The following is a 144179-nucleotide window of genomic DNA, read 5'->3' on the forward strand; positions in this document are numbered from 1 at the left end:
TATCGATGTATATTCGTCGTAATTCGTCGTAAATTGTACGTCGAGTTTACGACGATTTTTTTATACGACGGTTTTTAAATTTGACGTAACATCGTCGTAAAATCGTTGTAAAACTGCGACGATTTTAAAACCGTCGTAATGGACCGTTGGAAAATGATTGTTTTCTTGTAGTGTGATAGTCAAGAACCATCTGAGGCTATGAGTTATGAGAAGCATACACCTTGCTCTAAATGTAGTCGCGACGAGAATAAAGAATTGGCTGAGGAGTCTTCATCATCTAAGAAGTCATGTAGTAAGTCAAGTGGCATGGACAGCACAATTAATCTTGCAGATGAATTTGTTGAGAAATTCGATGTTGAGGCTACTGTTAAAGGGTTAACAAACAAATCAAATTCTGATGAAACCTCGAATGATGATGCAAAAATTGAGGTAAAGTCGATGGCTAAAGTTAAGGGAAGTAGCGTTGGGAAAAGAAATTCAAAAAAAAAAGTATGAGACATTTCAGCGTTCTTTAAATTCAATCTCATGTCTTTCTTAGTTTTAATTATTTCTATTTCAAGGTTTCTTTCATAATTATGTTACTTCTTTTTTTTGAATAATTGCTTATGCATAATAAATAATTTCAACATAAATAAAGTATGAAGCTTCAAAGTTCAACAAAAATATTACAAATGTGACAAAGAACATACAATATAACTTATAATAGTTTATCTTATTCTACTATTCTCATAGAAGGGCATGATCCAACCCCGATATTCATCTTCATCGTTATTAAAATTATCTGAATAATCCAACCTGAAATATATTTATAACGTTTATTAAAATAGATTTATATGAACTTTTTCCATAAACAAAAAAATAAACAGTGTTTTATTATTTTCTATTTCTACATGAAACGTAAATTCTCTACTTCCGGAATAGGAGGATCAAATAAAATAATTTTTAAATCTTTGTAGCAAAAAACAATTACAGAAATTAAAAATAAAGCATAAAATAATTACCTCCATAAGGTGCAATTTCCCAGAATCTTAACACACATATTATTACTTTGCCTCTAGGTTTTGTTAACCAAAGTTCTTCAAATTTGATGGCATGTTTACCAAATGTGACACATTTGATATCAACACACCTAGGAAAATATGAAACTGTCAATATAACAATTCTCAATAATAATTATTATTATAAAGCAAACCTATAGATAGTGACTTGCTCAAAATTCCAAATAGTAAATTTGATACACTTATTTGTATCAAGTCCTTGTCTCGCATATTTCATTCTTCCATATTCAGTCACTTTGCGAACTTTTACAATTCCTACAATTAAGTCAACTATACAAATGTAATATAATTCAATTGTTAAATCAGAAGTTTAAAAATAAAGAATTATACATATTAACAATAACATATATGAAAACATACCAGTTTTGAAGATTTAGACAATGAAGTTGGCATAAAGTCGGTGAATTTTGAAAAATAATACATACGGTCTTCTGTTTTTTGAGATGTCATATAAAACTAAGTATCCTCATTTATAGATATTTGATATCTATTAAATATTGCATTCAATGAAGTTGATTCTTCAGTGATTCTAAATTTGCTAACAAAATACTAATTTCTCTTGCAACATTCATTATTAAGATCCATTACACCACGGGGAATCATTGCAACAATTCTGTCACCCTATCATAAAATATAGCATTAAATAATGAAACGAAATTTGAAATTAAGATTAATAATTATAAATTTTAAATTAACAAAATTGGTAATATATGAAATTAGCGATTTAAGTACTTACATGTTCGTCAGCCCAAACCATAGTTGCTTACGAATCACTCGAACTGCTTTCTTAAAATAAATTAGTTTCAGAAATTCGTTCGCAAGGAGATTTTTTTTGATAGAAAAGCATCTATCAAAAAGACTGTTGTATTTTTTTAAAAAAAATTGGAAATATAATGGTGGAGTTCGATATAACGGTTACAATATGGGGATGTTTCCTTATTTAATAGTACCATTAAAATACCAGTCATTTGATGTCAAATGTTAGAAATTGTATTAAGTTATATCCCTTAATTTTAATTAATATAAGTTAAAAAATATTAACACACACAGATAACTTATCAGCCATAAAAGTCACAATTTAGTCTATAAACAACTACTAAACCCATTTGCGTACAATAATAACCAGAATATTCTAAAGCTATAATCTTAACAATATGTATAGTTTACTAATATTACAATTATAATATTAAATTTCTTTATTGAGAGATGGCAACTTAAAACCCTAATTTTCACTTCATGCTATATAATACTCGACTACACATTTTATATTCTTATATAAAACAAATAATCTCTCACTTTCACTAAAGCAGTCTTTTTGTGAGTAGTTATACTAAGATGAGTGATAAAGGTTTATTGATTTAATTTATCTATTGTTTATATTTATTGTGATTTTGTAATGTTTCCTTTAGTTACAGTTTTATTTTTTTTGTCCCTTAAATTTGTGTATTGATATCATTTTCTTAATATTTACAGAAACGTTACTATTTCATCTCCCATTAATGAATCGAGAGTGTAATGACGGATCAACTGGTCAGATACCAAAAACAAAGTTTCTGGCGTGGTTGGAGTGCAATAAGAAATATGACCAAGCTAAGAAGCTTCTGTAAACCGAAGTGTCAGAAAAAAATTTGTTTGGGATCAAAAACATAAAGAATGGATTCCCCGTACATTAGGAAAAGCGAAGCCATGTGTCCTTAAGTATTGTTCTATTGATGAAGGCGAATTATTTTACTTAAGACTATTTTTGCATATTGTCAGAGGTCCATGCTGCTATGAAGAATTAAAGGAATTTGATGCTGTTGTTTACCTGACCATTAAAGATGCATGTTTTGCAAGAGGGTTTGTTTCATTAAGCATATTCGTTTTATTGTTATCCAATAAAAATTTTATATTGCTTTGAATAAATTGCAACAAGTGGTTTCGTTTATTTTATTTATCATTTTAAAGATTCTGAATTATATGCCAAACTACCACTGGTAGTAATTCATAACATACATTTTTTTTTACATATTTTGTACTTTTAAAATTTAGTAAAGATATACTTCAACTAAGATGCGGTAGTGGAAAGTTTTCTATTTACAACGACGTGCATTTAAAACTGATAGTCAAATTTATAATAATATATGTTTAATGATTCTTCATCATCTCATCATCTTACCAATATGGAAATTATCGGTTTTGATTAATAGTGTAGGATCTAAAATAATAACTGCTATAACACCATTATGGTAGTTATTTATTAACCGTTATAATAAGAAATATTTCTTAACTTATAAAATGTCATTTTTTATATAATATCTGTGAATTTTACTGATCCTACGAATTTTACTGTTCATGTTCCTGTTATCTGCGAATTGTAAATAAATATTCGCTATAAAATAAAGTTATGTATTTCCATAATATAGATAACATTTTTGTCATTATCATATTGCATGCAAATCTACAAATTAATTTTATTCATGTCAGCCATATCACATGGTATCAAAATAATTAAGTAAAAAAAATACAACAAAATAAATATTTCAAACTCATAAGTGTGGTAATCTGTACTCTAATGCATAATATTGCTATACTTTACAGGTATGTCATATATGATATTGTTAATATATCAATATATATGAAAGATATGTTATGAATATGAAAATTACTAATACGCTATAATATCATTTAGATCTTTTAAATTTGAATTATACAGTTACGATCTCGGATACATCATTAACGATTATGTTTCTATAAATTGATATTATGGCGTGCAATTCAACAAAAACGAAACAATAACTGTATCATCAAATATTCACTCACCATATTATTCAGAACAGTATGTTGTAAAAAGTGTTATATATATAGTTTGCCCTTTGATTATATAAGAAATTAGTTTACTAAAAAATTTAATGTCATTGATAATATTCTACGATGATATTGCCGATTTGAATAAGTGTGAAACATGTTCTACTGTTCGAATAAAGATTATTAGTAAGTGGAAATAGTGGATTACACATGAAGGTATCACCTTCATATTACGGTTGGCTGACACAAAAGTTAACTTCAGTTGCTTACTTTATAAATATATAATTGCTATTATGTCATTTTTAATTTTAATATGTCTATAATCAAACATTACATTTTTTTCTATTACACTTAGGGTCATAAGATTGAAGCAAGAGTTAATAAGAAATTCATCAACCGATTTGATTCATCACTTGTTGAAGACCAGTGGTATGAAATCAAAGATTTTTCGATCATTACCAATAAAGACAACGAATTGGATACTTCGAGTAGTTACATCATATTGTTTATTGTTTCTACGTTTACCAAAATTGATTCAGTTTCAGGTTATTAAATCTTCAATCTTTTTATATAAACTGTTACCAAAAAAATTCTGTCTAATACAATTATTGAAACACGCATTGCAGTAAACACAACCAGTTTAAGAGGAAGACATTATATCAACTATGGTTAGGAAGACATCATGATTATAACATATTGACATGTTAATGGTTTATTTTTTCATCTATGCACTATATATATATATATATATATATAGATAATTGGATTTTTGTCAATATAGTAATGAATGTTAACACATGTAAAAAATGCTCTCAGGCACCAACTTCGAAGCTTTCCTAATATGTCTTCAGATCTACTTTTTTTTCAAACCCAACCACTCTCATTCACCTGAAATAACCATCCTTGACGGCAACCTCCGTGACTTCCTCCCCTTTCTCACCGGAAAACCCCCTCTTCTCTAACCGTGATGGATACCATAGCTCCCTCTCACCAGCTCTGCTCCCGCCGTCTTGCTGTTTTTCTCGAACACCTCCTTTATCTCCTTCTAGCTTAAAGCTAAGAATAAGTCTGACAGAAATTTCTTTCTAAGTCCTGGCGAACAACCTTAAGCTCACCGAGAACACAAGCTCCCCTGCTTCATTCCTTCTCACCCTGCAAATGGATCCACAGACTTGCTTCTTTCAAGATTAAAATTTTCTCCCTGTTTGGGATGTTTGGTGTCGCTGAGTTTTTAGCTTTTTTCAAGCAACTGCTAAGCGTTTTGCTGCTACGGTGGTGAAAGATTTTTCTGTCCCAAAAACAGAAGTTTCAAAAGCTTACTCTACAATATCAAATGGAGAGGTCAACTAACAAAGTTTTCTCCCTGTCTCCCTGTCTGGGATGTTTAGTGTCGAAACTGAACTAACGAAAAGGAAAAAAAAAACTCTCTAGCCTTTTTTCCAATGTAGCCTATGAAGGATTTTAGATCTCTTTTTTCTCCATGGACTTGAAATTTGAACCTTGTCGTTCTCCCCGGCCTTCCTCTTTTGCTCAGATCTTGTTCTAGCTGAAAAAAAAAAAATTCTAGAACATATGATTGATGTTGAATCAAGTCTAGACGGGCATAAAATTTTTATGACTTTCGTTTATGGTGATCCGGTCATTAAAAACCGAGAGAATGTTTGGGAACATTTAACAAGGATGAGCTTAAACAGAAATGAAGCCTGGTTTATGATAGGAGACTTTAACGAAATAACCGGAAATCACAAGAAACGGGGAGGCCGCAAGCGTTCTGAACTCTCGTTTATCCCATTCCAAACTATGATAGCTAATTGTGGAATGCTTGATCTTCCTTACAAAGGATATTCATTCTCTTGGGTGGGAAGAAGACGCTCAGGCAAAGTCAAATGCCGTCTGGGTAGAGCACTTGGAAACGAAGAATGGCTATCTATTTTCCCCCACTCATCCGCGGAATACTTGAAACTCTGGGGATCAGATCATCGACCAGTCGTAGCTATGATAAAAATTGAAAACACAAGGAAGAAAAAATCCTTTCGTTTTGATAAAAGATGGATTGGAAAACCAGGATTCAAAGAGACAGTCTCTTCCGGGTGGGGCCCTTTTGATGGAATCTCACGTCGAGATTTCCACCAGAAAGTGGCCCGATGCCGGAAAAACATCTCCATCTGGAAAAAAACTAACCCGACTAACTCGGAAAAGATGATCGAAGAATTAAAAAATCAATTGAACTTTGCTCAAGATGATGACAATACAACGCTAGAGGAAATCGAAAACATTAGGAGAAAACTCTGCAATGCCCTCCGGGAAGAAGAAATTTTTTGGCAACAGAAGAGCCGGGAAAAATGGCACAAGGACGGAGATAAAAACACAAAATTCTTCCATGCGCTCACTAAGCAAAGGAGAGCTCGAAACCGCATCGTCTCCCTCAGAGATAACAACGGACAGTTGGTGGAAAATGCAAGAGGGATTGAACGGGTGGCTTCCACATATTTTCAAGAGCTCTTCTCCTCATCTATTCCCTCTGGTCCGACAATTTCGCTCCGGTTTATCACCGAGAAAGTATCAAATAATGCAAACCAATTACTACTGAAGGACCTAACCGAAAAAGAAATCAAAGAAGCCCTTTTGATATTAACCCAGATAAAGCTCCTGGACCTGATGGAATGACGAGTAAATTCTACCAAAAATTCAGGCCTATCCTCCGCCAAGACATAGTAAAACTTGTTAAAGATTTTTTTAGCTCCGGAACTTTTGACCATAGACTCAACCAGACCAACATTTGTCTAATCCCGAAAATAAATAATTAGTTGACAATCGGGTCGAGACTCAACACTAGAGTTTGGAGTGAACCTCAGATCCCCGATGTTAGAGCCCGAGCTCCAAGAGCAGTCCCCCAAATCGGCTTGCAAGATCCAGGAATGCTAGTATATCATCTTATCCATCAAGATACGAAACAATGGGATGAGCCTCTCCTAAGAGTCTGCTTCCAACCTGAGGATGTCACGCTTATCCTTGGGTTGAGACCTACTAAGAACCGTACTCTAGACGGATATGCATGGAACCATACTAAATCAGGGATATATTCGGTTAAATCGGGTTATGATTTGATTAGAAGAGCGAAGCTTGCACAAAATACAGATGTAGTGGGAGAACCAAGTATCACAGCCCTTCAAAGTTATGTTTGGAAAGTACGAACACCTGGAAAAATAAAACATCTCATGTGGCAAGCTTTATCAGGATGCATTGCTACTTGCCAAAACCTGACCCGAAGGCATTTGGGAACTGATAAGCGGTGCCCTCGCTGCAGGAACTCTGAAGAATCTATCAACCATCTTCTATTTTTATGTCCCCCGGCTTTACAAGTCTGGGCGTTATCGGACTTTCCGTCCCTTCCGGGCCTCTTCCCGAGCACCTCTATTTACCAAAATATGAGCTTCCTCTTTTGGAAAAAAAAGAGTTAGGCATGACAGATCCACAAAAGGATATTTATCCTTGGATCCTATGGTATATTTGGAAAGCCAGGAACGACAAGATTTTTAACGGGAAAGAAATTTCCCCGGTAGATACCTTAATCCACGCAAAGATTGAAGCAGAAAGCTGGAGAAGTGCAAACAAACCGGATGTAGACGGACGCAATAGACGAGACTACTCTCACTCCTCTAACCTTGTTATCTCTACCTGATGCCCAGAGGTTCCCGATCTGCCAGGTCGATGCATCCTGGATAGAGAACGGCGTGGTGAGTGGGCTCGGGTGGAGTCTGAGGAAGGAGAGGAGTGAAGAGATCTTTGGCCTTCAGGGCTGTCGGAGAAGCCTTTCGGCCCTTCATGCCGAATTGGAGAGTCTCCTTTGGGCAATGTCTTGTGTGAGAGATAGACAGATCATATCCGTCCACTTTCAGACCGACTGCTTGGATCTGGTAAGCATGGCAGAATCTCCATCAGACTGGCCATCCTTCCTTTCACAGTTGGAAATCTTCCGGACATTACGAGAAAGCTTTTTGGACTTCAGTATCTCCCATATTCCCAGGAGTTCAAATGTCTGAGCGGATAGTCTAGCAAAAAGAGCTCGAGCAAAATGATTTATCTTTTCCCAAATCATTCATAACGAGTCAGTTGCGGGGGGGGGGTCTTCAGACCATTTCCTTAACGGGCCAATAGTGATGTAATAGTTGGGTAGTGAAAAAAAAAAATTATATATATATATATATAGATATATATATAATTTCTGAAGTCCCTTTTTTGTGTGTAGATGATTTTATGATATGAGGAGTTGTGAATTATATAAATGTTATTTCTATAAATTATCCGTTTTGAGTTTTAATTTCAATATTATAAGCTTAAATTTATTATGTTTTAAAGTTGTTTTTTAATTCAAATATTAGATATATGTTTCTTATCTTGATATTGAATTATTATAAATTCTAATTTAAAATATTATTTTGTTTCTCATTTTTTTTATGGTGGATATAGTGATTATAATTAATTGATTAACTGTTAACTTTTGTTCCTTGCATGTATCAGAATCTATATGAAGTAGGTGTCTGGCGTTTACATTTCCTAAAATAAATTATTATTCGGCTATCAAATCAGTTACTTTTTGCATGCAGAAATATATTTGGTTGTTTCCAAGTGTATTCAATATGTAATTAAATATACAACTTACTTTAATGTATTAATGTTTAAATTAATTTTCTATTCATTAAAGTTTAAAGTATAATGTTAATTCAAAAACACTACGCATATTTTTGATTTAGTTTTGTTTACCATGTACATTTTATAAAATACTCTAATAAACTATCACATATATAAACACATACAAGTTTTCCAAAAAAAATAAAAAAAATCTATAATTGAACCTACATGACATTTGGTCTTATACTAGACATTAAATAGCGAGATATAAGTCAATATTTACCAAATCGGATTTTATGCTCTCTGTCAATATACTTTCTATTTATTGTTAATATATTTAATAAATATGAAAGATACCAACTATATTAAATTAATAAATACTAAATAAAATTTAAAATTGAATGAAGTGCACTAATTAAAAGTTATTGAATTAAATTCTACACAAAATATTTAAATTTAGTAAATTTTTCAAATTATTTAATCCGAACATCTGCGTAATATCCACTGTTTTCTAATTATATTACCTTGGCAACTATCCAGGAAATAAAAACCACTCCGATAGAAAACGAACAAACGTTTTCTTCAAAATGTCTTACTATGATTTAATTAGTCACTTAAACCCATGGGGAAAAATGGACTATTCGTGTTTTGATTTATATGAGATTGACCGAGTTTGACAACATTGGTAGTCCACATTTGCAGTTCATCTTCATCGACGAAGAGGTTTTATTTATACATTTGTTCATATTATTTTGATTTTTTGTTTAACCACTGTTCATATTATTTTGATTTTTCATTTAACCATATTATTTACTCCTTAATTTTGACAAAAATTGTCACAGGGTTACAAAATTAATGCAACAGCGAATAATTTGGTACAATCATTCTTCCATCAAGAATTGCATGAAGGAGATTGGAATGAAATTAGTGGGTTTGTAGTTACAAACTCAGATTGGAATAATTGGAAAGAGAGACCAATGAAGCACATCTACAACATTGTTTTGACCATTCAGACTAATGTTGCAATGCTTTCGAATAATCCCCCTACCTTGTATGTTTTTGAATTGCATTAATTTCCAATCGATCAAAGATGGAATGATTGATCCCACTTTTCCTATAGGTAATATGTTTATCGTTTTGGACTAGTTATAAAGTTTTTACAGAATGTCTTAGTGGTTTAAAATTTTGATCTTTTAATCAAATGTTTTTGTTGCTTATTACCTTGTGTTGATCATCCTAACACAGACTTAATTGGAGTGATTGGCTACGTTGAAACTCTACAAACCGCTGTTCAAGGATCCTCAAGTTCAACCTTCCAGTTCAATACTTAACTTGTATTGAATTCCATATTAAAGACCTGAAGTAAGTCTATTTATTTCTTTATCTATAACAAGGATTTTCCTATTTATTTGTTTCTGAAATCATTATTATACCATTTCAGTGATGTTGTTCTTAACTTCGCTTATAACAACTACACTATGTATGTGGCAATCTAGAACAACAAATTTGGTGTTCTGTCTACTGAGTGAATGGGAGATCGGTGAAAATAAAGGTAATGATTTTATCTATTTGGAAAAGCGTAAAAGATTTTTGTTTTTCATTCGTTTAGTATTAATTTTCTAAGACTGTGTTTTATTTTAAATTTTAGAACATGATAAGTTTATTCGAAATGGGGGAGGAATATCTCGCTTCCTCTTCAATCCAGAGTTTGGGAAAGTTCAAGATTTTTGATACTAATAAGTTGGATTGGAAATCTAATATTCTTTTATTTAACATTTCATATTTATAACATATGTATAACATTTGTCTGTATTTGTTTTAGGTTTTTTTCTTGCAGGTAAGTCTTTGAAGATCAAATCCAAGAAAAACAATTGAGATTGATACATCTATCTTCCTTTTATATTTTTAAAATATTTCTTAACTTTCAATGTTTCTTCATTTTATAGGAGTGATGTCCTCCTTTATTATGTTTTTTTTAATAAATATATAATCTTTAATTGTAATAAATATATAACCTTCACGATTTTCTTTTATGTAGTATTTGCTATCTTTATTTGCTAATTATGAATGATTTGTTTTTAGTGTCTTCTGTGATATTTATTTGCCCTATATGAATGGCTTGATTGGAAGTGTACAGGGAACTAACCCGACAATTGAATTGTATACAATATGTATATTTGTAGTATTAATTAAATATATTATATCAAACCAAATTTGTTTGTCCAAAAAAAATCATATTACATGTGCGGTTGCATAAGTGTACCTTGATGTCGATTTTTAATCTGATAGTATTTGGTAGTTCTATATATGCGTATACATATAGAAGTGAGTTTTTTTTTTTTAAATTGGTCTTATGTGGTTGGTAGTAAGGTTATTAATGTGATTACTTTGATGTTAGTGTAATAGGTATTGACTGTCATGTTATAATATATGACTTTGAATACTGAAATGATTTTAATTTATTAATAAATAAAGTGACAGATTAAACACTTACAGTTTCCTTTTAATTTCCATATTATGTTATTACCATCATGACTTTGAATACTTAAATTCTTTTATTTTACTAATAACTTAATGTAACAGATTTAACACTTACATTTTCCTTTGAATTTGCATATTATGATATTAACATCAGCAATTCATATATCTAAAATTTGAAATTATTATAAAAAAAAATCATTCTATAAATACATTACATCTTCAATGATAGATGAAAAATATGTAAATATTTCACTTTTTGTCGGTTACTTGGACCTTCATCTATTTAGAAAATTATTATATAGAGTAAACAATAACTGTTCGGGAGTAGGCATTATTCTAGATTTATTCCATTTAAGTAACATAACAATTTTTTGTTTTTTTATATTACAAGAAAAGAATGTATTTATATAATAAATATTATAGCTTCATTTCTTATGTAATGGAAAAAATTATTTTTTTATAGCGTATATAAATTAACCATATTATAATATTTTGAGTAATAATATTGAGATGATACTCATGGATAATAAGATAAAAGTTCAGAACTCCATATTCACCCTTAAACTGTCTTATGTGATAATATAGAAAAACCTTTACATATTCTGCCATTTAGATTCTATTAGTTTATTCTATATTGTTAACAACATATTTTCTGATGATATTTTCAATATAATTTTTAAATACTTTAAGGGTTTGAAGATATCGGCTAGAATTCAACCAAGTGACGTGCATCATCATGAAGATAAATTTCGACTAGGAGACTGGAAGTTAATTTGGGGATTCTAAGTATTTGTAAAGGAAACTGTTCCTCGACTTACACGCAATATATACTATATTCTTCTGAAGAACTCCACCATTATCGAAAACACTCAGCCCAAAACAGACCGTTTTTTTTTCTACAAAATTCGTAGATATTCTGAGAAGAAAGGCAGACCCATCTGTATTGACTGGTAACAACTTTTTTATTTTAAACTATTTATTATTAATTTTACTTAGTAAAATGTTCAATTAACATATTCCGTTTGCATGTATATCCATACATAGAATTAGTTAGAACTGTCTCTGCCGTAGGCGATCTCATCACCACATTATATTAAATCAGTATATTTATTCGATTTTTTACTTTAGCTTATCAAATACTTAGTGACCATACTGTAGCGTATGTATTATGGGCTGTGTTGCATTTGGTGATATTGCAAAAAATTTCAAGTATGAGTGGATGCGTAGGAGAACTTATCATTCTGTATGTGTTCTCTGGTTTTGGGAAATTAAAGAAGGAAGAGGTTAGTAAAAATTTTATTAAGTATTATAGCTCATATATTCCATATTATTTGTATACAACATGTAGTTAATTTAGCTTGCTAAGAAACATTTTTTTCATGTAGATCAAGATGCTGGGCGGATGTGTGTTCATTCTGTTAGGGGTTGTTCACAATTTTTAATAGATCCACCAATACAAGAAGCCATTGAATTTAGAAACAAGTAAGTTGTTATTGATTTATATATTTGATGATATTTTATATTTTGTTATAATACTAATTAAGGTGTATTCACATTTATATTTTAGGTATCGTTCGGAGATAGATTTTTTATCAATGTTTGATCTGTAATAACTTTTTTCAGTGAATAAATAGTACCTTTTCCGTACAACGTTAAGAGTTTTATAATAATTTTTATGTGTTTTACAGTTATGCATTGACTTAATTACAAAAGTAATAATTTGTCTAGTATTCTCCTTTGGGCCTTTCAATACATTACAATTAGTTTGCCCTATAGTCTACCTTTGGGCCTCTCACTTAAGGTTTAGGAGCCCTAACTAAAAAATGTTTTAAGGTTTTAAAACCTCAAATTTGAGGTGTCACTATTAAAAACCTCAAAATTTGAAGATTTGAGGGTAGGTTGGAACTGAAAAACCTTCAAAAAATTGAAGATTTGATGTTGGATTGGAGATGCTCTTATATCAATTTAACATCAAAAATCTGTTTATAAAGATTCTTTTAAAGTTACATTTTTTTGAATATTTGTTTTAAATGAACAAAATCTTAAGAACAATTTAGATCTATTTAGTTATTTTTTCAAGTATTGATTATTGTATAAGAATATTTGTAGAAAAAAATTTAGACCCTTAATCCGTCGCACATCTGGCAATACCTATTAGCCTGTCATATACCTACCTAAAACAATTTTGAAACAATAAATGACATCCAATGATTCATTAAAAAATTTATGTTGTCTGGCCCAATATATATATATATATATATATATATATACGTATATATATGTAGTATTTTACTATTTTACTCCCACCCCATGGGCGGGTCAGAATCCAAGTGTACATTTAAAGGAAAATATTTATCCACTTGATATGCAACATGTGGTCTATTTCCATCGATCAGCTGTTATCATAAAATGTTGTTCAGATATGTGTTTAGTTCTCTGTAGAATGTTCAGAGGTAGACTTCCTTGCCTTTCAGGAAATGTAATGCAGAGAATTTTGGAAATTGGTAGGAATTAACTATTTGTCATTACCTTGTACGCTCTAAACAAACATAAATTCCTAGGATCCCTATATATCTTAAATTTTAAGCCACAAAAAAATTCTTTACAATATGAAATCTGAAAAAAAAAAATTGAATGAACTGGCATATATGAAAAGTGTAAAAAAACAAAAGAAAACAAATGAAGATCGTGTTATATTACCTAAGGCTGGATGCATACTGGAGAACGCATCAAGGGCCTCACAACAAGACCAAACCTCAGTGAGGAATCCAGGATAGAGACCAGCTTGAAGTAATGTGTCACTATTACAGCGGTAATCCTATATCCCGACAGATCGGAAAGGACCTGTAATACGTTTGAAGGTCCCCAAGCAGACACAACCAACTAGTTGGGAGAAAGAACAACTAGAGTAAAGTAGAGGCCGAGGAGAGCAGAGAAGAAGCCTCAGAAGCCAGCGGCAATGGTGATTCGATAAACCGTCGTGGAACCGATCAGAGGATTGCGACAATCTCCGAGCCTGCAGGACCGGACCACAATGCCCGAATGGATTTTTCAAGAGAAAAATAGTGGAGGAAGACGGCGTTACGTGAAAAGGGATCATTAGACGCAGCCATGAAAACAGAAAGAAAAATGTCTCAGTAAATAAAAAGTATATGAGACAATAGAACAGAAGTGGCAAAATATAAAGAAGAATGAAGAAAGCAAGAGGCAGAGAGAAGAATAAATAGTACGATCAAAAGGAGGGCAAGTAAAACGACAAAGGTCGCCAGTCCCCAAAAGAAGTGACACGCTGCAAAATCGGAAAAGTCTATGAAAGCCGAACGGATAAGAAGTCGGCAACAACCTAGGTAAAAGAAGCGGTCAGGCAGCAATTAGCGGGTTGGACGTGTGTCAGAACGACCAGGAGATCAGCGAGTACCAACACTTAAGATACCCTCAAAAGAGACAACATAAACAGTAAGGAAACAGCTAGCGTGAAGGAGACGCAAAAGCTATCTTCAAGGAAAAACTAGACAGATGAAACACATAACAAGAAACAGCAGGAGAAGAGGGGACACGGAAGCTTTCCTCGAGGAGAAGCCGGACATCATGAGGTACACACGTGGTGGAGTGGACCCCAAGAAAGCCTACTCGACACGGAAGCGTAATAATAAGCCTAACAAGCAACCCGAAGAGGATCAGGGCGAGCCTAAACAGGCGAGGAACTAAACAAGTGGGCCATAAATTAGGAGAAGACCCCAAGCGCAGAGCCTACGTCAAGAAGCTGTCCAACTGGAGCCCAGTAGCGGAGACCCAGCCAAAGAAGGAGGAGAGAAGAAGAAAGATTTTTCTACGAAGAGAAGTATATGGGTGGAGCCACGTCCTCGAGAGAGGAGACTACACTCGAAGAAGAAAAAGATTTATAAAAAGGTGAAATGGTGAAATGTAAGACGAGACGATAATACAGAAGCAAAAGAGGCGAACAGAACACTAAGAGGCAGTCAACAACAATCTGCATACAAGTCACTTGATGAGAGACTCGTTCAAGAAAAGCTCCCCCTCTGAAGTCTCCTCTCCATGATCTCTTCTCTAGCTTACCTGAAAGAAACTAGTTACATTATATGTGGTGTTTACCCTTACGAGACCAACCCAGTTGAGGGTTAATCTTCCCGTTGATGCCATGTCTCAAGAATGGCATCCCTTAATCAGATCACCGTGAGATCACCGTGGGACACGCTGCTTTACAAACACTCTAGCTGTCCTCTAGGAACCTCGTTGGAATCGCGTCACACAGCCTAGGACTGGAACCCCTCTGCGGATCGGTCTGCCAACATATAATAAGTTCCATGGTAGACAGCTTTCCCTTAGAGAACCAGATATCTCTAAGAGACACCCTCTATGGGACTAGTCTGACGATTAGCCATTATGCTCTTCATTTTTTGAGCCTATAGATCCAGGTCACTTTGCCCATGGTGGGTGACTCAGGCATCACGTCCTTCGTGGCCCATGCTCTGAGATCATTTCACCAACGGTGTTTGACTACGCGCTCATGCCACAGGTCATGTTGCCTATAGCGGATGACTCAGGCATTATGTCCTTCATTGAAAAGGCGTCACACGCCTAAGGTCGACAAGGTAGACTCAGGCAAAGTGTCATTCATCGAAAAAGCGTTACGCGCTTCAGGCAGGATATCCAGTCAAGTACAACTAATGAGGGGAGAAAGCGTTTATCCTCAGCAAGGATAATTTCCACTCAGCAGATTATTTTTGCTAATCCACGCAGTGGGGAGAAAATCGTTTGGGATAAATTCGATCATTCTTATGTGGACAAATCATGTGCTTGCACGTCCATGTATTTTTTTATAGCTACGCCCTCCGAGCCAAATTAGATTTTGTATTGGACTTAATGATAACACCGTATTTGTACCCATTTTCACCATTGATTTCAATTTTTTTTTCAAAGGTTTTAATTAGATTTAGGAACTTTTATTATGGTTTTTCTATGTTTGTAGTTTCAAGGCTCTTTTCGGGAAACTTAGGGGGAAACATGGCAAAATGGAAGAAATACACAATTTCAGCTCAAAGTCAGACCGTCAGAAGTCTAGCCTCAAATGAAGACGTTCTCACCGTCTGATCCGGCTCAAATTTGGAGAGATTCAAGAGGAGACAACAAGCTTTCCATAGCACTTTACGTCAGGACAATCCAACAGTGCAATCAAACTTTATGTGAAGATCAAGTTGACCAAATTTACCAGTCCTGGAAGACTCTCACCCGCGGCAAAAGTGCAATCTGCCCTAGAGGACTCTCTCCCGCGGTGGACTTATGCCAAGCCACAAGGCCCAACATCAAGGCCCATTTCGTCATTCCTCTTCAGAGAAGCCCTAATTAAGACTTGGAAGACCTTATGACCTATAAATACATTTTTTAGGTCCTATAAATATATTTTTTTCAGAGAAGCCCTAATTAATACCTGGAAGACCTAAGGACCTATAAATACATTTTTTTAGCAGTCCTAATCGGGTGTGTGCCCCTGTAATGAGTTTTTGAGCCACCAAACTTTGTTTTCTTACGGTTAGGCAATGGAGATGGGAATTCTTCCCTTGAACCATTGTTCTTTCTCCTTTTTATCTATTTAGTTTTTCCATTCCATTTTATGTATTCTTTCATGTCTTTTATCATTTCCTGCATCATGTTAGATTAGTCCCATAGAATCAAGTTTCTAAAGAATATCGAAGGGAAGCATGTTCGATTAGGATTTCTAGGTTTCCAAGCCATTTTCTAGATCTCATCTCTTCTAAGTTGTTTATACTGCTAGAGGTTAGATTCATGACCTAATCTCTGAGCCTATGATCGATCAGAGTCACGAGAATGCTGTATCAGATCATCCGTACCTAGCTTCAGAAGAACATAGTTGCTACAAGAGTCAAAAGGTACCTGTAGAGAAGATGTGAGCAAACGAATTCAGTTGTGATGGCATGATCTTATTTACGGCATGAGAGGGATAGTTAATTGACATATAAGTGATTAGTTGGTTAAGGTGACGAGAGTTTGTTAGCCATACATATGCTTATTCTAGTTCAATGAAGAGTTGGTTAGCCATAAAACTCTGGAACAAAGGGCTTGCAAAAGACCTGCAACCCTGAAGACCATCACTTACGGCCCAATACGACCTAAGCATATAGCACTGGGCCTCAAATCCATCGGATTTGGGAGATCTGGCATGAAATCATGGGTTCCTCGTACCTGACATTGAAGACCACGCTGTCCAGAACAAGGAAGTCGAGAACTAAGTGGTCAGGAGGAGGAAAGGTTGTCTTTCTTATTTTTATGTCCTAGACCTAAGTTTAGTGATATGGAAGGGTCAGGATCTATGGAAGAGTAATCCACACAGGTACCCGGAGAAAGACGATGGTCAGCAGGACAACCTCGAGAGCCCGGTCCAAGTATCAAAGAATCTGGGCCAGGTATGCATATCTTCTCGAGCGGGAAACACTATTCAAATTTCCCTCCACTAGACAATCAGAATATGATTTTGGCTAAGTCGATTGCCCATACTCTTGTAAACTCACGAGATCAGCATTTAATTCTCAATTCTTACACATGTCAGGTGATAGTAACCACTTGTGAAATACAGAGGAAGACAGAGGCTTAGTAAAGGCCATACTGCGTTTGAACCGCCAAACTCGAACTGCACACTAAGAGTGAAAGGGACACACAAGGGGTTTCTCGTAGCTGGCAAAAGATGCCAAAAAAGTTGGTAAGACCGTCAGAAGCATGACGCAATCAACAAGATTTGGGTCTAGCCATGCTGGATCCCAGACCAAATGGCCAACCCGACAATCCAAGGTCTCATCCGATATACTAATCTGGGTCAGGTAAAGTTCTATAAATAGTTAACCCTTCTAAAGAGAAAGGGATTCAATATTTTTGCTACCTTTGATCTTATTCTATCTCTCTAGATACCTGTAACTCAAAAGGTATAGGTAACCCAGGTCAAGTAAAGTTCTATAAATACTTAACATTTCCAACAAGAAAGGGGTTCAATCTTTTTGCTCATCATTCTGACCACTTTCCCATTTCTACTCCACGGCAGTTCCTAAACTGTGGAGCACTTTCACCTTCAAACTCTTATACGTATTCTCTTTGACAGTCTCCCCCCGAGGAGGCTCAGGATGGCCTAGGCTCGAGAAACCTCGCCAACGGGGCGGACGAGGCCTTTGACAGTCTTCCCCCGTAGAGTGCTGGGAGAACTTCCCAGGAAAGCGAGAGGGAGGCGGAGATCCGGCCGCTAATGGGGCAGAGGCGGATCTCGAGCCCACACTCGCGCAAAACTCGAAACCCCCAAAGGTGGGGAAAGAAGCGGAAGAAGTTGGACTGGGTCACCTGCGAGGACATGTGGTAGTTCGACGAATCAAGTAGTCGTGTGGCTGAGGCCCGTCTTGCCGTCATGGCCATAGCAGGACACAGTGTCCAACCTTGCGAAAGAACCGACTATAACAAGAGACCAATACGTGGAAAAAAACGGAGGCGAAATCGCCTGAATCACCCTCATGGGCACGTACTTATACCAGTAACGCAGGAAGGAGTGACAAAATGGGCATACTGCACTATAACTGGGGGAAATACAAATAAGAGCCATGAGCTGGCAGTTACACAAACGGAAGTTTAAAAAAATAATAATAATACGAAAAGAAACGTAGATCTGCTGGGGGAATAGGTCTGGGAAGTCAGTCTTCAACAGAAATGGCGACCAAGGAGGCCGAAGGCAGTAAAGTGACCGACGCGAAATTGCAAGGACGGATAATGCGAAAACGCAGGTCCACAGCCTAGTGACGCTCCCGCAAGGAAAATGGGTGGAGAGGCATGGCGAGGTTGGCGTCGGAAACAAAAGAAGAGTTGTAGGAGAAATGAAGGACAGCCGGCACAGAGACCCGAATAGAGAGGCAAAAGAGTGAGGGGCCAGGAGGCTCGGGGACTCCATTGACTTCACAAGAAGCACCAGACATGCCGAGGATGGATTGGGGAAAAGATGACGAAGAAGAGGACAAGGTAGGCGACCCTGAGTAAGATGTCCAGCGGTGCACCGAGAGACGGACCAGCGAGCTCCGGCAAACCATGTCGGGGTGAAGGAGGAGACGGGGCGAACGGACGCTGACCGGAAAATGAAAAGCTCGTTGGGAAAGTGGACAGAGGCGTGACATGACCAGGAAAATAGAGACTAGTTACAACCGATGCATGGGGAGTCAAACAACTCGTAAAAGATAAGGGGGAGAGGATTACCGCCGGAGGTTCGGGAGTATAGGCCGAGTTCCGGGCACGAGACGAAGAAAAAGAAGTCATCCTCTTCAGAAAAATCTAACCACTTCGGAGACAGAATGGGAGCACAGGCGCCGTATCGAAGGACGAGGTCGAGGCGGCCGGAACCGAGAAAAGATTCTCTCACGCAGAATGTGGACGTCACCATAGCACCAGTGATGGTGTAACCGGACAAAGCGGACAGAACCTGAAGAGCGTTAAAAAGACCCCACGCCTGCATGGTAAAAGAATGGGAGGAATGATATGTCTATAATTACATCTTTTAGGCTGCATTTTAGACTCCAAATCATGTCTCTTCTCATACATTTTAGGTACTTAGGCATTAATTTAGACCTTAGGGTGTGCATTAGGTCCCAATGTGTCTTCGCATGGTTTGGAGTCTTTATCAGGTGTTTTGGAGGTTATTTGGAGTTCAAGAGGTGTGATCAGGAGTTGAAACAGTGAAGAAAAGAGTTAAAAATGGTGAAAATGGCTTTAAGAAATTTCTGGGCAAAAGCACGTACCAGCTGGATCAGTTTATCGGCTAAAAATATTATCGGGTGATTTCTCTTGGCCAAAAAATCAGTATCGGGTGAAAATACTGTTGGGTGAAGTTTTATGCCGAGACAGGAGATTTTTATCGGCTAAAAAGCTTACCGCGATACACGTTTCTCGGATATTTTCCTTACTGCGGGAAGCATTTCTCGGCTAAAACCTGTTTACACCTGCGCGCATCAAAGATTGCAAATCCGGGGAAGCTTCTGGTCCGAATCAGTTAACAGGATCTTCATAAAAGTTGGAGATAATCAAGCAAAGAATCTAGAACAGTTGGAGTTACTGAATTCAGAGTAGTGAGCAGAGAAATATCGCCACCGGGGGACACACTTGTCTCACATGCATTCTAAGCCGATCCAATGAGCTTCACAGATTACATGGGACGATGCTTTTCCATTTCGATTCAGTTTACAGGATCTTCGTCAATATTTGAGATCTTTGGGTGTTATTTCTATAACACCTGAGATCATTCAATTCGGAACTGTGACCTGAAAGATATCGTCTCCGGAGTGAACACAGGTCTTGGAGCTGTTTTCTTACCATTCCGATGCGATGCAAAGATTAGCGATCCGGGGAGCCTCCCACTTCCCATGCTCCGATGGTTTCTTCACCAAAGTTTGAGCTGAATGAGTAATATTGATCGTGGAGTTGGTTTCAAGTCATTTAGAGTCATCTGCTGAAAGTTTTTGCAACCGGGAGACAAGCGGGTCTACAAGCTTCAAGAGTTGCGATACACGCTAAGTGTTTACACAGGCCTCGGTGTCGTTTCCTCTTTTTTTGCCTAAGCCGAGGCCCGTTCCCTGAAGCTTTTTGGTCCAAACCTTGTGCTAACCCCTCAGTGTATCAAGACCGAGGCATGCGTGCTAAAGAAACGAAGATGAAAACGACTAAGTGTTGGAGCTAAACCTCGGCCTCAAGACCTCGGCATTACATGTCGGACCTCATCTCCCTTGATCCCTCGACTACCAAGCCCCTCAGCATGGCTATTTCAGGGTCCCTTGTCATGAACCCAGATTCAAGAACAAAGCTGATTCAAAGAATGCACGTGAAGATGAATTAAAGACTAGGGTTCATGCATGTTCTTGGTGAGTTCTTCATAAAATCTTCATTTCAATCTTTGCTCACGTGAACCCCTCATCATCTACACCTCGGCTTCACTCTCTCACACACCGAGGTGCTCACCCAACGACCCAAGAAGACCGGTTCGGTACCCGGTTTGTTCTGGGCTGACCCACATCACTTAGCTCTACTATATATAGTTTTTAGGACTAAAACCCTACTTATCTTATCTCTTATCTTGTTTTATCCTTGAAAACTTGCCTCTTTTGTGAAAACCTGCTTCTTTAATCAGATATCTCGTTTTTACGTAAAGATGTTGTTCTCTTTTATTTTCTTTTCATCATCAAAGCTTTTAATCATGTCTAGCTTCACATCTTGCAAAGGATTAAGTGAGCTCTTCATGATTAGTGAGTGATCATTATGAGGTTTTAGATAGGTAGATTAGGGTGCTTTCATGGTATATTAGCGGGTTTAGGTTCTAGATCTACATCATTCATTCTTTATTAAACCAATCTCTAAGCTGGATCCATGAACATCACATGTGGTCTAGATCCGAGGTATTTCACGCCTGAGAAGTGTTCGCTGAAATACCTAAACCAGGTTTAGTAGAGGTTTAAGAGTTTTTCATCATGATAATGATAGTTTGCTTCTCTTAAATGACTTATTGAGCTGATTCTTAATGCTTGCTGATTCATGCTTCTCAAAAGGGATTTTGGTATGAAAGAGGATCAGTTTAGAAGCTTAATACCTTCATGAGAGGATTAACTTGTCTTTGAGTTCATGTTAAATGAAGTTGTTTGATCATTTTGGTTCATTAACTCGCTGATTTCACATGGAAGCACCCGAGTCTTTTATCCTGTCTAAGACCTCTATTTCATCATTTCATACATCAACCGATCATCTGTCTTGCCATCTTTGTTTCTTTCTTTGTATTTGTTTAGTTTAAATCTCTTGTCTTTGTTCATTTTTGTTCTTGCTTGCACTTTAAGTAGTTTAGATAACCAAACCATTTCTTGATTGCGCTTGACTTAAGTTATAAGCATCATAAACTAGTGTCTACCACAAGCTTGGATTCGATACCCCTTTTTTACTACAACTATAGGGGATTGATACCTCTTTAAAACCAAAAAGTCTTAGTTATCAATTGGCGTCGTTGCCAACTTTTGGATAGCATTAGTTTTTGCCTTTTCTTGAGATCAAGCCTTACCTTTCTTGTTTTTACTAATCGTTTTCAAGTTCTGTCTTTGAGTGATCAGGTACATGCAAACTCGCTCTAGAAGAACTGAGCCACCTCAGCATTACAACAACAACATCAACTTGATTGAGAGAAGAGCTAGAGAGAGGGCTGTGAATCAAGATCGGTTGGGTATGGCTGATCAGGAGAGGATAGAGCAACAGACTCATAACGCCGAGCACCAGGCTCATATTAACCAAGCGCAGGCCGAGAGGAACGAACAACAAGCATATGTCAATCAAAACATGGCTCAGCATAATGAGAGGCAGGCTCAGCAAAACCAGCAACAGGCTAACCGAAATGAGCAACAAGCACAGAAGGTTCCTCAGCCTCTGGGGCCGGCTCAAAGGCAACCTCCACCAGTTTTTGTTGGTGAAAACGACCGAGCTAATGCACATCAGTATAGAGCAGGGATCCAAGCACCACCTGTGCAAAACAACAACTTTGAAGTTAAAGCCTCCCTGCTCAATATGGTGCAAAAATCCAAATTTCATGATTTGCCAATGGAGGATCCTTTAGAGCACCTAGATCAGTTTGACCGTATTTGCGACCTCACCAAGATAAACGGGGTATCAGAAGACAGCTTCAAACTCTGATTGTTTTCCTTCAGATTAGGGGATAAAGCACATCAATGGCAAGCTAGCGTTTCTCTCAAAGTTTTCTCCACTTCAAGGATGGCTAAGCTGAGAAATCAGAGCTCAAGCTTCACACAACACACAAATGAAAGCTTCGGTGAGGCTTGAGAGCGGTTTAGAAGCTACACTAACCAGTGTCCACACCACGGCTTCTCAGAGGCGTCTCTTCTAAGCACTTTATACCGAGGTGCCCTTCCAAAGATAAGAAACCAACTTGATACAGCATCAAATGGGAACTTTCTTGGGAAGGAGATAGACGCAGCAATGGAGCTAGTGGAGAATCTTGTGATGTCAAATGATACTTACGGTGAGGATTTCGACCGGGCTAATAGATCAGATGGGTCTAGCAAAGAGTTGCGTATGGAAAAAGACATCAGGGAGCTACAAAACAAGGTAGACAAAGTGCTTGTGGCTACACAAAAGCCAATACACTTTGTAGGCTAGTTTGAAGAGCAAGGGCCGAGCTTTGAAAATGTGAATGAGGATGGTCTCACACAAGAGGAGATCAACTATATTGGGAACCAACAAAGGTATCAGCGGTTCAACAACTATGGAACCAATCAGAATCTCTCTTACCACAACCCCAATGTAGCAAATCCTCAAGATCAGGTGTACCCTGCTCAACAAAACCAACAAAGCTATGCACTAAAGCCTCAGTTCCAAAGTTCTTTTCACCCAAAGCAGCAGTTTGGTGGGCAACAACAGAGTTATGGACAGCAGCAGCAACCGGCTCAGGGAAATAAGTACAACAACCAACCGCAGAACCACAAATGTCCACCAGGGTTCAGTCCACAGCCAATGGGTCAGCAGCAGCAACAGGCACCGGTTCAGAGTCAGATGGGACCAGATATGTGTGGGCTTCTACAACAGTTGCTACAGAGTCAACAAAGGGTCGAGAGTCAGTATGCGTCCATGCAGCAAGATATCAGGGAGCTTAAGCAGAATCAAGCTTCCACATCATCAAGAGGACCAGTTTTACCTGGAAAGCCGGAACCAAATCCAAAAGAATATGTAAATGCTATCACTTTGAGAAGCGGAAAAGAACTCCAAGCTTCTGAGCCTAAGCAAAAGCTCAGTGAGGACAATGAACAGATCGGTGGGGAGGCTGCCTCAAAGGATGAGCAAGAGGATGACGTTTTAGAGAAAGAACCAGTTAAAGACAAGGCTAAAGAGGTGGAGAAGGCACCTGAGCTTAAAAAGCCTTATGTTCCACCACCTCCTTATCAGCCTAAGATACCTTTTCTAGGGCGATTCAAGAAGCAGATTTTAGACAGAGCAAAGGCAGTGTTTGAAAAGCACTTAGAGAATACTCAGATGACTTTGCCGATCATAGATGCTTTTCTAGCTATACCTCAGCTTGGAAAGTTTCTAAAGGACGCGATAAACAAGACAAAGGAGCTTCAATGGATGGTCATCTTGAGTCATGAGTGCAGTGCCATCATTCAAAGGAGATCAGTGCCAAGAAAGTTATCAGACCCTGGTAGTTTCACCTTACCATGTGCAGTCGGTCCATTGAAGTTTTCAAGATGTTTATGTGACTTGGGAGCTTCTGTGAGCTTAATGCCTTATTCAGTGGCTAAAAGACTTGGGTTTAAGAGCTACAAACCGGCTAAAATCTCTCTTGTTCTTACGGATCGATCACTAAGGCTACCAATCGGTTTACTTGAAGACTTGCCCTTGAGAATCGGTGAGATTGAAATCCCCACAGACTTTATAGTCTTAGAGATGGATGAAGAGCCGATTGATCCCATCATCTTGGGGAGACCATTTTTAGCGACAGCAGGAGCGATCATAGACGTGAGAGGAGGCATGATCGAGCTGCACATCGGTTCTGAGACCATGAAGTTCGATGTGAAGGAAATGATGAAGAAACCGACCATTGGAGGTCAGGTCTTCTACATCGAAACCATGGAGGAGCTAGCTGATGAGCTCCTTGAAGAGTTAAACACTGAAGACCCTTTACAGGTGGTCTTCAGAAATGATCAAAGTGAGCACAGGTTCTTGTATGAAGAGATCCAGGTTTACAAGCATTTCTTGGATCAGCCGAGGGAACTTGAAGCTGAGACAAGATTCTTGGAGCTTAAACAGAGTGGTCTCGAGGATTTGGACATCAGAGGGTCCAATACAGTTGGGGAGACACCTCGGGGTCTCATGGCCGCGACATCACAAGCCGAGGGTAGTGGTAAACTGCGAGAGAAGACCAATGCCGAGGGAGCTGTTTTAGAGCAATACAGCTTTGATGCTTTATTGGGACGAGACAAAGACACCCCCTGTTGAGCTCAAACCTTTACCAATAGGGCTGAGGTACGCGTTCTTAGGCTCAAACTCTTCATACTCCGTAATCATAAACGATAACCTATTAGCTCATGAAGAACATGCATTGCTTAGCAAGCTTAGAAATTTTAGGAGAGCTATAGGCTATTATTTGGCCGATATTAGAGGCATCTCTCCTGACATATGCACCCATAGGATCCACCTAGAAGACCAATATATGTCTTCTATTGAGCATCAAAGGCGTCTTAACCCAAACCTTAAGGAGGTGGTTAAGAAAGAGATACTCAAGCTTCTTGAGGCAGGGATAATATACCCAATCTCTGACTCAAGGTGGGTATCTCCTGTCCATGTGGTGCCCAAGAAGGGTGGTGTCACGGTGGTAAAGAATGAGAGGGATGAGTTAATAGCCACAAGAACCATAACCGGTCATCGCATGTGTATTGATTAGAGAAAGCTTAATTCAGCATCTAGAAAAGATCATTTCCCATTACCATTCATAGATCAGATGCTTGAGAGGCTAGCTAACCATCCCTACTTCTGTTTTCTTGATGGGTACTTGGGTTTCTTTCAAATACCTATAGATCCCCGAGACCAAGAGAAAACTACATTCACATGCCCCTACGGCACATATGCATATAGACGCATGCCCTTTGGCCTTTGTAATGCTCTTACGACCTTCCAAAGGTGCATGATGCACATATTTTCTGTCCTTATTAAAGAGAAGGTGGAGGTCTTTATGGACGATTTTTCTGTCTATGACTCCTTCTTTTCGGATTGTCTTGTTAATTTGTCACAGGTCTTGAAAAGGTGTGAGGAGCACAGGCTGGTCTTGAACTGGGAGAAGTGCCATTTTATGGTACAGGAGGGCATCGTGTTGGGTCATAAGGTCTCTGAGAAGGGTATTGAGCTCGACATGGCAAAAGTGGAGGTCATGGTGAATTTGCAGCCTCCGAGGTCAGTTTAGGGGATAAGAAGCTTTTTGGGGCACGCCGGCTTCTATAGAAGGTTTATAAAAGACTTCTCTAAGATAGCTCGGCCACTAACAAGGCTGCTTTGCAAGGAGGTTGAGTTCTTGTTCTATGAGGAGTGCATGGAGGCATTTCTAAAGATCAAAGAGGCCTTTGTTAGTGCACCAATAGTCCAAGCTCCCGATTGGTCTTTGCCATTTGAGGTGATGATGGATGCATCAGACTATGTCGTGGGAGTAGTCTTGGGGTAGAAAAGGATAAGAAGCTGCACGTGTTCTACTACGCAAGCCGCACCTTAGACTCGGCTCAAGAGAAATACGCAACAACTGAGAAGGAGATGCTGGCCATTGTGTTTGCATTTGACAAGTTCAGGAATTACCTTGTGGGTTCAAAGGTTATTGTGTACACAGATCACGCGGCCTTGAGGTATCTCATGACCAAAAAGGACGCTAAGCCGAGGCTTCTTAGGTGGGTACTTCTGCTACAAGAATTTGACATGGAGATACAAGAAAAGAAGGGCATTGAGAATGGAGCTGCCGACCATCTCTCACGGTTAAGAGTGGACTCAAAAGTGCCTCTAGATGACGCTTTACCCGAAAAGTATCTAATGGTAATCAGGTCTTACTTAGAGGTTGAAGAAGTCAATACAATCAGAGAGAGGAGCCTCCCATGGTTTGCTGATCTTGTTAACTAACTCTCATGCGGTTTAGAGCCACCTGAATTGGATTCATACCAAAGGAAAAAGTTCTTGAAAGATGTGAGGAGGTATCATTGGGATGAGCCATACTTATACGTGCTCAACAAAGATCATCTTTATAGAAGGTGCTTAGCTGAAGAAGTACAGCCTGTGTTACCAGAGTGCCACGATTCTGCTTATGGTGGGCACTTGGGGAATTTCAAGACGGTTGCCAAGGTTTTATAATGTGGGTTTTGGTGGCCGACGATGTTCAAAGATGCCCAAGCTGTTGTCACAAGCTGTGAATCATGTCAAAAGCATGGTAATATCTCTAAGAGAAGTGAGATGCCTCAGAATCCAATCTTTGAGGTTGAGGTCTTCGACTGTTGGGGAATAGACTTCATGGAGCCGTTTATCTCTTCACACAACAACCAATACATTTTGGTGGCCGTAGACTATGTCTCCAAATGGGTTGAAGCGATTGCAAGTCCCATAAACGGTTCAAAGGTGGTTTGTAAGCTGTTCAAAAGCATTATCTTTCAACGTTTTGGAGTGCCAAGAGTTGTAATCAGCGATGGGGGCAGCCATTTCATTAATAAGACTCTTGAGGGCTTGTTAAAAAAGCATGGTATCAAGCACAAGGTGGCTAGTCCTTATCACCCTCAAACCAGTGGGCAAGTTGAGGTTTTAAACAGGCAGATTAAGGCGATCCTAGAGAGGACTGTGAACAACTCAAGAAAAGACTGGAGCAAGAAACTCGATGATGCTCTTTGGGCTTACAGAACCGCTTATAAGACCCACTACAAGAAAAATACCGTTTTACAACGGCCAAAATCGTCGCTAGTTCGTCGTAATAGCGAACTACCGACGATTTCCAAATCATCGTAAACTCATCGTCGTAATAGAAAAATCGTCGTAAAATCGTCGTATAATCTACGACGGTTTATATTCGTCGTAACATCGACGGAAAAAGATCGTCGTAAATACTTCGTACATCTTACGACGACTTTACATCGGATTGCCTTGATTTGGTATACAGCGAAACCGTCGTAAAGTCGTCATTAAAAATCGACGTAGGATCGTCCTAAAATATACGACGCAGGATTCGTCGTAATTCAATTGTAAAAGATTTTATCATGTCATCGTAAAACCGTCGTAAAACACGGACGTATATTCGTCGTATCAGTCGTCGTATAATATACGACGAATAAATGATCGTAACTTCGTCGTACGAGTTACGACAAATATACGACGGTTTATTAAATTAATAATAATTATATTACGACGATTATACGACGTTTTTTATAAATGAAATTAAAAAATATTAATTCGAATTAAAAATTAAATTAAAAAAAGAATTAATTTACAATTTAAATTGTAATTAAAATTCAAAATAAAAATTATTTTAATAATTAAAAAAAAACCCTAAAGATCTATATCTAAACTAATGTCGATCCCGTCACCGTACTCCTCCCCATCGTCATGCTCTACATGTTCTTTGCCGGGTCTTCGGTTGGAGGTTTCCGCCGTCTGATCCCCGGGTCTTCGGTTGGAGGCTTCCGGCGCCTGATCCCCGCCTCGAGGAGGATCAACCCCGAGAGACCGGAACATCTCTTCGTCCGTCTACACCGGTCGTTGCCTCCTAGAAGATGAAGCAGAAGATCCGATAAATCTGCCTTCAGCCTGTCCAACTGCGCCATGAGCACCAGGTTGTCGGCTCTCATAATCTGGTCGATCTTCGTCTCGTACTGGATCCGCATCTGATGCATCTTCTGGCGGATAAGCAGATCCGCTGCCCGGACATGACCAGTTGCCGTAGCGACCGAGGTATCACGGATGGATCCCATCTCTTAAACCCGGCCCTTTTTCTTAGGGGCAACCTGAAAATATGTTAAAAAATTATGTTAAAAAGTAGAATATAAAGTTAAAATTACACTAAATAAGAAAAAGATATCTTACCTCTTCGAAAATCTGGTCCATCTTCGCCACCGTCAGCGTCGGGGTGGATTGGACCGAGCTACCTCCAAGAGACGTCGGAGGCGCCTGCTGAGTGAGCTGTGTCTGCCTCTCCTCGATCCGCGCACAGGCGGCGTTGTAGATCTCTTCCGCCCGAGAATCCGTGAATTCGCCGTTCCTCTTCTTATGGGTCTCGGCGAAGACCTTCGTCATCGGAGGAAGTTCTCCCCCATTTTCTTCGATCTACAAAATCAAAATGAAATTATTAATAAGACAAATAAGAGTTAATTATTTAAAAACAAAAACTTAATAATTTAAATTTACCATCATAAGTCGTCTCTCGGCAAAAGAAATCTGACCGGAAGTGTGCGGGACGTTCTTCCGATTTCCCGCATCGTCAGTAGCGTTCCTGAAAAATATATTAATTAGAATTTTATTAAGAGAAAAATACATATTTTAATTTAATCTAAACACAAAGTAAAATACCTGGATGTAGAACACTTGGCGGCAGTAGTCTGGTTGTGTGGAGTCAACCAATACTGCACCAGACCGTGCCAGACAGTATCGGCCATTGGCGCCGGCTTGGCCTTGTTGCCGTTGACCTCCCACTTCCGCTTCCAGTCGGAAACGGTGTTGTTGAGGCGGAACTTGACCTTCTCTTTGAAGGCCGTCTCCACACGTACGTGTGCGGAAGTTTCCCAATGCCAGTTTTGCTAGAAAAAAAAACAAAAAGTTAGTAATTATTGTAAAAAATAAAAAATAATAATATAAATCGAAAATTTTAAAGAAGTACTTACCGCAAAACACTTGAACCAAGTGTCAAGAGTTGCCTGATCCAGCTTCTTCCAGCTGGTATGGGGTTGTACGAAAAACCCCTTGATGATGTCGGCAACGTTACGACCGACTGCGTTGTCGGTCATAAACCTAGTCAAATGCAAATAAAAATTAAGTTAATTTCAATTAATTATAAATATTATTCGTTTAAAAAAAATTGAAAAAAAAATCTCGTACCAAAATGTCCCCGGGACTCGATTCAGATCGAGTTTCTTCATACTCTCACGACCCGGTTGGCGTAGAAGATCCTATACCGTAAATTGGGCATACGGTACAGGCTGTATCGGGGCTGCGGCTGGTTCTGGGGCTGCTGGTTCGGCTGGTGGTGGTGGAGATGGTGCCGGCTATGGTACAACGACCGGTTGTGAAACCGTTCGTTGTGTTCCCGAGGACTTTGGGATGATGGACCCTGATTCTGAAGCGGACGAGGCCGTACCGTCCGGATCTACCATCTGTCGGTAGTGGAACCTCTTTGCCCGAGGAGCCATATCTAAGTAATCTACAAAATTAAATGAAATATAATTACTAATTATATCATATATTAATAATTTCCGGGCCTATCTAAATTCCGAACCTAAACCATAAATCTCCTAATTATATCTATCTAATTATTAAAAATTAAACAAAGTTATAATGAAAATAATTTAAAAAAAAACTTACAAAGTGGCTCGAGAGGAGGGAGAGGAGGGAGAGGTAGAGAGAGAGAGATATTTGTAGAGAGAGAGAAAGAGAAGAGAGGAATGAATGATGAAGGAGGAAAACTCGCGTCCCTTATATAGATTTTGTGATCGTCGTAAAATCGTCGTAATGTTACGACAATTTTACGACGATTTGGTTGTATAAAATTCGGTCCATTGCATGACATGACACGTGTCATGTTCAGAGCGTTTGACCGTTATGATGGTTTTACGACAACTAAAACCTAAACCATCGTAAAACCGTCGTAATATGCCAACATTTATAACCTCGTACCTCGGATTTGGAGCCAATCCGGGGGTTGTCAGACGTATGATCCTCATCAGCGTTATGACGGTTTAACGATGGTTTAAGGAACATTCGTCATAAAACGTCGTACCGTTACGACCATAGAACGACGGTTTTACGATGTTTATGTAAAAAGTTATCAAACCCTAAATCTTTCAAAAGGCTTATTGCATAAAGAACTATGCAAAGCTTATTTCAAACTAACATATAACAATAGGTTCATAACTTTGCATGTATGACGGATTTAGTACATGAGATAATAAATATTGAAATCATCTAATCTAATATATAACCTTTTACTTAACATTTACAAAAACATGCATGAACTTGTAAATATGTATGTTTTTTTCAAATTTCAGATTTTCATCAGATTGACAACTTTTCATATAAAATAAGATAACCAATCAAAAGCATTTGTGAAATACCTTACAACCAATCAGATGGAAGATTCAAAATCTTGGATTTCAATATTACGACGAAATTACGCCTGACCTGTGAACGCGTCGTAAAATCGTCGTAATATTACGACGATGTTATGACTGATCGTCGTAAAGTCGTCGTAATGTTTAAACCCTATTCATTCAGGGTTTAAAACCTAAATTTAGGGTATAGGGTTTATAAAAATCGTCGTAAAACGGTCGTAAAATCGATATTTTAATCATTAAAAAAATTCAAATAAACAAATTTACATAATAACAAACATTCGCTAAATACGATGCATGAAAATCAATCAGATTCATCTTCCTCTATTACTTCGTCACCATCACTGTCAACTTCCGCCAAATCGTCATCATCGGTTTCAGCAAACTCATCATCACCTTCTTTTTCGGTATCATTGGGAAGATCTTCAACTTGCCTGTTCCGAGGGTCAATTAAGAAAATCTCCTCATCAACATCTGGTTCAGTCAGATTTACGCAAGTGTCCTGTTGCAGTGGAACATCCTCTGCAACCTCTACAATCTTGCCCCTCGGAGCCACTTTAACTACTGTTAACCATGAGATTCCTGTTGATCGAACTCGGGGGTAGGGCAGAATGTTATCTGTTCTGCTTGATAAGCTAATATAAATGGCTCAAACCTGTTGTACCGTCGTGATTTGTTCACGTCAACAACTCCAAACTTGTTTAGACGTACCCCTCTTCCAACAGTTGGATCAAACCAATCACATTTGAAGAGAACAGTTTTCAGCCTTAACAATCCAGGATACTCCACTTCAATTATTTCCTGCAGAACTCCATAAAAATCTATTTCACCCCTCACACAAACTTCATAGTTAGTTGTCGCCCACTTTGCACCGTGACGGTATGTGTGAAAAACATAGCCCCGAGTGAAATACATGGAGGCTGTAGTTATTTTTGCCATCAGACCTAGTAGTAACTCATGGAACCATGTTGGAAATTCATCCGGATCATTCGGGTCCACCTAATAAGAAAAAAACTTGCTTTAATTTCTTGATTTTGCATGGAACAATGTTGGAAAATCATCCGGATCATTTGGATATATATATATATATATATATCAAACTAGTCTTTTCATTAAAATTTTATATGTACTTGCGCTTTTAACCACTAGGCATAGTGTTGATCTTTACGATCATTGATTTCATTTTCAGAAACCCCAGATATGCATTCTTTAACCTCATCAACGAATGTGCTGAGAAAACAACAAATAGTTTATTAAGACTGACATATATATATATATATATATATATAAATAAAATATATTATTAATTAAAAAAGTACCTTTCGTACGATGACAACTCTTCGCAATTTAGCAGGATATACATATGTGCATTGTGATAATCTTTTTCATTCAACCACCAAACTTCTTTTAGTTTTCCACTAAGATGTCTGATCGCCGAGAATATGTCAGGTACACCCTGAACTGCATATGTTTGGCCAACTCCTCCATCATCATATCGACGAGTAGCTCTTTTGCGTGTTCGTACTTTCGGTGCAAAATAGTACGAAGTGAAGTGCGAAGTCTCTTGCGTCAAGCTTCCCGCCACAATTGAGCCTTCCACTTTAGCTAGGTTTTTGGCTTTACCCTTAAGATGCTTCATGAAACGCTCGAACGGATACATCCACCTGTACTGAACTGGTCCACCGAGCTCTGCTTCGTGAGGGAGATGAACAGGAAGATGTTCCATAACATCAAAAAAATGATGGTGGGAAGATCTTTTCCAAATTGCACAACAAGATTGGAATATTCGATGCCAGTTGTGATATTACATCAACTGATAATGTTCGTGTACTAAGATCCCGAAAAAAGCACCAATGCCTCCAACAGCTTCATGGACATTTTTGGGCAAGAGTTCAGCAAATGCAAATGGAAATAATCGTTGCATAAACACATGGCAGTCATGGGTTTTCATCCCTGCAAACTTTACCCTCTTCTCAACAGATTTAGAAAGACTAGAAACATACCCATCAGGAAATTTAACGTCAGAAGAAACCCATCTGAACAATGCTGACTTTTGATCTGCACTCAACCGAAATACAGGAACTGGTGCTTTCCCGTTTCTCAGTATATGAAACTCACTTCTGTTGCATAAATCAGGCAAGTCTAATCTTGACTTACCATTGTCTTTTGTTCTTCCCGCTACATTCATAATTGTATGCATGATGTTATAAAAAAAGTTTTTTTCAATGTGCATGACATCAAGATTATGTCTGAGCAGATGATATTTCCAATAGGGTAGTTGCCAAAAGATACTTTTCTTGTGCCAATTATGATGAACTCCATAACCTTCAAGCATATTTGCAGGAGTGTGCCAGTTTCCCCCACGCGTTACTGTTTCCTCTGCCCCCCAATGCTTGATTTGCGCATGTATATCAGCTCCTGTTAAATTTACGGGTGGAGGGACATGTACACTTTTGTTCTTCATAAATAATCTCTTGTTCCTTCGATATAGATGGTTATCCGGTAAAAACCTCCGGTGACAATCAAACCAACAAGTTTTTCTACCATGTTTTAGCTGAAACGCATCAGTTCAATGAAGACAATAAGGACAAGATAACCTCCCATGTGTAGTCCATCCTGATAGCATACCATAAGCGGGGAAATCGTTTATTGTCCACATAAGCACAGCCCGCATAGTAAAATTTTTTCCCGTAGAACAGTCATATGTGCGAACGCCGGTATACCATAACTGATTCAACTCATGTATGAGAGGCTGCAGAAATACATCGAGAACTCGCTCCGGATGATTGGGACCTGGAACCAAAAAACTTAGGAAAAGAAATTCCCTTTGCATGCACAAATCTGGAGGAAGGTTATAAGGAGTTAGGATTACTGGCCATAATGAATATTGTCTACCAGACATACCAAATGGACTAAAACCATCAGTGCACAGACCAAGATAGACATTCCGTTTGAACTTAGCAAAATCTGGGTATACCATATTGAAGTGTTTCCATGCCTTTGCATCTGATGGATGAACAACTTCTCCATCTACTTGTGTATGTTCCGCATGCCATTTCATTGATGCAGCTGTCCTTTCAGATTGATAAAGCCGTTTTAACCTATCAGTTATAGGGAGATACCACATACGTTGGTACGGTATCCTTTTACGCCCACCAGTTTGCGGTATGTATCTTGGTTTTTGGAAAAATCGACATTCCTCCAGCTGATCATCATCTTTCCAAAAAATCATACAATTGTCAACACATACATCTATCGTCTCAGAAGGTAGACCAAGACTAAAAATCAACTTCTGTATTTCATAGTATGTTGCCACTGCCAAGTTATCCTCCGGTAGATACTCTTTCAGAAGATCAGCCCAATCATCCATGCAAACCTCTGCCAGGTTATGATCTGTTTTAATTGACATTATCCTAGCTGCCAACGATAATTTAGACAGGCTTTCTCTACATCCTTCGTAGATTGGCTGATTAGCATTGTCTAACAAATCATAAAATCGTTTGGCATCTACATTAGGTTCCTCAACAGCATTACCAGTATGCGTTTCATGAAATGCATCAGCCACCATCTCATGCGTCCTATCATGATCTAGACTTTGATCAGATTGATACTGATTAGGCTGATGACCATAATTCGATTCATCAAAATCAACATGACTTTGATAATTACTAATACTACCAGCATTCCCATGAGTATTACTGCCATATCCTTCTCCATGTAGATACCAAACAAAATATTGCGGCATAAACCCTCTATTTAATAAAAGCGTCCACACGGTTTTGGTTAGTGTATACCTCGTATTCTTGCATTTCAAACAAGGACAAAACATCTTACCGCTATCTTTCGTTCTCTCCATATTTGTAGCCTGATACACAAATATTTCCAACCCGTTCTTGAGGTCTTTCACATATTTTTTCACCCAAAAAGTGGATGCATCATTCTTCACGCTCGCTCTAACCATCCATGCACATCCTTCCACTCAACATTTAGCCACAAATAGGGTCTTGGTAGACTTCTGTGTTTTAAAAGCAAATTTTAACATTATGGCAGTCAGTCTAACCTCTGATAACAACTTCTCTTTTGTAGGGAAACTTGCCCTAACATATATATTTTCAGACCATGACATGGGCGTGCTCCCTGTTTCACCATATCGGTTTCTGAACTTTTCAATACAGACTTCATCTTCATCATCATCTTCATCTTTCACTTTACCGTAGACACTGTAATCTTCTCCGTCAGAGTAAGCTGCATCGTCGACATCTTCTCCATCCTCGTTCACATCAGAACTGTCTGCCTCATCATCGGTCGAATGTTCTGAATTTTCCTCAGACTCCTCACCTAAATCTTCATCTGATCCTTCCTGGTTCTCCTCAGTATCCATCTCCACTCGACAAGACACACAAAGGCGTAACATATGTACTCTGCTTAACGCAATCAAGCTTGAAACTTGTCTATCATTGGTGACATGCATTGGAGGTGTATCTGGAGCCATAGTTTGCAACATTGAGACTGGTAGTGCGTAGGTTAACTCGATGATCTCAGTCTTCTTGCCCAAGTTATAATCATCTCGCACCATTTTCAGTAAGTTTCCCAAAGGTGCAACCATCGTTCAAAAACCACATTCTTCCACCTTTGCCCATGTCAACAACAAAATGCCATGCATTCTCCTTAATCTTCCACTCACCGTACACAACTGAAATTTGAGCCATTCTCTGAAAAAATAACCATATAAACCATATTAGCAAAAACACTGCATAGAGACTTTTTGTATCAAAGTAGACTTCACGAAGTCTACTTTGATAAGCTAATAACCTTAAAAATCGAAACTTCTGATTCAACAATAAATATCCAATGAAACGGAATAAAAATCACTAGGTAGTTCAATCACTAACTAAGAAACAAATATAAACCAAAAAATTGAAAAATACTTTATAAATTTCCTTAAAACACGTTTTTACTAAAACGTCAAAACGTAGACTTCTAATGCAGACGTCGAATGTAGACTTCACGACGAAGTCTACTTTTATAAGCTAAGTACCTTAAAAATCGAAACTTCCGATTCAACAATAAATATCCAATGAAATGAGATAAAATTCACTGGGTAGTTCAATCACTTACTAAGAAGCAATTCTGAACCAAAAATTTTGAAAAATAGTTTATACATTTGCTTAAAACGCGTTTTTAAAAAAACATAGGAAAGTAGACTTCTATATTAGACTTCAAATGTAGACTGGAGGAGAAGTCTATTTTTTCATTGAGAAGTCTACTACTGAAGTCTACTAAAAAAAAGGTCATTTTTGCAATTGACCAATCTGTTGACTTTTCCTTCAGTAGACTTCAGGAGTAGACTTCAGGAAAAAAAAGTTACTTTAGCATTTGACCAATGCATTGACTAACATAGTAGACTTCTATTGTAGACTTCATGTAAGAGTAGACTTCTCTGACAGTCTACTTTTGAAGTCTACTTTTTAAATAAAAGTCTACGGAACAAAATAGGTTATTTTTGCAATTGAATTTTTTTAGTAGACTTCACAATGAAGTCTACTCAAAAAAATATTCCTTCTAAGTTTGACCAAACACAATAAGTAGACTTCTTTGTGAAGTCTACTGAAGCTTTTTGGAATTTTTTAAATTTTTTTAATTTTTGAAAAACAGAAGTCAAACACAAAAATGACCTATACGTTTTTGGTCAAACTACAAAAGTAACTTGAAAGTAGACTTCGTATGCAGACGAAAACAGTAGACTTCATAATGAAGTCTAAATCCAAAAGTTAAAATACGGTCAACTACAAAAATAACATCTTTTTCGTAGACTTCTTAAGCCTTCAAATGAAGTCTACTATGCTTTTTTTTGTTTTCAAAGGATATCGAGTAGACTTCTCTTGAGGTTTAATGAAGTCTACTTTTTAAAAGTCAATTGCAAAAATAACCTTATGTTGACTCATAGACTTCAGTATAGTTCACGAGAAGTCTACTTTCGCGATATAAAAACTGAAATGTGGAGAAATTGAAGTGCGAGGATTATCTTTAACAAAATTGAGCTCCCCTAAGTTTCTCTTATCCACCCAGAACTTAGGATTTCACCGAAATTAAACAACCCAGGTGTCGAGTACACCAGAATTCACCGAAAAAGCATGGCGCGAAGCATTGTAACTTTGCCCAGATGTTTTGGAGAAGAAATTATGAAGAATGAGCAAGGTTATGAGTGAATGAGCTCAGATATTTGTTTTATTACAGCTTTAAAATTGGTTGATAAGCATTTATTCCATTTTCATGGTTGTTCATGGTGGTTGAAGGTATTGAAGACGATAGCATTCTCGTAATTAAAAGGTCTTTAGAAGGTCTAAGAAGACTTTAGCCAATTAAAGAAAAATCAAATTATTAGATGTATAATAACATTTTCGTTAATAGTTTAAGTGAGAAGGATAAAATTGTGAGAAAATGGCAAAAGTTGGAGAGAAAAAAAAAAGATTAGTTTTGTGTTTGATGGTTAAATCTGAAACTCTCCCTATATATTATATAACTCCAGAGTCCAAGATAGAGGGAAAAGGGGCAGGGTCGGAATGCAGAAAGGTGGGGAAGAAATGGAAATAAAAAGTTTGAGAAGAATCACACGTTCTCTTCGTGGATTCAACTTTTCCAAACGTCATGGGCTTTTTAATTTTAGTATTTATCTTCCATAATTTCTAGCATTTATCTATTCCTATATCATAATAAATATTTTGTCAAAATATTTAATTTTCCATCTTCTCTCCCCAGCGTTTACCAACCAGAGGGCAAAGGTGGTAGATGCATGAGCTTCAAACACCACCACAACTAAAACCACAATAAACTCTTCTCTTTTTTTTTTTCTTCTCTTCTGTAACCAAAAAACAAAAAAAATCCAGAACTATATAAGACCTTGCTGTCACTTACCACCTTCTTCCTTTTTTGTCTTAAAGAAGGTGTCGCTATTGTTTCCTCTTCCGCTCAAATTTTCCTTTCTTTTCTGAAGATATTCTCCGGTTTTCTTCCCCTGAACCTGTCTCTGTTTTTTTTCCCCTCAAGCTTTGATTTTGATGCAATGGGTTTGTTTCTGATGAGTTTCTATACAATGAGTCTGTTTAGTTTTCTGCTTTTTACATGTAGGTGGTTGATTTTGTTTCTGCAGAGGCTAATCCTGAATTTTGGCTTCTTTTGTTTGTTCTCTTCTGAGATTGGTTTCTTCTTGAGGCTATTTTATTTTCGCCGCGTTGTTTTCCTGTTTGTGAATCCATGAAAAAGGTGGTGGTGGTAGGTTTGGTTTCTCATTGAAAGGTTGACTTGATTTGGATAAAAAGTCTTCGGCCTTTATAAAGTTACTTCCTTATTCATTGATTAGTCGAAATGTCCATTTTCATCCACAATTTAAAACCTCATCAATCACAGATTAAAATCGATATATATGTTCACTTACTTGATGGGTTTGATGATAGTTCTCTTGACTTTTGGATATTTTTGTTAACTTTTGCCGTTTGTGGTCTCAAAGTTGGTAATTTTTGTGGAATTTTACTTAGCTCGTCTTAATACTTTCTAGTAATCACTTGTTTTACAGCTTCTATGCTTCTAAAATTTGTTTTTTGTGTTAAGGATGTAAGCATTTCTCTACGGAACTATGTTTCTGTTTCTTGAACTGGTCAGTGTTTTGCTTTAAGTTACGCTCCTTCGACATATGTACATTTGTCTGGTTTCTGTGTTTGTGATTTAGCGTTATAGTTGAAAGCATTCATCTATGGAACTATGTTTCTGTGAGCTTGATCAGTGCTTTGATGTGGTTTATAGGAGAGAAGTAAAACATTTCAAAAGCCAATTATGGTGAGCTTAAGAAGGCGCAGGTTATTGGGACTTTGTTGTGGTAAAAATATGTTTTTGACTATGCTATGTGGTCCAATATTCTAGCACAATGCAAAGTTTTCAACTAGTTTTCATTCGTTTTATATCTGCAGGACCGAATGGTTATGTGACACCCCTTCCTTTTCTAACTGCTGAGGAGATGATCACTGGGATTCCAAAGCCTAATCCCGAGCTATCAGAAATGGTTAAACACGAGGAGGTAAGAAGAACATTTCACCGTATTCTTTAGCTAGTTTTATATTTCTACTCTTGTCAAGAGAAAGTGAAAGAGAAATACATATAAGTTACTCTCAACTATCTGCTTGTACTCGTCTGCTATATTTCGTCAAAGTTTTTCGAAGTTTTGAAGATATATCTAATGTTTGGTTATAGCGATTTGAGTGGTTTATAGATCAATAAATAAAATTTTGATGTTCTCATTTCTGATCTATGATTGGTAAGACTTGAATGAATGCAAGGTGTAGCAATGTGGTATCATCTCGCTTTAGCATTACTTTAGGAGTTTCATATATCTGAATCCTGAAGTCAGTAAGAAGAGATACAACATGTTCTCCATTTAAGCTTCTGTAGGTGGATTTTATTGACCAATGAAGCACATTATATTTCTAGCAATTGAGCCATACTTCTTTTGGTTTGGCAGAAGACGCTTATTGAAGAAGGATCAGGCTCCCTGAGCGAAAGAACTCGGTCAAAATCTATGCATTTCAAGTCTGATTTCTCAGATATCTCACCGGATGATTCTGGTTCCATCTCACCAAAATGGGAGCAAAACACATGTTCTGCAGGTCTGATTTCTCACCAACTCCATTAAGCTTGTAGTGTCCAAGATGAATAAAAGTTGACCAATTATTCCATATTCTTTTATCTCTCATTTACAGACCAGCCGCTGAAACGCAGAAAGCGGCATAGAAGAAAGGAAGTACAAAACCAAGAACCATGTTTGATGAGAGGAGTCTACTACAAGAACATGAAATGGCAAGCCGCCATTAAAGTCGAGAAACGACAGATCCACTTGGGCACATTCTCTTCACAAGAAGAAGCTGCTCGTTTATACGACAGGTGAATAATTATTTTTTATCAGATTCTTAAATGTTTAATTCAACAATGTCAATGCCATTGACAGTTTTTACTTGTTACCTCTAGAGCTGCCTTCATGTGTGGAAGGGAACCAAACTTTGAGCTCTCGGAAGAGGATAAACATGAACTCAAACGACAAAGCTGGGAAGAGTTCTTGGCTTGCACACGCCGAACAATTACTAATAAAAGTAAGGTTTTTACTCACAATTTCTAAAGCTAATGAAAAGTTCAAAAAAAAATTAAAAATAAAAATAAAAACAGTTTCTAAAGCAACAATAATGTATATATTGTCTGATCAAATTTTGGTTGGCTCTTCGAATATTGCAGAGCCTAAGAGAAGGATAGATGAGTTATTGAACTGAGGATAATGAGATCAGTGTGAGTTGTGGAACGCTGGCTATATAAAGGAGGACAAGATTCACAAAATGTGATTATTCTTTTTTTTTTGTTAAAGAAAATGTGATTATTCTTGCAAAAGATATAACTTCCCTATAATTTTAGGGATAGGGTAAAATACTCAAATACGGAGAAAGATGTTTAGGGTTTAGAAAGCTTAAGAAAATAAATAGTTGATAGATTTTTTTGTAATGAAAATAATTCAAGCATGATTTGCTTAGGGGAAAACTCATGGGTAAGTTTCTATATTACAAGATTTACTAAATTTTATTATTTTATGCCGCTAGCTAGTAGCTACTAGCTAGTTGCTAACCACTCTTATAATAATCAAACTGAATTTAAATATAAACAAAAACATGAAGCTGAAAAAAAAAAGACAGTTTAAATCGTATATGGCGATAAAGACTGATATTACTAAAGCCTATGATCGACTAGAGTGGCGGTTTGTGGCTGAGACAATGAAACATATGGAATTCACCAAACATAGATCAACTGGATCATGATGTGTGTTACTACAATGAGATTCTCAGTCTTGATCAATGGACAAGCACATGAATTAATCATTCCAACAAGAGGCATCCGTCAAGGGGATCCTTTATCCCCTTATATTTTCATCCTTTGTGCAGAAGTGCTTTCCCATTTGATGAAACAGAGAAATGAGTGAAAGAAGACTTCAGGGTATCAAGATCAGTACAAGGAGTCCGATGATAAATCATCTTCTATTTATTTACAGATGACTCCTTATTTTTCACATTGGCAAATGTTAGATCCTGCAACACCATCAAAAAGAATCTTGTGTTATATGAGTCTGTATTAGGGCAAGCAGTGAATGAATCTGAATAAATCAGCCATCACTTTCGGAAGCAGGGTCAGTGCTACTACTAAAACTCTTATGAGGAATATATTGGGTATTCACAATGATGGAGGCAATGGCAAATATTTAGGACTGTCTGAACAATTTGGCTCCAAGAAGAGTGAGATGTTCCAGTACATAACGGATAAGGTGAAAGAAAGAACTCAAGGATGGAGTAAAACTTTCTATCTCAAGGAGGAAAGGAGAAATTGCTCAAGTTAGTGGCGTTAGCAATGCCAATTTTTTCAATGAATGTTTTCAAAATACCAAAGAATATCTGTCAGGAAATCAATGGTATTTTGGCAAGATTTTGGTGGAGCAAACCCATAGATAAAAAAGGAATGCACTGGTTTTCATGGAAGCGATTGAGCCTGCCAAAAAGAGAAGGGGGACTAGAGTTTTAACAATGCTTTACTTGCAAAACAAGTATGGTGGTATTTGCAGAATCCTAATTGCCTGGCAGCTAAGGTTTTAAGAGGCAGATATTTTGAAGATGGAAACATTCTGACTGCAACGAGAAAGAGGAAATCTTCTTATGGATGGAAATCTTTGTTACAAGGTAAAGAGCTATTATCGCGAGGATTACGGTTTTTAATTGGTGATGGCTCAGTTATCAACATTTGGAGGGATCCTTGGTTACCCACTCATCCACCTAGACCACCATTGGCAAGAACTGAGATTGATGAAAGCATTACTATGGATCAACTGTTCAATAGAGGACGAGGAGGATGGAATGAAGAAATGTTAAGAGAAGTTTTCCAAGAAGCTGATGTTGAACACATTTTGTCACTAAAAATTAGCCCAACTGCAAAACGAGATCTCTTAGGGTGGCATTATACTGAAGATGGTTTATACACGGTTAAGTCTGGGTATTGGCTAAGCACCCACTTACCAGAAAATGAACCACCACAAGCGCCAGAAGGAAATGTTTCATTGAAGCACAAAATTTGGAAACTGTTAACAGCTCCTAAGATTAAACATTTTCTTTGGAGAATGTTATCAAGGGCCTTCGGCACTGGAGAATCACTTAAAAGACGACATATTAGTCCAGACTCGGTATGTAAACGCTGCTGTCAGGAGGAAGAGACGACTAAACATCTCTTTTTTGACTGCCACTATGCTCAAATGATATGGAGAGGATCTGGCATATCAAATCCAATACTTACTGACCCAACAAAAAGTCTTGAGGAGAAGTTAGAGATCTGTTTGTCCTGTAATACTCAAATGAATCTCTCACAATTCAAACACCTGCCATTATGGATTCTCTGGAGGATATGGAAAAGCAGAAAACCTTGATATACCAACGAACGCAAATTTCTTGGAGGCAAACACTTCGACTGGCCAAACAAGATTCAGCTGAATGGATAAATATTGATCAACAGTTTCCACCAATGCAACCAAAAAATGGGAGTTCTTCAAGGAGTGAAGCAAGATCAAGTCGTTGGAAAAAACCACCAAAGGGCTTTATAAAGTGTAACTATGATGGGTCGTTCCAGAATAGTGACACTCCGGCTAGATCAGGATGGATAATAAGGGATGACAAAGGCACATATCAAGGATCAGGTCAAGCTCAAGGGAACAAAGTATCAAAAGCTATTGAAAGCGAATTCCAAGCACTAATAATTGCGATGCAGCATTGTTGGAGTAGAGGTTTGAAGAAAATTATCTTTGAAGGGGATAATCAAAGTGTTTGGGAGCTTTTACTTGGTAAAAGGTTAAACTTTGGTCTTTACAATTGGCTACGTGAAGTTAAATATTGGCAGCAACAATTTGAAAAAGTTCAATTTAGTTGGACAAAAAGAGAAGGAAATAAAGCTGCTGATGCCTTATCCAAACACCCAATGTCTCACCAAGTCTCTTATGTGTATCATTATTATGTTCCATATTTCCTTTCCAATGTATTACACCATGATCATGTAAACATGGATTAATATATACGGAAGATTACTACACTAACCTTAGAAAGTATCTATATTATTTGTTTGGCACACTTTTATTTTTTTTACAAAACTAACCTAGCATACTCAAAACACCCTTTTTGCCTTTGTTGAAAAAAACCTAATTACAAAAATGCCATTACTTTTTTAGTGTCACGTAGGCAGATTATTGCGCTGATAATTTAATAAGTCTACCAAACTTTGACGGTAGACTTATCAAATTTTGGTCAACGCAAAAATTTTGTCGGTAGAGTTATTAGGTCGATGGTAGATTTATTCGAGAGTTGGTAGAGTTTACAAATGTTGGTAGACTTATCTTGGTAGAGTTTTGACGATGAGAGGTAGATTTATTATATTTCGGTAGATTTGTTATTATGAATGACAGACTTGTCAAAAGTGTTGGTAGACTTGTTAAAGAAAGTGTTGACTTTCTCGCATAGTTGACTTTCTCGGTAGATTTATTGATAATGAAGTAGATTTATTTTCTGAGTTGGTAGACTTATGTCCTTTGGCGGTAGATTTATTTTCTGAGTTGGTAGACTTATGTGAAAAAAGTTGTCAATACGTGACGGTAGATATATCTGTTTTATGGTAGAGTTATATCTAGTTAGTAGATTTTTCGCTTTTGTGGTAGATATGTTTGTTTTGTGGTAGATTTAATTCAAGTAAAATTCAATCCGGTGAGTGGTAGATTATTTGTTACATAAGGTAGACTTACAAAATGTTGGTAGATTTATTTGTTTTGTGGTAGATTTAAATTCAAATTAAATTTTCTTCCGGTTAGTGGTAGATTATTTATTACATGAAGTAGACTTACATAATGTTGGTAGATTTGTTTGTTTGTTTGGTAGAGTTTATCTAATCTAGTAGAGTTATCGTACGTATGGTAGACTTCTTATAATAATCATGTGGTAGATTTATTAAGTTTGGTATTTACAAAGATAACCTTGATCTGGTAGACATATGATGTGCTTATGGTAGACTTGTTTATATGGTAGAGTTATTTTTCATGCTTGAGGTAGACTTAGTTGTTAATGTTTGGCAGACTTTTGACTTTATGGATTGAAATTACTTTTTTGTCCTAAAAGTATTGTCCTAACTACTAAAAAACCTACCGTTTGGTAGACTTATGGTTGCAGTGTTGTACGTCTTTCTAGTTTCGTCCCTCTGGTAGACTTTTGGTAACGATTATGTGAAACCGTTATCTCCGACCGTTGCATCGATTTAAAGTACTGCAAGTTCTCTATAAATACCACAACCGAGAAGTTTCATTTTCCATGCCGATTTTCCTATGACGAATCATATGAACATTAACTCGCTCCCTTATGATCTTTTGTACGAGATTATGTTAAAAATCTCTTCAAACTCGTATGAGGATCTTTGTCTTGCAAAAGTTTCGTCAAAAACACTTAACAACATCTCTAACGAAGCGGGTTTTCTTAGGAATGTTGATTTAATCAACTTTATCGCGCCGTGGAAGTGGGATCAACATGGAAGGGTGGGTGCATTCTTCACACGGTGCTTGGAGGCAGGAAATCTATTTATGCTGTGTTAAGTAGATTTATGTGTCTACCATTCGTTCGATTGTAATTGAAATAAGGGAATATGACAAGTCTTTTACAAATAAGTCTACTACTCGAAAGCTATTAATTATAACAAATCTACCAACAATATAATAGAAGTCTACCATTCGACTTAAGGGAACATTACTTTGTACTTCAACATTCCTTAGTACTAAACATAAGGAAACTGACTTGTACTTAACATATATGCAATGGCTGCAAACACGAACAGCAACGCCAGCATCAAGTAGTGGTCTCCTCTGGCGCTTTGCTCCGTCATCCAAACAAAGTCTCCTTGAAGACGGCTTATCTCATCTTTCATTTCCCTAATGTCTCCGACCAAGTCATTGCATTCCATAGACCTCTCCAATGACTGGAAACGATTCTCCAAACGCGTGAGACGAGGATCAAAAGCTTGATCCCTGCCAAGCCTTTGCAATTTCTCCTTATGGTTCTCAAGATCAATCTTCAACCGTTCCAATTCCTCTGTAACAGCCTCATCCCACCATTTCCAGATATGTTCTCGACTCCCCTACATACATCAGGCCAATCTCATACATTAAGTATCACAACAATTAACAAAAGATTAACAAAAGGATATTTTAACAAAACTTATGACAAATATTCAAGCTACTTACCTCCTTCAACCAGAATGGACAAGTGTAATACCTACGGCCAGGTGTTGCTGTCGTATCACCAGTCATTGATTTAAGGATCATATCCCGACCACAAAAACACTTCTCTGAAATCCCAAAATCTCCAAATCCCGACCACTGTAACATGTCCATTTGCGGTTCTTCAGAAGAACTGTCGCTATAGCTCGGCATTGTCTGTGTCGATAAGAAAAGTACTAAACAACACAAATCAAAATAAACAAAAGTCTACTATAAATAATAATAGTCTACCATCATTATCGAAAGTCTACCATAAAAACCACAAAAGTCTACTATAAATGAAAATAGTATACCATGAATAATAAATATCTGTCATAAATACCAAAACTCTACTACATATCAAAAAAGTCTACCGGTCACACAAAAATTAGGGTTTCTGGTTGTCCGCTTACAGCCGCCGATAGCCGAGAAACAACCTTTCAACGAGGAAATAGATGCATTTTACTAAAGCAGGACAACTTTTTCATTGAACATTAACCCCAACAATGATAGAAAACTCCAATAATCTATAACAAAAGTCGTGTAATGCTATGAACACTAAATGTTAGGGGCAATGAATGTTCATACCAAATAATCTGTGAGTACTCCTTCGCCGTCGGTGGAATCGCCGAATCGCAGACATCGCTATTACTGTTTTAAGTCGCCGAATCGCAGATTTATATCTCAACTCGCTCTTAAGTTTATGTTTTCTGCTGGGTTTTCACCTGCTTAAATATACTTTACTTTAGTTGGTAGATCTATAAACATTCCAAGTACAAATGCTTTATTAATGGTAGACTTAGTCACTTATATGGTAGATTAGTTTATAAAATGTTAGATTCAATATCAATGTGGTAGACTTAGTTATCGGGCAGTGCGATTTTACATTTTTGCCCTGTACGTATTGTCTAAACTACGGAACAAAACCAGAGTCCATCTTCAACCTCTAGGTTTCGCCGTCGAACTGTTAAACTTGTGATAACTCTTGCATGTTGATTTTTTCCTTTCTTTTTGCAACCACATCTCCTTCAAATTCGATCTTGTGCCTCCATATGAACGAAGTCAATGCAAGCTTCAGTAGCACGCCAACTTGAGAATTATTCATGATGTCGTTGAAAATTTCTTCCCCAAGGTGATCCCTGATCATTAAGATGAACTCATGAACCTTGCAGTTATGATGACAGCTCTTCTTCAGCAAAGGAGATTTGTCTTCCGAGTACAATCTTTGGGGATAATCCTTTGAGCCGCTAGCTGAAGCCATGTCTGCAAACAAAAAAAAAATTAAAATCTTACAAATCTACCACACATCAAAACAAATCTACCATGAACAAACACACACTACAAGAAAAATATCGTTTTACAACGGCCAAAATGGTCGTTATTTCGTCGTAATAGGGCTATTACGACGGACAACCGACGATTTCAAAATCGTCGTAAACTCATCGTCGTAATAGACAAATCGTCGTAAAATCGTCGTATAATTTACGACGAAACAAAACCGTCGTAACATCGACGGAAAAAGATCGTCGTATATGCGTCGTACAGTTTACGACTATTTTACATCGAATTGCGTCGATTTGGTCTTCGCCTGGACCGTCGTTAAGTCGTCGTTAAAAATCGACGTAGGAGCGTCGTAAACTATACGACGAAAATTATACATCGTAAACTATACGTCGTAAATCAATCGTAAATTATTTTATCATTCCGTCGTAAAATCGTCGTAAAACACGGACGTATAGTCATCGTACATTTTGGTCGTAACTTCGTAGTACAATTTACGACGAATATACGACGGTTTAATAAAATAATAATACTTATATTACGACGATTATACGACGTTTTATATAATTGAAAATTAAAAAAAAAGTAATTCGAATTAAAATTTAAATTAAAAAATAATTAATTTACAATTTAAAATTTAATTAAATTTCAAATAAAAATTAATTTTAGTATTTACAAAAAAAATCCTAAAGATCTAAATCTAAACTAATGTCGTCGACCCCGTCACCGGCCTGCTCCCCATCGTCCTCGACGTGTTCTTTGCCGGGTCTTCGGGTAGAGGTTTCCGCCGCCTGATCCCTGGATCTTCGGTTAGAGGCTTCCGGTGCCTGATCTCCGACTCTAGGAGGATCAACCCCGAGAGACCGGAACATCTCCTCGTCCGTCTGCACCGGTGGTTGCCTCCTAGAAGATGATCCGGCAGACGATCCGACAACTCCATCAGCCCGCAGCCTGTCCAACTGCGCCATAAACACCGGGTTGTCGGCTCCCATGATCTCGAAGAGACCGTACAGCTGGTCGATTTTCGTCTCGTAGTGGGTCCGCATCTGATCGATCTCCTGGCGGATAACCGGATCCGGAATCCGGACGTGACCAGTCGCCGTAGCTACCGAGGTATCACAGATGGATCCCATCCCTAATACCCGCTCCTTTTTCTTAGGGGCAACCTGAAAATATTTAAATACATTATGGTTAAAAATTCAATTTAAAATTAAAATTACATTAATAAAATTTATTAATTGAATTTACGTCTTCAAAAATCTGGTCCATCTCCGCCACCGTGAGCGCCGGGGTCGATTGGACCGAGCTACCTCCGGGAGACGTTGGACGCGCCTGGTGAGTCAGTTGCGTCTGCCGCTCCTCGATCGCCGCACAGGCAGCGTTGTAGATCTCCTCCGCCCGAGGATCCGTGAATTTGCCGTTCTGCTTCTTATGCATCTCGGCAAAGACCTTCGTCATCGGAGGAAGTTGGCCCCCGTTTTCTTCGATCTACAAAATCAAAATGAAAATATTTATAAGACAAATAAGGGTTAATTATTTAAAAATAAAAAATTAATAATTTAAATTTAATTACCATCATAAGTTGTTTTCCGGCAAAAGGAATCTGGCCGAAAGTGTGCGGGACGTTCTTCCGATTTCCCGCATCGTCAGTAGCGTTCCTGAAAAATATATTCATTAGAATATATTATAAGAAGAAAAACACATATAATTATTAATTAAGTTAAATTACCTGGATCCGGAACACTTGGCGGCAGTAGTCTGGTTATGCGGATCCAACCAATACTTGACAAGACCCCGCTAGACGGAATCGGCCATAAGCGCCGGCTTGGCCTTGTCGCCGTCAACCTCCCACTTCTGTTTCCAGTCGGAAACGGTGTTGTTGAGGCGGAATTTGACCTTCTCCTTGAAGGCCGTCTCCACACGTCCGTGTGCGGATGTTTCCCAATACCAGTTTTGCTAGGAAAAAAACAAAAAGTTAGTAATTATTGTAAAAATTAGAAATAATAATTAATATAAATCAAAATTGTAAAGTACTTACCGCAAAACACTTGAACCAAGTGTCAAGTGTTGCCTGATCCAGCTTCTTCCAGCTGGTATGGGGTTGTACGAAAAACCCTTTGATGATGTCCGCAACATTACGACCGACCGCATTGTCGGTCGTAAATCTAGTCAAATACAAAGAAAAAGTAAATTAATTTCAATTAATTATAAATATTAATTATTTAAAAAATATTTAAGAAAAAAAATCGTACCAAAATGTTCCCGGGGCTCGATCCGGGTCGAGTTTGTTCATACTCTCACGACCCGGTTGGCGTAGAAGATCTTGTACCGTAAACTGGGCATACGGTACAGGCTGTATCGGAACTGCAGGATCGGCCGATGCGGGGGCCGCTGGTTCGGCTGGTGGTGGTGGAGGCGATGCCGGATGTGGTACAACGATCGGTTGGGAAACCGTCCGTTGTGTTCCCGATGACTCCGGGATGACTGATCCGATTGTTGAGGTGGACGAGGCTGTACCGTCTGAATCTAACAGCTGTCGGTAGTGGAAGCTCTTAGCCCGAGGAGCCATATCTACGTAATCTACAAAATTAAATAACATTTATTACTAATTATATCATATATGTTTAAATTCTGGGCCTATCTAAATTCCGAACCTAAACCTATCTAAATTCCAGGCCTATCTATTATTTAAAAAAAAACTGTAATGAAATTAATTTAAAAAATAATTACAAAATTAATTGGCTGGGAGAGTAGGGAGAGGGGGAGAGTAATATTTTTCTAGAGAGAGAGAGAGTTATAGAGAGAGAGGGGGGAAGAGAGGAATGAGCGACGAAGGGGGAAATCTCGCGTCCCTTATATAGATTTTGTGATCGTCGTAAAATCGTCGTAATGTTACGATGATTTTACGACGATTGGTTGTATAACAGTCGGTCCACTGCATGATATGACACGTGTCATGATGGGAGCGTTTGACTGTTACGACGGTTGTACGACGAATAAACCCTAAAGCGTTGTAAAACCGTCGTAACGTTACAACATTTATAACCTCGTACCTCGGATCAGGAGCCTATCCGGGTACAAACGTTACGACGGTTTAACGACGGTTTTAGAGAACTTAGTCGTAAAACCGTCGTAAAGTTACGATTATATTACGACAGTTTTATGATGTTTATTTAAAAAGTTATCAAACCCTAAATCTTTCAAAAGGTTTATTGCATAAAGAACAACGCAAAGGTTATTCTACCCTAACATATAACAAAAGGTTAACAACTTTGCATGTATGATGGATTTATGACATGACACGTAATCTAATATATAACCTTTTACTTACCATTTACGAAAACATGCATGAACTTGTAAATATGTATATTTTTTTTCAAATTTTTGATTTTGATCAGATTGATAGCATTTCATATAAAATAAGATAACCAATCAAAAACATTTGTGAAATACCTTACAACCAATAAGATATAAGAGATTCAAAATCTTGGATTTCAGTATTACGACGATTTTACGACGAAATAGTGAACGCGTCATAAAATCGTCGTAATATTACGACGCTATTACGACTGGTCGTCGTAAAGACGTCGTAATGCTTAAACCATATTCATTTAGGGCTTAAAACCTAGACTTAGGGTTTAGGGTTTATCAAAATCGTTGTAAAACGGTCGTAAAATCGAATGTTTTTCTATTTTAAAAATTCGAACAATCAAAGTTACAAATTACATAATAACAAACATTATTCACTAAATACAATGCATGAAACTCAATCAGATTCATCTTCCGCTATTACTTCATCACCATCACCTTCGTCTTCCGCCAAATCGTCATCATCGGTTTCAGCAAACTCATCATCACCTTCTTCTTCTGTATCATCGGAAAGATCTTCAACTTGCCTGTTCCGAGGGTCTATTAAGAAAATCTGCTCATTAACATCTGGTTCAGACAGATCTACGCAAGTGTCCTGTTGAAGTGGAACATCCTCAACCCCTACAATCTTGCCCCTCGGAGCCAGTTTAACTACAACTAACCATGAGATTCCTATTGATCGAACTCGAGGGTATGACAGAAACGTTACCTGTTCTGCTTGAAAAGCTAATATAAATGGCTCAAACCTGTTGTACCGTCGTGATTTGTTCACGTCAACAACTCCGAACTTCTTTAGACGTACCCCTCTTCCAACAGTTGGATCAAACCAATCACATTTGAAGAGAACAGTTTTCAGCCTTAACAATCCAGGATACTCTACTTCAATTATTTGTTGCAGAACTCCATAAAAATCTATTTCACCTCTCACACAAACTCCATAGTTAGTTGTCGCCCGCTTTGCACCGTGACGGTATGTGTGAAAAACATAGCCCCGAGTGAAATACATGGAGGCTGTAGTTATTTTTGCCATCGGACCTAGTAGTAACTCATGGAACCATGTTGGAAATTCATCAGGATCATTCGGGTCCACCTATAATAATAAGGAAAAAATTTGCTTTAATTTCTTGATTTGGATATATATCAAAGTAGTCTTTTAATAAAATTTTATACGTACTTGCGCTTTTAACCACTGGGCAAAGTGTTGATCTTTACGATCATTGATTTCAGTTTCAGAAACCCCAGATATGCATTCTTTAACCTCATCAACGAATGTGCTGAGAAAACAACAAATAGTTTATTAATACTGACAATATATATATATATATTATTAATTAAAAAGTACCTTTTCATACGATGACAACTCTTCACAATTTAACAGGATATACGTATGTGCACTGTGATAATCTTTTTCATTCGTCCACCAAACTTCTTTTAATTTTCCACTAAGACGTCCGATCGGCGAGAATATGTCAGGTACACCTTCAACGGCATATGTTTGGCCAACTCCTCCATCATCATATCGACGAGTAGCTCTTTTGCGTGTTCGTACTTTCGGTGCAAAATAGTATGAAGTGAAGTGTGAAGTCTCTTGCATCAAGCTTTTCACCACAATTGAGCCTTCCACTTTAGCTAGGTTTTTGGCTTTACCCTTAAGATGCTTCATGAAACGCTCGAACGGATACATCCACCTGTACTGAACGGGTCCACCGAGCTCTGCTTCGTGTGGGAGATGAACAGGAAGATGTTCCATAACATAAAAAAATGATGGTGGGAAGATCTTTTCCAAATTGCACAACAAGATTAGAATATTCAATGCCAGTTGTGATATTATATCAACTGATAATGTTCGTGTACTAAGATCCCGAAAAAAAGCACCAATGCCTCCAATAGCTTCATGGACATTTTTGGGCAAGAGTTCAGCAAATGCAAATGGAAATAATCGTTGCATAAACACATGGCAGTCATGGCTTTTCATCCCAGCAAACTTTACCTCCTTCTCAACAGATTTAGAAAGATTAGAGACATACCCATCAGGAAATTTAACGTCAGAAGAAACCCATCTGAACAATGCTGACTTTTGATCTGCACTCAACCGAAATGCAGGAACTGGTGCTTTCCTGTTTCTCAGTATATGCAACTCACTTCTGTTGCATAAATCAGGCAAGTCCAATCTTGACTTACCATTGTCTTTTGTTCTTCCCGCTACGTTCATAACTGTATGCATGATGTTATCAAAAAAAGTTTTTTTTAATGTGCATGACATCAAGATTGTGTCTGAGCAGATGATCTTTCCAATAGGGTAGTTGCCAAAAGATACTTTTCTTGTTCCAATTATGATGAACTCCATAACCTTCAGGCATATTTGCAGGAGTGTGCCAGTTTCCCCCACGCGTTACTGTTTCCTCTGCCTTCCAATGATCGATTTGCGCATGTATATCAGCTCCTTTAAATTTACGGGTGGAGGGACATGTACACTTTTGTTCTTCATAAATAACCTCTTGTTCCTCCGATATGGATGGTTATCCGGTAAAAACCTCCGGTGACAATCAAACCAACATGTTTTTCTACCATGTTTTAGCTGAAACGCATCAGTTCGATGAAGACAATAAGGACAAGATAGCCTCCCATGTGTAGTCCATCCTGATAGCATACCATAAGCGGGAAAATCGCTTATTGTCCACATAAGCACAGCCCGCATAGTAAAATTTTTCCTCGTAGAACAGTCATATGTGAGAACGCCAATATACCATAACTGATTCAACTCATGTATGAGTGGCTGCAGAAATACATCGAGAGCTCGCTTCGGATGATTTGGACCTGGAACCAAAATACTTAGGAAAAGAAATTCCCTTTGCATGCACAAATCTGGAGGAAGGTTATAAGGAGTTAGGATTACTGGCCATAATGAATATTGTCTACCAGACATACCAAATGGACTAAAACCATCAGTGCACAGACCAAGATAGACATTCCGTTTGAACTTAGCAAGATCTGGGTATACCATATTGAAGTGTTTCCATGCCTTTGCATCTGATGGATGAACAACTTCTCCATCTACTTGTGTATGTTCCGCATGCCATCTCATTGATGCAGCTGTCCTTTCAGATTGATAAAGCCGTTTTAACCTATCAGTTATAGGGAGATACCACATACGTTGGTACGGTATCCTTTTACGCCCACCAGTTTGCGGCCTGTATCTTGGTTTTTGGCAAAATCGACATTCCTCCAGCTGATTATCATCTTTCCAAAAAATCATACAGTTGTCAACACATACATCTATCATCTCAGAAGGTAGACCAAGACTAAAAATAAACTTCTGTATTTCATAGTATGTTGCCGCTGCCAAGTTATCCTCCGGTAGATACTCTTTCCGAAGATCAGTCCAATCATCCATGCAAACCTCAGCCAGGTTATGATCTGTTTTAATTGACATCATCCTCGCTGCCAACGATAATTTAGACAGGCCTTCTCTACATCCTTCGTAGATTGGCTGATTAGCATTGTCTAACAAATCATAAAATCGTTTGGCATCTACATTAGGTTCCTCAACAGCATTACCAGTATGCGTTTCATGAAATGGATCAGTCACCATTTCGTGCATCCTATCATGATCTACACTTTGATCAGATTGATACTGATTAGGCTGATGACCATAATTCGATTCATCAAAATCAACATGACTTTGATAATTACTACTACTACCAGCATTCCCATGAGTATTACTGCCATATCCTTCTCCATGTAGATACCAAACAAAATATTGCGGCATAAACCCTCTATTTAATAAATGCGTCCACACGGTTTTGGTTAGTGTATACCTCGTATTCTTGCATTTCAAACAAGGACAAAACATCTTCTCGCTGTCTTTCGTTCTCTCCATATTTGTAGCCTGATACATAAATATTTCTAACCCGTTCTTGAACTCTTCTGTCAACGCCCCATCGGAATCTTTACGCATATACATCCAACTTCTTAGCTCGTATATAGACATCTTGAAATAAACTCAAAATACTATCTCTTTTTATTGATTAGACAATAAAGAAGCTGGTCTTTTGTGTCACGTCTATCCACGTGAATGGAGTAAATTAACCTTTTAATATTATTACTTCTTTTTTTCAAAGTAAGTAACTCCTAATTCGGGTTTCCAGCAATTAATGGACAACCCAATATATAAGGATTTACAACACTATACTAAAACTAAAGAGGCCAACAATGGGTCTCCAGGATGATGATGCTCTTATGTTTAAATGATGATGTGTTGTGATTGAAAGAAGGAATGAAGATCTATTTATAGGAAAATTTCGGGCTTTACGACGCTTTTACAACAACTTTTTACGACGATTTTACATTCAACAATAATATTACGACGATTTTACGACGATTATGCGATAAAATCTTTCATCTACATTAGTTAGGTAAACATGTTTTAAATGTTCTTCACCTATTTTCTTTGTCGACGTAAAATCGTCGTATTGTTTACATCGAAATGCAGTCGTCGTATATTCGTCGTATATTCGTAATTTTCTATCTAATTTACGACGATTTTGCATTTAATAGCAAATCTCTCGTTATTGATGTATATTCATCGTAATTCGTCGTAAATTGTACGTCGAGGTTACGACGATTTTTTTATACGATGGTTTTACAACGGTTTTTAAATTTGACGTAACATCGTCGTAAAATCGTTGTAAGTTTGCGACGACTTTAAAACCGTCGTAATGGACCGTTGGAAAACGATTGTTTTCTTGTAGTGACATGTCTACCAAACTCGAAAGCAACTATAGAATACCTACCACAAAACATTTACAAATCTACCAAAACGAACACAAATCTACCACAAATGAAAGTAAATATAGAACACAAATCTACCAAATAAATACATAAATCTACCACACACAAAGAGAGAACGAAAATATAGAATACATAAGTCTACCAAACGCAATTTTTAACCCAACCATTACAAACACAAATTACTCACCACATATGAAAACAAATCTACCATGAACATGTCTACCAAACTCGAAAGCAACTATAATATAAAATCTACCAAACCCGGGAGCAACTATAACATATAAATCTACCAAATACGACCACAAGTCTACCACACATGGTATAAATCAACCAACAAATACATAAATCTACCAATACAATCTCAACAACAACTCTACCAACAATACTTTGATTATTCAAACCAGACAATGAAACGAAAACAAATCTACCTCACATAGAAAACAACTCCGTTAAGCACGAACAAATCTACCGTTTACCATATACAAATCTACCAAATGCAATAACTACTTAAAAGTCTACCAAACACAAATTAGAACCGAACCACTACGAACAGAAATTACTCGCCGGAAATCGTGTAGGCTCTCTAGAAACCGTTCTCAAAAGACGGAAACCGCCGATAATAATACTTCCCTGAAAAATATAAGAAAAGGGTTACGATTTCTGAGTAAAATCATGTGAACATATGGATTTCTCTTCCGCCGTTACCGCGAAACCACCCTTGAAACTCAAATACAACCGTCGCGACTAAAGGCCAAAACAGTTTTCGACATAACCCCGAAAACCCAAGACAAAAACTTGTTCGAGACGAGAAATGAAGCCAGATGTGAAACACTTACCAGATGAGTGGCCGAAAAAACTTTCGTCGCTGCCGAAATTGCCTCCTTCGTCGCCCAGAACCCTGAATCGCCTCTATCGTCGCCGCCGGAATTAGGGTTTTTTTTTGTGTTGTAATTTCTGTTTTTAGAATTAGGGAAATGTATGTATAATTACTTTTTTTAATTACTAATTTTCATCTATATATGTGTATATACATATGTATATGATTTAAGATGAAAACGTTATTATGTATATGGATGTATATTAATATGTTTAATTTGAAGTTTTTTTTTTTAAAATAGAATTGCAATCTGGTAATAATATTGATTATTTGGACAAAATGGTATAACACTAACTTTCTAAGGTTAGTCTAGTAAGGTGATGAATATGTTAGGTTAAGTTTGTTAATACATTAACCTTAAAGGCTAGTCTTAGGAATTTTCACTTAATATATTATATATATATATATATATATATATATATATATAAAGAAGTTATAAAAAAAAAGGATCAAGAAGAAAGATTTATATTATTTGCAAATTATTAGAAATCTGTTAAGAACAGATTAGAATAGAAACGGAGTATTTGTAAATCAACGAAGAACAGATAGAAATTTCCTTGTATTAATTTGCCAAATTAAATACAAGAGTTTTTTAGAATGCTTAAAGGATCATGCTCTCATCCTTCACAACCAAAATGATCCAAATATAAAAACTACTGATCCCGAGCTACCTTTTTAACGAAGAAGAAAGAGAAACTTGACGCAGCGAATTTTTGAGGTTTGCCAACCTCTTTTGTGTACCCTCTGCAACTACCAACGCCACATGCTCTTGATACTGACCCTTTGTTATTCTCGTTAATACTGTAGAGATTGACCAATGACAGTAGCCTACGTCCTACCATTGCCATATAGTCGATTGGGCCTCTGGCCCTCTTTGTTTGGGCCTCCTATGGTAAGTATGGAGGAGAGGAGGGTGAATGTCCTCATACTTAACAAAATCTTATGGTTCAAACCTTTTAAGTTGTAATTGAAGGCTTAAATTTAATTACACATTCTACTTAGGGCTATTTCGTTACATTTATAAAGATTATGACCAAAAAAAACAATTTCAAATATCGTACGAGCTAAGTCCTCAAGTCCCGGGTTTCGAATTCGGGTATGGGTTCGGTTTCTCTTTAGGGGTCAACCAATCCGAATCACCCTTAACAACAGCTTACTGTGAAGTTCGACTCGCGAAATTTGAGAAGAAAAAATGGAATCGAATGATCCCAAAAAGCTCTCAGAAGAAGCCATTCAGCCTCCGGCGACGCCGATCCAGCAGGCACCTTCGTTATCGGAGCGTTTATTGATCCCAACCCTTCTCGCAGGTTTCAACATTTCAACTCTTCTCTGGATTTTTTCGTTGTCTCTTTGTTCTAAGAGAATGAAATGATTCACTAGGATCAGTTATCATATGAGTACGGTTACCCTTGCTGCTTCAGATATTTCGAAAATGGCGATAGTTGGGAAATGACATTTCCCATAAAGTAAAAAAGAAAGCAGAGAATTGTGTTTGAGATTTCTCTTCTGGCAAAAATCTTGTGATCGATAGATAAGAATTCTCAGCTTTACGCTATCTTTTGAGGGTTTTAGAGGACGGTAACTTCTGATTTCTATTTCTCAGAGTTTGGGGGTAATAGTGTGATGAAAGTTGCAAGAAATTTTCCATCAGGATTATTTGAGATTTTAGGATTAGACTCTCAGCTTGATGCTATCTTTTGAGGGTTTTAGAGGACAGTAAGTTCTGATTTATATTGCTTACCGATTTGAAGTTACAGAGTGATGGAAATTGCAAGAAATTTTAGCATCAGGATTATCTGAGAGTTTGGGATTAGACTCAGGTTGATGCTATCTTTTGAGGGTTTTAGAGGTAAATAATTTCTGATTTATATTGCTTAGCGATTTGAAGATTATAGAGTGATGAAAATTGCAAGAAATTTAAGCATCAGGATTATCTGAGATTTTGGGATTAGACTCTCAGCTTGATGCTATCTTTTGAGGGTTTTTCGAGGATAGTAACACCTGATAAATATTGCTTAGCGATTTGGAGACTGTAGAAAGATGGAAAGTGCAAGATTATTGGCATCATGGTGATCTAAGATTTTTGGATTAGACTCTCAGCTTTATATCATCGTTTGAGGGTTTTAGAGGACAGTAAGTTCTGCCTTGGCTTGAATTTTCTATTTCCTTAGGGGACTTTGAGGATAATAGAGTGATGGAAAGTGCATCAAAATGATCTGAGATTTTGGATATGTCGAATGCAGGAGTAACAGGAGGAGGAGCTGGTTTACTATCAAACACATAGGAAAGCGCATCCGAATATACCCGTTACTTATGCTACTAACTTCGCCATCGTTGCTGGTTACTACTGCGGTAACTAATGAATGCCTCCTACATTGATTATGAAAAATTTCTTAGTTTTGTTTGTTTCCGTTTGCTTCTAGGCGAACTGAGTGTGTCATATTAAGTGACCTCATCGTTTCACAGGAGCTCGTGAATTGGTCAGAGTAACTAGGAAATCAGAACACGGCGATTTAATGAATTCAGCCATCGGTGGTCTTTTCAGTGGTGCTTTATTAGGAAGACTTCAAGGTTTGTTATCTGATTGATGTATTCGCCGCAGTCTTGTCTGCTTTCTAGTCCAATCTTAATGACACTCTGAAGAATTTGGGCGTCTAAATCTTTGAGTCAACTCTCTAGTCTGAAACAGTCTGACCTAGGAAGCCTCACAACTTAGTACCTATTCTAATTATATTATCCCATTTCATGTTGCCGAATTGCGATTTTTGAGCATAGTTTATTCAGTTTGGTAACATTATAGGATCTTCACCGTGTTTGCAGGAGGACACCGTGGTGCAGTTCGCTACTCTTTAGCTTTTGCCACTTTGGGCACAGCTTTTGATTATGCTAGCCTAAGAGCAAAACCTATATTAGAGAGAGTGCGTAACATCGATTCAATCACTTTACCTGTATGGTTTCCCATACAAATCCTCGATGAAGAAGCCCTTGCAAAGAAGAAAGCTCAGGAACAGAAACTCTTCCCGAGATTGAACAAAGAAAAATCTTGACATCCTAAAAAATCCGGTTTCTTTTTCTTTTATTATGGATCTAATATCTTTCGAGAAGCTGTTGCAGTGGCTGGTCTGGAATTTTCTTTTCTGGATTTGTGTTTCGTGAACGTTATTTTGGATTTTTAGATATGATATTGAGGTGGAATTTTGACCTTTTAGTTTCTTGTTATCCAAGAAAACCTTGGGTGGAGACAGGCCGTGCTTAATACCGTGGTGGCTTTAAGCTAACTAATAACTAAAAAAATGTGGTCTTTAAATAGTATAAAAATATCTGTATAGAAAAGTAATAATAATAATCGAAATTATAGAAATTCTATTGCATAATTTTTCGGTCTTTTTTTTAAGAAAATTATTCACCAAATTTACGTAATCGAGTTGTAATCGAGTTGTTTCACTAATTCCTTTTCTATATATATAATAGCTAACCCTTTCAACTTATTTTTGAGACAGTTGATTTGAGGTACGACTTTATCAATTTCAACTTTCAAAAAGCTCTGTAGAGACAACTGAAACTAGAATTGTTAACAAAATCCAATAAATAATCCAAGAATTTGGGTAGTGTTAGGGATAAGTTTAATCGTACATGAATCATGTGCTGGCACATGGTGTATATGACTTTTTTGCAGGTACAGCCCTCTCCGGGCCAAATTAGGATCAGTATTGAGCCTGCCTAAGCTCATAGCACCGGGTCAAGAATCCAGTTGGATTAAGGAGATCCGACATGATAGACCACCTGTTCACGGATTCCGCGTGTCTGACAGCGCATGCCACACTATCAAGAACAAGGATCTCGGAAACTGAGTGGTTAGGAAGAGGATATGTCACATTCTCTATGTCCTAGACCTAAGCTCAGCGATCCAGAAAGGTCGAGATATAAAGAAGAGTGCCCGCACAGGTACCCTGAGAGCAAGTCTTTCATCCCTGGCAGTCTGGTCCTACTATCTAGAGATCCGGGCAAGGTAAGAGTAATTCATTTGAGCGGGAATACTATTCAAATTTTCCTCCATTCGACAATAGAAATATGTCTTAGTCTGATTTGATGGCCCATACTCTTACAAACCCTCGAAAATGGCATTTAATGCGTTTCTTTGCGTGTGTCAGGTGAAAGTGACTTTTCGCTGGAGCTAGGCGAAAAAGCAAAGATTCAGCAAAGAGTCATACCGCGTCTGAGCCGCCGACCCAACTCGTACACCGAAGACGAAAGGGATGCACGAAGAGACAGTCTCGTTGCAAGCAGAACACGCCAAGAAAAGTTGGTGACACCTTCAGAGGCATGACGCCATCACAAGATTCGAGTTCAGCCAAGTCGAGTCATGGGCCGATCCACCAGATCCACAATCCATGGATCAACCCGGTATACTAACCTGGGTAATTCCCTGTATATACATTACCCTTCCCAACGAGGAAGGGATGGACACTCTTAGCCATTTTAAGTCTCATAATATCTCTCTAGATACTTGTGGTTATTAAGCTCAGGCACTTTACATAACTCCGGACATATTTTCGGTCATCTTACTTCATCTCTCCTCCACGGCGTTACCTAAACCATGAAGATCTTCATCTAACTGAATTCTCTTTACTTCATCTCTCCTCAACGGTGTTTCCAACTCTTACTCTCAGACCCGAGTAGATCCTACCTTTCTCAAGGATTCTCGGCCCATCTTCCTTCACATAGTTTTCCGACTTTTTTCCACTCTCCGAATAACTATATTGCGGTCTTTGTTGAGCTGTTTTCCACACCCCTGTCGTGTTTTCCGAGCACTGACGTCTTTTTTGTTTTGCAGGAGACTTGCCCCCCAGTGGAGGACTGAAAATCCCCTAAACAGAACATACTTCTGACATTTTCAAAAAGTTAAAAACTTCTATAGGTATCTTGTAGTCTCTTGGCAAAATCTCTCTTAGAACTTTTTGTTCAAAAAATAAACCATTCCCATCAACATCTGAATGATTTCCATGCTTCAAATAGGTTTTAAGATTGGTACAAAAAAATCATCAACCTATCCTCACTTGCCGCCTGCAATTTTTTTCAGATCAAATAAAAAACCAAATATTTGTTTATACTTCTGAAATAGTTCAATCTCACGTGAAGAGAATTAAAGCTTTTTCTATGAGTTGAATGAAGTAAGAAATTCTAAACTTTTCTTCTGGTGATAAATTCACTGTTTCATCAACTCTCTCTGAATCTTTATCAAAATTGTTTTTTTATTCTTATAACACGCTTTGCCTTTGTAGGAAATACAGCTTCAATGTCCATAGACTCAGCCAGTAGTATAGCTTCAGATTTTGCTCTCTCAAACCCGTATCTCTGAACTTTTGGAAATAAGAAACAAGTCCATTCAACTGAGCAATGGTACAATCAGTACTCATGTCTTTGGACTGTAAATTCTTGGTTACGGAGCTAACAGCAAATAAAAGATCATACCATATAACCATGGACCACAAGAATTCATAACTTCCAATACCATGTGTTTCACTAGTGGCAAGACATTTAGCATCACTGTGTGCATCTGGATCATCACTAGTTTCTTCTATATAAATTAAGACATCTCTTATTTTTGGAGCTTGAAATCTTATTGTCTTGACGGGTGCAACATTACTCACCCAGCAAATTTTAGATAAAGATTTAACTGTCAGTCCTCCGACCATATCTCAAGTACTATCTCTCGCTTAGTTGAAAATGAAAACAAGCGATAAATATGTTGTATGATCCCAAAAAATGATATAGCTTTTGTAGAATTGGTTGCCATATCACAAAATGCAAGATTGAGGTTATGGCATCCACACGGTGTATAGAACGCACGTGGATTGACATCAATGAATCTTTTTTGTACCCTTTTATTTTTTTCTTTCATGTTTGATCCGTTATCATATCCTTGTCCTCTAACATCATCAATATTCAAATCAAGAACAACCAACACATCTTGAATATCACGAAAAAGTCCTTCTCCATGTGTGCCATCAACTTTCAAAACCGTCAGAAAAAACTCCTTTACCTTGGCTGAATCTTCTGAAATATCAACACTTCGAATGATGAGGGTCATTTGTTCATGATGGCTATCATCAGGAGTGCAGATCCAGGTCCTTTTCAACTAGAAAATCTCTCTATTGTTGATCAAGTTTCCCCCAATTTGAAGGATCATAAAAATCAAAATTTCCATGATACTCCATAAATTCAGCATTGTTATCATCTTTTTTCTCATTCACATTTTCATCATCAGCTACCTTTACATTCTCATCTTCTTGTGCATTCTCATCTTCTTTCTCATTCACAAATTCATCTTCAAATTCATTCATAGCTTCGCAATCAGCCATATTTTCATCAGACCCACCATCAACAACAATTTGAGGATGTTCGATTCCATCTGATTTAACACTAGCAATCTTAGTTCTTTTCACAAACCTGAGCAGAGAACCTTGCTGATATTTTTTGAACTCCTCGTCTTTTTTCTTCTGTTCTCTTTTTACCGATCTAGGAGTGTGTTTTCTTGTTAGCACCAGAGGCATCTTCTGAAATTTATAGAAAAAGACAATCATGCTATGTCTAAAGTAAGCTTGCAACACAATTCAAACCTTTTTAAACTCAAATTCAAACATACTCGAGTTTAAATGTGATGGCAACATGAAGAAGACGCAGTGTAACGTATTGGCCAATGTTGATGAGTCTAGCCACAAATAACACGGCTTTGTAAAGTGTAACCGGGAATCAGCTGACAATCCGGTCTGGATTAGCTACTAAAACCAGACTTTAAAATACCCAGGTAAATCCTAAAAGAAACTAATTAAAATTCTGCTAACCGGTGGTTAAACTGGTGGGTCGGATCAAACCCAAGCAATTTTTTAAACTTTAAACGTAGGCTTTTAAGTCCAAGAATATTCCTAATGATGTTACTACTTATTAAAGAAATTATATATGCATCCTCTTTTAGAATTTGATGTGGGATAAACATTTTTTTTTCATCAATGGTGTTTTTTTTTCTATTGGTTCATTGTGTTTACCTCATTACCTATATAGACATTAACCTAGTTAAGAAAATTGTGGCCCTAATTTTTTTTAAATTTTTTTTGGTGGCCTTAGGTTAATGCATAACTCCCAAAACGTAAGGCATGGTACTGGGTGGAGACTAGTTGGTTGGTGACCTACAAAGGTTTTTAATATATGACTGATCTGATTACTTCTAGGATTAGTTTTTTGGTTTGTGGGTATCGAATGTACTATCGCTATATTCCATAGTTAGTAATACCGGACCCTTTTTGGGACCAAAATCGACTGATAAAGAGGAATTTGATCAAGGGTATAAAGAGGAATTGCTTCAAAGATGCCTCCACAATTATTGGATTCTGCAGCGAAAACGTGATTTCTCTTGGTTGGGAAACAAATTACTAAAGGTAAAAGATGATGCTTTTAACCTTATTAAGATGCGAGTTCAGAATGGAAAAACCTGTCGGTTTTGCTGGGATAATTGGACTCCTTTTGGAAGCCTTCATTCTTTCTTGGTTGAGAGGAACCTTTCACGTCTAGGCATCCCTGCAGAGGCAACAGTAGATCCGATTTATAACCAGGGTCATTGGCTCTGTTTGGGTTGGGCAGTAATGTTTTTCTCTTTTCTTTAAATTAATGCAAATCCTTTTTTAAAAAAATCGACTGATAAAATATATGATTCTCCAAGTAAGATGTCCTAACCCGTGATAGTTATAGCACAAAGTAGTTGTTATGAAATTTTAGAAAATTTGCTTTTATCTGAATTTTACAATATATATAACTAATGATTATAGACAGGAGTGTTAAATTGGAATAATTTAATTATTTAACCTATTTTTCACTAGACTAGATATTATTCAAGTTAACTCACAAGAACATATAACCTTTAAAACATAAGTGCATCCTCAATGAGAGAGACCCATATGGGTCTCTTTCCGAATTTTTAATAGTTTTTAATCATAAAGTGGAATTAGAAATTGGTTGAAGAAACCCTCTGTTTTAGAGACCCAAATGGGTCTTTAGATTTTTAATTTTTTTTTAACAAACTTAACGAATAATGTTTTAAAATGTAAAATGATTTATTTGAATAAAGCAAAGTACAAAAATTTAAATTAAAACATGTAAAACATACAATTTCCCATAAATACTCAATTGTTATCTTGATTATATCCAAATTTTTGCCATATATGCTTATTCAAATCTGTCTGTAACTGGTCGTGTTGTTGTTTAGAACAAATTCTCGTTCGAACACCCAGCATATTTCCAACATTTGTAGGCATACTTGTTGAATACGAGTGATCCATATGTGAACTTCCGGTTCCTTCTCCTTGTTGAAATTCTGAATAATCAAACTGAGTTCGTGCATCTCGTTCGTCGGATATTGTGAAGTATGATACAAGCTCTCATAATCTTTCCAATTTTAGATTTATCCCAGAAAAGAGTCGGATTTTTAACAATTGCAAATCGGGATTGCAAGACTCCAAAAGCAAGCTCAACATCTTTTCGGGTAGCTTCCTAATGTTCCGCAAATAAAGATGCTTTTGTGACTTGTGAAAGTGGAATAGATTGGATTAATGTTGCCCATTTTAGATATATACAACCAGTGAGATAGTATGCCAAATTGTAGTCTCTTCCGTTGACAGAAAAATTCACTTGCGGGGCTTGACCTTGTAAGATATCATCAAACACGGGTGAGCGATCTATAACATTTATATCATTTAAGGTACCTGGAGGTCCAAAAAAAACGTGCCATATCCAGAGGTCATATGAAGCTACAACCTCTAGAACAATCGTGGGTTTTTCTGAACCACGTGAATATTGCCCTTTCCAAGCGTATTGACAGTTCTTCCACTCCCAATGCATATAGTCGATGCTTCCTATCATTCCGGAAAATCCGCATTGTTCTCCAACATAAATTAAGCATTGAAGATCTTCTGCTGTAGGTCTTCTTAGGTACTCATCTTCGAACAAATTTATTATTGCTTCGACAAAATTTTCCAAACATGAACGAGAAGTTGTCTCACCGAGCCTGAGGTACTCATCTACCGTATCAGCTACACCACCATATGCCAAGAGACGAATAACAGTCGTACACTTTTATAGAGCAGAGAGCCCAGGTCTTCCCAGAGCATCTTTCTTTTGTCGAAAGAATCGAAATTCATTGGAAAGTTTTTCGACAATATGCACGAACAAATACTTGTTCATCCATAAACGATTGTGCCCTTCTTCGCGATTTCTTTCGATATAAGCTCTTTTTTTCTTTGATTTTTTTGCCTCTTGATGCTCTCCATACTCAATGAACATATTCTGATAAGTTTGCTCAAAATATTGATCGAAATGTTGATCAAAATATTGATCAAAATTTTGATCAGTAAATCCATCATTTGTATTATTAGAAGAAGAAGCCATATTAGAAGGAAGATGTAAACTAATTAAACATTGATGGAGAAGGAGAGAAGGAAGATAATAAATTAAAAAAACTTTGATGGAGAATGAGAGAAGGAAGATGTAATCAAAACCAAAATCTTTGATGGAGAATGAGAGAAGGTAAACTAAAAAACTTTGTTGGAGCGTTGTTGCGTGAACAATGGAATTGGTTTACTCAATATATAGACGATGCATTACACGACATAGTACATTATGTGTGGTGTCAAAATAAAGAAGAATAAATATGGAGTTTAAAAAAAATAAAGCTACATGACACAAAGCAGAACAAATGTGGTCTAAAATGACTCCCACTCATCTTGTGATTTCGTCCTGAATTGTTCTTTTCTGTGGAGTCCAACTCAGCTGTGACTCAGCTTGTTTTGTTTGCGTCGACTGAAACATATTCCCTAAAACAGAAAAAAAACAAATGTTGTCACAAAAACAAGATTCAAACTTTCAAAACAATGTTCAATAATCGAAGAACAGTTTCAAATAAACCCAAAAGACCATAAAAGAAGACATGAGACATAACATTAAATAAATAAGTAATTACACGAGACATAGTTAAAAGGTTTACAACACAAGTACACGACACTAGACATTCGAAAAATACAAAAACAACACAACTCCAAACACTAAACCTAGACCTAATCAGAGAACAAATGTTGGATAAGCTTCTTCTTCAGGGTTTCCTCATACTGAGCCAATGGTTCAATCTCGGCGATAAGGCTGTCTATAAGAGCCATATTTGACAGCCTTTCTTTGATGGCCATCTCCTTTTCCTTAATAGCCCACATTCCCTCAAACTCACAGAGTGCCTTTCTCTTAGCCATAATTTTCTTGCACTTAGCTTTTGCAGCCTTCACTCCAGGAGGCCGGTTGCTACCCTGACCTTGCTCGTCACTCCTTATTTCCTCTACTATCGAACTCTGTGAAAGTGAAACCTCCTCAGTCCTTTTTTTAGAATTCGCATCCGTTTTTGTTGTAGAAAGCTCAGACCATTTCTGGTCATTTCGCAACTCCTTCCATGCGTGTTCCAAGTTAAACCTCTTCTTTTGATCACTGAAGTAGATTTCGTAATCCAGCTTAATCACATTGTTCTCATTCATTCCACTGGTCTCCTCTCTCGTTGCTGTCTCCAATGCCCTGCAAAACTTGCAGACAACATCGTTGATCTTGTGACACCTTTGCTTGCATTGCCCAGCCTTGCGTGGTGCACTTTCTGAAGGTTTCAGATTTGCTACATAATATGCAGCAATCTTCTTCCAAAACGCGCCTGATTTCTGCTCGTTAGCCACCACATGGTCTTTGCTTGTGTTAAGCCAAGCGCTGATGAGCAGCACATCCTCGTTGGGGGCCCAAGTCCTTCTATCTCCGCGCTGAGCAAGCATTTCACCAAGGTTGAGGCTTGCAAACATTGAGTGCTAAACACGGGTACTTGCTCAAGAGATGGAAGTCCATTATTCATGAGGTCAACAAAATTAGACGGCTGAGAGTATGGATACGAATCCATATCGATGGAGAAGAAAGAGAAGAAAGGAATGAATGAGAGATGAAAATGAGAAGAGAAGAATGAACAGAGAGAAGAGACAAAGATGAAACGAATGAAAGAGAATTGAAAAAGAGATGAAACGAATGAACAGAGAGATGCGAGAACAATGAAATGAATGAAAGAGAAAAGAGAAAGAGATGAAAGGAATTAACACTATCTAATGTTGTTTTAATGACAACATTGAAGAACATTAAATCATCCTCACTATCTAACCATCTAGACAAGACGTAAACCAAACCAAGCATTCATCACCTCTCTAACAAGCAATTTATTACCAATATCTAATAAACATTTATTACTACCTACGAGCTACAGTATTCATTGTAATTCAGTAATTACACCTATTACGAAGGAATTCGAAAACTTACGGTTTAATAGGATGAGGCATGGTGATTTGTTTCACCCGAGATAACCTTTGGAAAGCTCTAACCAATATCACCGTACACTGCATAGAAACAAAAACATAAAGTTAGAGATAAATAACCCAAATAGCCAAAACATGGAAACCATACGAAGAACAACTTATCTGCTTGAGGATTTATCAGACCATTGATTAATGTACTACTCCCTATCACTCGAACTCACAGCCTGCATATGATCATAAAACACAAAGGAAACCTAGATGTTGCAATATATAAACCACTAATATCATAGCAATGAAAGAAATTACATCAAAACATCATAAAGACACATGAGATTTCAGTAGTCAAAGTACTTAAGTTTTCATAAGAACATAACATATAAGAACATAACATCAAAGAAAGGCAGTCAAATTACTTAAGTGTTCTTCTAAAACTCGTCTACTTAAACGTTACAGCAATCGACTTAACATCTAATCTACATCCCAACGCATAAAGACACATGAGATAACAGCAAAAATAACTAAAAACAGAATAAGGAGACATCAGAACCTCGATTCTCAAATGCCTCTTTCATCCGAACCACTTCGCTTTGCATCTCCACTAGGATTCCCTTGATTTCTCCAATGTTCTCATTGACCCTGTCAATGTGATCTTCCAATGCATACAGACGATTCTCATTTTACTGCAGAAGTGTTGTTCTGTTATAACTTTCCATTCTTAAAGTCTGCTGGTCAATTCGTATTTGTAGAATGCTTAGCTGCTCTACAATGGCTTCATCCCACCATATGGAAATGTGATCTGGACTATCCTTAAAATGAGAATGTAAACAAACAAATGTAATCCCTGAATCACATACTAACTATACCCATAAAGGAAAGAAATACATTCTTACCTCACCCAATATTGCAGGACAAGTGTAGAACTTCCTGCCGAGACTCCCTGGAGCTGTAGACTCTTCAATTATAATGGTACGACCACAATAACATTGCTCAGGTATTCCATTAGTCCCATCAGCCCGAGCACAACCACTGTTGTAGCTTGCTACGGAAGATGAGCTATTGATGTAGCTGATCGGCATTCCCCTATAAAGAACACAAGAAAACGTTTGGTAAACAAAGATATAGAATGCTGTACTAATAAGGTAGCAAAAAAACTATTTAATTTAACTCACTAAAAACTCAACAATAGTTGAATCTGTATTATTGATAAAAGTTCAAGCTTCCCGTTTTGGCTTAACAAAACTACTGGCTTATTAGATGATGTGATTCCTTTATAAGTACAAGCAATAAAATATTAGAGAGAACTCTTTGGTTTCATTTAGAAGCTCAATGAAATGAGCACAAATGATGCAACCTAGCGTAATGTGAACAATAACAAAACAAGTCATCAATGTGGACCAATTAAGTTGATAAAAGAGATATGCATGATGCATACGTACGAATGTATGCACACGCACACAAATGCATTGATCAGTTATATGAATGGCATCAATCGATTTTCTGTTAAAAGGCCGTAATCTGTTCAACCATGGAAGACATATGCAGCCAAGAGTGAAGCTACTTTACCCACATATAAGATCAAGCAGAAACAATGAAAGCCTAAACCAATACCACCACTTTCAATCGATTTCTTATTCAAATAGATGCAGATCAAAGCAAATTAACCCCAAAAATGCCAAAGTATCAAAGAAATTTTATCAAAATCAAAAGCCCCAATTCTGCAAAATTAGGGTTTCTTCCCAAATCAAGGATGAATCGTCGAAAATAATGAGCAATACACACGATGAAGGTCACCAAAATCTAACCCTAAACCAGAAAATCATCGAATATGGTATAAACAAAAGGAAAAAACTCAGTTTAACGATCTAGAAAACAAGTAAGAGAGATGAGTTTAGGGTTTGGAAAGCTTATCTACAGCGTCGTCACCAAGGGTTGTCACGTTTCCAAGCAAGTCGGCGACCATCGGAGAACCTCGGACCTGTCGGATAATCTGTCGGAGAAGGAAGGAATGAGTTGTCGCCGATTTCGTCGAAGAAGAGACGAAAAGTCAAGAAAGAGAAATGATCGGGGAAATGAAAAAAGAGAGAAGGAAAAAAAAAATTCCCCAAAATCTTTAGCAAATAAAAACGTGCCAAGTAGGGGAAGACACGTCTCCAAATGTCCCCAAATAGGAAACATATCTGAAAATAACGAGACCCATTCCAATTTTTTTAATATTATATTTCTATAAGAAACGCTGTTATATACGGCGTTAATGATGCTCTAACTTTAATACACAACATTTCATAACAGTGATTTTTGTAGTAAGTCCACACGAAAGCTCTTTGAAAAATAATTTCACTTGTCTAACTTTTTATAAATTAGTATATCATTTTTCAACTTTATATAGATATATATATATATATATATATATTTAAAATAATTTATGATAAATCATGGTGAAAAGTATAGCAATATTTCAAATATATTTTTTCTTCTTTGAATATAGATAGATTGATTATTGTTAAACATAATTAAGAAACTAAATAATAGAAACCTCTTTAATGGAAAACAAATAGTTTCTATATTTTTTTCAAAAATTTAAAAAATAATTATATCATTTTCCTATTTCAATGATCTTTTGTTAGTTGTAATGATAGAATATGTAATAATTTATAAAATAAAGTTCTTTTATAAATGACTCCTTAAACAATAATATAGAGATATCTTATGTTTAAAGATTTTGCACAGATTTTGCACACAGTTTGAGCACTCCTTGGAAGTTTGTTTTAATCATTGATACTCTTCTCATTAGTACTGTTTTCTCGACCAGATCAATCACTAAGGCGTAGTTCAGAAACCGGCAACAGTAACAGATGTCCATTTTCAATCCTCTCATGAACTTTTTAACAAGTAGTTATTCTTGCATTTCTCTCCCAGCTAACCTCTTTGGGGAATAATAAACTCAGTGCGGTTCACCTGCTCTAATTTTAGAAACTGCACCTCAAGCCTGTCTTCAGCCTCGTGAGGAGATTATATCTGGTTGAAAATTCAAGAATCAGCCAGAGATTTTTTGGCGAGAGACTTTCCGACAATGCTTAAAGGAGGGAAATGGAGGCGGTGAATCGTTTAAGTCAATTAGGAATTCTAGATTTTCCAGTTTAGGCATTTTACGAAGAAACAAAAAGTTGAAGGGAATTGGAACCGGTGTATTGATGCTAAGAGAATCAATGGTTACTTCTAGCTTCACGTTTTAAATTTATAACCCTGAATATCTGCAAATGCACAGATGTATGATGTAGTACTTAGGCACAGATGTACGATGTAGTACTTAGGCACAGAGATTTTAAGCTTTCATTACGAATCAATCAAAACTTAAGACTAGTAGAACAAGTAAAATGGGGGTTTTGGTTTTGGTGTCACTAAATCTAAATGCAAATGAAATAAAAAGGTTGTAAAACAATAAGAACTAAACGCTGGGTCTAAAGGGTTTTCGCCGGGGTTCATGAACTGATCGAAAGTCAAAAAAATCGATATAGGTAATTATCTAGTGAGGATGCCAAACTCGAATAGGCGCGTGTAGGAATAGCCAACTCTCGCCACCCTAATCAACAAATCACTCAACTCGGAAATTAACTCTCGCTCTCACGCCGCGAATAAGATCATGCATTAAAAACAGAATTCGTCCACGCTTGTGATTCTCTATAGGTAGCTTTCGTCTCCTATAGCGACTTCGCTCGATCACATCTAGGTCTGGTAATTCGATACAACACTCTCGTAGCTCCAAATACTGAGATCAATTTCTAAGTGGCTAGCAACAGAAACAAAATAGGGAACAAGAATGAAAGAAGGACTCCTAGAAGATTATAAACCCTAAATCGAACAAAGCATAAGATCAAGACATGAAATTGCCTTTGAAAAATCCCTTAAAAACCCAACTAGGAAACTACTAAGACATAGTTGAGTTTAACATCACAAAAGTATTTAGAATTGCAGAGAATTAAAATAGACAAAGGTTGGAAATGAAGAACAGAGTGATGCAGGAGGGCCGATGGTGCCCCTCTCGGTGGCTCCTCTTCATGGCGAGGATCTCTCTCTCTAGGGTTCTTGTCAAAATGTTGCACACCCTTCCAAATGATTTAAAAGAGGTATATATAGTGTCTTGGGTCTTCAGGAACGCCTAGGGCTTGCAGGAATAATGACGGGAATGACTTGGGCTTTAAAATGGGCTTCTGAGGCTGGAAAATTGGCTCCCCGCGGTCTATAATGTCGCACCCGCGGTAGATGATGTTTTGGCCGCGGGTCAGCTTTTGACTATGTTGATTTGCCTTCAGTGTATCGACCATATCTGGAGATCTAACCGTTGGACTGCTTTGATTTCACTTGCATTGGAAAACTTGTTGTCTCCTCTATCTTGTGTTTAAATTTTGGGATGATCAGATGGTGGAAGGCCTCCATTTATTTCCAAACTTCTGACGGTCTGAATTTATCCAAAGTTGTGCTTTTTGCTTCCAAGTGCACTCCTTTTGTCAAAATATCTTGAAAACTCATTTGAAACTCTAAAACATGGAAATCACTTAAAAACCTTGAAAGCTGAGTGAAAACACCTGCATAAGATATTGAAAATGATCCATAAAATTGGTCAAAATCAGGTGTTATCAACTTCCCCAGACTTAAACTTTTGTTTGCCCCAAAAAAAAAATCAAAGTTAGGAAAGAGGTTTGAAGAACGCAGGAACTAAACAGTATCCCAGTGACCATGCTTCTAAACTAAAATCAATCATTATGCTCATGTCACGTATAGTCTAGAAAATTCTCACTAACATATAGGCTTAACTTGTCCGTTGATCCGTTGTGCAAAAATCTACACACTTAGACCCATCTTCCAGTCAACTAGCTCTTAACATTCATTAAAGGTTCAAGCGGTTCTCATCAAAAGGGAATTTAGTAAGGCAATCAAGGCTAGGTATTCAAAAATGGCTGTTTAGGGGTGAGGTTCTTAGTGTTTGGGGTTACCTTTTTCTGGAGAGACATGATATTATGCAAAACAGCAAGAGAGGATGGAGTTGTTGAAGTCCACAGTTTCCAGTCACATTCTCCTTGCCTAAAGATTTTTGATCTCCTTCCTTCAGGTGCTCTCCATAACTCCCCCAGACTTAGATTTTTGTCCAGGTTTCAAAACCATTACTCCTCAGATGAATACTTGTAGCCTTTGTATCAAATAATTTTGACCGTCCTAGACTCTTTTAGGCTTTTGGTTTCCTTTTCTTTCACTCTTTCATTTTTTCGATTTTTTTTTTAAAAATGGGGGAAACCGCCTTTAGATGTACATTCCTAAGAGGCACGAAATTTACCTTTATGATTGAGCTTTTTGACGCACCATTATGCTTTGATAGATTATTGATACTCCATTTGCCCAAATTCCTTTAGTATTTCTCTTGAGTGACTGAAAACCATGTTGTTCCCCCCTCCCTAGTGTTTTTGCACATATCTGTCGATACAAACTAAAGAGAGAATGCATAAGGTTCGAACATAAAGGTTTGGGTAAAAGGTGTGGTACCAGGTGAAGATGAACTGGCCATCTAGGACAGCTTGAAAAAGCTTAAGGCAAGAATTGAAAAGAAGAACCCTATCATTTAGAGCAAAAGACCGATGCATTATCATTTAGAGCAAAAGACCGATGTATGATCTTTTTGTCGTGATATGCATTCGTCTTCTCCTTGTATATCCTGGAATTCTCATAGGCGTTATGTCAGATTTCTTCTAATTCGTGAATTTGAAGCATTCTTCTTTCTCCAGCTGCCTTAAAATTCATGTTCATTTCCTTAATAGTCCAATGTGCTTTGTACTCGAGATCTACAGGGAGGTTACATGCTTTCCCGTAAACAAGACTGAACGGTGTGGTCCCTAAAGGAGTTTTGTATGCTGTCTGATAGGCTCAAAGTGCATTGTCGAGTTTACAGACCAATCCTTGCGATTTACGTTCATTGTCTTTTGCAAAATCCGACTTAATCTCTCTGTTAGAGATTTCCACTTTCCACTTGTATGAGGGTAATATGTAGATGCAACTTTATGCGTGACCCCATTCTTTTTGAGCAGATTTTCCAAAACTCTGTTGATGAAATGGGATCCTCCATCGCTTATCAAAAAGCGAGGGAAAATGATTGATTTGAACATCTTTACAACCACTTTCGCATCATTAGTAGGGCTGGCAACTGCTTCTACCGCTACTAAGAGGTATTGGTTTCCAAAAGAGGTTGGGAAAGGTCCCATGAAATCAATTCCTTATAGTAGTGGTAGATTTGACACCCCATGGTTTAGGCACATAGCAAATTACTTAGCTGTTGACATCGAACCTCCACAATTTTTCGGCTATAGAAAGAAGAAATTCTTGAGAGAAGTTCGGCACTATTTCTGGCACACTTCCCTTCTGGTCTCTTTCAGTATTTCTCTTGAGTGACTGAAAACTATGTTGTTTTCCTCTCCGGCGTTTTTGCACATATCTGTCGATATAAACTTAAGAGAGAATGCATGAGGTTTGAACATGAAAGTTTGGGTTAAGGATGTGGTACCAGCTAAAGATGAACTGGCCATATAGGACAACAAAGAGTGGTATCAATAAGGAAAATATGTCCTAGATGTATATCATGATGCCTTCTTAAAACCAATGATGAGAAAATTAGATGTCAAGATTAAGTCCAAGTAAAATGAGCTAGTATATCCTGGCAGAAAAGATCTTCATGAATAAAAGTCTTCTGGTGGGATTTAGTAGTGTAAGTACTCTAGCTACCGCCTAGTCTAGTACTAAACCTTGAAAGAGCTTTTATGAGTGATTGATATAGAAGCAAACAGGTTGGTTATCATCATTTTATTTTGTCATTATTCCCTCAAAATGTTTTTGACCTTTGAAAACACTTTTTGAAACTCCAAAGACTTTGAAAAGGTTTTCGAAAATAAAAAGAATTGAAAAATTTTAAAGAAAATGCAGAATGCAAAGGCTCATGCAAGAAAATGTGGTTAGAAAGGGATGAAATCCTCTCCCAGACTTAAATCACACTGCCCCCAGTGTGAAATAAAATAGGCAAGGATAAGAAATAGAGTATGTGAAAGATTTAAAAAGTTTAAGGAAAAGAAAACTTACCTGGTGGTGGTGATGGATTGTGAGGTGGTAGTGGTGGTGATGCTTGATCAAACTTGGATGCTAGGGATCCAAAACTGATTTGAACAAGGTGGTGGTGGCCAAGGATGAAATGGAGGTGGCCAAAGGTGGAATGGATGTGGCCAAGGATGGATGGAGGTGGCCAAGGGTGGATTGAAGTGGCCAAGGTGGATTGAAGTGGCCGGATGTGCTGGCCGCGGATAAAGGCATCCCGGCCTTGGTAGGACGCACGCCGGCCGCGGTTGAAGACATCGCGGCCGCGGTAAAACTCAGGCTGGCTGCGGCCAAACCTCCTTTGGCCGCAGTCAGCTCATTTTCTTTTTTTTTTTTTAATAGCATATACTAAGGCCTGTCTAAAATAAGAAAAAAAAAACTTTTAATAGAAAAAGAAGGCTTAAACAAAAACAAATAAGTACCTAAAATGGGTTGCCTCCCATCAAGCGCTTTGGTTTATAGTCTTTAGGTAGACTTTGCAAAGAAAAAGACTTAGTTCAAATAGGATCTTGTCCTAAGACAAGTCCTTTTCGAAATCCTCCTGTTCTGTCTTGCAGGTTCTTCATCACTCCAGAGTTCTTCTGGTTCAAATGCCTGAGCTATTTGCTCTCCTCTTTTGCTCTTAAGTGGTGTAGCTTCATAGAAGATGTCCTTGTCGATATTGGCAAAGGAAACTTGCCTGTTGGGCCAATCCATGATGGCTCCAACAGTTGCTAAGAAAGGCCATCCAAGAAAAACTGGATAAGAGTCATCTCTGGTCTTCACTATGTATAAATCGACAGGTGCAATGCAATCTCCAATCCTTAGAGGAATGTCTGTGGCTATCCCTCTTGGTGTTGCACTTGAATCATCTGCTAAGCTAATCTTTATCTTGGTACTTAAGATGTGCTTAATGCCAAGTCTCAAAGCAGTTGCTTTGGACATCATGTTAATGCAAGCTCCAGAATCACAAAGAATATTGAGGAATCTTTCACCTCTAATGTCACAAGAGATAAGAAATTGACCTTTTTCTTGAACTTTGTGCAGAGTTCGACTGGTCTTTCATGTGGATGATCTGGTGCCTCAAATGCAGAATAAGAATCACAATAGAACTTGGCAGCATCAAACTCAATGATTGAATCTATGTATGGCATTTCAATCCTCTTAGGTGATTCATCCTCCACATCTATGACATCTGGTTCTTCTTATGTGATTTTCATGCATGGAATGTAAGAGTCATGCTCCTCAGGTACCTCAGGGTCTCGGTGATGCAGACTTGGAGTGGGATTGTGGTTCCCCGCGGGTGGAGACGTCGGATCCGCGGCTGAGAAGGATCTGGCCGCGGGTAAAACTCTCGCAGCCGCGGTGAGTATGGCCTTGGCCGCGGCTGAAGTCCTCGTGGCCGCGGTAAGGCACTCTAAAGACTGCTCAGCTGCTTCTCCTTCTTCCTTTTCCAGGATGTTTTCAGGGTTATTCTGGGTATTCATTTTGGGATCTCCTGCATCAGAATTGGTTGGTCCTTCTTCTTTTTGCTGACCATGAACAAGAGAATCCTTCTCATGATTCTCAAAGATCTTCCTCACAACAAGGCTGGTGTCTCTTTGGCACTTAGAAAGATGCTTGATGTCAGAACTGGTTTCCATACTCTTGTGCTCAAGCTTGCTCAGGCGAAATTCAATCTCTTGAAGTTCACCATCTGTCTTTCCTCTGTACCATGAAGCGATTGCATTGGACTTCTTGATCTCTAGCTTAACAGCCTTGGCATCGATGGATCCTTGAAGGATACCATACTTCTGTCTTGGCTGCTCTTCCTCAAAAGCATCTATCTTCCTTTTTAGGGCTGCAATGTCTTGAGAGTGTAGATCTTCTAGCGATTTCACATGGTGAGTGAGGTCATCGATCCTCTTGTACAGGGTAGCTTCTGTAACAACTTGAAAGTCAAGGTATTGATTCAGCATAGCTCCTAATCGATTCAGTTGGAGCCTAAATCGATCAGCCTCAGCGTGTGGGTGCAGAATCTGATGAGGAAGAGGATGAGATGATCGAGGGTTCACCAGGTGTGGCAAATAGGGCTCATCTCGGTGGTGTGGAGGTCGCGAGTCTCCATGTGGGTGGTTCGGATTAGGGTTCCACGGATGATGATCAAAATCACATCTGGAGGGTGATTCACATGCGCAGGGAGCTTCACACAGGTCGCAGGACCTTCGCTCAGAGTTAGGGTTTCTCCTTGAATGATCCATGCTTCAAAGGTTTCTGAAACTAGGGCAAACAGAAGAAAGAATAAGCAGAAAAAGAAAAAATTAGGGTGTTTATGAATTTGGTTTACTTCCTATGTTGCTTTGGCAGAAACTCGACATATATATAGTCGCCTGCGGCTTCAACCTCCCAGGTTTAGACCTCCAGCGACTTCATGCCTCCCCGGCAACGGTGCCAAAAACTTGATGAGCTTGCGGGCCTAGGGTTGTTTTTTAACAAGCCCATTGGTCCTTCAAAAGTTTTAAATTTATAAAACCCTAGTGTCTGCAAATGCACAGATGTACGTTGTAGGACTTAAGGTGTCGATCCACAGGGAGGATGTCTAATCTGCAGGAAACAACAAACTGGGAAATAAGCAAACTCATAAACCAATAAAAGATATGGGTTTTTGGTTAAGATCCTAAACTAAATCTAATCTAATATTCACAAGAGATGCAATGCAGGATGAATTGTTAAAAGAACATCTAAAGCATATCGACTCAAACTAAAGACTGTTAAACTCATAGGTGGCGATTTAGACTTCACCGGTTTACTCTAATTGATGCATGGTGGCATTTCCAACTCGCTTCCGGGCGATTTATCTTCATCTGTTTCTGGGAATCTGCATTGAACTAGAATAGACACATGTATGATTAACCAACTGTCGTCACCTTAATCAACTAATCTCTTAGATCTAGCAATTAACTCTCGTTCTCATACTAAACTTAAGATCATGCATTGGACACTGAATTCGTCTGCTCACATCATCTCTATAGGTAGCTTTCGACTCCTATAGCGACTATGTTCTTCTGAAGCTAGGTATGGATGATCTGATACAGCACTCTCGTGGCTCTGATCGATCCTAGGCTCAGAGAATACGTAATGAATCTACTCTCATGCTTTACGAATAACTTAGAAGAGATGAGATCCAGAATATGGCTAAGAACAATAGAAATCCTAATCGATATATATGCTTGTCGATATCTTCAAACAACTTGACTCTCTGGGACTAATCTACATGATGCAATGAATGATAAAAGACATAGAAGAATGCAAAAGAATGAAACAGAAAAGTTAATAAGATAAAAAGGAGGAAGAACAATGGATTTGGGGAAGAATCCCCATCTCCATCGCCTAACCCTAGAAAAACAGAAGTTGGTGGCTCAAAATCTCATTACAGGAGCACACACCCGTTTAGGGCTGCTAAACAATGTATTTATAGGTCCTAAGGTCTTCCAGGTCTCATTTAAGGCTTCTCTGAAGAGAAATGGCGAAGTGGGCTTTGATGTTGGGTCCTGTGGCTCGTCCTAAGGTCCACCGGGGCTGAGAGTCTTCTAAGGCAGGTAAAACATGCTTTTGCCGCGGGTGAGAGTCTTCCGGGACTGGTGAACTGGGTCAACTTGTTCTTCATGTATCGTTTGATTGCACCGTTGGATCTTTGTGATGTAAAGTGCTATAGAAAGCTGGTTGTCTCCTATTGATTGTAATTAAATTTGAACTGGATCGGACGGTGAGAAAGTCTTCATTTGAGGCTGAACTTCTGATGGTCTGACTCTGAGCTAAAAATGTGGATTTCTTCCATTTTGCCATCATATTCCCTAAGTTTCCTGAAAAGAGCCTTGAAACTACAAATACATGGAAATCATAATAAAAATTCCTAAAACTAAGTAAAACCTTTCAAAAAGCATTTGAAATCAATGGTGAAAAGTGGTCAAAATCAGGTGTTATCATCCTTTAAGAAGAGGTTTAAGCTCGACTTTTGGGGCTTTGAGTTCGCTCCATGGGTCGTTTACAGCTGCCAAGGTATCTTTTGGAGGGGTAGGGATGTGAGTTTCCTCATTCAGGTCGAGGTAGTTCACAAGTTTCGTGTAATCCTCAGCTTTATCAAGCATTTGCACACATCCTTTCGAAACTTCTTCGAGCAGGTTGCGATCATCATTTGTGGTTGTGAGGATGATTTTTTTAAGGATCGTCAAGAAGGAGTTCTTCACAAACTTCCTCAGTGATCTCATCAAGCTCATCAATCCCACAAAGTATGCCATCTAAAGTGGGTTTCCTAAGATTTTTGTTCATATCAAACTGCATAACCAGGCTCCCTAGATGGAGATCTATCTTTCCTTCCGGAACATTTATTATTGTCCCTGCAGTTGATAAGAAAGGTCTACCGAGTATGAGAGGGTCCTTGGGTTCCCTTTCTAATTCAAGCACTACGAAGTCAGTAGGAATACAGTTTTCTCTTATCATGACTGATACATCAACCAGGACTCCTTCCGGCTGTCTGACTGATCAATCGGCAAGAATCAGTGAGATTTTTGTGGGCTGGAAAGTATGATACCCTAAATGTTTTTCAACTGAGAGTGGCATCATGTTGATGCTTGATCCCAAATCACAGGGAGAACATTCGAAAGTCATATTCCTGATTGTGCAAGAGAATACAAAACTTCATGGATCTTATTTCTTCTAGGGGACATGGTTTTGTAAGATGGAACTACATTCATGAGTTATCATTATAACACCTTCTCCTAATGCTAAAGAATTTGTTAGAATGCCCTTCATGTATTTCCTAATAGCAGGTATCATTGCACAAGCTTCAATAAAAGGTAATCTCATATTTAACTGTTCGATTAGCTCTTTTAGCTTAGCCCTTTTTTTCTCCTTCGTTGGTCCTTTCATGGCTTGTGGGTATGGTGGTTTGAGCTTGTAGATGCGAGTAGGAGGCGGCGGTATAGGCTCTTCTTCAGGAATTTCTTGAGGATTGTCTTCGTTTTCCTTTTCTCCCTCTCTTTCAATTACTACATCCCTCTCACTTTCAGCCGAAAGTCCTCTTTTTCTCCTTCCTTGAAATCTTTTGGATACTCTAGTTCCTTGTAAGCTAAACCACTTCTGAGGGTAATTGCCTTTAAGTGATCAGAGGTCTTCAATTCATTCATTTCTTCAGACAAAGGTTCATCAAGATTGTTAACGGAATAATCCGTCTCCTTTGATTCATTACTAATCTGAAGAAAAAAAAAGGTGGAGAGCTTGTTAATAGCATCCTCATGTCTTGTTGAACGACTCTCCATCTCCTTTTCGAGTCTATTAATCTCTTTTCCAATTCTTCAATCTTGGAAAAAGGATAGTAAGGAGGGAATGCTGGATTGGATTGATCATATTGGGTTTGCTCGAAAGAAGGTTGGAAAGGGGGTTAAAAATCAGGCTAGATGCGGGTGAAGGAGTCGCGGCCGCGGTGGAGCTTTTCTTGGCCGCGGTCAAAAGCATCCCACCCACGGTGAATGCTAGCTTTGCCTCGGTTGAGAAGATCCCACCCCTGGTTGAGTTGATTCCGCTCAGTCTCTTCAATCTGTGATGTGCTGTCGTGTCGAGGGTTGTCAAGTTTTACCCTAAATGAAATCAATAGCCGCAAGTGCACAGCTGATCGATTGTAATACTTAGGGATCGAATCCACAGGGAAGGAGGATCTTTCCTGCAAAAGCCTTCGAAAGAAATATAAAGTAAGGAAGTCTAGAACCAGGCGATTTTTGTGAGGGTTTTGGTGGTGTCTTTAAAATGTAAAAACTAATCTTAAAGAGAAAATACGGGAATTAAAATGATCTAGTAATTAAACTTAACGAAAACGACTAAAAACGAGAAAAACGGCTAAACCTAATTGCTTAAGTGAAAATCGATTAAGAGAATGAAAATACTAGTCTAAAGCTTGAATAAAAATCGGTGTAAATCTATAGGAAAGAAGGCGTTGGGTTTCAGGGAAGTTTTCTCAGGGGTACAAACGATTCAAAACATTGCTAGAGAGTAAATTTGATAAGATCTTAGCTTAAACTTTTTGAACTAGAGTCACGGACGTATGAATACGCCACTGTCGTGATCATAGACAACTATCTCTCTCAACTCTGACCAGTAGGTTTCCACTCTGGCCCTGGAAGAGAAGAGATGTATTATGTTTAAGACTCGTCAGCATTCACAAATCGTCCATAGGTAGGTTTCCACTCCTATGTTTGTTTTGCTCTCCCAAACTAGATCTGACACCGGATGAACACTTTCGTGTCACCAAGCATCTAGATCAGGTTGTAGTTCTTGACGCTACTCTCATGCAGTAAAAATAAATTTAGAAGAAAAAGTTCTAAGATTCGGCTTCAATAGCTCATGGAATCCTCATCGAACATATGTATCCCCATCGAAAATCCCTTAGACCCAACAATAAAACTACTTAGACATGATGAATGAAATCAAAAACATAGTATTAAAAAGTAAAACAGAAACCGAAATTGAAAAAGAAAGAACAAGGGTTCAAGAGACAAATTTCTCTCTCCCTAAAACCTAAAAACAAAAGCTTAAAGTAAAATTTCTTGTAAAGTATTTTGTCTCTCTTCTTCTCTCTCTAAAAACGACCTAAATGATATGTATTTATAGTCTCCAATGCTCTCTGGTCTTTAGGGTTCCAGAATTGAGGCTGGGAAAATGATATGGGCTTCAGAAATGGGCCATCGAACTCGGAGTTGGCTGGCCACGGTCGGGATGTGCGTGATCGCGGGAATGGATAGCTGGCCGCGGTCGGGATGTGCGTGACTGCCGGGAATGGGCTGTTGGCTGCAGGTGGAAGTGATTATCGGCTGGTTTACGGGACAGCTTGCTCTTCGCGTATCTTTTGATTGAACCGTTGGATTACCAAGCTGTAAAGTGTGCTGGAAAGATGATACTTCCATCTTTGAGATCTCCAAATTTGAGCTGGATCAGACGGTGAGAAGGCCTTCAATCGGGGGTGAACTTCTGACGGTTTGACTCTGAGCTGAAAATTTGGTCTTCTATCCATTTTGTTAAGCTTTTCCCTAAGTTTCCTGAAAAGAGTCTTGGAACTACAAATACTAGAAAAACGTAATAAAAGTACTTGAAAGCAATAAAAAACATAGAAAAATTATTTCAAAACGATCCATAAAAGTGGTCAACATACGGTGTTATCAATATGGTAAACATCAGCAGTTTGAATCATCTTCTCAATGTGAGGCTCATTATGGTTGCTTCCATTATCAGGGTTATGAATCGAACCATGTTTACTAAATATCATCTGGAGATATTCCAAAATCTGTTTTAGACATTCTTTATCAGCATATGATTCTTCTTCCTTGATCTTAGGACATCTAGATTGGATTAGAAGCCTTCTATTTCTGATACTTCCAGCTAGATTAGTGATATAGGTGTGAACCTCATCTACAGATCTAGTGGAAAATTCTCCATTGCTAGAGGTATTAAAAGAAAACTTCAGTTCTTCATTAACTCCATGGTAGAAGATGGTCATTAAACGCTACTCGGAGAACCGATGGTGTCGACAATCGTTGTATTCAGTTAATGGGAAATTAGAGATGAAAATGCAGAATCAATGAATAAAATATTGACCGGAGAAACAATTAAGATGTAGTTAGATACAAATAAACCAACGACACAATCAGATATGAGCTAATCAGAGAGGTTGTAGAACTTGGAGGATAGGTAGATGCATGTGGTGACAGAGGATAAAAGAGTGGAAGTATTACGTGTACAGTATGTTTTTCTACTCGAAGAGGAAGGATACGGGCGATCAAAGGCTATAAAACTCGGCGTATGTAGCTCCAATTCTATTAAATAAAAAAACCAAAGTACCGCTAACAAAATATACAAGAAACTGATACCTTGAATGAAAGGTTGAATGCATACACCACTCCAATGTCCCTAGAAGTTTATCAACCTATAAAACAAAAACAAAATTCTTTGATATATAAGCAGTAAGAAATAAGAACAACAATATTAAACCAAGCGAAAAAACAAATATAAAAAAGTACTCACAAAAACGACAAACACTACAAAGAAAACAAAAAAAATTATTATACATTAGAGATCTCAATCTAGGGTTTTCACACGCCGTATTGTATTGACGATGCATAGAAGTTGTATTTATAGAGTTTATGCAAATTAGGATATCAAATAAATCGGATAAAATCGAATGGGCCGAAACTAATATAGATCCACGATGAGTTTTTATTTTTATTTTTGGTAAGTATTTTGAATTAATTAATTAATTATATATAAATATTTTCATTAAGGGGTAATGGATAATTAACCACGCTGAAACTTAATGAGAGGCTTCCAAAGCTTATTCTGAACCCACTTTTAATATATACTAGTATTTAGTCTGCCCTACGGGCGGGTGGAGATTAAAAAATAAAATTGTTATATTTATAGCTTTATGGGAGAGAAGTACTTTAAATAAATATAAATTGAGTTAACTCATAATATTTGTGTTTCTTTTTTTTTGTTTGCAGTGCGTTTTTTTTAACTGAGATGTTATTACATTATAGCGTTGTTTTTGTGAGATAACTGAAAGTTTTTGTTGCAATATTATTTGTTTATTGTCAAGACTGCATTTGATTGGTTGTTAGAGCATCTCTAATATATTTTCCAATTTTTATCTCCAAAATGGAGGAACTGCAAAATGGAGTTGGATTTATCTCCAATGTATTCCTCCATTTTCAACTCCATAAAGAATATTCTAAGTATATTCTTCCTTTTTATTTTATTGTTAAATACTAATAATGCACTCTATTTATAAAAATTACAAATGAACCTGTTTATTTTTTTCTCTTAAAACTTTCATAAATTATAATATTATTTTAAATTCAACCACTATAATATAAAAATAACATTACACACCATTTAAAAGAAGAAAATTAAGTACATTTTAATTTAAATATCACCATTTGAAGACTTTTCCCACAAATGATCAATTAAAGCATTTCGAAGTGAAAAATGAGCGTTTTTATCTTGGATTTCTCTGAATCAAGCAAGAAAATTTTGGAACCGGATAATTTCGTCCTTAGCTACTTCTACCTCTGGAGGTGGAGCTTCTCTTCCATTTTTAATCGGTGCATCAAGATCACGCTCATCCTCGACTATCATGTTATGTAGAATTATACATGTAGTCATTATGTCATTTAACACATTTTTTTTCCAAAAACGAACTGGACCTTTCACAATAGCAAATCGCGATTGGAGAAATATTAATCAGTTGTTTTAATAAATTTATTTTATGTTTTTTGTAATTTCAGTATTTTTAATTTTATGTTATTTCTAGTTTCAGTCAATCTTCTTATTTTTTTATTTTCTGTTCTCAAATTTTAAATCTATCTATCTTTAATTTTAAATTAAATATATATAATATAAAGGATTAAATTATAAATTAAAAATATTTTTTTAAGAATTTATGAAAAGTAAATGACTATTTTGTAAATAAAAAGGTTCACCTGCAAAATGGAGTTAAAAATGGGTTTACTCCATATTTGGAAGAAAAAAATGGCATTCCTCTATTTTGCAGGTGAAAATGGGGTAGGATTGGAGAAGATTTTCCTCCAAAATGGCATTTGAAGGAAAAAATTGAGTAGGGTTGGAGATGCCCTTAATACATTTAGTGTCCAAAATTATTATGTTTTCCAACTGCCAAGCTTGCTTTTACGTTTCTGTTTTAGAGGTTGGTGGTTTGAAGGTGCTTTAAGAGGTAGATACGAAAAAAAGGTGAAGAAGATGAAGCTAAATATACAAAAATAGTGGCTAATTTAATGTGCGAGAAATGTAGGGAAGAAAGAATTAAGAGGTAGAGAAGTGGGGGGAGATGAGAAGACCACTGACTACCAATCTACCATAACTGAGCTTACACGTTGAATTTTGTCCTAACCACGTGGCTATCCTTGATAGCCTTTTCTTTGATGAGGTGGATAACTCCTAGAAACGAAAAGCTTTCGTAGAGTTTGTTCTTTGGTTTGATGATGTGGCAAGAGAATAGAATGTTTAGAATTGATGGTGTGGATAGGGTGAGCTTTTTTATAGTACTAGGATATATATATATATATATATATATGATTTGGCCACACATCGTGAACCGACTTCTCTAATCTAATCATCTAACCGATTTATATAACTTGGTTTAGTCAAACCGAAGCGGATAGCATCCAATGTAAGACTTCTATGCACTAAATCATAAGGCTTTGAAAAACAAAGAACCATTGGCTTCCCTATGTTTTCAGTTCCTTTTGAGAATTGGGGTCTTGAGGCTAGAATCATAGACATAACCAGCTTTGCTCCTCGAATCTGTCTCTTTCTTCGTCTCCGCTTCTTCATCTTTCTTCTTCTTGTACCGTGCAACATACTTCTGGTACTCCTCAAGCTCTGTCTCCAGTTTCTCTATGAACTCGCTCGTATGTTCCAGCGATTGCTCATACCGATATTTCTCCAAAGCCTGCCGTTTCATTTACTTTTGTCAGCAGAATAAAGAGATTTACCTAACAAAGTTTAAACATACACAACATAAAGTATCTGGATTCATCATACCTTATCTTTAGACAGTGTATCAATAGGAGACATCACTTCTGGTCTCACGTAGTTTTTCCCACGGTACAATATTATGGTGTTGTGAGGTTTGACATCAATCACAATGCCCTTGCTTAGCCGAGCAAGCTCTTCTGCGTACTCATGAATCTGCCCAGGTTTGTTGCAGGGCTTGCAAATCACTTTAACCGTTTCGTGCTTTTTCCAATGGAGGTGCATATTCAGAACCACGCCTCCAAACACTCCTCGTCTCCCAACAAGGACAAAGTTCTTTCTCTTTTCTCCTGTACGTTTTAGGTAATGCTGCTCTTCCTCTGTCAAGGTTTCTGGATCATAGGGTTCCGCTGGTGATTTCGGCACATCGTATTTCCTCAGTTTCTCAATCAACCATTCTTCTTTTCTCTTAGCCTGTAGCAGATAAAAAGGGGTGGCAAAAGAGGAAAAACAATGTAAGATTTTTGAATATATCAGAGATACTAATATGTTCATTGGTTAATACTAATGAACAGATCATGGAAGAAGATGCCTAATATGGCTGAACAAATCATTGGATTTTTCTTAAGATTCCTTCACATACACAGCATGAACATATAATGAAAAGTTTGCAAGAAACGTAATTAAATCGAAGTTGAGTAATGAAAAGATGAGCAAACAACAGTTAGAGAATATGAGACACTATGAATACTCAATTAACCTTTTCAAGCTTGTAACGAATCCTAACTTCAGGGTTTGGAGAATTCATCTTCTTTTTGGCCTTTAAACGGTAGAACCTTAACTCATTCACCTTAGCCTTTCTCGATGATTTAGCCCGTTTCCATTTCTTTTCTTTCCTCATAGGCACACTTTTGTTGTCAGGGACATTGTTGAAAGAAAACCTCACCACATTATCATCTGTTCTTAGCTCTATCGTCGAATTACTCATGTAACGTCTGTTATACGCAAATACATCCTGCCTTGATGCTCGTAAAAGCTCGAAAGAAGGTGATTCATATGGGACTTCTACAAAAGGTCTCTGCTTTGCATAAACGGAGTAGTTATGGAATTGATGGTTAAGCAGGCAGAGTCTAGAGGTCCTGCCAAAAACCCGAGAACATGTCTATCAGAAAACATAGACTGGAAAGCAAAAACTTTTCGGTTTATACATTGAAGAAACCACATAGAAGCCGAAAATTTGCAGATAAATTGATGTGTGTTCTTATAACATGACCTATAAGAAGACACAGAAGAAAAGCAAAAAACTTTCAAGTTTCAAGAACAGAAAAGTACAAAAATTGCAGACAATTGATGATGAGAAGTTAATCAATAATCTGATTTAGACAAAAACAAGAATCTGTAATCATTTGAAACAACAAAAAAAAGAGGGGAAAACGTGATTACCATCTGGGAATCCTGAGATATCGATTAGCGATTCCTTTGGCATAACTTAAAGCTAACATCATTACATCCTATGAATTTTCTCGTGGGGCAATGTGGGAAGAGTTTCAACAACCAGAATTGACCGGTTTCTTTAAATCGGCTGGTTCAGGCAACAAGGATCTGATAAGCACAGAGGGGTCAAGTCGCTTCTTATCTTCACCAGAAGATCGGATAAACTCAGAAATAAGAGAAATTACAAACCTTGAAATAGAAATATCACTTTAAGAGACAAATAGAGAAAGAAAAGATTCGTCGACGGAGGCGACGGTTAAACGGGAAAATTATGGATTGCCGTCGCTGCCGAACTTAAGCACGGACGAAGAGAAGACGACATTTTTGTCAATGGTTTTAGGCTCTTAGCATCAAAGGATTAAAGACGAAGTATATCGGTTTGATATAACCGGTCGGTTTAGTTTGTAAATAATGGTTTTATTATTTTGCTTGGTGTTGCAATAAAACTTCTATAAATTAATATAAATTAATAATGTCAACTAGATTCTAATCCTTTCAAGGGCTGAAGTAATTTTTGTTTGCTAAAACTAAATTAAAACAATATTTAGATATATAATTATAATAATATTTATATTAGTATATAGAATTTTATGTTATGGACGAAATGATATGTGAAGTTTAAACATTGATATATATAAAATTTATGATATAAAAATATAGGTATAGTTTAGCATTCATTAATTATATATATTATATAAATATATTAATTATATATATTACATAAACCGCAATTTGTTAACAGTTTTTAAAAGATGTTAAACCATCACTTTATCATTTATATAATGCAAACATAATGCAATGGCTCAAAAAGCGAATTGTAAAGAAAACAGATAATGCAAATTTAAATGTTAACAACATATGTCTTTTTTCATTCTTCAGTAGTTGGTTTAGACTCTATACTAATCAGATGGATATCAATTATATAAATAACTGTTAGAATTTAAATATAACATAATATTCGATCTAGTTAATTGTAAAAGGAAGTTCAGTTGAAAATGATTCAAATATGTCAAATACAAAAAAACAAGTCCAGACCATAAAAAGAATTATGACAAATAAAAAAACACTTGTAGATATTTTAAAATATTGTCATTCTCTAATATCTCCTTAATTGTCACAAACTGAACATAAATCCATCTCCAAGAAAATAAATATAAGAACGCTTGTTACTAAAAATAACCATAAAGTGGTTTCTACGAGTCTGTGACAAAAATGATGGATCTCTATACATCTATTTGATAGGTAAATGTAAGCATCATAACATATACATATGAATAACCTCTTGCTTTTTTTTTTGATATCGACAACCTCCTATATTGGTAGATCAATCAAAAATTGTGAACAACCTGTAAGAGATTGAACACATATTCTCCCATCGTTTTGATCTACATAATATAACATATTTTTATAAGTAACATATGAATGTTTCTTTTTCAAATATTACAGAATTATTTTTATTGAATAATAAATTATACTACCATTTACCTTCCTTAATCACCCAAAATCTAACAACACATACTGACCGATAAGATTATTCACTTCATCAGTACTAAAAACCTGATTTCCTTTCCAAACATTTCCCATCTTGTATGTATTAGTACTACCGTAAAGATTTTCTTTCTCAACACAAATTAGAAACTGAAAGGTCTTTCCAACCAGGTTTTTCAGTGCATCAAGAACGACATCCGGATATTGTATCTATGGTGAAACATATATAAAGTATATTTTAAGCAACTAAAGTTTTCACAAACTAATATTTTACTCTCAAATAAATAAAATATACAATCAATACCTCATCGAACTTCCTTTGAGGATTTCATCCTCAGATTGATCTACAATATCTTTTGCATTTGGATCAAAAAGAAAACATTTGATATAGCCGATGTTGTCCATAACGCAAAGATGAAATTTTTACCTACAAATATATAACGATTGTATTTAATAAAGTTGATTGTAACTTCACTTAATTATTACATAAATTTATAAAATATAGCAAAGTATTTTACCTCGCACTGAAAAATGAAACTTTTACATTACATGTTTAACATGAATAAAGCGTCTTAGTTTTCTCAGAGACTTTTTGATCCTCCTCCTTTGGGATTTTGTAGATTTTGTACCACACTTGGTGCAAACCAAGTAAAACCATGATCAATTTGTGTCCACCGCGTAGATGGTGCACATGATTTTATATTTGCCAACCTGATTAAACCAAAATAGAAAATTTACAATCATTGAATCTTATGGGATGATAAGCATAACATATCAAGTTTAAAACATGGATTTATATATCTCAAGATAGTCTTGCAATTCTGAAATAGTGATCATTGGAAACTGATCAAAGTTAATCTCATCATCACAAGAAACCCTCTGTAAAGGTTCGCTATTCAAGAATGTAATACGTCCGCCATTCTCAGGTAAACTAAAAATAGACATGGATTAGTTGTATTCATAATCGTGGTGATACAATATATATATCTAATATATATATAATGATTATGCATTCTTTAAATACAATGACATCGGGATCGTTAAAATATATCAGAACCTCATATGTTTAGAAAGAACTTGTAATTTGACGATCACTTACCATATATGACAACAAAGAAACATCGGCGTTGCATGTAATGTAGAAATAGCAAGTTTTTCAAAATTAAGATATACCTCTAAGCACATTGGTTTTTTCAAAACAGATCACAAGGATGACACCACTTTCACCAGCATTCTGACAACCCGAATAGACTTGCTTGCCAAACTTTTCCTACAATGTGCATGGTAAACGCTTATCACAGTTAATATAAGCGAGCAACAAATTTCAAATTAAACCGCTGAATGTTGATTGAATAAAGTATAATTATATCTATATACTCACTCAGTATTTCTTAGATCGAACTCGAGCTTGCTGGTGTCCTTATTCATAACATGGATTGTTTCGAACTCACGAACGTTTACAACTTGTCCAATAACATCTATTTGTAAAAAAATAATGTCAGATAAGTATTGAAAATAATATGGATTAATCGAGTACATCAAGTAGGTCAAAATACTTACCAACCAAAAAACTTGTATTGGTAACATCGTACAATATTGTACCAATCTCTGAGAAACAAAAAACCAACTATCTGCCAATTAGAACTTTTACTGACAGCGCTAGAGGCTATGAAGGACATCTAAATTGATGTTTAGTGGCCCGGTATTGACCTGATATCTGGTTCAATGCAAATTTCTCAATGAACTTCCATTCACCGACAACCATCATCCGATCTGTTCAAAACAAGGAACAAAATTTTTCTTGACAATAGCGTGAATTTTGGTACCTTAGAAGAGAAAATATGAAAACATAATTGGCGATAAATATTGTATTGTACTATTTCATCAGTCAGGATGATTTCCAAAGACTCTCCACTCTTGATTTGGTATTGTTTCGAAGTGTGAAACACCTTCACATGAACCTTCCACCCAGTCTTAAAGGGCTTCACGTCAGATAAAGGTGTTAACTTCATTGTGGAAGCTATTGAAAAATTATAAGTGAATAAAATAGAGAAGAAACATAATGTTAATGTGGAGTGTTATGGAAGAAAGGGTAGAAGTATTTATAGAAAAAAGATAGGGTTTCTTGCTAAGCCGTTAAGACGTAAATAAATTGGCGGTCTAGAATATTCGTAAAATTTATAATTATTAAAATATATATGCTAAAGATCAAATAACGTTATTTTTGTAAAGTATGTGTAATTGACTATATATACGGGAATGCGAAATAAATGGGATAATAGTTACTCACCAAATAATATAATTTCAAAAATGAGCGTCAACTTTATTATTTTGAAAATTATGGAATACAATATCTAATACAACATATCCGAATATATATTTTTGATTGAATGTGGACAAATAAATTAAGTGGGATTATTTGGTAGTTGAGCGGCAGCAAAATAATTTTGAATAATTACATTTATTCTGTATGTTGTTACAATTGTATCTCCTAATATAGTGTGTGTTGTTGAATTTGGCAACAATATTTATTTGGATCATTATTAATAATGATTATGAGAGGATTTGCAGTATATTTCATTCGAAGAAGTAATCTTGCTAATATATTCACATGAATTCGACAACTATTGCGATGTTTAAGGGTTTTTTTTTTCTACTAGTAGGAGCTATAGTTACATTTACATATTACATGTAATTATTCGAAAAATTAGCGCGTATATGATAATGGGTTACATTTAGGATCCGCGTCCTTTTAAATAGATCAACTTAAAAGGACGCAGATCCTCTTTGGTTTCATCTCTTTTTTTATTCCTCGATTACATATTTTTCTAATGACATTCATTGTAATATATTACATAATATTGAGATTTTTTTCTAAATATAATTCTCCTTTATTATTATAAGATATTTTATTAATTAATAATTTTTATAAAAAAAACTATTTTGTCTCTATTCTTCTTACTTTTCTTTCAGCTAATATTTTATTTGAAAATTTTAACTAAAAAGCTCATAAAATTGCATGCAAAACTTGATTAATAATTTTTAACAATCACAATTGTAATATAATAATCTTATATTATTATTTGAGAAGGACACTTAAAAAACAATATTTACTTCATGTATTATTTACAGTAAAAAAAACTTAAAAGACCATCAACTATTTAATATTTGCCAGATTTCTACCCGAACTTTTTGCGTTGCCAGAAACCTACACGAACTAATTTTTTAGATAAAAACACTACCTGAAATATTTTATGGTTCTAGTTTACTGAAATCGTGGGGTGGAAACTGGAATCATAAAATATTTCAGGTATTTTTTTGATCCAAAAAATTAGTTCGTGTAGTTTTCTCGCAACTCAAAAAGTTAGGGTAAAAAACTGGTAAATATTAAATACTTGAAACTTTTACAGCTTTTTTCCCGTTATTTACATATCTGTCATGCTAAAGTGTCATCTCCATAAAGCTTTTCAAAAATTTTATTAAAAATGCTCATGTTACTACATTAATTACTATTATGCCAGTTTCATTCAATTAATGTATAACCTTCTTTGTATTTTATAACATACCCTAACATTATAATAAACATCTCATGGACATAAAAAATTATAAATAATTATATGTAGTATATCATTAATTCAATATATATATATATATAAATTATTTAGATAATATTGTATGGTACATTTAAATTATTTTCAGACATCTAAATCACAAATGGATAAATAATGTTGTTAAAACATACAATTATCCTTTGCAAAGATGTTAAAAATTAATCATTTAAAAATAACATCAGAGCATATAAATAATTAGTTATTTATTTAAAACAAATAAAATACCTTTACATATTATAAAAATACAAATAAATAATAATTTTTTACATAATAATTTAAAAAAATATACGTTTTAAAAAAATTATTATAAACATATTCAGTAATTTAAAAATATTATACTATTTTTGCTAATCTCTCTTTTCACAACTATTATGTAGTTTACACTGAAATCAAATTAAATTAGTTTCATATTATATGATTTTTAAAAACAAACTTTCCAAAATAGTTAAAAAATATCTCATACTGCACATGATGCAGGTTACTACCTAATTGTTAATTATAAACTAAATTATCCATGTAAAAATATACATGTTTAGTAGCATAAAATTTTATAAAATTTATAGATATAATTTTTAATGTTCATGATAAATTTGAAGACAGTATAACTTAAACATCACTATACATCTAAAAATCTTCACAAATTTAGGATACATATAGTAAAAAAAAACAACATTAAAAGCAATTGATGTAAATAAGTAGATAGATGAGCTTCAAAGCTTCAATGAATTTTAACGTTAAGCAAAAATAAACACATTATATATATATATATATTAATATAGGAAAAATGATAGCTAGCTACACAAACTATACTTCATCACATGACTACACATGCAGACTATATTAGCCCTTGCTGTCTTGTTGACTCTTCCAGTTTTTGGGTCTCTTCGACGTCTTCTCTGTCTCTGTCTGTTGCCAATAAGGGATGAATTGTTGCCAGACAGAAGGATTTCAAACCTTTCGGTTATCCTTGACCTTTCTTCCACTTCTGTTTCCACTTGTACATGTGGTTAGAGTATTGCGTAGCACACTCTTCCAGAAACAACTTCTTGATAGCTTTTGTGCGACTGTTATGCCAAGTAAACTCTTGCTAAAATAATTTAAACATGTTACTGTTAGATAATACTAATTAAAAAATTGATAGTTATCTTACTGATAACTAAAAATTTAACGTGAAATGTTTGAACCAAATGTTTTTCTCTTCGATAAGAAGATCAGAGAACGTCGGGTACGGGTTATCGAGCATCAAATGCAGCATTTGTAAAATGCATTTGCTAATCCCGTTGTTTGAATAATTAAACCTTTATTACAAAAATAAATTATTATTTTCATAAAACATATTAAAATACGAATAAAGAGTTTAAAATTTTGATTTACCAAGTCGCATTTCCTTGACGGAAAGGATCAAGCACCATGCATAACTCTCGCAATAACTGTAGAAACAAATCGTTGATACTATCATAGAACGCCTGGAAAGACAGAGAAAGTGCGGAAGACTCCGGGATCCCTGGGATGTCATCAGACATATCCGGGATCCCCGAGATGTCATCAGACATATCTGAGATGTCACCAGACTCAGGGATCACCGTCTCACGAGCCCTTGACAAAGATACATTATTGGTACGTCGTATGCCAGACTGAAACAAACGAGCCAGAAATTCCCCGTAACGAGACAACAACCTTGAATAAAACTTTAAACTTTAAGTTAGAAGAACATATAATTCGAAAAAAACATATAATAGTTATTGTAAAAACAGTTTTAATATTATAGTCTATAAAAATAATTATGAATCTCACATTATCAGAACTTAAATTTCAAAAAATTGTTTTAATTAGCTTTAAATTAATAAAAACATATTTATGAAAAAAGATATTTTAATTTAATTAAAAAACAGATTCTATTGATATTTTTTGTTATTGTTATTGTTATTTTTTAAATAAATCTAATATATCTAAGAAATTTAATAATTTTACTAGAAAATATTTTACAAATCTAATTTTAAAATCTAACAATTTCCTTCTAACAAATAAATTTACAAATCCTAATTACAAATAACAAATCTAACTTTTTCCCAAAATTCTAACAAAATCTAGAATAAATTCTTATAAAATTCTAACAAATTCTAATCTAGAAAAAATCTAACAAATTCTAATAAATAACAACCTAATTGACAAAAACTATCTCTTCCTATAATTCATCCTAAAATTTATCCTAAAAATCAAATAATTTAATTCAAACAAAAATTCTTACATTTTTCAGGTTGTGGAAGCAGATCGGCGGCTATGGAGGTCTGGCAGGTCGACGGTGGAGGGGATCCGGTGGCGTGGCAGTCCAGCGGGTCAGATCTGGCGGCGGTGGCTGAGTACCCTGCAAAAAAAAAAAGAAAACCAAGGAGAAAAGGTGAGGAAAATATAAGAAAGAAGAAAATAAAAGTTGAGGAGATGAAAAGAAATACCTGAGGGGCTGAGTAGCAGATCGGCGCCGAGAAGTAGCAGATCTGGGAGGAAATCGGCGGAGACAGCAAGATGAAGAACAAGAATAATAGAGAAGGAAGAAGAAGAATGGAGAAGGGAGAAGAAGAATCGTATGTTAATAAAAGAGGTTGGTTGGGATGCGGTCGGGAATTCTTAAGATTCCCGTCGGGATGCGGTTGGGAATACTTGAAAAATTTTAGAAATATTATGCGGTTCGGTTTCCACAGTTTAATTTCACAAGGGAAATTTTTGGCTCCGTCAGAAATCAGTCGGGATTTCCTACTGATTTTCAAAGAACTATTAAAAATACTTTCTTTTTTTCGTCCTCACCACTTATATACATGCAAAGACACATGTAAATTTTCCTACACATATAAATAAAGTTTAGAAATCACCATATTTCCACATTGGAAAATGATAATTTTTTTTGTAAATTATCATAATAATACATCATATTTTGTAAACTAAGATTAAAAAAATCATCATATTACATCATATTAAGATTATTATGCATGAAGCAGATTAAAAAAGTTCCTTGCCTCCCAAGCCCTCATCGATGGTGCCCTGCAAACGAAGATAGATGACGTGACCATCGGCCTCAACAAAAGGTTTGATGAACTCTCTGAGCATGTGAAGACACTGGAGGATCATAGAACCAAAACTAATGACGTGTTGGATCAGAGAATATAGTCTGTCAGAAAAGAACAAGACAAAAACAAGTTCAACATTCGGCAAAACCAAAGGGAGCTGCAAACCCTAACCTTCAAGATCAATGACTCGGATAAGGAGCTGAATGAGAGCAAAAACCAGACCTACGACTACACATTGGAGCTGTGGCAAGGCGTAGCAAAGGTTGAAAACAAGACAGAAGAGCTTGATGCTACTTTAGACAAAGTTGTCTATGCTTTAGATGAAGTAGAAGAGAAAGTTGAAAAACTTTCTAAAGATCATAAGGAGTATGATCTGAACTCTGGAATCAATGATTTCGATACCGAAGACGTGCCTGACAACCACTGGAAGCAAGAGAACAACAATGGAGAAGAAGAGATTGAAGAAGCAAGCATGGAGAGCCGGAGGAAGCTGACCGTGGCTGCGAGCACTTCACCCACGGCCAGAGCCACTTCCACCGCGGCCAGAACCACTTCCACCGTGGCTCCGAGCTCCTCACCCGCGGTGGAGCATGATTTCTCAGATCAGTAGAGCTTTCAACCTCTTTCTGAAACCTGTTCATCAGAAAACCGGTCTCATGTGACCAGACCTAGGTTGTTTGATCGAGCTGTCTTCTCAATCACTGCACAAGCATCAATGGAAAAGGAAGAATCCAACACTTATGCATCTTGCAACATGGAGAACAAGTTGACCCAGTTCACCAGTCCCGGAAGACTCTCACCCGCGGTAAACACATGTTTTACCTGCCCTGGAAGACTCTCACCCCCGGTGGACCTTAGGACGAGCCACAAGGCCCAACATCAAAGCTCACTTCGCCATTCCGCTTTAGGGAAGCCCTAAATGAGACCTGGAAGACCTTAGGACCTATAAATACATTGTTTAGCAGTCCTAAATGGGTGTGTGCTCCTGCAATGAGAATTTGAGCCAGCAAAATTTGTTTTCTAGGGTTAGACAATGGAGATGGGGATTCTTCCCCAGATCCATTGTTCGTTCTCCTGTTTATCTTATTAACTTTTCTGTTTCATTCTTTTGAATTCTTCTATGTCTTTTATCATTATTTGCATCATGTAGATTTGTCCCAGAGAGTCAAGTTGTTTTGAGAGTCATCAATGAGCATATATATCGATTATGATTTCTATAGTTCTAAACCATATTCTGGATCTCATCTCTTCTAAGTTGTTCATAAAGCATGAGAGAAGATTCATGACCTATTTTCTGAGCCTAGGATCAATCAGAGCCACGAGAGTGCTGTATCAGATCATCCGTACCTAGCTTCAGAAGAACATAGTCGCTATACGAGTCGAAAGCTACCTATAGAGAAGATGTGAGCAGACGAATTCAATGTCTAATGCATGATCTTAAGTTTAGCATGAGAGCGAGAGTTAATTGCTAGATCTAAGAGATTAGTTGATTAAGGAGACGAGAGTTGGTTAATCATACATATGTTTATTCTAGTTCCATGCAGATTCCCAGAAACAGATGAAGATAAATCGCCTGGAAGCTAATTGGAAATGACATCATACATCGATTGGAGTAAACCGGAGAAGTCTAAATCGTCACCTATGTGTTTAAGAGTCTTTAGTTTGAATCGATATGCTTTAGATGTTCTTTTAACAATTCATCCTGCATTGCATTTCTTGTGAATATTAGATTATGTTTAGTTTATGATCTTAACCAAAAATCCCAAAAATTTTTATTGGTTTATGACTTTGCTTACTTCCTAGTTTGTTGTTTCTCGCAGATTAGACATCCTCCCTGTGGATCGACACCCTAATTCCTACAACGTACATCTGTGCACTTGCAGACACTAGGGTTTTATGAATTTAAAACTTTTGGAGGGACAATGGGCTGGTTAAAAAACAACCCTAGGCCTGCAAGCCCATCAACACCTCTTTATCCCAAATTACCTGAAAAGTCTTTTAAAATCCGAAAACATAGAAATCCTTTGAAAACCTTTGAAAATGGAGTAAAAACACCTGCAAAAGATACTAAAGTGATCCATTAAAAGGGTCAAAATCCGGTGTTATCAACTCCCCCAGACTTAGACTTTTGTTTGTCCTCAAACAAAACAAAGACCAAGTCTTGGTGAGAGGTTTGAAAACGCAGGAACTAACAAAATCTCAGAGACCTAACTTATCGGAAATAGCCTAGAAAATTCTCACTAAAAATACGGGCATAACTAGTCCGATAATCCGTCAGAAAGTTGTGGTTGGTTGTTGACCAACAAAAGCATGGGAGAAAACTCAGAACAGGGGGCATAGAGATTTCTTCTCTTATGAGATTGATAGTTTGATCGTGGTTCCAGCGACGGAACGAGACTTCAAATGGCAGCAAAAAGATATGGAGGCTGAAGACTCAACCTAAGATTCGAACACTCCTTTGGCGGATAGCGAGAAACACACTTCCTTAAGGGTTGCTTCGCTAGTATCATCCCTGACCCGGAATGTCGTCGTTGCGGTCTCCCAAAATCCTCCATACATGTGATGAGGGACTGTGTTGTCGCACAGCAGGTCTGGGCCCTTGCACATGTTATGGGATGGCACCATATGCTAGAGCCGACGACAATAGGTTTCATCTCTAATCTCATCGTTTAGTCAGTCTTCCTCTATCATGAAGCGCAGCAAATGAGGGCGAGGCGTTGAAGATGGCCATGGAGCATCCTTGTAGAGGACACAAGGTTGAAAATCTCTTGATATCCTTGGAAATGCGACAGTTGATGACTACTCCAAGAAGATCTTCGGATAAGGAGCCAAGGAGCCAGACAACCTGGGAAATGCGACAGTTGATGACTACTCTGTAGCACACTCCTCAATTGCTTCTTTTGAAGGTTACATACCTGCTGCTGAAAGCCTGGGACTAGACAGATTTAGTAGGTTTTGATCCTGCTGTTGAAGGTGATATACCAATGCGGAAGTCTATGCACTTAGATTTAACTTCCAGTCAACTACCTCTTAACATTCATTTAAAATTTCGGTGGTTCTCATCAAAAAAAGTATAAGCAAGGCGATCTAGGCTAGGCTAGGGGTAAGGCTTAAAGTTTTATGGGTTACCTGAAGATCTGGAGGATGCAAGATATATTGTAAAACCGCAAGAGAGAGCGAAACTATTGATATCCACAGTTCCAGTCACTTTCTTCTTGCCATAGATTTCTGGTCTTCTTCCTCAGGTTCTCTCCTAACTCCCCCAGCAGTTTTTTGTTTAATCTTTCAAATCCATAGCTCTATAGATGAATAATGGTTGCCTTTGCTCCAAATAATTTCGAAAATCTAAGACTCATTAGGCTTTTTGTTTCCTTTCCTCTCATTTTTTTTTGAAAGAGGAAACACCTTTAGATATAGAGTCATAGAGAGCACGAAATTACCGATAAGAATGAGTTTCTGAGGCGATATAAGACTTGATAAGGTTTCTGATACTCATCCTTCCCAATTCCATTCAGTCTTTCTTTTGAGTGACTGAAAACTGCATCGCTCCTCTTCTCTACGACATTTTTGCACACATCTGCTGGCCATCTAGGACGACAAAGAATGGTAAAAGTGAAGAAAAGACGTCTTAGATGTATATCTCGATGCCTGCCTATAATCACTGATGAGAAAATTAGATATCAATACTAAGGTCAAATAAAATGAGCTAGTATATCCTGTCAGAAAGAATCTCCATAAATAGAAATGCTCTGGTGGGAGTTCGTAATGCAAGTACTTTAACTACCACCTAGTCTATTGCTAACCACAAATGAGCTATCATGCGTAGTGTAGAAGCGTGCAGGTCTAAATCATCATAGTTTTGTGTCAAGCATTTCTGAAAAATACTAAAGGTCGCATAGGTTACATATTGAAATTTAAAAAGTACTTGAAATTTAAAAAAAGAAAACAAAGCAAGAAAGTGATTAGTACGGATAGACATCCTCCCCCATATTTAAATCACACTGTCACTAGTGTGAAAAAGTTGGTGAGAAGATGGTGAATAAAAGCGAGATCGTCTAAAAAGATAAAATAAAAGAAAAGAAAAGAAAATGATGATAGAACCATGATGGTGGTCAAATAACGATGAAGTGCTGGTTGATCAATCTTCCTCTGATGTGTCCGCCTCGAATTGGTGCTGCTCCTGCAGGAATGTGACAACGTGCTCAAAACGTCGTCCATGTCTCTCAAACTCTGTGCTCCAGGTCAGACTGTGTGCGTGATGATGTAGATGATGAAGTATGGTCGGTGGAAACTGATGGCTGATAGTGAGAACGTGCTGCAGCTGCGTCGCGTTTCGCCTTAGCTACTATGTATTGCCCAATAGTGAGTGGCAGATGCGGTACAGAACGTAGAAATTCATCAAGTCCCGGAGTCCATCATGGGCGTGCTCCGTTACTCAGTCTCAAGACTGATGCTGAAGGTAAGCAAACTCGGTGCTTCTCGGTGCCAGTGCAATACTTGTAATCGAACCTATCTGGATCAAAAATGGCTCGAGAGATAGTGTGATCCCGAGACAGATAGAGTAGGTCATACCAGACGTCAGGAAGTATGGCTGTAATAGCGCTTCCATAAGCAGTAGTAGCGTCCTCACATCAATGTAAAGCATGCTTTACCTTCACCATGTTCTGTGCTATGATCCATGCAAAGCAGGCAAGTCGAGGGTTGTCCATAAATGGTGTCTGAAGTGTAATGAGCTCAGTCTTCAAAACACACCCCATGTTGGCTCTAGAGAAAATCATGTGTGCTAAGAGTTTGTGCACAACTCTCACTGCAGGATGAGTAAGAAGGGCTGACTTGGATCTCCCGCTATCATAGACACCATGACCTATCTCTCTCCATAAGTCAAAATCAGGTTCTTCTTCAAGGTGAATGCCATCAGTGTATGGAAGCTTAAGAGCTTCAAAAAGTGCAGAAATGGTGAGTGAGTAGGACTGTCCGCGGATAGAGAATGATAAAACACTGTCAGATGCTCTAGGGCTCCTCCTCTTTGTGTGGTGAAGGGTGACGGTTGCTAAGAACTCGCGAAGTAGCTCGGCATAAGTTGAAAGGTTAAGCTCCATGTAAGGTCTCAGCCTAAGTGTATCGATGTGCCAGATGACATCTTCCCTAATCCCAAGCATCTCAAGTGTATGATAATCAATGCAGGGCGTTGGTTTGATGTTTAGCTTCTTGAAACGCCTTGCATAATTGATTCTTGGGTTAATCTCCTTCCCAATGTATCTGATCTTTGGTGGCTCGGGAATGGCATGGGCTTCTCTTGAGTGTTGGAGCAGCCTCAACAATCGACCTCTTGTTATCGGTCTGGCTCGGCTCAGCATGTACTCTCCAAGAGTACTATCATCAGGTATTGCCTCGGAGCTGTCACCAGTCCGACGGCTTCTTCGAGATTCAGTTTGTTCCATTTTCCTACAAGACAAGGTGATTCGCGGAAAATGAGTGAATTTGGATGCTGAGTTTAACATATTAACGATCAGTGATACTAATCAGAGTATCAAGAGATCAGTTAAAACAACAAGCAAGCATAATAGATATCAAATCGAAAAATCGAGTAGTTCATGACCAGATTCGGATTTTTGATGATCTTAACACAGAAATTTTCTAAAAATTGATTTAATTGAGCAATTTCTATGTCAAATCTATAGGTCACCTAATACTAATCACTAATCAAACCAGATTTGATTAAATTCATCAATTTTGCTGTTCCAAATTCGATTTTTACAAAACATGTAGAATCCAAATTTCAAAATTCTCAATTCCTCTTAAAGTAGGTGTTAAAATCGATTTCCAGGCAACTTAGAAGGCTAATCTATTGTTCTTAAGTTATCTGTACGATTAATAAACCTATATTTGAGCTTTTTAAGAAAACCCTAAATTCCAAAATCAATTAAAAATGACGAGTTTGAGCTTCATACCTTGCTGGAAAGAGAGATTTGAAGATAAATTTGAAATCAGCATTGAAAAAGAGTGAGGTTTGGTCCAAAAATCTCTTAAAAAGCTTAAGAATTGAAAAAAGTGTTATAACTCCTAAATCTCCAAGTCTTTTGGAAGAGAATAGAAAAAACGTTTTGATCCAAAAAGTGCGTTTACTTTCTTTTAAAAAGCGTTTTTGTGGCAAAAATGAGAAATTTTCAAGAATTCAAAAGCTTACGGAAACTTACCTCACTTGTTTGATACGCAATCGGGAATTAAAAACTTGTGAAAAATCGGAATGGGCTGTCCCGGGAATGTTCCGGGAATTGTCCGGAATCACCAAAAATCTCTGAAAAGTAACAGAAATCGGAGGTCCCATCTCAACGACCAACGGTCGCGGTCAGGAGTCGCGCGACCGTGGTGAACAAGGGTCCGACCATGGTCACATTCACGGTGCCGCGGTCGACCATGTGTTGGCTGCGTATCGGTTGGTCGCGACTGCGGCCCATTTTCCTGCGGCCTTCGTCTATGCTCAGGTTTTTGCCGGGCCGAGCAGCTAAAAACCTCTCATTATTTTTGGTTTTTTTATATTTTTCTGATTTTTTGTGTTTTTGTTTTATAAGAGTATACGAAACTAAAAAGAAAAAGAAAACATAAATTGTATAAAGGAAAAGAAAACTAAAAGAAAATGTACCTAAATGGATTGCCTTCCATTAAGCGCTTTTTTTTAAGTCGTTTAGCTCGACTCAGGCTTAAAAGATCAGGCTGGATAAAGTGGCACTCCACTTGATGTGCTTTTATCATTTCCGAGCGCTGGAGGTTTTGCTTCTTCTTCTTGTAGCTCCGGCTTCTTTCCTTTACTCTTCTTTCCAATTTTAACGTTGTTTAAAACCCTTTTTGCGTTCTCGATCAGTTCTGATATCTGTTCCTCACTAGACTCTGCTGAATCTGGTGGAATGATGATCTTGATTTTCGCAAAAGGTCTCGCCTTCTCCTTGTCTTCCTCCTTTGGCCGTTTTCCTTTGCTTGGAACATCGTCTGAGTCATTGGGATAAAAGTTCTTGCGATCTACATTTAGAAAGACAGCATGCCGGTTTGCATGATCGATTACTACTGCTACTGTAGCTAGAAACGGTCGTTCGAATATAAGTGGTCTCTCTTTGTCTTAATCCATTTCTAGAACTTGGAAATCTGCTGGAACAATCTTGTTCCCAACTAGAATATGCAGGTCATGAATCGCCCCTTCGGTATCTTTTTTAGATGAATCTCCAAAGATAAGCTTAACTGTCGATGTCCTTAAGGTCTTTATCCCCAAATTTTTGGCAAACGTCTTCGACATGATGTTGACATTGGCTCCGGAGTTGCATAAACAGTCTGTGAACTTGATTCCTGAAATGAAACATTGAAAAGAAAAACGTCCCAGTCATCCGCTTTTGTAAGCCGTTGAAGCACGGAACGTTCAGATACCTTAAATGGTGGTTGCTTTGTGTCGACATTCTTGTAGAGAGGTATAAAGAATGGGGTTTCTTTGTCCTTTCCATCGGTTTTGGCTCCTTCTTCGGGCAGTGTAGTAATGGCATTGCAAAATCTCTTGGGGTTGTCTTCAACTCTCCCGGGAAGAGCTCCATTTTTTCTCTTCATAGAGTTGGCTGTTTAAGCAACTTGTACGTCTAGCTTTTTGACATGAGAAGATAAAGCTTCGAACTTCCCGTTCAGGTCATTGTACATGCAATCCACTTTCACGTTCATGTCTTTAGCTGCTTTCTCGTTTGTCATAACAAGCTGTTGGATAGACTGTTCAAGTCTTATGATTTACGAAGCTACCTGGTTTGTTGTAACTCATTGATGTTGTCCAAATTGATTGTTGAATCCCGTACCTTGGTAATTGTATGGTTGTCGCGGCTGAAAGACTCTAGTCCCTCCGAAATTTCCACCTTGGAACTTGTTTTGGAAGGGTTTCTGCTGCGGTGGGTAATGCTGGTCTTAAGGATTCTCCATATTTGGATTGCGGTAAGAGAGATTGTTGTAGTTTGCATTCCGGAAGTTGTTATTGAAACCATTGTGGAAGCGATTCGGATACAGTGTTTGAGCTCCTACATAGTTCACTTCTTCTTTTTGAAAGATTGGATTAGTGTGATCGGTATCACAAGGTCCTTCGTCTTCTACGCCATTGTTGGCCTCACAAGCATGGATTGGATGATTGTGGCTTTTCAAAAGCTGGCTCATCATGTTCTTCAACTCGGTTATCTCCTTGTTATCCGTTCCAGTCTGCTTCGTCAATCGCTTGTATTCCGGACAGTCATTGCTATTGGTTTGAGCTAAATTTTTGATGAAGGCTCTTCCGTATGCTATCGTCTTTTGTCCCAAATCTCCATTGCTGGCTGTATCAAGTGAAAGTTTGTATTTTGGTTGTAAACCTCTGTAAAATGTGCTCAGCAGGCTTGATCCGGGAAATCTATGGTGAGGGCAGTCACGTTCATACTCTTTAAAACGCTCACATGCTTCATAGAAAGGTTCAAACGGTCATTGCTGAAAACTTGAGATCTTGATTCTCAACAAGTTCGACCTTGACTTAGTATAGAAGTGGTTCAAAAAAGCGGTTTTACATTCTTCCCAATTAGTGATCTATCCTGCAGGCAAAGATTTCAACTAACAGTGAGCTTTATCTGCTAATGAAAAAGGGAACAACTTACACTTTAAATAGTCTGCTGGAACTTGATATGTTCTCATCATGCTGCAGATTTCTTCAAAGAGTTCAATTTGATCCATTGGATGTTCAGAAGGCGCTCCATGGAACTGGTTTTGTTTCACCGAAGAGATGAATTGAGGCTTGACTTCAAACTCAATCCGTTTCGGAAATGATACTTGGATTGCAGATCGATTTTGAAAATTCTGAGTGGGTGCATCGAAATCAGCTATGCGATGGTTCCTAGCTTGTCTTCAGTGTTGATTTGCTTGCTGAAAAGGGCGGTTATTGTGCCCATTCGGCTGCATATCCTGGTTGTTACCATCGACTGCATTGATAGGTGCATCAAGGTCTTCGCGTTCTTCTCTCTCTCGGTTTTGAGGATTTCTTGGAGGGATCTCATTCTCTTCTCCATCTCGTCGAGCATGTTCACATCCTCTGTGATCATTCTTCATTTTCACCATGTTCGGACCCATCTTGGTCCATGTTTAAATTTCGGTTAACAGGATCTCCAGGCTGGTCATCGTCGGCCATTCCTTGCGTTCGTCTAAGTCTTCAAAGTTCTCTTTCGTGTTTGTCTATCTCGTCTAGAATTGGAATGTTTTCTACAGGTCTGCGTCTGGTATTCATGCAATTCAGAGAAAAACAAAAGAAGAGAAAGATAATTCAGTAACTTAAAAAGGAACTAGAGATCAGATGTCTAGAACAGAAATTAGAACAAGAAAAATAACAAAGGCAGCGAAACAAATCCCCGGCAAATCCCCGACAAATCACCTTGATGTGCTGCAAGGTGAGGGAACAAGTTTTACCCTTAATAAAAACAAATGAAAGCCGCAAGTGCACAGCTAATCAATTGTAGTACTTAGGGATTGAATCCACAGGGATTTGTGTGCCTGGTATTTTTCTATGATTTCTAAGTTTATGTCTAGACTAAATCGGTTTTAAAGGGGTTGTTGTTTGTCACTGATTAAACTAAAACTAAAGAAAGCAAATGAATCTATCCTAAAAAAACAAGTACGAAATCGAATGGAAGCAATTTAAACAAGCAGAAAATCGAACTAAGGCAAATAAAATGCAGATCTAAAGAAACAAGTAAATATCTTTTGGTTTGTAAACTATGACTAATCGGTTACTCTTCAGGTATCATAATCGGTTCAACACTAGGGATTTTAGATTGGGATTGACGGATATCGAAATTTAGGGTTCTAGAGCTAGAGTTCGGCGGTATGACTATGTCACAATCGTGATCATACACCAACTGTTTCTCACAACCCTGACCAGTAGATTTCCACTGTGGTCCTGGAGGGGAGAAAACGCAAAAGCTCTACAGGACTCGTCAGTACTCACGATTTCGCCGCAGGTAGGTTTCCACTCTTACAGAAAAATCGCCTGTTTCATTCTAGGTCGGATACTTAATGAAAACTTTCGCAACACTAACTATCTAGATCAGATACGAGGTGATCAATCAAGCATACATGCATTAAAGATGAGAATAAGCAGAGAACATAGTTAAAATCCCAGATCTTAAAACCTAGATGTGTTAATCAATTATGAGAGCCCTTTTTGGGAATCCTAAGCCCAACTCGGGATCTACTCAGCCATGGCTAGGTCGACATCATCAATGGTTTTAATGAAAGCAATCAAAAACAGTAAAGAAAAGAGATGAAAGAAAGCTTCTCTATTGATGAACTCAGAGTTGAACAACACTCTAAAAATTGCATAAAATGGTTGAAAAAAGAGTTTCTGTAAAAGTATGCAAGATGATGTTTAAAAACGACCTAAATGACAAGTATTTATAGTTTCCAATACTCTAGGGTCTCTAGGTTTCGGAATTGAGGCTGGGAAATTACTTGGGCTTCAGAAATGGGCTTTTTAGGTCGGAGATGTCTGGTCGCGGTCGTGTGGGCTATGACCATGGGGAATGAAGGCTTGGCCGCAGTCGCGTGGCTCTGGCCGCGGTGGATGGGCTGCTGGCCGCGATCGCGTGGCTTGCTGGCTGTCTTCGAGTGTCTGATAGTAGGATTTTTTAGCCTACTAAGGTCAATTAACCTCTTGTATTGTAGCACTTGAGGGTCAATCCAAATGGAGATTATCTAGGCACCAAGACTATGAGGATCAACTCTTAATCCAAGTCTAATGAAACAGGTTGGTGATTAAGTGATCTAAAAACATAAAGCAAACAAGAACAAGCAGTAATTAAGAATTAAACAAGCAAACAAGACAAACAAAACAAAGACTCAAATTCAAATAAAGATAAAGCTAAACCTCTAGATGTGATCATTGATTATGGTGCTTTAAATGTGAATTCATGATGCTAAGCAAACAATGCAACACTTGCAATTCTTTAGTCTAGACTTCTAAATCAGATTAATTCATTCTCATGACAAAAATCTCTCTGTTAATTACCAAATCAAGACTAATTCCCATTAGATGAATAAGCAATCAACAAGCATAAGGTTCCAAGTCTAAAATGACCAGACAGCCTCTTTGTGCATCAAAATAAGAGCTAAGAAAGACTGAATCTTATACAGAAAGATAAAGCAAGCATCACATGATCTCAAATTCCAATTAACTTAGAACTATAATCTAGATTAATCCTCTCATGAAAGCATTAACCTCTACACTAATCCATTTTCAAACCAAATCATCATTTGTGAAATATGAATCAATGAGCAATAAGAAACAGTTCTAATATGTCATTCATGCATTTAACAATCATTCCCATGATGAAAAAGGCATAAACCCTTAAGTTAGCTCATTCAGGCATTTCATCAAACACCTTGTGGGTGGAGAAATGCCTTAGTTCTAGATCAAGCTTATAATGAGAGATCTAGCATTAGGTTCAGCTAATTAAGGAAAGGAGAAGAGAATCTAAGCTTAAATAATCATTAATCTACATCTAAGCACCCTAATCTACACACCTAGAAGTTTAAAAGAAGACTACTCACTAATCATGATGAACACACCATTTCATTTGCAAGAGGTGATGTTGATCATGATTAGAAGTTAAGATGAGATGATGCAATGATAAGAAACAGCTTTTAGATGATTAAATCTGCAAGATATCTCTTAATCAAAAACGTTTTTACACTGAAAAGGAAAGAAAACAAGAGAGAAACTAAGAGAGAAGATAAGGTTCTTAGGGTTTTCTCCCAAAAAAGTATTTATACTAAGTGTTATGGACCGGGTCAGTCCAGGACAAACTGGGTACTGACCCGGCTTCAAATGGGTCATGTCTCAAGTGTGCGACATGGTCAGGTGCTTCCCAAGTCGCAGGCTCAAGTCGCACAGCCATAGAAACAGCCTTGTGCGCCATAAATCCCTCAGCCTCAGTCGCATGCCTATCTAGGTGTAAACCGCGAGTGTTTGTGCTGTTCACGCTTTCTTCTCTTCAACTCGCACAACCAAGAGGCATTCTGGAGATAATATGTGTGCGAGTTGGACCTCCTTTAGTCCCACGTCGCAGGCCCAAGTCGGTGTAAACCGCGAGTCTTTCTGCGGTTCAGTTCGCTCCTCGGCCAACTCGCATGCCTAAGTCGCACTCGGACCACTTCGCATTCAGGGGAGCGTAACTTCCATGATATTGATACAAATGGCATGATTCCAACTTTAATGGAAATAGAACTCAAATATCTCAAACTTTAGTGAAGAAACTATCAGCGCTTGGGAAGTGGAAGGTTCCCCGGACGGCTCATCTCTGCAGCGCATTGAAACGAACAAAAAGAAGCTCTTGGACCAGTGTTCACTCCGGAGATGGTATCGTTCAGCACACAGGTCCAAACTGGATGATCTTTGACGTTATGGAAAGAGCACGAAAAGACATTGAATCCTGATGAAGGCCCCAGCAACTGAATCAGACTGGAAAGGCATCGTCCCACGCAATCTTTGTGACTAATCGGATCGGTCTTGAAACTGTCACGAGACAGGTGTGTCTTCCGGTGAGCTTAACTCTCAGGTCACGAGTCCAAATCCAATGATTCCACCTGTTATGGATCCATGACTTGCTTATCTCCAACCTTTCTGAAGATCCTGTAATCTGAATCGGACGATAAAACTCCCCGGACAGGCGATCTTTCCAGACGTATCGGATTGCTCTGGAATGCACTCGAGAGAGGTCTGTCTTCCGGTGGATTCAGCTCGCTTCTCCAAACTCATCGATTCCAACAGTTCTGAGATCTACACTCAATTATCTTGATCTTTGATGAAGACACCGGAGGCTGAATCGGCCGGAAAGACCTTCCGGTAAAGCGATTTTGGAGACGTATCTGCACACGAGATTTTTGACCGAGAAACTTGAACAGCTGGTACATGTTTCGGCCGAGAAATCCACCCGCGATACATGAAAATTGCCGAGAAAAAGCTGCCTGCGGCACAGGCTATCGCCGAGAACCTCCAAAAGGCTGTTTTCATCATTTTTAAAGCTCTGATCACCATTTCTTTTCCTGGTTTCACCTTTTCAGCTCCAAATAGCTCCAAATACACCTGATAAACACTCCAAACCATGCAAAGACTCTTTGGGACCTAATGCAACCCCTAAGCCCTAAAACAGCACCTAAAGGCCTAAAATGCATGAAATAAAACATGATTTGGAATGAATTATACAACCTAAATGATGTAAATTATGAACATATCAGTGTCTCCGGGGCAAATGGAATATCTTGAGATCCAATCGTTGGAATGTCTCCAAACCAAGTGCATTTGAAAGCTGGTTGAGTCTTCTATTAGTTTTCTAATTTTGAGGGTGATCAGATGGTTAGAAGGTCTTCGTCTTCCATGAGAGTTCTGACAGTCTGAATTTATCCAAAAGAGTCTTTTTGTTCCAATTTACACCTCTTAATCCCAAATTACTTGAAAAGTAATCCGAAAACATAGAAATCCTTTGAAAACCTTTGAAAAAAGAGTAAAAACACCTGCAAAAGATACTAAAGTGATCCATAAAAAGGGTCAAAATCCGTTGTTATCAATAGATACACAAAATATAGACCACCACATGGCTACACATTTGGACAAAATATTGTGAACTCATGAAGCACACAAAGAAAGCAAGAAAACGGATGGAGTAATTTTCTGAAGGAGCTCGACATTGTTATTATGTTTCTAGCACTGGTTAGAGAGATTGTCGAAAGTGGTGTTACTAGATATTTGGTCCACTTGAGGAACCATACCTGTGCATGTAGAAAGTTGAAATGGATGCTCAAAGGCAAGCTGAAGAAAACACTCAATAGCTGAAATGGATGCAGATTTCACAACTAAGATGGAGGATTAAGTTGAAGTGCATGAAATCTTGTCAACTGCACTGGAAGTAACCCAACCAAGCCAAGGACCGGAAGTAACCCAAGGAAAGGGCAGCCAAGGTAAGGACTCAGAAAAAACAGCCGGTTGGTTAATTTGCCCTTTGGGAATGACGCTTGAAGTTTTATATTTTAGAAATTCATGTGTGTTGGTTTTGGGGAACAAATGTTTGATTCTTTGGGATAGTTGGGTCTGTTTTTACATGTTTCTACATGTTCTTATGGTTGTGGGTCTGTATTTACATGTTGTTATATATTCTCGGGGTTATTGTATTCACTTTTTGGATGATGCTTCGTTTGTAAACTTTTGTTGTGGCATTTTGATGTTCGGGGTTATGGTATTCACCTTTTGGTTTTACCTCGTCTTTGTTATATGATGTTCCTATTCTTGTAGGTAAATAAGAAAAAAAAACAAAAGATTCATTATATAAACACAAGATAAGTCATTACAAAGAAAGTCAATACAATGAAAAGTCAAAGAGTAGATACTTAAAATGAGAATTCATGATATATCAACCAAACACAATGACTCCGACTCCATATACAAGCAATCACGTCAGCCCTGAGATGATGATATGTTGTCGATACACAAAATTTTGAACTTCATTAAGCTTTGTCTTCCATCCAAGCTCACATTCTGATTCCACATAATTGTTCCCTTCATCCTCACTAACTATTGGTGCTCCAACTGATGGTTTTCTAAGTCCATATGAAGTTCCTTGATTGTCGTTATTAGTTGATTGATCACCTTATTCTTCCCACATATTTCATCTTGAGCTTTCATCAGTGATATCTTTGGCCATCCATTCACCTCTTCTTCATCAAACCACCCAAAGTACTTGTATTTATCCATCTCACCCTCCTATTCACGAATAACATTTATAACAAAACAAAATATTAAGTCACAATCACCAAATTCAGTCTAACAATACCTTATACAACTCACACCCTAAGAATCTTCGACTCGGATTCTTATCCATCCATGGCATCAAAATCATTGCAGATAATCAACATTCACACATTTTCCTTACCCCCACTGTTTTTCTCCTAATGTTACTTGATAATATCGAGCTTAACCCATCTAGAAAAACAAAGTTATTCTTGGTTTGACATTTTATCAAACAACCTATATGCATATCACATATCTTATATCTATCGAACTAAAAATTCAATATGTAAGAGTAAAAATTGATTCAATGGCAGCCACTGACTTCGAAGTTCTGATCTTTGATATTCTTTGTGAGTTCGGTTTGATGAATAAGACGATCTTGCCGAGAGAAAAATGTTTGTTTCCTAGTCTGTACACTCGGGTAGGTTTTAGGTTTCGGTTGTTGAGTTTATTTAGGTTTCCAGGTATGGTCAATTTGGTCGGCTTGTGTTTTTTTAATGTTTAATCGGATTCATATCGGCCTGTGATGGTTTCCAATGTCCAGTGTTGGATTCCAATGTCTAGTGAACCCGTCCGGTATCTTCCGAGAAGGTTATGATGTTAAACACATCATTAATATTAATACATACATGATGTTATGGCTATCATAAAGTTCATGTAGTTAGGGGTGCAATGATTTTTTCCAGATGTTTGGCCATGTGATAGTCTATACTTAATGTAGGTACATATCATTTTTCCTTCTTTCACAATGTAATAAAAAAAATCTTTCAGTAAAATTACATTAAACCAGCATATATACTGCAAGAAGTTTGTTGAATAATATTTTTTTCTCAAAATGTTCACCTTGCTTGATAATTACCAAATGTTAATCTTTTTGTCAAACTCTTATTCCTCAATGACTGAGAATGTAAAATTACATTCTGCAAACATACATAATCATATCCTACTTTTTTCGATTGGAACCTTGAATAATCAGATGTGTGCATAGTAAACTTAATTCGATTACAGGAGCCAACTCCCAAAAGCGACAAAACAATGGGATTTTGAATTAGTGGCCCAACCAAATATATAAAAGGAAACTCGAGAAAAAAAAAAATACATACATTATATATATATTTATGTATATATATAAAATGATAATGTATTAGTCAAACATTATTTTTTTTTTCTTTTTCTGCTAAAGATTCAAATGTCTTCCAATGAATATAGGAGATCAAATATTAATTATCACTGATTCCATCTACATTCAATAGGAGGAACAGGAAATCTAGGGCGATCAGAACAATAATCGTAGTTCATGTACTTCGTTCTCACATGCTTGAATGCCTTCTCTTCATTTTCAGTTAACCTACTATAAATCCTCCTATTCCACCAGTATATTGCTGAACCACAAAATTTTCCGCTCTGTTTCTGACCATCCATATGACAACCAGAATCGAAAAACCTTTGGAAGTTGGCTTTAAAAGGAGCGTAAGACCAATTAATCTTGGCCTTACCACCGTCTGTCGCCCAGTCCTCTCCGTTCCATAGACTAGCCACAACTTTCATCGGCTTTGATGGATAGCCTACACCAAATCTTTTCTTATTCTTAAATATCCTTATTGGGACTTTGTCCACATAAAACCTATTATTGTCAAAAGAAAAATTCTATTATCAGATCATCATGGTTTTGTACAAAATATAATCGTGAAATGATTACTAATTGTTAGGATTTGTTGAGTCTAACGTTTTAGTTTATCTTTGTTTTTATTTTTGTTTCCCTTTGAATTTTTTGTTTGCCTTTTATAGTAGAATACTGTTCATACTGATAGCTTATGACTTATGTTCCTATTTTCTATGATGACAAAAGAAAATTTATTTTCAATGCAAATAAATAAATTAGTTCTTTTAAAATAAATGAATCAATAAGTTTGTTAAAATTTTATTTATTATAATACCCCTCATTCATATATAAAAGCTAATTTAAAATGCATCGAATAGGTTTTAAAAAAAAATGAAAAGAAAAAGAGGGAGAAAGATCATACACAATATGATACGGATTCCAGAGAATCCCATAAGTGTGGAAATTTGTGGTTGGATCGAACCAAAGAACAAACTTTTGTTCTCTATTTCCTTGACCATTAGTAAACACGTTTGTTTGAATTGCTATTGGTTTTCCTCCTCTATTCCCCAAGAACTCAAAGTCCAGCTCGTCGTGTGCGTTTCCCTTCGAAGTCAACTGTAACCAAATGAAAAAAAGTAACACATTCATAATGTTTTGAAAACTCAAATTAATGTAATGAAAGAAATTTTTTGCAATGAATGTAATAAGATGTGAGCGTACGTAAAAAGCTGTAACAACTCCAGCGGAATCTCTTAAAGGCAGTTTGATTCTCATTTGAAAGAATCCTGATCCGTAATTATGTTTAGACTCAAAAGCAGAACCTGTTTGTAATATACGTCAGGTTTTCTCACACAATTTAAAATTTCTCTCTTTTTTCTTTTTTGTCTTATACAACGTAATTTTTGTTATTATAGGGAGACTTTTATATGTTTGATAATGATAAGGTAATTCGGGCTTTTACCACCCAATTAATCATCTAAGTGAAACGGAGCTATATGGAACAACACATACCGGGTTTATTAAATAGGTTTAAAGCATGATACCATTTCGACAGGCCAAATGAAAGTGGTTAGATAATTTAGTGTTTACAGAATCGATTACCACTTGGTTATTATCTAACCGCTTCAATTTGGCCAGACATTAGAGTTATTAGAAAATTCAAGAAATGGACTATTCGACGACTACATTCACTCGATAACTTTATTTAAAGATCTTATTATATGCAACATCATATATAAAAAAAAGTTTATAATTCGGCGATTCCGTATAAAGAAAGGAAGAACTCATTGAACCTGAAGCTTTATCCATGAGGAGCTGAACTTCTCTGCCTTGGTTGAATTTCAAGATATTTCCCCATGTAACAACATAGTTCTTATCGAAGACTCTACCTCCACGACCCCTAGCATCAACAATAACGATCACTGATAGTATTGAAACATAATATAATACTGAAAATATATATTCGGTCTTATTCATTTTAACTGTTATGTTGAGTACGTATTCCTCTCGGGAGTTATCGCCACCTTTTTATATTCGTGAATAAGTAAGGGGTTAATTTAAAGGCTTAGTTAGTTTGGTGTGGTCAACAATTTTCTTATTATTGGTCAACTAAAAATTTATTTTGGTCAACATACTAAATTGTCATAGTATAAATTTCTATAACTATTTGGTAAAATCAAAAATAATATATTCATTATTTCAATTTTGACTTAATTTAACCTAATTCTTAGTACGAATATATAACTGGTCCATATAAATTTTGTACTGTGATGAAGAATAATTGTCTGTATCCAAATCAATTACCCAAACACTTTATCATTATAGTATTTAGGGATCAATTTAAGGGAGGATAAAAAATAACTTATTAAGAATGCAAGATATGACTTAAGGTAAGCAAATTAAGGACATTGGGGTTTATCTAACTATAATGCATAAACAAAAGCAAGATGTAAGATTGCACTAAAAGTAGGACGAAATTTTCGTCTATCAGTAAGTTGTGATAAAATAATCTAGACTGCCTAAATCATTCTCTTATACTAATGGTGGTTCCCTTTTTTTTTAATAAAATGTGTTATCCCTAATTATCCTTAATTGTGAATAAAAAAATAAATAATCGACCAATGAGAATTGAGAAAATTCAGCTAATCAGAAGGTTTGGTGGAAATTGTCGACCAATAGGAAAAAAGGAAAATTCAGCCAATAAAAACATTTTGCGGACAAGTTCAGTGGTCTCCTCTCTTTTAATGATACTTGTTATTTCCTTATTACCCTTAATTTCGGTGAATAACCAAAATGATTAATCACCCAATAAGAATTTGATAATTTCATCCAATCAAAAGTGTTGGTAGGAAATATCGACCAATAGGAAATAGGGAGGTTTCAGCCAATAAAAATAGTTCGGACCTAAATTTCAGCCAATCAGAAATTATGTCGACTCTGTTTCCCCTTATTAATCGACTGGGTTTGCTGAAATCAGAAAATTGGGTTTGCAACATAGACTCACGATTTAATTCGGAAAATTCGACGAAACTTTTCCACTTTCATTCAAACGCTGAAGCACCAGGTAAGTTAGTCTTCTTCCTCGGCCTCTGTATTTTATTGAGAAGTCGTTAACTGAGTCGATGTTGCACAGGAACAATTGTGTTGGGATATAATTTCGATTTACAAAATAGAACATTTTAAAATGGGGAAAGTTCATTTTTTTTATTCACATTGGGTCATGTATGCTTTTAATGGACTGTTGATGTTTAATCTTAAGTAGATTTTAGTTGTACTTCAAATTCGCAGATTCATGATAACTAGAACAATTTGGTAATACTAGGAGTTTTCTTATAACTCGGAACAAGTGGTATTAATGAGTTAAGTTGATATGCAGTGTTAAATTTTTTTTTTCAGAACACAATGATAACAAACGTACTGTTTGATTATGGAGGACATTATTCAAGTATCGATGATAAATGGATTTCAAGAGAAGGTTCCATGTACGGTATAATGTTTAAGACATCAAGCTTAGAGGAGATAAGCTATTCCGATTTAGTGGGTAGGATATGCAAGAAGGTTGGGATAGGGCAATCGTCGATAAAGTTGAAATTGAGTTATATTCCGGTACTAGTACAAACGAAAAAACAATGGTATATTTTTGATGACGATGATCACGGTATCAATCTGACGTCGTTCAAAAAAGAGGGACGCAGAAGTGTCTTTGCATGTAGAGGTCATCAATGTAGATGGAGTATCTGAGGTGGCCGAGCAAGTTTCACGTGTAGAGAGGGTAAATCCTGTTAATGTGAATGTTAGGGAGGTGAGCACAGCTAATGATATAGCAACTGATGGCGTTTTTGTTGACCACAATACTAAATTTAATGATGGTGCTATTATTATTTACAGAGGAAACGGTTCAACAGAACAATAACAACATGTGCCAGTGATGGAGAATGACGAGGGTGTGAATTTATCTCGTGAGAATGAGGAAAACGGTGGAGATCAAGATAACATAAGTAAAAAATATCGAATGCTTGATATTGTTGATCCTCCAGAATGTGTAGACGAACAATGTATTGAACGTGAATGGGAAGATGGTTTAAATCTGAGAGTAGGTGCAGAGTTTAGCTGTAAGCAGGATCTAATAGATTTAGTTTACTGAGGTTCTCATAAGCATTGTTTTGGCATCACTGTACACAAGTCTGATCAGAGTCGATACTATGTGAAATGGGGTCAAGCTGAAGCTGGATGTAACTGTATATAAATGCCGCTAGGACAGCTCACTCAAATATTTTCACGGTTAGGGTATATAGGAAAATGCATTATTACTCTCGGGCTTCTGCGTGTACAATCAGCAAACGGAGTTATTAGTAAAACTAACCCAGGTTAATTAAAACCACCAACTCCTAAAGATATCATGCGTTTGGTTCAAACAAAAGGTCGTGTGGAAGTATCATACTCTATGGCTTGGAGAGGCAGACAGAAAGATATAAGTTATGTTCGTGGTACTCCAGAAGAGAGTTTCGAGCATCTGCATTCGTATTTGTACATGCTAGAGCAGGTTAATCCAGGTACAACATCAAGTGTTGAAGTGGATGAATTTGGTAGATTCAAGTACTTATCCGTTGCTCTGGGTCCTACCATTGAAAGGTTTGGGGCAATGAGGAAAGTGATAATTGTTGATGCAACTTTTTTGAAGAATTGATTTGGTGGATGCCTTGTATTTGCAACAGCTCAGGATCCGAATTATCACCATTATCCCATTTCTTTTGGGGTAGTCAATGGGGAAAAGAATGATAGTTGGAACTAGTTTTTCAGTAACCTTAAAACTCGTATACCTGACAGTTCTGAATTGGTGTTTATTTCGGAGAGGAATCAAAGTCTGATCAATGCAATAAGGGATGTGTACCCGCAAGCTAAACATGGTTTTTGCATATATCATTTGGCCCAGAATGTGAAAGCGAGCATTCGGAGAGAGAAATATTTAGTTGTATGCAAGTTAATGGAATGTGCAAAGAAGTATACAGAGGCTGAGTTTCTTGAGGCTTATGGTCAACTGGGAGAAAGGTATCCAGATGCAACTACGTATTTATGTAATAGATTGCATGAGGAAAAATGGGCAAGGTGCTTTTTGCCGGGAGAAAAGTACAACATCAACACTAGTAACCATGTAGAGTCTTTGAATAGCGTGTTTGATGATACGAGGAAGTATGTTTTATTACCTATGATGGATGCCGTTTTAGCAAAGGTATCTGAGTGGTGTAACAAACATAGGAAGGAGGCTACTACAGAACCTGGAGCACATAAACTGGTTCCTTATGTAGAAAATGTACTACACATGAGTGTTGAAATTGCGACTTCCCTAAATGTGATTGAGCTGAACTTGTTTCTGCTTAAATACGCTGTGGTCGGGGGAGATGGGAAGACTTCTCTGGTAAACTTGAAAATCAAATCTTGCTCATGCAGACGTTTTGATATAGACAAATATCATTGCGTCCATGCACTTGCCACAGTGAGGATTTTTATGGCCAGAGAAGATAGAAGTGAGGACATACACTCGCATGATTTATGCTCGAAGTATTATACTACTGATTTGTGGACACTTGCATATTCCAGGACGGTATACCTTGTTCCTCATTGTTCACAATGGGTAATTCCAGATGATATTGATAACACCGTATTTTGACCACTTTTGTGGATCGTTTTGAAATACTTTTTCTATATTTTTTATTTCTTCCAAGTACTTTTATTATGTTTTTCTAGTATTTATAGTTCCAAGACTCTTTTCAGGAATCTTACGGAAAAGCTTAATAAAATGAATTGAAGACCAGATTTTCAGCTCAGAGTCAAACAGTCAGAAGTTCACCCCCGATTGAAGACCTTCTCACCGTCTGATACTGGTCAAATATAGATACCTCAAAGATGGAACTATCAGCTTTACAGCACACTTTACAGCTTGGAAATCCAACGGTTCAATCAAAAGTTACGCGAAGAGCAAGATGTCCCGTAAACCAGCCGGCAATCCTTTTCACCCGCGGCTAACAGCCATTTCACCACGGTCAGAGGCTACCCAACCGTGGCCAAGCATCCATTCCCCGCGGCCACGTCCTTTCCGACCGCGGCCAGCCATCTCCAAGTTAGAAGGCCCATTTATGAAGTCCAAAATGATTCTCTCATTTGGAGAAACCCTAAGTGACGCCCAGAAATGGCTTGAGCACTATAAATACATGTTTTAAAAACCCTAATTCGTATCAACCATCATCATTTCCTATGCTTTTATTTACTTTTTAGGTTTTTCAATACTTTAGCTTTAAGTGAGATAGAGATCTATCTCTGGAACCCTTTTTCTTTCTTCTTCAATTTCAATTATTGCTCAACTTTTTAATACTATGTTTTTGATTTCGTTCATCATGTCTGAGTAGTTTTATTGTTGGTTCAAAGAGATTTTTGATGGGGATACATGTGTTCGATGAGGATTCCATCAGTTATTGAAGCTGAATCCTAGAACTTTTTCTTCTGAATGTACTTTTAATGCATGGGAGTAGCGTCATGAACTACAATCTGATTCAGATTCTTGGTGATACAAAAGTATTCATCCGGTGTCAGATCTAGTTTGGGAGAGCAAAACAAACATAGGAGTGGAAACCTACCTATGGGTGATTTGTGAATGGTGACGACTCTTAAACACAATATCAAGGCGTTTCACCGAGTTCCACCATATTTCACAAGACCATATCAATTCACTTCGTTCTGCAATCTATCAAGTCGCTTAACCTTGTGATTGCAACCTTTGGAGAGTAGTCCAGGGCTTGATCCACATCTATGATCATATCAAGTGGTATCAGAGCAAATCTCCAAATCCAGGTTGTGTCTTTTCGTGTTTAACAATTTTGTGACTTTTCATATTCTGATTTGATCGTAAAGTTTTGTGAGAATCTAGTCAGAAACGTATTCATTAGTGTCAGATCTATCAAGTTTATGTTTACAAATCACCAGAAAATTCAAAGAGCTTTTCGAAAACCAAGAGAGATAGAATTAAGGTTTTAAAAGTCCAATAGTTGTATCATGTTCTGTGTCGAATTTGATCTGTTTAAGAACTAGTTTGTGTTATTATGTGAGCTTTTTTACTGGGTTTTATCTTTCGTCTGAACAGGTACCATGGAGGAATCGGTTCATGAAAAAGAAGGTCATGCAAATCCAAGTGGACCAGCAAAAAAAACTTATGATGGACGCTATGATGACTCAAATGATGTCTCTTATGCGGCGGGAGTTTGAAAGCATGAGATCTGACATGGAGAAGATGGTTTTGGACAAACCAAGAAAGAATAGTGACCATTCGGATTCAGAGCAATACTACAGCAACTCCTCTAGGGCTCGTTCATCAAAAAAAGAGAGGAAGCGATAAAGAAGAAAGGAAGCCACGGTATATTGATCTCATGGGCAGTCGCAAGCTCACAATCCCTGAATTTAGAGGCACGGCTGATCCTCCTGAAGAGTACTTGGAGTGGGAGAAGAAGATTAAACTTATATTCAACTGCAGAAACTACACCACCAAACACAAGCTGAAGCTGGCCCCATCAGAATTTAAAGATTATGCTCTAAGTTGGTGTTATAATCTAGTTACGACAAGAAGAAGAATAGGAGAAGATCCAATTGATTCATGGAATCAATTGAAGTCCATCATGAGAAGAGGATTTGTACCAAGTCATTACCACAGATAGCTGCATTTCAAACTCAGAAGCTTAACCCAAGGAAGCCGATCTGTCGGAGAATACTACAAGGAGATGGAAACTCTCATGATGAGAGCTGATATTCGTGAAGACAGGGAAGCAACCATGGCTAGGTTCATGGGAGGGTTAAACAGGGATATTATAGATCGTTTAGAGGTGCATCATTATGTGGAGCTGGAGCAACTACTGCACAAGGCTATCATATTCGAGAAACAGCTCAAGAGAAGAAACTACAAGACTAACTACGGTTCCAAGAAGCTGAGTTATCAAAAGGATGAGAAAACGAGTTTTCAGAAAGAATTTCAGCTATTTTCTAAGTCTAAGAATGAAGAACAGATGTCATAGGAAAGGAAGTAGTGACTACCTCCAAGAATAGGGATATTCAATGTTACAAGTGCAAGGGATATGGTCACTATGCGAGTAGCTGATGCAAGAAGAAGATCATGATCATTAAAGAAAACAGAGAAGTAGAAACTGAAGAAGAACTGTCTGATGACGAGGAACAAATAGAGATGCCTGCTCGAGGAGAACTTCTAATAACTAGAAGAACTCTGAATGTTCAAACCAAGACCGATGGAGATGAGCAAAGGGAAAATTTGTTATACAGCCGATGTATTGTGCAAGGAAATGTATGCAGCTTAGTTATAGATGGTGGAAGCTGTGCTAACGTGGCTAGTGAGTCTATGGTGGATAAAATAGGCTTAAAATTGATGAAAAGGCGAAACCTTACAGGTTACAGTGGCTGAATGAGGCAGGAGAAATGGAGGTCAAAAATCAAGTTATGGTGCCATTGTCGATAGGCAAATACAAAGATGAGATTCTGTGTGATGTCTTGCCTATGGATGTGGGGCATATCTCAATCAGATAGAAGGATTATGCATGATGGTTTCACTAACCTTTATTCATTTGATTATCACGGCAAGAAGACTATCTTGGTCCCATTAACTCCTCAAGAAGTTCAGCAAAACCAGATCGCTATGAAGAAGAGCAAAGTGCAAACTACTTCTACAATCTCTCCATCTACGAGTCTCATGATCACTAAACCAAAGGGAAGTCAACTCCCAAACTTCTTACTAGTTTTTAATGAGTGCTTTAACTTAAACACACCTACGCAGGATATTCCTAGCAAGATTAAACTACTTTTGCAGGAATTCAAAGATGTGTTTTCAGAGGAGAACCCACAAGGCTTGCCACCAATACGCAGAATTGAGCATCAGATTGACTTTATACCCGGAGCTTCTCTTCCATATAAACCAGCCCATAGGACCAACCCTTTGGAGACCAAAGAGCTACAAAAACAAGTCATTGAGCTAATGGACAAGGGACACATTCGTGAGAGCATGATTCCAAGCGCTGTACCGGTTTTACTTGTTCTAAAGAAAGATGGCAACTGGAGGATGTGTGTAGATTGCCGAGCCATCAATAATATCACAGTGAAGTATCGACACCCTATACCTAGATTAGATAACATGCTTGATGAGTTACATGGTTCTAGCATCTTTTCTAAGGTAGATCTTAAGAGTGGATATCACCAGATTAGAATGAAAGTGGGTGATGAATGGAAAACTGCTTTGAAGACTAAGCAGGGTTTATACGAATGGTTAGTTATGCCATTTGGATTAACCAATGCCCCTAGCACGTTTATGAGACTAATTAATCATGTTCTTAGAGCTTATATAGGTTATTTTGTTGTGGTATATTTTGATGACATTTTAATTTACAGCAAAAACTTAGACGAACATGTGGAGCATCTTAGAAAGGTCTTAGAAGTACTTAGAAAGGAAACCTTACATGCGAACTTAAAGAAATACACTTTTGGAACAGACAACCTTGTCTTTTTCGGGTTTGTTGTGAGTGCAGATGGAATCAAGGTTGATGAGGAAAATATTAAAGCGATCAAAGATTGGCCAAGTCCAAAATCAGTTGGAGAAGTGAGGACTTTCCATGGACTAGCAGGCTTCTATAGAAGATTTGTCAAAGATTATAGTACTTTGGCAGCCCCACTCACCGAAGTTATCAAGAAAAATGTGGGACTTAAATGGGATCAAGCTCACGAAGAAGCTTTTCAAACCTTGAAAGACAAGCTCACTCACTCCCCGGTGCTATCTCTCCCTGATTTTAATAAAACTTTTGAAATAGAATGTGATGCCACAGGAAATAGTATTGGTGCTGTTCTTATGCAGGAGAAATGGCCAATAGCATTCTTTAGCGAAAAACTTGGAGGAGCCACCCTAAATTACCCTACATATGATAAAGAGCTTTATGCGCTTGTGAGAGCCGTCCAAACATGGCAACACTATCTCTGGCCCAAAGAATTCGTCATTCAATCCGACCATGAGTCTCTTAAGTACCTTAAGGGCCAACAGAGACTGAACAAAAGACATGCTAAATGGATCGAGTTCATTGAAACTTTTCAATATGTCATCAAGTACAAGAAAGGTAAAGATAATGTAGTTGCTGATGCGCTATCTCGCAGGTATGTTCTCTTGAACTCTTTAGAGACTAAACTGCCCGGTTTTGAACATATCAATAGTCTATACCCTACTGATTCTGATTTTAATGATATATATGCTTCGTGTGAAAATTTTGGTAGTGGGAAATACTATCGAGTTGATGATTTTTTATTCTTTGAGAATCGTTTGTGTGTACCTAACTCTTCTATTAGAGATCTCTTTGTCAAAGAAGCTCACACAGGTGGACTAATGGATCACTTTGAGGTTGCCAAAACTCTTAGCATAGTCCAAGAACACTTTTATTGGCCACATATGAAGAAAGACATCGAGAGGGCATGTGAACGATGTGTTACTTGCAAACAAGCCAAAGCTAAGAAACAACCATACAGTTTGTATACCCCTTTGTCTATTCCTTTGCATCCATGGCATGATATTTCTATGGGCTTTGTAGTTGGATTGCCTAGGACCAAGACAGGAAAGGATTCTATCTTTGTGGTTGTAGATAAGTTTTCTAAAATGGCTCATTTCATCCCATGTAATAAAATCGATTATACCATGAATGTTGCTAAGTTGTTCTTTAGAGATATTGTGAGATTGCAAGGCATGCCTAGAACTATAGTTTCTGACAGAGATACTAAGTTCCTTAGTTTCTTTTGGAAAACTCTCTTGTCTAAGCTAGGAACTAAGTTGCTTTTCTCTACTACATGTCACCCGCAATCAGATGGTCAAACAGAAGTAGTTAATAGAACTTTATCTACATTGTTGCGTGCATTGATTAGAAAGAACCTTAAAACTTGGGAAGAATGTTTGCCACATGTTGAGTTCGCTTATAATCATGCTAAGCATTCTGCATCTAAGTTTCCTCCATTTGAGATTGTTTACGGGTTAAATCCCATCTCACCTTTGAATCTAATGCCTTTACCTTTGAGCGAAAGAGTTAGTTTGGATGAGAAGAAAAAGTCAGAGCTAGTGAAAAAGATCCATGAGAAGGCACGTATCAACATTGAAATTAAAACAAGACTAAGTACTATGCCAAACATGCTAACAAAGGGGCGAAAGGAAATGACCTTTGAAGAAGGAGACATGGTGTGGATTTACTTGAGAAAAGATAGATTTCCTAATGAGAGAAAATCTAAAATCATGCCCCGAATTGACGGACCATTCAACATCATCAAGAAGATCAATGACAATGCCTACCAACTGGATCTTCAAGGTAAGTATTCTGTGAGTTCAAACTTCAATGTTTCTGATTTAGTTCCTTTTCTTGCAGAAGATACAGATTTGAGGTCAAATCCTTTTCAAGTGGGAGAGGATGATATGATCATGGCCGGCATTGGAACTGAGGAATATAACGGAGGAGAAGGAGAGCTTGAACCAGAGTCTAACGAAGATAAGGAGCAGCTGGAACCGGAGGAAGCAAGTGAAGATGAAGACAAGGATTTGCATTTTCTTCTTGGTCCAATGAAAAGATCAAAGGAAATAAAGTTCAAGTAAGCATTTCACAAGTTACTACATATTATTCAGGGCAATCTTGAGTGTGCTAATCCAACTACACAGGTTGTGATACAAGCCACTTAAGAGTTCATCAAGAGAGGTGTTATGACTTGTGCTCTTTTTCCCTTAGTTTGGTTTTGTCCCAATTGGGTTTTCCAAACAAGGTTTTTAATGAGGCTCATTCACAACAATATTACAAAAGGCCTCTTGATAAAAACTCAGCCCATCTCGTTCACAGACTCGATCAAAGAAGAGAGGAGCCTGTTTTCAAATTCAAACTCGTTTAATGTCTTAGTCGTTGAGTCTTTAAGATTATTAGTTGTCTTTGGTATTTCCTAAGTGTTTCAAGACTCTATATGCACGACTCTTTGCCTTCTTTAAAATTTATCGAACCTTTTATTCTAAAACCCTCTCTAAATCGTTTGATCATCAGCTTGATTAGTGAATTTGGATTTCATCCTTTCATTACAAGCAAAACCTTTCTGTTGATAGTCTAAGAGATCTTCCATCTCTCTTAGAAGTATCAAGGCGTTTTCACCGAGTTCCACCATATTTCACAAAACCTTATCAATTCACTTCGTTCCGCAATCTATCAAGTCGCTTAACCTTGTGATTGCAACCGTTGGAGAGTAGTCCAGGGCTTGATCCTCATCTAAGATCATATCAAAAGGTAGCAACTCCAAGGGAGTAACAAAACCAAGAAATGTCCAAGAATCAGTTTCAACGACCCCATTGAAGTGCCTCAATGTATGATCAATTTTCTTGAGATTCACATAAAATGAATACCTCCCCCAAGGAAATGTTCTACACACATCGAGATCTTCCACAATCCTAAAAAAAAAAGGGTATACCGAGGGAGCTCCGTTCCCAGTCTTAGCCTTACCACCTAACACGCTTGCTAGAAAGTACAAAACACACATCCTTAAGCCATCAGGACCACCACACATCTTTTTAAGCTTCTCTTTAACAACAGCAAGTGAAGGGACAGTTCCTTTCTTAAAATAATTCTCCTTAAAATCACTACTGTCCATCTTCTCATAATTCTCTGAATAATCATGGCAGTCTAATCCAGATATGAGTCCATATTCCTTAAGCAATACGGAATTGGAACTCCATTGACAACAAAACAACACTATATCCTCTTGTCTGTCTTTGCTGTGCGTAGAAGGAGCATCCACATCTCCTGAGTCTTATGGGTTGTATCCATATACATTGCCTTGTGCATATGCCAGAAGTGCTTGAATTGAGGATGCTCGCTAAACCATCTTAGCTCCTCGGGTCTTAGTCCCAGACACGCCGACTCCAGATTCTCCACTGCTTTGTGGATCCAACACCGAGTTCCTAACTTTATTTCCTTATTGTACTGATTTGGACTAAAATACATACTCAGCGGTTGCATTGTCTGGTTTTCCTCATCATTACACATTTGCTCCTCATCATCATTACAAAAGCGTAATGGCTCCCACAGTGTTAACTGAAGCGACTCACTAGAATACTCACTATCTCCTCCGAATGATGCCATTACAATATTTCTACGAAGTTAAGACACAACTAATTGTCACCCGACACATCAAACAAAGTGAATCAAACTCAAATTTTGCAGGAAATAATACTAATTTCAGTTCCTCGTTCCTAAACCCAGGTATCAGACACAAGAGAATCATTTGTAAACCAAGAAATAAGATAAACAACAGTAACAGATGAATACAAAGAAGAACGAAGAAAGAAGAACGAACCTGATGCGAATTTGAAGATTGTGACCAGTATAGAAAATCGAAGACTCCTTGTTCGTAGTTGTACCTAATGGAACGAAATACCCAGAAATGACAGAGATTCAAATTTAGGGTTATTCAAATTTTGACCCAAAATCGGATCTGATATAGCTAACTGGGTATGGATATTGGACCCCATCACTGGTTGGGTAAGTAAATATTATGAAGTTCAAAGGTGACTGAGTATTTTTTCGCTTTTCCGATTTAAAAATAAATAAAACTAAATATTTTTTTATAACGCTGGTAAATGAGACTATTTTTTTTTTGCTTGGTCAACTCGCATTTGAGAGTTTGTTTCCTAAAAATAAGAAAAGTCAACAAAAGTCAACTGAAAAAGTCAAACAAAAGTCGATAACAAAAATGTAACAATCAATCAATAAAAAGCAAGTCTTTGGGAAAGAAAATCGATGGGGATGTTTAATGCTAACCTATGATGTCTACAAACTCACAAAAGTGGTAATCCTTAAGTCTAGAACACTAATTTTGACTAATACTCTCTCAGTATACTAATCACTTTGTTAATTGCTAAATTCAAAAACTAATTCTCATTAGTGAAATTAGCAATCACAAGCATTATAAACAAGTTCCATTAACTAACTAATCATATTAGAGATCTATTCTTATAGGCTAATCATGAAAAATTTTTGCTTAGTTCTTTGGAGAATTTCATCAAACACCTTTGGTGCATGAAATTCCCTAAGACATTTGATTAACCATCATAGCATAATCAAGCATTAAGAACACTAAACAAGAAATGAAACTATGTCTTAAGACCTAGACATCAAAGATTTAACATCAAAATCCCCTAATCTACCTCTCCCAAAAACTATAAAAAACTTTACTCACTAATCATGCTTAACACACTTAATCTTTTGCAAGAAGTGATATTAAACATAATTAATAAGATATAAAAGATGAAAAGAATGATAAGAAACAGCCTTGATTAATTTAAAACGAGGTATCTCTTCATAATCTTTCACAAAAAAAGGCAAAGAAAATAAAAGGGAAAAAGATGGATCCAAAGATGTCTAGGGTTTATGACCTCAAAAACTATATATACTAAGTGTTCTGGACCGGGCAAGCCCAGGAAAAACTGGGTACTGACAGCTTGTCAATAATATTTCCAGTGAATTTTTGTTGGGGGCAGAACAGTTCATGAAGCATGCTAATAGCTTGTGAAAAACGCAAAGCAGTGGGAGTAGGTTTTATTGTCCTTATCTTAAATGTCGGTATTCAAAACTTTTGCAAGGAAGTATGATTTCAAGACATTTGCATAGTAGAGGATTTATTCCAGGATATTATGTATGGTATGAAAATGGTGAAGATTATAATGTGATGGGAGGCGGATCGAGTAGTCAGTATGGTACTGTAGATACTAGTAGTCATCAACCAACAATATATGATGGGGAAAATGTATATGTTGGGATGGTGAATGATGCTTTTCATGGTGTTGTGCCATTTAATCATCATGAGTTTCATGAGCATGAAAAAGGAATCAATCATGTTCATGAAGAACTTAGCCAAGAGGCAAAACGGTTTTACGATATGTTAGATGCAGCAAATACTTCACTATATGATGGATGTTGTGAAAGATCATTCCAAGTTATCTTTGGCTGCTCGGTTCATGAACATTAAGACAGACCATAATGTGGCTGAAAGCTGCATGGATTCATGGTCTGAATTGTTTACAGAGTATTTACTTGAGGGTAATCAAGCACCTAATTCGTACTACGAGACAGAAACTTTGATGCAAAAACTAGGATTTCCGTACCATACATTTGATGTATGTATAGATAATTGTATGATGCTCTGGAAAGAATATGAGTAATTGGAGTATTGCAAGTTCTGTGGAAAACCAAGATATAAGGATAGTAAGGGGTGAACACAAAATTCCGTTCAGTCGTATGTGGTATTTATCTACCGATAGATTGAAGAGAATGTACCAATCAGATAAGTCAGCATCATCAATGAGATGGAATTCTGAGCATGATTCTGAAGATGGAGTAATGTGTCATCCATCTGATGCAGCAAAATGGAAGAACTTCCAAAATTTTCATCCTCAATTTGCAGAAGAAACGCGAAACGTTTATCTTGGATTATGTACTGATGGCTTTAATCCTTTTGGTTTGTCAAAAAATCACTCGTTTTGGCCTGTGATCATGCCTCTATACAACTTACCACTACATATGTGCATGAATGCCAAGTATTTGTTTCTTACGATTATAAATTCGAGACCAAATCATCCACGAGCCAGTCTTGATGTTTTCCTCCAATCGTTGATTGATGAGTTAAAGGAGTTGTGGTATAATGGAGCTGAGGCATATGATGTGTCATTAGGTCAAAATTTTAACATGAAAGCTGTTCTTTTGTGGACTATAAGTGATTTTCCAGCGTATGGTATGCTGTCGGGATGGACGACACATGGAAGATTATCGTGTTCTATTTGTATGGATGAAACGAATATGTTTTATCTTCCTGCTAGTAGGAAGATATGTTGGTTTGACTGTCATAGAAGATATATTTCTCCAATTCATCCATTAATGAAGAATAAAGTAAATTTTTTGAAGGGAAAACATGCATTGAACGACTACCCACCGCAACTTTTAACTAGCGAACAAGTTTTATACGAGCGTATAAGGCATGCAGAACCACCAAAAACATCTGATTGTGGTAGAAATGGTCATGAATGTAAAGTGAATGGTTATGGAGAGTTGCACAACTGGCATAAAGAAAGCATATTTTGGGAGCTACCGTACTGGACCGATCTATCGCTATGCACAATCTTAATGTGATGCATATCGAGAAGAACTTTTTTGATAGCATCATGTATACTGTTATGAATTTAAAGACAGGTCCAAAAGATACAATGAAGTCAAGACTAGATATTGAAAAATGTTGTTCTCGAAAAGAATTGCATGTAGATGATTGAGGGAGATCTCCATTTCCTATTTGGAGATTGACTTCAAAAGCAAAAGAAAGCTTACTACACTGGGTCAAACATGAAGTTAGATTCCCTGATGGCTATGTAGCTGATTTAGCTAGTTGTGCAGACATCAATGGTGGAAAGCTTTCGGGAATGAAAAGTCACAACGGCCATGTATTTATGTAATGCTTACTTCCATTTGTCTTTGCAAAACTTCTACCGCATAATGTGCACCTTACATTAACAGGTATATATATTTATATAATTTTTAATAAAGATAATAAATATAAAATCATAAATATATTAATTATTTAATATTGTTGTAGGGATTGGAGCATTTTCCGTGACTTAAGTAGTAGATCATTGGATAAAACCCGTCTCCAAGTTCTGAAGGATAATACTGTCATAATTTTGTGTAATCTGGAAAAAATCTTCCCTCCTTCTTTCTTTGATGTTATGGAGCACTTACCAAAACACTTACCTTATGAAGCGGAACTTGATGGTCATGTGCAATATAGGTGGATGTATCCCTTTGAAAGGTTTTTTAAACGTCTAAAAGGCAAGGCGAAGAAAAAAAGATATCCAGCAGGATCAATAATTCAGTCATACATAAATGATGAAATATCTTATTTCTCAGAACACTACTTTGCGAGGCACATTTCTACAGCTAGCAGAAGAAGGTAGTTAAAACTTAACAAATAAGTTCAAGTACAAACATTAATTTTTGCCTCATATCATATGAACATCAATTATATTGTTTCAGGTCAAATCGATACAATGAAGGTGAAGTACCTATATATCCTATATCATATCAGTACAAGATATATTCACTCAAGTAGGTTTTCCAAGTGGCCAATGTAGTGAGTTTTGGTTAAAAGAGAAAGAATACAAATGCGCACATGCATATGTCTTGCGCAAATGTGAATATTTTTAGCCGTTGGAAATGTCATTTTGGATAATTTTGTTTTATAATCAATTTATTTAGATATATATTTATAATTTTGTGAAAAATTAGATTGTTGGAAATGCAAATCCGATATGAATATCCGGGGCTCTCTGATGACGAGGTTACATAAAAAAAAGATGCTGATTTTCCAACATGGGTTCGTCAATATGTATGTATTTACTACCCACCTATTTATTGCTCAAGGTTATATATTTTTGAATGTATTTGTTAATTTATATGTACTATATATATAGGTGAATGCAATGAGAAGTGAAGAAAATTTTCTTTCTTGGGTTTATGATATAGTGGAAGGTCCTGAAAATAAAGTTAAATCGAGGCCAATGTATTTTACAAGAGGGTATTTGTTTCATACACGGGATCACAGACTCAGAAAAAAACAATGAATTACGGGTTATGTGTGCGAGGCCAAAATTATTCTGAAGCATTTGCAGAGGAGGATTTTTATGGGACTGTGGAAAATATCATAGAGCTCCAGTATCCAGGATTTTTGAATTTGAAAATCACACTTTTCTACTGTGAATGGTTTGACCCTACGATAGGCAAAGGCACTCAAATGCGAGTGGGAGGCATTGTTGATGTTCTATCATCAAGGAGATATCAAAATTAAGAACCATTTCTTTTAGGTACTTTTTTGCTTCAAATGACTACTTATATATACGTATAGACTTATAAATATGTACATTTATAATTATATGATTTTTATGTATACGATCTCAAGCTGATCAAGTATGTTATCTTTCATACCCATACACTGATAACACCTGATTTTGATCACTTTTATGGATCACTTTCAATATCTTATGCATGTGTTTTTACTCATTTTTAAAGGTTTTAAAAGTGTTTTCCATGTTTTGTAGTTTTAAAAGATTTTTCAGGAAACTTGGAACATTAGAGTGCATTTTGGAGCAAAAGTAGATTTTTGGATAAATTCAGACCGTCAGAAGTTTGGCAACCGACGATGACCTTCTCACCGTCTGAACATCCCAAATTTGAAGACATCGTAGAGGAGACAACCAGATTTCCTACACACTTGGAATCAAAACAATCCAACGGTTCGATCTCCATATGTCATCAATGCACTGAAGGCCGATCAACACAAGTCCAGTCAAGCGCATGAGCTTTCACCTGCGGCCAGCCTTCTTCCCACTGTGGCTCAAGAGGTTTCACCCTCGGTGGACCTATGTCCGAACCTCAGGAGCCCAACTAAGGCTCAAGACACTTCCTGTACCCAATTTACAAGTCCTAGATGCCCAAGACTTGGAGAAACATTATAAATACTTATTTTTAGGTCTTTTATAAGGGAGCATCTTTCTTCTCTTTGAGAGAGAACTCATTTGTATTTTTAGGTTTTATTTTTATGCATCTGTAGAAGCTCTTCATCGTCACTCTGTCTTCAATAAGAGAAGTTTTTTCTGCAACTTTGGTTTCTTTACTTTTCTTCTTTCTAGTTCTTAAATCGATGATGATGTCTATCTCAGCCATGTCTTAGTAGTCACCTAGTTGGGTGAAAGGGAAGTCCTAAGGGATCCCATGTTTGAATGGCATCTGGGTTTCTAGGAAAAAGGATTGTGATTTTTAACATTATTCTCCCATTCATCCAAATCTCAAAGCGGTAATTCTTGATTGATCACCCAGAATCCGATCCTAGGTTAAACCCGAACCATGAGAGTGTTGTATCTCGGTTGCCTGAAATGGATCTTATTGACGTCACCGTCGTAGGAGACAAAAGCTACCTACGGAGGATACGTAAGCCGAGATGGTATCCGATCTTAAAAGCATGATCTTGTTGCCATGAATGAGTGATTAGATGATTAGGGTGACGAGAGTTGGCTAATCTTACATGTGTCTATCCTAGTTTCAGAGTCATAGAAAATCCTTGCCTAAATTCCTTGTGTTTTAGAACGTGAACCCTAAAGATGAACCTTAAACCCAGCACCGTTTTTCTTATTGTTTTCAATCGATTTTTATTTCCAGCTTTTTAATTCTCTGCATAATTAGATTTAGTGACAAACCAAAACCCCTTTTTATTAGATTAGGTCTACGATTGTCTTTAGCATCAGTTAGAAGTCCTCAACACACAAATCTCTGTGGATTCGATCCCTAAGTACTACTGCGTTTGCTGTGCCCTTGCAGCTTGTCTAGGGTAAAACTTGTGTTATCCACTGCACCCAAATCAAGTTTTTAGCGCCGTTGTCGGGGATTTGTCACTGTTGACTTGATTTCTTAATCTAATTTCAATCCTATACCTCAAGATTTTCGAGTTCTGCTGGAGATTTTCTAACTCCTCTTTTTATGTTTGCTTTATTTGCTCTCAGGTGCATGAAAACTAGGAGAAATCCTGACAACATTTTACTGCCCTTAGATGAGATTGACAAACACGAAAGATCACTTAGGAAACTCAGACGAAGAACACTCAAGATGGCCAATCTGAATGCCCATCGGGAAGATCTTTTAAACCGTGATCAGGAGGATCACATTGGAGATGATGAGCGTGATTCTATTCATGTTGATGACCTAGATGCTGCCCATGAAGAAGATGGCCAGCCACAACTCGATGAAGAGGGAAACCGAGTCCCTGTAAATGCTGCTCAAGCCGCTAATAACCGAAGGAGACAAGACCAAGTCGATCCTGAAGAAAGAAGGAATGATGAAAACATTGTTCCACCTAATGGTAGAGAAGCCAATCGACTCATACAGCTTGCCAATCCTGCGAGAAGACAGCCTCGGAATAGACTCATTGCCGATTTCGATACACCTCACATACACTTCCAAAATAGATCAGCTATTCAAGTTCCTGTTCCAGCAAGAGGAGATCATGAGATGAAACCTCAGATTGTCTCTTTGGTGAAGCAGAATCAATTCCATGGGATCTCTACTGAGCATCAAATGGACCACATTGATTTTTTAAAAGAAATCTCTGGAATGGTGAGAACAACTCCAGAAACTGTGGACTATGTGAAGTGTAAGGTTTTTTCCTTTCTCTCTAAGTGATAAACCTTTTGGATGGTTTAAATCTATGCCATCTGGTTCTATTACTTCATGAGAAGAATGCAAGTCAGCTTTCTTGAACCACTTCTACACCAAGTCAAGATCGAACCAGCTGAGAAACAAGATACAAAGTTTCCAACAAGGCCTAGTAGAATCATTCTATGAAGCCTGGGAGCGATTTAAAGAGTATGAGAGAGACTGCCCTCATCATGGTTTCTCTAGAGCAAACCTGCTAACCACCTTCTAAAGAGGACTTCAGCAGAAGTATCAACTTTCTCTTGACACTGCCAGCAATGGAGATTTCAGTTCGAAAACCATACCATAAGGGAGAGCACTCATCGAAAATCTAGCTGTAGCTAACAGCAACAACAACGCTGAGTATGACGGATCAAAGAAGACTATCATTAGTCATGAATCAAGGGAGATTGCTGAGCTAAAAAGTATGGTAAGTTAATTTCTTAAGTCTCAAAATAAGAATATACATGCTTGTGATATTGCTGCAGGAAATGAAGAATATGAAAGATATAAAGAAGATGGCATGTACCAAGAAGAAGAAATCAATTTCATGGGAGCTCAAGCATACCATAACCGATTCAGCCCAGCTTTCAACAACAACTTCAGGAATGCTGGTGCCAACTTCAACAATCTCTCATACATGAATCAAGGAGCCGAGAACCAGCCCTATCTGCAGCAGCAAAGAAGTTTTCAAAGCAAGTTTCAAAATGGGAACTATGGAGGAGGAAACTTCCAACAAAGACCACCTTTCAATCCTCAACAAGCATACCAGCTCATTAGAAGAAACCCTTGCCTAAACGCTTGCCTGACCAAAGACTCAAAAAGTCTAAGGATCCAAGGCGTTTTTCTTTCACTTGTTCAATTTCTGGAATTGAATTTTCAGATTGTTTATGTGATTCTGGTGCTAGTGTGAATGTTATGTCAAAATCTGTTGCTGAGAAACTTGGTATAGGTACATATGTCCCATCTCCAGTAAGGATAATTTTTGGTGATTCATCTCAAAAGAGCACAGAAGGAGTGATCCAGGACTTGCCACTGGTCATTGGAAACAAAATTATCCCAGCCGATTTCCAAGTCTTAGAGATGGACAAAGATAAAGAAAGACCCTTGATATTTGGTCACCCATTCTTAGCTACTGTAGGTGCTGTTATTGACCATGCAAATCGCTGTTTAGTTTTCTTAAATGGGGATAGGAAAAAGTTTTATAAGACTACACCGGATCAAGTTCCAAACCGCAAAGATAAGAGCAAAGATAAGATGTTGGATGACCAAAGGAACTAAAAGCACTTGCATCCAGGCAATTTGAGAAGATCAAGATAGTGGTGCCACCAGACATCATCAAGGAGAAATAGAAAAATCTTGAAGAAAATGTTGAGAAGACAAAACATGTCTTCAAAGATGCAAAAATCTTTAAGAAAGGAAAAGAGATTGTGATTCAAAATGAAGGAGATCCAAAGTTCAGACTAAGGATGATCCCAAGGACTCTTACTTTAAGAGATCCTACCTCTTTTTCTCAATCCTAATCCTGCAAAGAGTAGCTAAAAGACTTTAAAAAAATCGCTTGATGGGAGGCAACCCATTTAGTATGATTTTCTTTTCTTTTTATTTCTTTTCTATTTGTTCATTTTCTTTTCTTTTTATGCATTTCAGGCTTTCATAAAACCCAGAAAAACCAAAAACATTCAAAAAACCAGAAAATACAAAAAGATAGGAGGAGGAAACAGGAAAAACGGAGAAATTAACCGGGAACTCCCGGGATGCTGATCACTGCGGCCTCGATCAATTCAGCCACGGCCGGCCAATCATCCACCGCGGCCCGCATCCCTTGTCCACAGCCAAATGCTTCCTTGCTGCAACCGCATACACCTGACCCGCGGCCGGGCTTGGTTTTGCTCCCAGGCTTGTTTTCCGGATTTCCGTGAACCGGAACTTCAAAATCTTGATTTATTCCGGGATTGAACCGGGAAGTTCCCGAAAAATAATTTTCGTGTTAAACATGCCAAGGTAAGTCTTCTAAACTTAAAAAAAAAATTCTTAGGAAAACACATTTTTAAAAAGAAAAAGAGGATTTAAAATATCAAAAGAGTCTTTTTCTTCATCTTCTCCAACAAGCTTGGAGATTTTGAGAAAATGACCAGATTTCAAACTTGACAATCTTCTTCCAAATTTTTGAACCTGTCTCATTCTTTTTCAAAGGAGATTCCAGATCTATAATCACATAACACTTTCATCAAGGTATGAATCCAAATTTCTCACTTTTTCTTAAGAACTCAAATTTAGGGCTTTCTTAGAATGCGTAGAAATTCATCTTAGGATGATTGGAGATTGTCTTTGAACTTAAGATTAGACTTCTGGGTAGTTTAATTGCAGGATTAAACACTTAGACCATAGATATGTGAATTTTTTGAAAATCTTAGATTTGAGACCTTGAGCAAATCGAAATTTGAAGATCTGTTTGATTCAGCTTTGCAAATCTGGATTGTTTGGTTCTTGTTGATAGAAAAAAACTAGATTAGATTACATATGAGTGAGCATCAACATCATCTTGATTTAGAAATCTCATGACTTGACCAAGAATTCTCAGATTTTGCAATGTTTGATGCATTTACAGCTTGTTTGTCATATGAATGTGTTTGTGATAGCTCTATAAACACCTTGTTCATAAAAATCGATACCAAAGCAGCTTGATTTACTCTTTGTCTCGAGAGTTTCGTTTTGCAGGTCATGGATCTCTCGCAAGTTCAACTGATTCGAACCAAGACAAGTTCTCATGCATTAAACACCCCATTCACAGGAGACATATGACGCATTAAACGAGACACAACTGAGTGATGATGAACCGTTATCCACCTTCATTGCTGCGCAAAGGAGAGTCTTTTCAGGAGAGATTGATAGAGCCTCTACTCAGATATCTGTACCTCGGAAAGCTAAGTCTTCCTCTAGGCCGAAAGTGAAGTTTGTTGGTAAAGCCATTGACCCAGACATCAACTACTTGGCGCAGCTTGAGAAGCTGGAGATCAATCCAACTCCAGCAATTGACTACTCAACTCTTGAGATGCTTGGAATCAGAGAGGATGTGATATGGTATCTTGATAGGCTTGGAATGAGATCATTCATGGAGCAGAGTTTTCCAACCTATGAGAGCCACACCAAGGAGTTCCTTGCATCAGCAACTTTGTGCTACAAGAAGAGAGATACTCATAGAGCTCTAGATGGCACAATCTCCTTCTCTATTGGAGGTAATCTCTATTCTCTTACCATTTTAGAGATGTGTGATGCTTTGAAGTTGCCTTATTGTGATGAGATTGCATTGGAGAAAGATCCAGATGAGGATCTTTGGAAATTGATGGCTTATGGAGTTTATGACAAAGGAAGGTCCAAGGCATCACTACTTTCTCACCCTGCTGTTCGCTATGTGCATAAGCTACTAGCACACACTATGTTTTCTCGAGCCAACCAAGCGAATGTCTTCAAGCCAGAATTGGTGACACTACAGCTACCTTTCGCGGATCACCCAAGGTTCCCTTTCTTTGCTTGCATCATTGCAAGGAATCTAGTGAAGGTTAAGCATGAGATGCTTACATCTGAATGTCAGAACTACTCACCAGCTTTTGGGAGCATCATTACTTCGCTTATGATAGCAGCAGAAGTTGATTTTTAATCTGAGACACCTCTTAGAGAGGATTGGTTTGATCTCTCTCAGTTCTCTAGAGACAGGACAATCACCAGGGCCAAGATGGACCCAATTGGATTCGCTTACAAGTTCTGCACTTGTTCCACCGAGTAGAGGGTCCTTCTACCTTCGGATTCAATGCCCCGTCTCCGAGATGGCGCAGACCTTAGATGCAACCAGAGACTAACGACTTCCTACCATCTTTGCCACTCTTACCTCTGACCATGAAGCAATTTCTGGCTGCAAAAGCCAAGAGAGAGGTAGCTGCAAACATCAGGAGACTTGAGCTTGCACCATCTTCATCCTGAGCCAGTTCTTCTCAGATTAGAGCATCCACTAGGTGTGATGCAGATTTTGCAGCTTTGAAGAAGAAGCTTGACCAACAAGAGAAGATCAACAGGCGCATGAAGAAGTTACTGAAGAAGAACCACAAGTTTGATGATGACTCCTCTGCCATAGAGACAGATGACAGCCTTAAGACATAGGCGCCTATCCATCACCCATCATACACACGTTTCTATCACCATTTTTCTTTTCTTATATTTTAGACTCTTTTGCTTTTATTCACCATCTTCTCACCAACTTTTTCACACTGGGGACAGTGTGATTTAAGTCTGGGGGAGGATGTTTATCCGTACTAATCTATTTTTCTTCGTTTCTTATCTTTTCCTGCAATTTTTAGATTTTCTATGCTTACTAAAAGACCTTGAGTATTTTTCAGGAATGTTTGACACAAAACTATGATGAGTAAAGACCCATGTGCTTCTAGAATTTTCATGCTAGTTCTTTTGTGGTTAGTACTGGATTAGGCGGTAGCTAGAGTACTTGCACTACAAACTCCCATCAGAGGATTTCTATTCATGGATATCTTTCCTGCCAGGATATACTAGCTCATTTCACTTGAACATAATCTTGATGTCTAATTTTCTCATCACTAGTTTTAGCAGGCATCATGATACACATCTAGGACATCTTCACCTTATTGTTACCACTCTTTGTTGTCCTAGATGCCAGTTCATATTTAGCTGGTACCACACCGTTTACCCAAAACCATCATTTCAAACTTCATGCATTCTCTCTTTAGATCTTTTGGCAGATATGTGCAAAAACACCGGAGAGGGGGGAACGACATGGTTTTCAGTCAATCAAGAGAAGGACTAAAGAAATTTGGGAAAGTGAAACATCCAGAATTTATCAAAGCTTAATGGTGCCTCAAAAAGCTTGAACTTAAAGGTAACTTTCGTGCCTCCTAAGACTCTAAATCTAAAGGCATTTTTCCCTTTTTTAAAAATAGGAAAAAAAATCGAAAAGATGAAAGAATGAAAGGAAAGGAAAAACAAAAAAAAACCTAAAAGAGTCTAGGATGGCTGAAATTATTTGAATCAAAGGCTAAAAGTATTCATTTGTGAGCATTGGTTTTAAAACCTGGGCAAAAATCTAAGTCTGGAGGAGTCATGAGAAAAACCTGAATAAAGGAGATCATAAATCTTAAGGCAAGAAGAATGTGACTGGAAACTGTGGATATCAATAGCTTCACCCTCTCTTGCTGTTTTGCATAATGTATTGTCTCTCCAGAAAAAGATAACCCTAAACACTAAGAACCTCAACCTTTAAACAGCTATTTTGAATACCTAGCCTTGATTGCTTTACTAAAATCCTTTTGATGAGAACCACTGAAATTTATAAATGAATGTTAAGGGCTAGTTGACTAGAGGATAAGTTTAAATGTCTAGACTTTCGCATGACGGATCAACGGCATAGTTATGCCTGTACTTTGGTGAGAAGTTTCTAGGCTATCCCTGATTTGAGCATAATGACTAACTTTGCTTTAGAAGCATAGTCTATGAGATTTTGTTAGTTCCTGCGATTTTCAAACCTCTTTTCCAGGTTCAGATGGTATTGTTTGAGGACAAACAAAGGTTTAAGTTTGGGGGAGTTGATAACACCTGATTTTGACCACTTTATAGATAACTTTCAATATCTTATGCAGATGTTTTCACTCTTTTTTAAAGGTTTTATAAGTGTTTTCCATGTTTTGGAATTTTAAAAGGCTTTTCAAGAAACTTGGAACTTTGGAGTGCATTTTGGAGCAAAAGTACATTTTTGGATAAATTAAAATGTCAGAAGTTTGGCAACCAACGAAGACCTTGTCACCGTCCAATCATCCCAAATTTGGAGACATTGTAGAGGAGACAACCAGCTTTCCAACACACATGGAATCAAAGAAATCCAACGGTTAGATCTCCATATATCATCAATGCATTAAAGGTCGATTAACACAAGTCTAGTCAAGCACAAGAGCTTTCACCCGCGGCCAGCCTTCTTCCCACCGCGGCTCAAGAGGTTTCATCCCCGGTGGACCTATGTCCAAACCTCAGGAGCCCAACTAAGGCCCAAGACACTTCCTGACCCAATTTACAAGCCCTAGACGCCCAAGACTTGGAATAACACTATAAATACTCATTTTTAGATCTTTTGCAAGGGAGCCTCTTTCTTCTCTTGGAGAGAACTCATTTGTAGTTTTAGATTTATTTTAATGCATCTGTAGAAGCTCTTCATGGCCACTCTATCTTTAATAAGAGAAGTTTTTCTGAAACATTTGTTTCTTTACTTTTCTTTTTTCTAGTTCTTAAACCGATGATGATGTCTATCTCAGCCATGTCTGAGTAGTCAACTAGTTGGGTGAAAGGGAAGTCCTAAAGGATCCCATGTTCGCTATGTGCATAAGCTACTAGCACACACTGTGTTTTCTCGAGCCAACCAAGCGAATGTCCTCGAGCCAGAATTGGTGACACTACAGCTACCTTTCACGGATCACCCAAGGTTCCCTTGCTTCGCTTGCATCATTGCAAGCAATCTAGTGAAGGTTAAGCATGGGATGCTTACATCTTAATGTCAGGACTACTCACCAGCTTTTGGGAGCATCATTACTTCGCTTATGATAGCAGCAGGAGTTGATTTTTCATATATATGAGACACCTCTTAGAGAGGATTGGTTTGATCTCTCTCAGTTCTCTAGAGACAGGACAATCACCAGGGCCAAGATGGACCCAGTTGGATTCGCTTACAAGTTCTGCACTAGTTCCACCGAGTAGAGGGTCCTTCTACCTTCGGATTCAATGCCTTGTCTCCGAGATGGCGCAGACCCAAGATGCAAACCAGAGACTAGCGACTTCCTACCATCTTTGCCACTCTTACCTCTGACCTTGAAGCAATTTCTGGCTGCAAAAGCCAATAGAGAGGTAGCTGCAAACATCAGGATACTTCAGCCTGCACCATCTTCATCCCGAGTCAGTTCTTCTCAGATTAGAGCATCCACTAGGTGTGATGCAGATTTTTCAGCTTTGAAGAAGAAGCTTGACCAACAAGAGAAGATCAACAGGCGCATGAAGAAGTTACTGAAGAAGAACCACAAGTTTGATGATGACTCCTCTGCCATAGAGACAGATGACAGCCTTAAGACATAGACGCCTATCCATCACTACATCATACACACGGTTCTATCACCATTTTTCTTTTCTTATATTTTAGACTCTTTTGCTTTTATTCACCATCTTCTCACCAACTTTTTCACACTGGGGACAGTGTGATTTAAGTCTGGAGGAGGATGTTTATCCGTACCAATCTATTTTTCTTTGTTTCTTTTCTTTTTGTGCAATTTTTAGATTTTCTATGCTTACTAAAAGACCTTGAGTATTTTTCAAGAATGTTTGACACAAAACTATGATGAGTAAAGACCCATGTGCTTCTCGACTTTTCATGCTAGTTCTTTTTGTGGTTATATTTGTGGTTAACTTTAGGTTTTAAAAATCCCATCAGATGCCATTTTATTTCAAAAATCTTCATTGGATACCTCAGTCTTTGTCTTAATGACGGAACCTCTTTCTTTATTTTCAGTGCTTTGTTTTTCAAAAGTGTCATAATTTTGGTCTTTCCTCCTTGTTTTGAGGTTTACTGTTTGTATGTTGCTTGGTCAGCTAATTGTTACCTTTTCGATTAAGGTTAGGTTGTTAAAACCCCATCTGATGCCATATTATTTCAAAAATCTTCCTCGGATACCTGAGTCTCTTTCGTCTTAATGATATAACCTCTTTCTCTATTTTCAGTGTTTCGTTTTTCAAAAGTGTCAAGTATCAGTCACTTAACATGTTTCTCGGATTGCTTGAAATTTATAATTTTGTCAAATTCGGTGGCCAAGCTTTGGAGATTTTACGTTTTCTTTTTCAATATTAAAGCAGCTTGTAATGGCTTTGTTTATATCTCCTTTCATTATAGTTAAACATATAGTTTAATCAAGTTGGTTCTTTGACATTGCAATGAAACCTAACTCTATTTTTTGTTTTTTGTTTTTATTTGAAATGGTTGCACACACAGAAAAAGAAACTTAAAATTTATTATAGTTTTGTGACAAAAATTTGGATGTTAACGTAAAAGTTTCTAAATATGTGTGTATACATATAATTTAAATTTAAAATTTCCTTTTTAATATGATTTATTTTAGTTTTTTATTTTTAATATAGTTTGTATATAATTTTTTTATCTTTAATAATTTTTAAAAACAATAATAGAATTTGGAAACTTTTTAATTTTCAATGTTGAGTTGGACCAATAAAAACATTATACAGAATTTCTTTATCCAGCAATAATATTCGAATTTGTAAATTTTCTTAATTTCTTTATTCAGCAATAATATTAGAATTTGTAAATTTTCCTTAATTTTTGAATGCTGATGTGGACCAATAGAATTACACTTTTAAATCCTATGTGGACACCCTTAGAAGCATTTAGCTTCAACTTTTATTAGTATATATACTAGGTGAGTTCCCGCGCTACACGCAGTTTTTATCTTTTTAGATTTTTAAAAAATATTATTGTTAAATGTATATTGTGTAAATCGGTCAAATTTTATTTTTTAGTTTTATAAAAATAATAATATGACATGCAATTTATGTTGTATTTAGAAATCGGTCAAATGAATTATTTGAAAAACTTCTACCTCTGATATATACATTTCTGGAATCTAGGGCTTTATATTTTTCTTTACTCATATTTGAGGCAAGTTTGCATCAGATTGCGGAAGGTATTCCTTTTTCGTTTAGGTATGCTTGCATCGCGGATGAGTTTGTAGATTGCGTTGAAGATAGCCTGCGTGGAGTTGATGTTGCTGTAAAGTCTTACGTTCCTTTCCTTTTATACCACAGTTTATATGGCATGAGCAATAAGACGTTTTAGAGTCCTTGGACTTATTGTGTCTTTCATTCCCATCCAAATGGTAAAAGCTGTCCATGTATGAAAGAAAACCGGACGATACCCCAAATGTTTGATGACCATTGCTCAAACTTGTTCACTCAAAGCACATCTCAGAAAAGAGGTGGTCTTAATTCTCTTCATAGTTATTGAGAGGCAGAAGCTTGTATCAATTGGCATCCCCCAAGAAGCCAATAGAGCTCGTGTAGGTAACCGTTCTAATTGAACAAGCCATATATTAAACGCATGTTTGGGGATAGCTCCTTTAAACCAAATTTTGATTGTCCATGGTTGGATAGCTGCCCAAGATCAAATAGGAGTTCATTACCATTCTGAGTCTTGCTGATCTAGAGTTGCGTTTAAAAGGAAAAATGGTCCAATCCTTTCCACTTGCTTTCTGATACCTTCTTGCAGTATCTCTACTTGACGAAAGGTACTCTTCGAGTGCAATTAATCACTGTCCCAAATTCATCAACCACTGGCCTGTGTCAAGTTATCAAGTAATTCAAACTAATATCAAATCAAATCGATGTCTCGATTACATAAAAAGAAATGTGTGGGTCACGTTTTAATAACCTTTCTTTCATATAATATATCATATTACTATAGTTAGATACAAAGCCAATAAATACAAAAGCTTAATATAGAATTTTTTTTATTCTATAAAGAATAGATAACTAAATATTTGAATATCAATACGCTAAATAACGTACGATAGCTATAGTTTTCATACACACACCTGGTTAAAAGCCACAGTGAGAGGTGTAATTATTTGTGAAGAAAATTTAATAGCTTTCTTCTAATGTTCCCATTGGAAGTGGATCATTCCCTTAATAAGTTATCTGTAAAGAATACTTCTGGATCTACTTACCTACAGTAGAAGTTTTTTTAAAAAAAATTTAACATCTACCGAGAAGAAGCAAGCACATGTGAGAATTCACACAAGTTACAGAGACTGTACAGCCCAAAATCAACAAAAATGTAAAACAGCTTTAAGACTTCCATTTGCTAAATAATCTATTATAGAAGTTCTACATTAAAAAACTGCTTATAGAAGTAACTTTACAAAAGAGAAGTGCACAAACCTCATGTAGCCACAACCATTTCTCTCTTTATGGTGTGGAGAGCCTCTGCATAAGAAATAAATTTCAATAGATTTCAGGGCAGAATTGGAGCCAATAAAAGATAAACACAAGATTCAATTAGCAGTGAAACCCAAAATATTGAAACAGGGAAAGTTACTAATTAAGAAAGAGCACACATTCACTCGTCAAGATGAAAAGAAAAGCATAAAATTACCTCATAAGTGTGTTCTTTGGTAATTTACTTGTGTACTGTTGCTCATATCTGCTTCACTGGCTTCCAAAAATATTAAATAAAACAGCGCTAATTTAGTTTGAGAGAACGAAAGGAGATCAATTATGCTTTTACCTCGACATATACCGAAACAGATGTAGGGCCATACTTCAGCTGCAATAGATTTTCCTCTGTTATATGACTTATGTCATTGAGTTCTTTGTCGGTGTAGCTTGAACAGAAATACCACTGAGATAATAAATATGGAAAAAATGAGTGTATTGGTTGTGAATAATTACCAATTGGAGATCCACTGAGATTGAGGGAGAAGAATCAGAGTGTTTTATGAAGAAGCATGTTTGGGCAAAAGATTCTTCTCGTCAAGGTCGTTGGGGACTGTAATAGAGAGTCTCTGTCTTCCTCTGTTTTCATACCGTCAATCAGCTTATGAGGATTCGAGGTGCTAAAGCCGCCATTGTTCTTGGGTTTAAGATCGAGATTGGGTGATTCAGAGGAGAAAAATGAGAGGTTGAAAAAATGGTTTTAGATCGAAAAGTTTTTTTGTACTGGATCAGAAAGGACTCTCAATGAACAAAGTGGAACCTTATGGTTATTTATATCCATGAGCCGTTAAAAACTATTAGAGAAGAGGAAGAGGAGGCAATGAATTGTAACTGTTTGATCGGTCAACGTAAGTGAGAAGAGGGAGAGAGGATGACGGAAAGTAAATGTTTTTTCTATTGGTGCCACGTGTCACTCTCACAGATACTGACGTGTCGCAAAACTGGAGAGAGTTCAGCAACTATTATATATAAGATAAGAAGATTTCCACCAACATATTAAAAATAAATCCAATGAAACCAAACAAGCACTCTACAAGTGCACAAGCACTCTACAAGTGCACAAGCAACTAACAAACATGTGATGTCTCCGTCCCGTATCTCAATAGGCCAAACCACCTTGTCACTCGGACACATGTCGACATTTCACCTTGTCATATAGATAGACACCCTGTCACACAGGCAAAGACCCTGTCACACAGACAGTCAAATCCGGCATGCCACATGGACAGCCCCGTTGGTCGTCACTCTAGCGGACGAATGGATTATTGCCACGGTCACACAAACAGCACATAACCCAGCAAACAAGCCTGCATTCGGCACATCACTACCAGAAACAGACTATGACCTTTAGAACTTCTACCAATTACTAACCAATCAACATGGTTATTAATCAATCATGTTGGTTCTTCCTCTAATGAGATCTTAGATCTTATTAGTTATATATATGGATCTGCCTAGATGCACATGAAGACAGACCTGTCCCACTAGATCTAGACTCAACACACCAGAAGAAGATAAAGGGATAAGAAGAAAGACCTAGATCTAATCCTCACCTTAGCTAGAATTGCAGATCTGGACATCTCACACCAAAATGGCGATATCTCATGGCACAGATCTCCGATCTGGATGAACTCGGTATCCTTAGAAAGCTGACACTCGGGGCTACAGATTGAAAGTTCCCTCATCTCGTGGATCCTCGCGGTTCGCTGGGAAAACGTCATGGAAGGTGGCGGCTAGGGAAGAAGAGGATGATGAGAGAGAAAGAAGAACAAGAGAGAGAGGCAGCCAAGAGAGAGAGAGAGAGAGGATGGCATGGCTGAGAGAAGGAGAAGGAGAAGGAGAGAAAAGGTGGCTAGGTTTGAGTTTCTTAGGATTAGAATGATTAATTAGGGTTTTAAGAAATAAGAAAGCTATTTATATTTAGATTAATTAGATGGGTTGGGCTTAATGGGTTTTTAAGAAGAGATTAAAAAAAAGGTTTATCAAAAGAATAATTAAAAGAAATGGTTTAATCTAATTAAACCGGAATTAGGAACTAGTAACATCCGATCTTTGGTTAACTGAAGGTCGGGATGTTACATCAAAACTCTTTTAGGACAAGTGAAATGTATTTTTGTTATTACATGTTGCAATATATACGAAAAATCATAGCATAAAATTAAATAAATGACAAATTAAGCAAGACATGTGGGCGAGTATTCTAGTAAAATTTTAAAAACAAATCATAAAAACTTACCTAATTCAATCAAATCATCTAAAACCTTGTTAAAACTTCAATCTTTCGAAATCCTCTCTGATAGATTAAATACACTCCCTGGCCCCCTTAGTGATTTCCAACTAAATCATCAGGTGGTATTAGACAAGTTCTCAAGCCCAACTAGCAATGCATTTAACGTGGATCCTTCACCCATCAATGTCCTACGACGACCCATGACCCGACCCAAGGAGACCCGAATTTACCAGAGCCAACATCACCTTTCAAATGGTCTTACGCGAAACTACCAACTAGAAAAACGTTGAGTTTTCTTTATAGAAACTTGTTCTAAAGCAATGTACTTTGTTTTTGGATTTCTGATGTTGTGTGGTGTCGGCTTGTACTTTAGAATTTCTGAGTTTTCTTCTCCTTGCATGGTTACCCCTTATATTAAGTTGGTGTATTCGTGGTTCAGCCACCATGTAGACTCCGTCTCTACCTTCCACCATTTCTGCTATCATCGCTTGTCAACCTTTGAGATTAGCTGATGTAGCCTTGGCTCTTTGGATCATACATCAATTACACAACTTGGATCGATCGCAATTTGAAAAAAGATAAATAGTTTACATTGCCTGGTTGTGGATGGTTTAATGTTCGGTAAAGAAATTTAGAACACTGCCCTTGAAGGGAAAACAAGAAGAAGTACAACAAATTTAACAAGTTAGATTACTAGAGAGTTTACAATTCTATATAACCTTCTCTTCTATATAACAAGTAAGCCCCGCCCACTGATTGATTAATCCCAAACTTCCAGTGCGCAATACCAAATTTGCTTCCCAAGAATCGGAAAATTAGAGACTAAGCCGGTAGCTGCAGCTTTTTATTGTTTTTCCAGCTGTGATGATAAAACCACCAAACCATAGTCAAGAATTCTGTATTTCATTTCTGAACATAAGAGGCGAAAGAAGGAGGTTTTGTGTTACCTTAGGAAGTAATAGTAGAAGAAATCGGCGTAGAGCAATGTTTGAACGAGCCCAGAGATCCATGCTACAACACAGATTACACATAATTTCAGCTTAACTGTTAATTCATGAGCATTGAGCATCTGATGTAGGCACATATATCGAAGAAACACTAAATGATGACGAATTGATGATGTTATGCGGTAAAGAGTTCACTAATCTAAGTAGGCACACATATGACAGATGCTATAATGTTCCCAAATTGGGAACTTGACATAGAAGGTTGAGAGAGGTAATTAGTCATACTTATCCAGTGAACATAGTGTGGTTCAGTGAAATAACGGTAAATCCAGTTGAGAATGTAGAATCCACGGTATCCCCTGAAACAAGACGACGTAATCTGAATATCAAATATGAAACTCTAAATACGTTCAAGAAACAAAATAGATAGCAATTTATCACATTGTTTTAACAACAAGATAAGAGTAGAAATGAAATGTCTGAAATTGAAGTATGAGTCTAGTCAATAGAGTTATGTATACCCAAGGAGAAATATGTATTGTCCTGTCAAGTTGTC

General features: G+C 37.2%; 8 protein-coding genes, 3 non-coding genes and 1 pseudogene across 20 annotated transcripts in view; 4 read left to right on the plus strand and 8 right to left on the minus strand.

The window, feature by feature from the left end:
* Nucleotides 1–22760: 22760 nt before the first annotated feature.
* LOC112082453 lies at nucleotides 22761–22867 on the minus strand. The gene has a single exon (XR_002897127.1). It is a non-coding gene; the product is annotated as a small nucleolar RNA R71 (small nucleolar RNA).
* A 2813-nt stretch (nucleotides 22868–25680) lies between these two features.
* Nucleotides 25681–27521, plus strand: LOC112082132 (uncharacterized protein K02A2.6-like). Its single transcript, XM_024149232.1, has 4 exons — nucleotides 25681–25943; nucleotides 26180–26567; nucleotides 26670–26870; nucleotides 26952–27521. Exons 1-4 carry the CDS (start codon nucleotides 25681–25683, stop codon nucleotides 27519–27521), a joined length of 1422 nt encoding a protein of 473 aa, XP_024005000.1.
* Nucleotides 27522–37434: 9913 nt separating this feature from the next.
* LOC18029978 (ethylene-responsive transcription factor-like protein At4g13040) lies at nucleotides 37435–40403 on the plus strand. 8 transcript variants are annotated; one of them, XM_024150128.1, is made up of 8 exons: nucleotides 37435–37773; nucleotides 38438–38483; nucleotides 38630–38702; nucleotides 38794–38900; nucleotides 39342–39486; nucleotides 39580–39760; nucleotides 39845–39966; nucleotides 40106–40397. In XM_024150128.1, the coding sequence occupies exons 2-8, from the start codon at nucleotides 38463–38465 to the stop codon at nucleotides 40138–40140; spliced, it is 684 nt and encodes a 227-aa protein (XP_024005896.1). In that variant the 5' UTR covers nucleotides 37435–37773; nucleotides 38438–38462; the 3' UTR covers nucleotides 40141–40397. The 8 variants fall into 8 exon arrangements, with proteins under 8 accessions (XP_024005896.1, XP_024005899.1, XP_024005900.1 ...); XM_024150127.1 differs by lacking the exon at nucleotides 37435–37773 and adding an exon at nucleotides 37903–38339; XM_024150131.1 differs by lacking the exon at nucleotides 38438–38483 and having other exon boundaries at nucleotides 37436–37773.
* A 16189-nt stretch (nucleotides 40404–56592) lies between these two features.
* LOC18029979 lies at nucleotides 56593–58696 on the plus strand (annotated as a pseudogene).
* Nucleotides 58697–65600: 6904 nt separating this feature from the next.
* LOC112082133 (glutathione S-transferase T3-like) lies at nucleotides 65601–66371 on the minus strand. The gene has a single exon (XM_024149233.1). It carries the CDS (start codon nucleotides 66369–66371, stop codon nucleotides 65601–65603), a length of 771 nt encoding a protein of 256 aa, XP_024005001.1.
* Nucleotides 66372–66930: 559 nt separating this feature from the next.
* Nucleotides 66931–67945, minus strand: LOC112082134 (uncharacterized protein At4g04775-like). Its single transcript, XM_024149234.1, has 4 exons — nucleotides 67760–67945; nucleotides 67551–67675; nucleotides 67417–67505; nucleotides 66931–66950 (listed from the first exon to the last, which is right to left on the minus strand). The coding sequence occupies exons 1-4, from the start codon at nucleotides 67943–67945 to the stop codon at nucleotides 66931–66933; spliced, it is 420 nt and encodes a 139-aa protein (XP_024005002.1).
* A 16157-nt stretch (nucleotides 67946–84102) lies between these two features.
* Nucleotides 84103–86317, minus strand: LOC18029980 (uncharacterized CRM domain-containing protein At3g25440, chloroplastic). 3 transcript variants are annotated; one of them, XM_024149463.1, is made up of 5 exons: nucleotides 86175–86300; nucleotides 85935–86093; nucleotides 85252–85630; nucleotides 84561–84965; nucleotides 84103–84468 (listed from the first exon to the last, which is right to left on the minus strand). In XM_024149463.1, exons 2-5 carry the CDS (start codon nucleotides 85994–85996, stop codon nucleotides 84253–84255), a joined length of 1062 nt encoding a protein of 353 aa, XP_024005231.1. In that variant the 5' UTR covers nucleotides 85997–86093; nucleotides 86175–86300; the 3' UTR covers nucleotides 84103–84252. The 3 variants fall into 3 exon arrangements, with proteins under 3 accessions (XP_024005231.1, XP_006414973.2, XP_024005230.1); XM_006414910.2 differs by having other exon boundaries at nucleotides 85342–85630; nucleotides 85935–86317; XM_024149462.1 differs by having other exon boundaries at nucleotides 85935–86317.
* Nucleotides 86318–102547: 16230 nt separating this feature from the next.
* Nucleotides 102548–102652, plus strand: LOC112082533. Its single transcript, XR_002897206.1, has one exon. It is a non-coding gene; the product is annotated as a small nucleolar RNA R71 (small nucleolar RNA).
* A 7536-nt stretch (nucleotides 102653–110188) lies between these two features.
* LOC18029981 (xyloglucan endotransglucosylase/hydrolase protein 2) lies at nucleotides 110189–112040 on the minus strand. Its single transcript, XM_006414911.1, has 4 exons — nucleotides 111857–112040; nucleotides 111285–111385; nucleotides 110986–111179; nucleotides 110189–110585 (listed from the first exon to the last, which is right to left on the minus strand). Exons 1-4 carry the CDS (start codon nucleotides 112038–112040, stop codon nucleotides 110189–110191), a joined length of 876 nt encoding a protein of 291 aa, XP_006414974.1.
* Nucleotides 112041–122294: 10254 nt separating this feature from the next.
* LOC112082135 lies at nucleotides 122295–122753 on the minus strand. Its single transcript, XM_024149235.1, has one exon. The coding sequence runs from the start codon at nucleotides 122751–122753 to the stop codon at nucleotides 122295–122297; it is 459 nt and encodes a 152-aa protein (XP_024005003.1).
* Nucleotides 122754–130482: 7729 nt separating this feature from the next.
* On the minus strand, nucleotides 130483–130588 carry LOC112082491. The gene has a single exon (XR_002897165.1). It is a non-coding gene; the product is annotated as a small nucleolar RNA R71 (small nucleolar RNA).
* A 12631-nt stretch (nucleotides 130589–143219) lies between these two features.
* The window catches only part of LOC18029982 (ER lumen protein-retaining receptor B), a 2059-nt gene continuing 1099 nt past the window's right edge, over nucleotides 143220–144179 (minus strand). The window contains exons 3-6 of the mRNA XM_006414912.2: nucleotides 144145–144179; nucleotides 143909–143982; nucleotides 143624–143687; nucleotides 143220–143535 (exon numbers count right to left, since the gene is read on the minus strand). The exon at nucleotides 144145–144179 is cut by the window's right edge and continues 81 nt beyond it. Of these exons, the coding sequence (XP_006414975.1) occupies nucleotides 143499–143535; nucleotides 143624–143687; nucleotides 143909–143982; nucleotides 144145–144179 (210 nt within the window). The 3' untranslated portion in view covers nucleotides 143220–143498. The remainder of the gene's footprint in view (nucleotides 143536–143623; nucleotides 143688–143908; nucleotides 143983–144144) is intronic.

Source organism: Eutrema salsugineum, unplaced genomic scaffold (genome assembly GCF_000478725.1).
Source record: "Eutrema salsugineum unplaced genomic scaffold, Eutsalg1_0 scaffold_1, whole genome shotgun sequence".
Lineage (NCBI taxonomy): Eukaryota > Viridiplantae > Streptophyta > Magnoliopsida > Brassicales > Brassicaceae > Eutrema > Eutrema salsugineum.

Coding starts and splice junctions, on each gene's coding strand:
- LOC18029980 (XM_024149462.1), bottom strand. CDS start 85,996: ATGATGTTAGCTTTAAGTTATGCCAAAGGAATCGCTAATCGATATCTC. Junction 84,966..85,251: donor TTCGTTACAAGCTTGAAAAG/GTTAATTGAGTA, acceptor TATCTGCTACAG/GCTAAGAGAAAAGAAGAATG. Junction 84,469..84,560: donor ATACACTGTCTAAAGATAAG/GTATGATGAATC, acceptor ATGAAACGGCAG/GCTTTGGAGAAATATCGGTA.
- LOC18029978 (XM_024150128.1), top strand. CDS start 38,463: ATGTTTCTGTTTCTTGAACTG. Junction 38,484..38,629: donor TGTTTCTGTTTCTTGAACTG/GTCAGTGTTTTG, acceptor TGTGGTTTATAG/GAGAGAAGTAAAACATTTCA. Junction 39,967..40,105: donor CCGAACAATTACTAATAAAA/GTAAGGTTTTTA, acceptor CGAATATTGCAG/AGCCTAAGAGAAGGATAGAT.
- LOC112082132 (XM_024149232.1), top strand. CDS start 25,681: ATGCACATATTTTCTGTCCTTATTAAAGAGAAGGTGGAGGTCTTTATG. Junction 25,944..26,179: donor GTGAATTTGCAGCCTCCGAG/GTCAGTTTAGGG, acceptor TGGATGCATCAG/ACTATGTCGTGGGAGTAGTC. Junction 26,568..26,669: donor TACCCGAAAAGTATCTAATG/GTAATCAGGTCT, acceptor TGCGGTTTAGAG/CCACCTGAATTGGATTCATA.
- LOC112082135 (XM_024149235.1), bottom strand. CDS start 122,753: ATGGACAGTAGTGATTTTAAGGAGAATTATTTTAAGAAAGGAACTGTC.
- LOC112082134 (XM_024149234.1), bottom strand. CDS start 67,945: ATGCCGATCAGCTACATCAATAGCTCATCTTCCGTAGCAAGCTACAAC. Junction 67,676..67,759: donor GTCCTGCAATATTGGGTGAG/GTAAGAATGTAT, acceptor TCTCATTTTAAG/GATAGTCCAGATCACATTTC. Junction 66,951..67,416: donor AGAGGCATTTGAGAATCGAG/GTTCTGATGTCT, acceptor GTTTCTATGCAG/TGTACGGTGATATTGGTTAG.
- LOC18029981 (XM_006414911.1), bottom strand. CDS start 112,040: ATGAATAAGACCGAATATATATTTTCAGTATTATATTATGTTTCAATA. Junction 111,180..111,284: donor GAGTTGTTACAGCTTTTTAC/GTACGCTCACAT, acceptor ATTTGGTTACAG/TTGACTTCGAAGGGAAACGC. Junction 110,586..110,985: donor TGGAATCCGTATCATATTGT/GTATGATCTTTC, acceptor TGACAATAATAG/GTTTTATGTGGACAAAGTCC.
- LOC112082133 (XM_024149233.1), bottom strand. CDS start 66,371: ATGTTTGCAAGCCTCAACCTTGGTGAAATGCTTGCTCAGCGCGGAGAT.